At 38.5% G+C, this 144,179-nt stretch overlaps 4 protein-coding genes and 1 long non-coding RNA gene across 5 annotated transcripts in view; 3 read left to right on the forward strand and 2 right to left on the reverse strand.

The window, feature by feature from the left end:
* The first annotated feature begins 9,317 nt into the window (after positions 1-9,317).
* On the forward strand, positions 9,318-31,833 carry rspo1 (R-spondin 1). The gene is made up of 6 exons (XM_084088670.1): positions 9,318-9,447; positions 13,633-14,208; positions 19,586-19,777; positions 22,623-22,763; positions 24,046-24,255; positions 29,867-31,833. Exons 2-6 carry the CDS (start codon positions 14,112-14,114, stop codon positions 30,010-30,012), a joined length of 786 nt encoding a protein of 261 aa, XP_083944796.1. The 5' UTR covers positions 9,318-9,447; positions 13,633-14,111; the 3' UTR covers positions 30,013-31,833.
* An 18,172-nt stretch (positions 31,834-50,005) lies between these two features.
* fhl3a (four and a half LIM domains 3a) lies at positions 50,006-89,865 on the reverse strand. Its single transcript, XM_084088671.1, has 6 exons — positions 89,423-89,865; positions 58,779-58,958; positions 56,201-56,375; positions 52,535-52,704; positions 51,713-51,899; positions 50,006-51,566 (listed from the first exon to the last, which is right to left on the reverse strand). Exons 2-6 carry the CDS (start codon positions 58,932-58,934, stop codon positions 51,415-51,417), a joined length of 840 nt encoding a protein of 279 aa, XP_083944797.1. The 5' UTR covers positions 58,935-58,958; positions 89,423-89,865; the 3' UTR covers positions 50,006-51,414.
* Positions 89,866-93,641: 3,776 nt separating this feature from the next.
* Positions 93,642-96,646, forward strand: utp11 (UTP11 small subunit processome component). Its single transcript, XM_084090050.1, has 8 exons — positions 93,642-93,833; positions 94,108-94,169; positions 94,557-94,659; positions 94,886-94,999; positions 95,087-95,180; positions 95,557-95,687; positions 96,030-96,140; positions 96,354-96,646. Exons 1-8 carry the CDS (start codon positions 93,774-93,776, stop codon positions 96,435-96,437), a joined length of 759 nt encoding a protein of 252 aa, XP_083946176.1. The 5' UTR covers positions 93,642-93,773; the 3' UTR covers positions 96,438-96,646.
* A 37,112-nt stretch (positions 96,647-133,758) lies between these two features.
* On the reverse strand, positions 133,759-136,538 carry pou3f1 (POU class 3 homeobox 1). The gene has a single exon (XM_084089938.1). It carries the CDS (start codon positions 136,502-136,504, stop codon positions 135,398-135,400), a length of 1,107 nt encoding a protein of 368 aa, XP_083946064.1. The 5' UTR covers positions 136,505-136,538; the 3' UTR covers positions 133,759-135,397.
* Positions 136,539-137,715: 1,177 nt separating this feature from the next.
* LOC311067501 overlaps positions 137,716-144,179 on the forward strand; it is a 9,191-nt gene continuing 2,727 nt past the window's right edge. Inside the window, exons 1-3 of the long non-coding RNA XR_014603226.1 lie at positions 137,716-137,960; positions 143,189-143,281; positions 143,421-144,179. The exon at positions 143,421-144,179 is cut by the window's right edge and continues 2,727 nt beyond it. This is a non-coding gene — a long non-coding RNA (uncharacterized lncRNA). The remainder of the gene's footprint in view (positions 137,961-143,188; positions 143,282-143,420) is intronic.

Below are 144,179 nucleotides of genomic sequence, written 5' to 3' on the forward strand. Positions count from 1 at the left end.
AGCAGGACAATAGAACTCCTTCATCTCCTGGTGTCTGCAAAATTCATTGCCGTGTGTTACTTTACAAAGCGCCAGTGAAAAGAAACAGATGTTGTGTATCTGATACTTTTAAAAACAGTGTAAATCATCGCTACATCTGAGTATACATTTTTAAGATGATCAATAATACCTTTACTTAAAGCTTTTCAAGTTCCCCTGAGAACAAAGGCTTAAAGATCCGGTTTAAAGATAATACTTCATAAGCAATTCAGAGCAGAGGAATTACAAACTTGTAGATTAATCAAGCAGCGATTCTGCCCATATCTGGACAAAACGTTAACACAAAAAAAATAAGGAGTGCTATATATTGAAAGTGAAATTATTTACAGTAATACAACCTATTGCCAATGTTAACATACTGTATGTCATCCAGGTAATATCATAAAGCATGTATAAGAATGAGAAGCTAGTACAATGTTGGATGCCTGTATATTTATTGAAAAATCCACAACTCCACTGCAAACATATTTCATCAGAAACAAAGCTGCAGTCCATTTCAAAGCTTTTCAAAATTCCTAAACATAAGTATTAAAGGGGTGGTTGATTATGATTTCACTTTTCTAACTTTAATTAGTGTGTAATGTTGCTGTTTGAGCATAAACAACATCTGCAAAGTTACAACGCTCAAAGTTCAAAGCAAAGTGAGATATTTTCTTTTAAAGAAATCGCTTTTTAAGGACTACAACAAACGGCTGATAGGGACTACACAAGCTTCCTCACGGGTTAGTGACATCACAAACCCTAAAATTTACATAAACCCCTCCCCCGGGAACGCGATTTATAGATTATTATGACAGAATGCTAATCAATGACTAGAAGATAACTACACATAAGCTACAGTGAGGAAAATAAGTATTTGAACACCCTGCTATTTTGCAAGTTCTCCCACTTGGAAATCATGGAGGGGTCTGAAATTGTCATCGTAGGTGCATGTCCACTGTGAGAGACATAATCTAAAAAAATAAATCCAGAAATCACAATATATGATTTTTTAACTATTTATTTGTATGATACAGCTGCAAATAAGTATTTGAACACCTGTCTATCAGCTAGAATTCTGACCCTCAAAGACCTGTTAGTCTGCCTTTAAAATGTCCACGTCCACTCCATTTATTATCCTAAATTAGATGCACCTGTTTGAGGTCGTTAGCTGCATAAAGACACCTGTCCACCCCATACAATCAGTAAGAATCCAACTACTAACATGGCCAAGACCAAAGAGCTGTCCAAAGACACTAGAGACAAAATTGTACACCTCCACAAGGCTAGAAAGGGCTACGGGGAAATTGCCAAGCAGCTTGGTGAAAAAAGGTCCACTGTTGGAGCAATCATTAGAAAATGGAAGAAGCTAAACATGACTGTCAATCTCCCTCGGACTGGGGCTCAATGCAAGATCTCACCTCGTGGGGTCTCAATGATCCTAAGAAAGGTGAGAAATCAGCCCAGAACTACACGGGAGGAGCTGGTCAATAACCTGAAAAGAGCTGGGACCACCGTTTCCAAGGTTACTGTTGGTAATACACTAAGACGTCATGGTTTGAAATCATGCATGGCACGGAAGGTTCCCCTGCTTAAACCAGCACATGTCAGGGCCCGTCTTAAGTTTGCCAATGACCATTTGGATGATCCAGAGGAGTCATGGGAGAAAGTCATGTGGTCAGATGAGACCAAAATAGAACTTTTTGGTCATAATTCCACTAAACGTGTTTGGAGGAAGAAGAATGATGAGTACCATCCCAAGAACACCATCCCTACTGTGAAGCATGGGGGTGGTAGCATCATGCTTTGGTGGTGTTTTTCTGCACATGGGACAGGGCGACTGCACTGTATTAAGGAGAGGATGACCGGGGCCATGTATTGCGAGATTTTGGGGAACAACCTTCCCTCAGTTAGAGCATTGAAGATGGGTCGAGGCTGGGTCTTCCAACATGACAATGACCCGAAGCACACAGCCAGGATAACCAAGGAGTGGCTCTGTAAGAAGCATATCAAGGTTCTGGCGTGGCCTAGCCAGTCTCCAGACCTAAACCCAATAGAGAATCTTTGGAGGGAGCTCAAACTCCGTGTTTCTCAGCGACAGCCCAGAAACCTGACTGATCTAGAGAAGATCTGTGTGGAGGAGTGGGCCAAAATCCCTCCTGCAGTGTGTGCAAACCTGGTGAAAAACTACAGGAAACGTTTGACCTCTGTAATTGTAAACAAAGGCTACTGTACCAAATATTAACATTGATTTTCTCAGGTGTTCAAATACTTATTTGCAGCTGTATCATACAAATAAATAGTTAAAAAATCATACATTGTGATTTCTGGATTTTTTTTTTTAGATTATGTCTCTCACAGTGGACATGCACCTACGATGACAATTTCAGACCCCTCCATGATTTCTAAGTGGGAGAACTTGCAAAATAGCAGGGTGTTCAAATACTTATTTTCCTCACTGTACATAAATTCATCAACTAACCATTCAGAAATGTCCTGTTGCATTCTATGTGTCGTCACTTCTTCTTGAGTCTCTCCATCATTGTCTGACTCTGGTTTGAACATAAAAAGGCAAAACGTTGTTTAAAATTTTCAGTGCATGTCCACCAGAACATCAACCTCTGATAACAGCAGAAGACACTGTGCTGAAAGAAGTTGAGGACTTCAAATACCTGGGCGCATGGGTCAACTCAACTGAGCAAGATCTAAAAGTGAAGAAGGCACTTGCATGGAGGGCCCTGAACGGCATAAACAGTGTATGGAACTCCAACCTCTCCCGCCAAATCAAACTCAGCTTCTTCTACGCGACGGTAGAGTCCGTTCTCCTCTATGGCAGTGAATGCTGGACCCTGAATCCAACCCTAGAGAAGTCCCTGGACGGGTGCTACACCAGGATGCTGCGTGCAGTGCTTAACATCAGCAAGAGTGCGCATGTAACCAACAAAATCCTGTATGAGGGAGTACCAAGAGTGAGCAACAAGATTGCTGTGAGGAGAATGAGACTTGCAGGACATTGCCGAAGGCATCGAGAGCTGCCAGCCAGCAAGCTGGTGCTATGGGAACCAACACATGGCCATCGGTCAAGAGGACGTCCCACGCTAACATACGTGGACATACTCAAGAGGGATGCAGGAGCCCAGAGCACCAACGAACTGGCCAGATGCATGGAGAATCGGGATGACTGGAGGCAACGATGGAAGGCTCGTCTGAGGACGACCTAGAGAGAGATGTCTGTGTGAGGTAATCAAAGCTTGCTAAGGACACAAGCTGTTGAAGCTCCGCCGTCTGTGCCGGGAGCAGCAACTCATTTGCATTTAAAGGAACAGACACAAAAACGCTGCGTTTGCTTACCCTCAAAAAGTGACAATTTTAACATGCTATATAAATTTGTTTTACATCTTGTGAAAAGGGCATTATACCACCCCTTTAAAAATATTAATGATACCTCAAACAATGCAAGTTTCTGAGTGTACTTTTCTAAACGACTAGACTGGACTGGACTGGACTGGACTGGCCTGGAAGATGATAAAATGAGCAAAGAAAATCCCCTAGACAACCAAGCAATCAACTGCTGGCCACTGATGGACAGTAGCATTGCTAAAAGTACCAAATATATATTGGTATTCACATCGAGGTAGTAGCGTCGCTTTTATGTATGTTTTACATTACTATTCAAAAGTTTTGGGTTTGTTATTTTTTCAATAAAATACTATTTTTATTCAGCATGGATGCCTTAATATATTATCAAAGGTGACAAAAGATTTATATTTTAAATAAATGCTTTTTTAAAAAACTTTCTATTCATCAAAGAATCATGAATCCATGATTTCCACAAAAAAAATATATTAACCAGCACAACGGTTTTCAACTTTGATAATAAAAATGTTTCTTCAGCACCAAAGCATATTAGAAGGATCATGTGACACTGAAGACTGGAGTAATGATGCTGAAAATTCAGCTTTGTTCTCACAGGAATAAATTACATTTGAATATATATTAAAATAGAAAAGAGGTTATTTTAAATTGTAATAATATTTCACAATATTACTGTTTTTATTGTATTTTTGATCAAATCTTACTCCAAACGGTAATATACATGTTTTGTTTCTTGACAATATTTTAGCAATAATGATGTGTGTATAGAATCAGAACAAACTGGAATTCTGAAATGAATGACTCTTTTAAGTCAGTTTAAAATGATCTAAATCATCAAAGTAGTCGATTGACAGGTTTTGAAAGCTTTAGCTTTAGCTTGCTGAGAGATAAAATGAACTCTCTCACTTTCATAACCACACACTTTCTCACATCAGTAACATGGACATCTTATGCAAACTCTCTTTTTATGTGGTTTGCATGAAGTATTATCACAAAGAAAATGACAGCTCTGAAGAATGGCTGAGATTAGAGAGATGTGCATACAACAACTGCTGCCGAATGCTTTACTGTTTTCAGCTTCATGGGAGGTTGTCATGGTCCTGGCAGCACCATGCTGTTGGGATGCTTCTCTCCAGCAGGCCTTGGAATAAATATTGACAAATTTGTAGAAATCTGTTTGCACTTTAATAGGATTAATAAACTTGAGATTAATTAATTGCATTCACCATCTTCATGGATTTCACTGTGATACATAGGAAACACAAAAACAGCACTTTTCCTTCTCACTCCACATTTTAAGGAAATTGCAAGGTTGCAACAGATCAAGGCAACCCAAAATACTTGACATTAAACTTACTTGTAAGCAGATTTTAGACTACTGTAAATGTCATCTGTAGATGGTTCAACGTTTTCATGGTATCTGTTTAGAGGAATCTCCAGGAACTGATGTTTATGGCCCCCTGTTGGATTGTGAGGAAATGGAAAATGCCTTATGATTGATGTCAGCTTCATATGCAGTCAGGTCAGGTCAACACTTAGCTGTGAATGGACCATACAATACTGAATGCTGATCTCAGAATTGCAGCACACACTTTCTCAGACTTATTTCTATCAATGAACATTACATTAAAAGATTAAAACTGAAATAAAAAAGGGAAATCATTTAATTTAATATGTCGGACAAAATTACCTCATACAAATAACTATTCTGAACCTCCTGATTACCGGTGCAGACGGTTAAATATCCAGAGAAGCTCATTATAAATTCTTTCCTTTATATTCTGATCCCTCTCAGTAACAATAAAAAGACAGGAAATGACTCCCAATTATCTAAATTAAAATGGCAACACCTAACCCTCATTTAAACTCACAGAATGAGAGAAAAGAGAGAAGCTGTACTGTGGGCTAACTGTTGTTTTTCAGTGGAAACTTTTGATAAATCTTTTATCCTTGAACTAGGAAAAACTTTTAGTATGATTCCATGTCATGCAAGATTGGTTTATATGAGGCCAGACCTGGTGTAAACAATACATATTTTCTTTTATATTGGTAGATCAGCCAAAACTCATAAGAAAACTCTCCTGCTCTTTATTAGACTACGGCACGCACTCTCAACTTTGTCCTAACAACAGACAAGCAATCCAAGGATTGGTCAAGGAGTAAACAAGCTAAAACAATGGAGGAAATCTAGATGACTTAGAGATCATGATATGGGTTGGTGGAAAAAAAAAAAACATAGCTTGCTGGCACAAAAATTGCCTCAAGCTGGGGTGGGCCAGGAACACACAGTACACTCATGGCAATTCGTAACTATGTTATTGCCCATGGCAATTCGTAACTATACCAACCAAATTGGTTGTCAATTTGTACAATCTCATTCATACAGTTTCATATGATCTGCTTACGCCCTAATTAGGGTTAGGTTTAGGAGTTGATTAGGGCTGGACCTTTCTTTTTTTTCCTGAAAATCTTATTTTTGTACAAATTACCCCCTGGTTTCACAGACAAGGCTTAAGCTAGTCTTAGACTAAAATGCATCTTTGAACTGTTTTAACTGAAAGTACTGTAACTTGCACTGACATATCTTAAAATATGTCAGTGCCATTGTTTTGTCTCAAGATGCATACCAGTAATGTTTTTTTTCTCTAGGGCACGTTGTATGTAAAAGCTACTTAAATGCCCTAATTGAACTCAGGCCTAATCCTAGTTTAGTCTAAGCCCTGTCTGTGGAACCGGGCCTAAATTGTACAAATTCATTCGAAATCCAAAAGATACATTTTCTCATGCGATCAGGATGTTCATTTGTATGAAAAGCTGGTGATGCACTATATTTATACTGTACAATCGATCATTCATTATGACTGGATTAACCATAGGCCTACGAGTACAGTGGTGGCCACTTACAGAAGACAGTCTTGCATCTGCATCTGCTAGTTTTTTCTAGCCACAGTTGGCACTGTATAGATTAGCAAAACGATCCTGATCTGCCTGGTTTTACTAAAACTATCTGTGGCTTTAAGAAGCTCCTCCACGCATTTTGTCAGACACCAGTGCTGGTGAGTAACTAACTTATTTCACCTTACATAAATACATTTTTCAGGAGTGCAGTTAGAAGTTCAGCTGTTTTCAAAGTTCAGTAACAAGCTACATCTACCAACAAGCAGCAACCAAATGCTACATCGCTTTGTTTTCTGTCTCATGATCAAATGTGCCCGCCGAAACGGTTCTTCTCTCTGTCATGTAGCGTTTGCCGAATTATCAAAAATCGTCTTAAATTCTAGAATAAATTGTTAAATCAATCAATTAATAAAAATCCTAAAATGGTCAACTCTCTTTTTGGAAAGTTGGATTCATTCTATTCAATCGGTTCATCCTGCATCGGTTAATCCTAAATGGCCCTCTCTAGCTTTGGAAAGGCCGATTCATTCTAGTGAATCGGTTCGTTCGGACGGTTCACGTAAATGAACAGATTAAGGTTCATGACTTTTTGCGACTTTATGTAAATGTAATTGTTTTATTGTATTTAATATAATTTCGGTAAATTTTGCTACTGAACAGTAGGCCATTTAAACATGTTATACTTACTATGATGTGGTTCTTAAAGCATGTGTTTGGGTGTGGTATTTCTGAAAGAATATTGTAAAGAATCTTCTTTGAAACTTTGTTTATGTTAGCGTGACTTCGGAGTGGTAAGCATATGCAGGCTAATAGCTCACTGGCAGGTATAAAGTTCCTTTATTTGCTAAATGATTTGACAGAGTTTATAATGTCAGCCTTGTAACATTCTGAGTGGCTGTTTAATGTGTTGCTCTGGATGCTGTCCATGTGTCCTGGCATAGAACCATCATCAGGTGCCACGCAGCTACTAGCAGCTAGAATGTGACTGTGTTGGAAACATCAGCGCTATTTGTTTACATTATAAACAGAGTGTCATGGGGATGATCAAAATTACATTTTTATGTTTCTAATGTGCAAAATATAATAACTTTGGCTAGATTTTAAATAAAGATGTTATTTAATGCTTTAAAGGGATAGTTCATCCAAAAATGAAAACTCTGTCATTACTCATGTCGTTCCAAACCTGCAAGACTTTCGTTCATAAGACTTTCTGTCCTTCCATTGACAGCTACGCAACTACCAGTTTGACTCTTCAAAAAGTTCATAAAGAGAAAAAAAAGTTTAAAAATGTATCAGCGAACATAAGCTCAACTGAATCTGCTTGACGCACAAGAACAATCCTCTTGCGGAAGCTCAAACGTGCTGTGTAACACAGGAGAATGAACCTCATTGGTTTTCGCACATCAAGCAAACATGCTTGAGCTTCCATTTACCATAACTGATGATGAATGTTTATATGCCAAAAAAACCTAAATTAAACCTGTTCATCATATAAAGCTGAAAAATAATAAAGGGTTTGGAACAACACAAGGGTGAGTAATTAATGACATATTTTTTCATTTTTGGGTGAACTATCCCTACCATTCAGATGCAATATATCTGTGAAGGAGGATAAATCATAACCAAGTAAAAGTATATGGCCTCTTGTGCCAAAGTCCAGGATCCATCTAACATACATTTTAGAACATTATTAAAATGATTTATCTGTGCACATCTTTTTTTTATTTTTTTTTAATTCATGTGTCCTCGTAATCTTTAACTAAAATAACTTAATCTTCCACGTACTTGCAGCAACATCTCTTCTCTGATGACATGACAACCTTTCACTCACAGCAACAGCAAACCAAAACGAGACAAAGATCCAATTAATTCCCAATGGACAAAATCAAGTCCCACCCTACAATTTTTTTTTCTATTTGAGAAGCTGTTTTCACTCGGATATGTCACAGTAGGGAAGAAAAGTCTATAACAACGTTTCGTACCAACTTTAAGAAACAAGTCTTTTCTTAACTTTTTCTAATGAGTTAAACCTACTTGTTTTTCTTGCCTGTTACCTGCTTTGAAGATAGAGGTCACCAATTACTGGACTGCAAAGATCCACCCTCTGGATTAGTTACATCCTGACCATCATTTTTCATAAATGAACACAGCCTGTTCATAAACATGGGTGGTGCGAGGCTGCATCTAAAGCAGCACAGAAGGCACATTTTTGCTGCCACTTGAGGTAGAAAATGTGTTTATACAGCAAAACACTGGAAAATATTTAGCTCAGTGTCTGTGGTTTATAGATTCTCATGAAAACATTATCAATCAATGGCAAGGTTTTAGTTTTTTAGTTTTTTTACAAATAAAAAACACGATTATTCATATTACCCAAGAATGAACTAGTTTTAAATAAAAGTTTGGGAGCATTCCTTGTTGCAATTTTATCGATCTTTTAAATTTGAATAATATCATAATTAACAAACAGTCTTTTGGGTTTTTGAAGGTCTCTACAGATGTTTTTATTTTTTTTATTTTGTAGTTATAGATAGATAGATGGATGGATGGATGGATGGATGGAGGGATGTTTGTCACTAAGGTGAAGATCTAAATAAACAACATTCCAACCCAACTCCATCACAGGTTTTTTGTCTCTCAATGTGTGTTTTTGAGGGGTGGGGCCAGATGAACCTTCAGCACGCCGAAACTGCTCTAGATGGAGTTGGACGCAAACTTCGTGAGGTAGAGGCTCTCCGCAATGACTTGGATGCTGTCCGGAGTTTAAAAGTGGATTTATGTGGGACTTGTTTCAGAATTACGGCAGAGAACCGCAAAATAAACCAGGCCTCTATGGGCTCCATTAAAAGCGCAGTTCAGTGGAATTAGGAGATTTATCTTTGGGATTTTCTATTTAAAGTTATTTTTGTTTCTTTTCCATTCTCCCATGCCCAGTATTGCTCAGATTACGCACGGGGACACTGATGTAAACTGTCATGACATTTTAATCGATGTCAAAGCAAGTCAAGAAGCGCATGTCCCATAATAATCATAGTTGACAATCTGTTGCTCAGCCGCTGGTGTCTGCTAGCAGCGCGAGGAGAAGCCCATATTACAGACATATAAGAGCCTCGCGCTCAGTGGATCAATATGACGCTCGCTCGCGATACATAGTAGGTAGGTTATACGATCGGATTACTTCATTATTTCTAGTGTATCAAAACATTCATTTACGTCTGAGAGATCGCCACGGAATAAAATCCAGTTTCATTAGGCTATACCACGCAGAGCTTGAAACTGACATTTTTATGAACTAACCTAATATTTTCATTTTTTAGATTATCTGTCGAAATGTTTAGCCTACTTTGATTAGCCTATATGATGACGGTGTCTATGTATTGACACTTAAGTTTTTAATCATTATCATTTTATTTGATCAGTTAATTATTACCATTTTGTGTGACGAATTTTATAAACTTTTATTTCTTATAGGCTACTATTATTAACAATAATAATAGCAAATTATAGGCTAAATATTGAAATGTCTTCGTATTATTATTAAATAACATACAATCAAATATTGAAAAAGTTAAAATGTTATAATTAATAAAAGGATTATTTTTATTATTATATTATTATTACAGGTTTCTAGACCGAAAAAAAAAAAAAATGCTCACAATAAGAATTTTGAGTTACCTAATCAATGCTCTAGTCTTTGTCTTTGATTTATTATTGAGGGCCAAATAAGGTTGAGAATTGAGACACAGTTCATCAGGGATATCCAAGTTTGACCTGCCAGTTACTAAAATCCAGATCTTATGGTTTTTAAACATCCCTTGTTCTGTCTCTTGCCCAGTGTTAGGTAATCTGGCACCAGCATTCTGCAGTAAAACCATTAAGTGTTGTTGAGAGGACCAGTCCAGAGGGAGAGATGAAGGTATAGAGATAAAGACAGGTGCAGTCTGACAGCTGCACGCTTGGTGCCAGTAAACAGATTTAACAGCGTCATTTACTGCCTTAGACAGATATTTCAATGAAGCTGCTGTGGTCCTGACTCATGGGTGCTGGCGTAGGTCCACTTCGGATGAAGAGAGAGTGTGATGTTGAGGGCAAAGAGAGGGTCACCCATTAGTGTGCTGAATCACATGGATTGTTGTGCTGACTGAATACATCAGATTTATTGTATACTTTACTCATAGTTATTGCATGATCATTGGTTAGTTTTGTGGTTTTATGTTTGGCTGCCGTATTTACTGAAACAATGTTCCAAAAAGTACTTTATGTGCCAAATACACACTCCGATCAACCATTTTAAACACAGCACTAATTCTTTGTCAGGTCATCACCGTTTCTGGTTTTGAGTCTAGTCCATAGGCTTTTATTGTTAGCCATTTGGGATGGATGTTGAACGTTTAACTTTCTTTCCTCATTTCTGTGGGGTTTCTTGAGCGGAGGATTTCCAAGGGGTCTGGGCCATGGTTCCAGAACAGGCCAGACAGACATCCACTCTGTTTTTGCTCTGCTTTATTACATACTCTGTTTATGGCCTGTTTACTGCTCTGACCTTTTTCATGGTTCTGCCTGAACTTGCTGAATACAACTGTCTGAACACATGTTCTGTGGATAGACTGGGCTGTTGGCCTTCATCATACAAGATAGAAAAAGGCAGTTTAAAGAAACAAAGAAAAACAGTTGTTAATATACTGAAATGGACTAGAGCTGAGACCACCGGTGGTCCTTGAGGGATTCTAGGTGGCCCGCTAGTTGATTGGCTGATAGAAAAATATTTTATATATTAAAGTAATATTGTGAAATATTATTACAATTTAAAATAACGTTTTGTTTTATTTTAATATACTTTGAAATATAATTTATTTCTGTGATGTAAAGCTGAATTTTCAGCATCATTACTCCAGACTTCAGTGTCACATGATCCTTTAGTCTTCTAATATGCTGTAATGTTAAAATAGTAATGTTTCCAAACTTTTGGCCAGTTCTGTATATATTACACTAACTTTGAATTAAGTGACTAATTTATACTCAATGAATTAGTTGATTCATTATTTGATTCATAAGTGTCCATAAAAGTTCAGTCCAACTTCTCAGATAATTTAGGTACATTAGATGAGTCTAGATCAGTCATTTCATTGAAATAAAAGCAAAATTGCAGTCTAGCAAAATTATGGATCAGTGGCCGACCTTGAATGAAATTCAAAATTGTTTTGCCACCTGAAAAAGTTTGGGATTCAATATATTCTATATACTGTCGAGTTAATTGCTGCATTGTGCAGTTGATACATACATCAGGAGAAATTACACAGACAATTTAATATTCTTACTATAAATGAGACAAAATGAGTTTTGGTTTGTTATTTAGTATGAGCACAACAGTAATGAGCACAACAGAAGAACAGGATCTGTTGTTTGTGAATGAGAGAGCAAAGACATGAAAAGATGTCACAGTGTCCTAAGAAAAGCTCAAAGGCATAATTGGTCAGATGGTGGGGATGCCCCTCATGCTGCAATCAGAAGCTTATTTGGGAAATGACAGTAGATTTGCTTGGATTCGACTTAAATGTAGATAAAACATTATTGGTTGAAAAGAGGAAGGATTTACACACAGTTTTTGATTAGATTTCTCTTTTTGATTTAGATAGAAATTTTCCCTTTTTTATTGATTTCACATGAATTCTGAAAATGTAAACTATCTTTTATTTTCTGGAGAAATGCCCTTTCTGCTTCCAGGGCGATATCATATCTGTGCGTCAGACTTGACATATCTCTCCAAATGAATACTGCTGACGAGCGCTACGAACAGCAGGCAACAGGAGGTTTTGGCTCTGGGTTATAAATACGGAGAAAGTGTCAAAGACATTGGAATATTATTCATTGCCTAATATAAATAAACTTTGGGAAAATAAGATGTCCTCAAAATTTTGGTGGAGAGAGAGGATGTTGTAAGAAGATTTCTTCTCATTCCTTCAGACTAGAGATCATCGTTTAATGTTTGATGTGCAAGATAAATATTGTTTCCTTTTTTCCCCCTTTTTTAAATCATGTCCACTAAACACATCTGTATATGTGGTTTATACATTTTTGCTGTCGCTTAGTTTTACCACATCGCTGTAACCAAAGGATCCTTTTAACAACCCTTCAACAAAGAGAAAGAAATGTTTCTTGTTATTTATGATGTATATCGTGCTATAACTTCTTATTAATAATGTTTTATATTTGCATGACATATTTGCACAAAGTGGCTTTTCCACCCGCTGCATTTTCACCGTTGCTTTTGGAAGTCAAATTAAAAGCAAACAGAGGAAAAATCATGTTTGTCTTGCATGTCAGTTCATAAATTTCAATTTCAGCTTTTCATATTTCAGGAGCTCAAATGAAATATAGATATCTGTCGAGTTTTTGTTGGCATTTAAAAGCACTTTTTGGTATGCTAAGAATTAACAAATAACATGATACAAGATCCAGAGGACCTGTGGCCAAATATGGCCCTGCTTTCCTGAAACTTCTAGGCATGATGTCTCTCTTGCGTAAATCCAGAACGCTCATCCATTTCTGCTGGAATGTGATTAAGAATCATTCTATAAACATAACTATCTGTCATAGTGAGAGGCGTAATGTGACCGCTTTCTTAGCTTGAGATAAAAAAAAATTCTGCCTATTGTTTTCTGACAGATGGGGTAAACATGTTTTTTTCCCCCCCTCCATTCCTCACTTTTGGAAGTGCATCGACTATAAGTTATTGTGGTATTTGTTTCACGGTGACCTATTTCTGATCAAATCAGTTTTAGCTCCAGTGGCCGGACTCTATAGCTCTTTTCAGTCTTAATGGGAAATTACAGTTAAAATGAAGCATTTTGTTTGCTTTCCCGGCTCATGAATCTATCTGGCAAAGGAAAAAATAAGCATGGCTGGAATGTGTGGTTAAAACGGACAAAATACCAGTTTCAGCTTATGTTTCACAAACTATTGTGTCTGCATTTGTAGTTCCAGACCAGACATCCATGAATCAATTTAACAAATTTAGAGCGCAGAAATGCTGAACTTCGTTGAGAAAGAGCAGTGATAGAGATGAAAGAGTGCAGTTATGTAAGCCCTCCGTAAGGCTATTTTCTTTCCGTCGCTTTTTCCTCGATTCCAAAAAATATTTCATGACAGTTTACAGAAAATGCAAAAGTAGTTTTTTTAAGTTTTAAAAATCTTGCATCTCTTCCCCGTGGCAAAATATTTGGACTTTCTTTCTTTTATATACATGTCTCATTGTGCTTTTTCTCCCCCCATTCACCCACTCCTCTCCACATCCAACTCCCTCCTTCCCTCGCTCGCCCCCTTTTCTCTGTCTCTCCGCAGCAGATCTTGGCACTGACGGATGCGTTGTCACGCGTAGGAGTCCAGAACCTTTCTCCATCTCTGTTTTTTTTTTTTTTTCGGCACTCACCCTCCTCCTCCCAGCATCCCTAATAAGACACATGCTCCTGGGCTGTGTTGCTCACTCACGTTAGGATCTCCTGGCAAGCTCCCGCCACAAGCTTCTCTCTCTTTTCTCGGTTTCGCCCCAGGCTTCATGGGTTGAAGGGCAGTTTGCGTTGTTCACAAGATCTAATCTCACCCCGGCTCTCCGCACCCAGACTTCATCATTCTCATCTTCATCGTGTTGAGTGCTATGGTTTGTTCTCCAAACATGTTCGGACTTGCAGAGGCCTCCAGCCAAGGGCTCCGCGACCGGCTGTAGTCGACTCTGTTCCACCTGCCACAGCGTGAAAGGGGCGCCCTCAGCTGTGATCTGTCTGCCTGAAGGCGGGACCCAGCGTGACTGGGCAGCAGGGACTATGCATTTGGGACTGGTGGTGCTGGCAGTGGTCTTCCTCAGTTCCATGGGTCACGGTGATAACCTCAAGGCCTCCAAAGCAAGAAGACAGAGACGGAGTGAGTGTTGATGTCTGTCTTTTTCTCTCATCATTAGGTAGCTCGGGTTAACTGTCTCTTATGACACAGTGCAGCGTTTCACATTTCATTTCTTTGTCAGTCCTTAATATTTGTGGCTCATTATAGTGTTTCTGACTTCCTTGGAATGTTTTTGTCATTTTTTCGAGCCAGTTTTGGTGGGGTATTACTTGTTTAGGACCTGCTCTGCTGCTTTTAATAGCAACTTTTCTTTTAAAGGCGAATTGCAAATGAGCATGTCATGTTCCAAAGTGTGGTCAAATTTGACCGATTAGAGTTTTTTTTTTTGCCTGGATTCAAGAGCAGAGCAACTCTAACCTTTTTATGACTTTTTTCATGATTTATTTCTTATATGGAAAAGTTAGTTTTGAAACCGACACATTGCAGCAGAACTTACTTCTAATATTGCAATATGTTTTGTTTCATATTTTAATGAACACTTTATGTTTACGGAAAGTGACATTTAAGTGGCGTATCTTTTTTTTTGTGTCGTATAATGCTGTCAAATACTCAAGTAGTTAATGATTTGGGGCTTTAGAATAATGAAAAATCAACCTGCACATTGCAGCGGAGCTCACTTTGAAATATTACATAAGTTCTCTCACGTGCGTGCATGTCTTCTAGTAAGAGCACTGATGTAGGATTAGTTTCATATTTTAATGAACATTTATGTTTATAAAAAGTAGTGGCCTATCTTTTTGTGTAGGCTAGTATATTGCTAACAAATAAGTACTTTTGAGCTTTGGTATAATGTAAAAAAAAAAAAATCAACCTGACAATCAGATCAGTTTCTTATCATAATGTGAAGGGGTGAGATTATTCAGTGGGAAATGTACATTGACGACTGCTTGCAGTGGTGAGGAGTGTACAGCCTCCTCTAGAGGGAGTTGTAGGTAATGCAGAGACATTCACAGTGACTGTACAAAGCTGAACATCTGAACACAAACAACGAACAAATGCACATCGACGGATCTTCTTCCGTCTGTTATTCAAAATGTAATCAAATATATATTTCTGCAAGCATGTTTAAACGGGTTAACTGTGTCTAAGGCAGGTAATGGCATTCGTTTTCAAGAGGATTTCGCACGTCACTGCGCGCGCAATTCACACACAAATTACCGCGGGATGGCGGGTGTTCATTTCATAAACTGAACAGTGGTAGCTGAATGTATAAATTAAAGGTAGGGCAGCCTATATGTCCAAAAAACTAGTAATGTCATACTTTGTGGTAGTGCTATCTTGGCGTAATAATCTGTTTGGTCGTAAAATGTAGGCTATTACCTACCTTACTGAAATGAAATCGAATGAAGGCTGTCTCCTGAATCATTCATTCACAGACAGCATACGATTACGAAGATGTTAAACTAATAAAGATCATCATCGCTGGCAAACAATATGATGCATTTGCAGATTTGCTTTCACTTGACGGTCCACGGCCACTTCAACGCTCTTGATGTTCTTAAACCTTCCTGTTACGACACCGAGTGTGAAACCACTTCAGACAATTCTGTGCATGAACGGAACAAATCATTCAAACTGATTTGCGAACCAATTTAGACAGATCTGCCAACTTGTTTGATGAAGTCTTTGAACAGAATCGACTCAAAAGAGTGATTCATTTGTGAATTGAGCATCGCTTATGCCACAGAAAAAGATATAGCGCGCTTCAAAAAAAAAAAAAAAAACTACGCATTTAACAACATATCGCATTAAAATAAAGTAACGAGAGGAACGTCGTCCAACGTAACGAAGTAAAAGTAGCCTACAGGGTTTTTTTCCCCATTATAAATGTAGGCTACTCGAGTTAAAGTAAAAGTAGGCCTACCCACATTTAAATCTACTCTTAAAATTACAATTTAAAAATAAATAAATGTAACGAAGTAAATGTACTTCGTTACTACCCACCTCTGCGTTGCACTAAGACTAGAAGTGCTAATCAAAACACAGCACTGATGAGAATGTAGAGCTATCTGTGGAGAAATAAACAGTGTGTAACTTGGTCGAATAAATCAGCGGATGCTTCACTATCTGTTAAGACTTCTTGACCTCACTGTAAACTAATCTGACCAGTGCTTCTTGATAGTGGAGTTTTTAGCGTTCTATCAACAAAATGAAAGCAAACACCTCTGACAGCTGTTATTATAAGTGATTGATCAGCAGTCACACTTTAGTGCCTGTTGGTACTTTCCTGCTTTTTTTCTCTCACTCTAAATATATCCAAACCATACTAGCAAAACAACTTATATTTCATTTCGTCTAAGAGTTTATTTTTGTTCGTTATAAACTATTTTAATTTATGATATCGCTCTGTACATTAATCCAGCTATTCTGCCTACTCTGTAATTTTTCTCAGTATTTTTGCCCTGTTTTCCAGTGAAAAATGTCTAAACATTCATTAATAAGCATTCATTTTAAAACACTTTTAAAATTGTGTAAGCAATAAGATTTGTTTTCAGGGAATATATCTATATTTCTTACCCTATATTAGCATTTTTTTTTCTTGCTTAAAGCATTAACCTCACTAAATTTAGCTAGACTAATGCTTTAAACAAGAGAAAATATATTTCCCAGTGGAATAAGCTAAATAAATTGAAATCAGGAAATATTCTCATATAGAAAGGAAGTCTGACGCAATTAATTTTGTTGAAAATATTTCAATATTTTTAAACAGCTTGCCAGCTAAATTTGAAATCAATTTATGTGTATGATATCCTGTTTATTGAATTGTAGTTCCTCAATACACTGATGATGATTTCTGCTTTCCAAGAAATATTCTACTTGTCTGTTTCTGTTTGGCCCCTCTCTGAATTTTAAGTCATTGTGAACCAATGTTCTGCCACAGCTTGTAGGGTTAAAGCCTTTTTCACATGAACATGTTCAAAGTGGAAAACGTTAATACAGTACAGCTCATCACCAACAGCTTATATAAACAGTCCACCTAATGATATTTCAGGGATAATGAAAGGGGAAAAATGTTATTCAGCTGGATAAAATCACTCATTTTATGGTTTCAAGGGGGATACATGTGAATGTGAGCAGCACAGTCTGACAATTTTGTGATTAAAGAAATGAAGACGGCCATGTATTCTGGGTAAAGATTGTGCAAAATAATTAGTAATAATATTTTGATTACTTTCATACAATTTCTTACTGTTTGATATATTTCCATATTTTTTAAGATATATTTTAAATGGTTAAAATGAAGGAATCATTCTAGCCCAGAATAAAAAAAAAATATGAAGATGTCACTGTGTCTGGAAACGGAGGTGCATTCGTTTTAAGAAACCAGAGATTAACATGATGCCAATGCATAAACAATAAATAAAGCAATATCTTTGACTTGAACTGGCTACATTCAGTTGTCCGAGAGTCAACTGAAAGGTGCAGAACTCTTAATTTTTATTCACTGACTGTGTTGTTGTTTATTGTCAAGTTCAGCTAGTAGTTGTGAATGACCATTGATAATGCAGGCAGAAGTTTGCAATTCTATTCATAGTCAGTGTGTGACTTCACATGGATTAGTCCATTATGTATGAAAAAATGCTTGTTTAGTGATGTTCCGCAATTTCAAGGAAATTTTAGATTCTCTGCTAGTAAATTGCCTTAAGAGTTCGGAAATTAGATATTTCAGGGTATTTTAGGTTGAATGATGATCTCATTGTGAGTTTGGTCATAAAAAGGTCTTATTTATTCCTTGCACTTTTTGTAATCTTTCGCTTGAATCCAAAGGAGACCTTCTAGTCATCATATTAGAACACGGTCTAGAAGTGCAAAGGCTGTCTTTTTTTAGTGTGTGCAAGGTTTGTGTGTAGTACATGCAACCTAACCAACCTTCCTACATATTTGTCCGGGCTAACTGCCGCTCAATAGACCCGTGCAAAACAATTTTTCACGTTCATCATTTATAATGATAGTTTCATATTTGTTGTTCCTGCTGAGAGGCCTTTTCATTTATTTCAGCTGTGGAGAGGAATGCAGCGATCTGGTAAAGGACACCCATATGCCTGAAAATGATTCACTTCTAAGCAACTTTTTATGGACTTTTTTGGGTGGTTGGTGGTCCTTGTTCAGCTGAACCCACCAGGGAGCCCCTGCTACTGAATATTAATAGTAAATCATTTTAATATTAATGTTTTTTTTGTTTTTGTTTTTTTTTATTGATGGGATGAGATTATATGATCTAAGTATTTCTGTCATGTTTTCCAGTAAAAAAACATATGTAAACATTCTTAAAATAAGATCATTTTAAGGGATTTAATCATCCATTAGGTTGCATCACTTACTGTACGTGCAGCTTATTTACAGCTAGACGGTTATTTTAACAGCATAGAGATTGATTGCCTTTTGAGTATGTATATTTAAAGCTGATGCTACACACATAGACCCATAAATTAAAGCAGATGACCGCGGTTTTGACTACCGGGAACAGGATGTGCACTCTGACATGCTTTCAGTGTAATCGTTTATTTCTTCTTGGCCTCAAACACAGAAATTTTTGGACGTTTAAAGCAAGGCATGAAAGTCACAAGGGATGAGTGAGCTTTCTTAGATATCTGTAGCTGATTTTATTTCATCATGTGTCAGCACTTTGGGGCACCTGAACAGAACGAGAAAATATTGAAGTTTCAGGCCCCTTTGTCCCTAGTTGACCCATCACAAATCTGTGCGTGATGTCCCCAAATTTTGACCGTATAATTCAAAAATACTGTAACATCATCCAATGAAAGATTTCCACATGAATGTTGCAAATGAACAGCATGAAACGAACAAGGGTACTTGGCATAAATGAGCTGTAAACACAGAACACTGTGTGTAATAAGATAAACCAGTGCCATGTTTACAGCCCTGCAGTCTGAAGTGCTGTTTAGAAATCCTCATGCTGATGTGTCGTAATGAATCGCCTGTTCTCACAGTGCTCTCTCAAATGAATTATATTACACCTACCGAGTTTGTATTATCATACACTGTTTTGCTCAAATGACTAGCATAGCTTGTCACATGTTGTATTTTGGATCTATCCGTCTGTCTGTCTGATATATCCGTCCGTCTGTCCATCTGTCAATCCTTCTATACTGTATATAATATAATACATTTATTTATCTTGATATTTAGGGGTGATGGTAAACTCGTAGTAAAGGACCTTGGTTGTTCATTCAAAGGCTGCAGGTTCAAATCCAGGTAGGGGTGGCTGAAGAGTGTATCTGACATTGTAATCCAGCTGTCTACTCCTGTGCAAGGCACTTAACTACTTGGGAACTAGTCATCGTAAGCACTTTGAATTACAAAGGGTGTTCTACACTGTAAGAAAACACTACCAAATATCACGCTCACTCCTATTTTTCTGTCTTTCTTTCATCAGTAAGCACTGAAGTACCACCATCATGCTCAAATGGCTGCGAACACTGCTCAGAGTACAACGGCTGTCTTAAATGTCGACCCCGACTGTTCATCCTACTGGAGCGGAATGACATCCGTCAGATTGGCATTTGCCTCGCTGCCTGTCCTGTTGGATATTATGGCATTCGAAATCGGGATATGAACAAATGCACACGTGAGTCTTCAAGCTCTGCTGGGATATTTTTATAATGTCAAAACTGTAAATAAGTATACGGGGAGAATGAGGTAAGCTGTGATATCGGCATATCAGAATGATTTCTGAAGGATCATGTGACATTAAGGATTGGATGGCTGAAGACTGGTCACAGGAATAAATGACATTTTATATATATATATATATATATATATATATAGTAGTCAACATTTGAAGTGGATCAAAACCTTAGTTTCATCAAAGTTATACATGAATTTTGAACAATACCCGTTCTTGTCTTAGAAGTCTGTCTTTGATGAACTTTTTTGACTTTTTCAAATGTTGGCTACTGTATATATGTATATATAATAACAAACATTCATTTCACAATATTATACTAAATTTTTGCAGTCTTGGTGAACATAAGAGACAAAAATATTTAACTAAATCTGTAATATATATACACTTAAGATGTATTTTCATAAAGTAGCTTAAATGAAATTCATATTGTCCATCTGTCAGTCATAGGCAGATAAAGCTTATATAATATCAGATGACAAGAATTGCAATTTGCTAGGTTGAGGAGTAACACAGCTTGCCCACTGACACATCTTACCCCCTCTCCCCTCTTGAAAAATGAAGATGAATTGTGTGATCAACACAGCGTCATAAAATGACCTTTCTTTCCTGTTTGCACAAGCTTTAACGTCAGTTATACAGTGTTTAACATTATTAGGAAGAAGATGGCACAAATGATGCAATTACAAAACAATCACATTGTTTACCACATTCATTAGTAGGCTACTGTAACCCACCAATGACATTAAACTTGCGCATCTGACCCGTGAATGCCAAATGTTGAGGCAGCGATCTGTTTTCTCTTACTCTGCGAGTAAAAAAAAGGGTTGGGGGATGAAATACAAAGCAAAACATTGATAATACTGTAATACTGAATCTGTTTCTCCTAGGAAGTTTGTGTTATTATTGTAGGCTGTAAATGCGGAGGTCATGATAGTTCAACTCTGGCCATATTTCTTTCATTCTTTCTACGCAAACCCTACGCAAAAAGCATAATGAGGACTTACCTTTAAACAGCCTCTTTGTTTTAACAGTGCGCTCTCTAGGTTTCAGCCAGAGACTCGGCGGCCTGTTCCCATCATGTGCGTGAGCATTTTTACTGTGATAAAGGCAAAGCAGGGGAGATAAACAAGGAAATACCTCTCGTAAATTGATTGGTGGTACCTCTTTACTCCTGTTGCGGGAGGAAATTAATAGCTTTATTTGAGCCCTTTCTAACTTCAACCTACCAAAGATTTTCCAGTTGTAAATTGAATGTCTTGCTCCCTTTTCAAGCGTGTTTTGATAGCCAATTAGTGTGAACCACAGCTTGGAGTCATTATATTTTGTTATAGGAAGAAAATACTTTTGTTACCAAGATACACTCTTGCATCACTCCGCCTAATACCTCTCAGATGGTTCTGATTTAAACTTTCATTCTAGATAACCTTAAATTTAAATGTTAGCATCAAGGGAAGTGAGAAATTAGCAGAGCACTGTTTTTATTTCACAACCCTCTGGAGCCTTTAATTCATCATTTCTTGACTGTATACTTTACACTTGCTTTGAAATACCACATGCAGCTGTCCGCTAGTTAGCCTAAGTATTTTTATGACCAACACATTGAGACCGAAATGTGTTGTATCCACAGGTGTCGACTCCAAATCGCTCTGAACGTCACCAGACCTCTTATTGTCAACATTTCCCCTCGACGTATTTGTTTATTTCTCACTTGGAGTGTTTTTGTCGTGTTTTGAAAGACGGCTGTGCATGCGAACCCCTCCTTCATGCAGGCCTCTGAGTGGCTTCCCCGCTGCAATTATTCAATCAGCTGTGTGCATTTGATTTGTCTCCAAATCCCCATGATGTCTAGTTAACAACATTTGTCTTGCATTAAGGGTGCATTTGTAAATGCTTGAGTGGAAAAGAATTTGCTCCAAACATTACTAATTTAGTTGTCAGGCATTTTAAGTAGTAATTGAGAGCAGAGGTAATAACAAAAAACATGGCTCAAGTATGTTGTTGGGCCCTCTTCTGCTTTTGGCCGGGACTCAGAGATATCCGAGATATCCGTGTGCTGCTGCTCTGAGAAAGTCCCAGGTATTCGAACGGAAATTTAAGAACCTTAATTTTGCACATTTTCACATATGTCACGGTAGTTTAACGATTAAATCTGTTTTGCTAAATTATTAGCAGTCCTTCTTGATTCAAAATTCAAAAAGTCTGTGTCAGTCAGAAGACTGTTGGGGGGGGGGGGCATTTATAATCCGATTTAAAGCAGAAAATAATCGGTTTTAGGATTTTACATTTTGTATTACTTTAAAACATAGGGAACTTACCTAAAATGAGGAGCGTTTACCAGTTGGACTTCTGCTACCATTGAAGGACTTTGAAATCATTCTCAACATGAGTTTTAGAGCAGTTTTACAGCATCAAAGGAAAAGATTGAGAATGATATTTAAGGACTGAATGATATTTAAGGACTGGATCCCCTATTTATCATAATGAGATAATGAGGATAATAGTAATGGGATTATGAGTGGGGAAATAGATTCTGTTTCATGGTTTTCGTTCTGCCAAAATCCACAATTTCCCTCCAGTTTGAGGCAGTTTGTATGTTTGATCAAAGACGGCAGGCTTGTAATGAGACAGAGGTGTGATGAAGCCATTTAAGAGTCTTAACATTCTTGAATGGACTACTTTTTGGATAAGAAACTGTAAGAGCCACAACAACCAGATGGTTGTTCATAGTTTACAATTGATCTTGATGAAATGATTATTTAACTTTTTTTGTCTTTCTTCATTTTAGAATGTAAAATAGAAAACTGTGAGGCATGTTTTAGCCGCAACTTTTGCACAAAATGTAAGGAGGGCCTGTACTCACACAGAGGGAGGTGTTTCTCTAGCTGTCCTGAAGGATTCGCCGTCAATGGCACCATGGAGTGTGTAGGTGAGTGAGCAGCATTGTTTCTTATATTTTGCTTGCGTGTCTTTTTCAAACGATTCTTTCTATGATAAATGAGTGCCTGATATGTAACATATATTTCTGTTAGATTTGATACATTTTACCAGACAAATTATGTCTTCAAGTGCTAATGAACAGCATTTTAACACCTGCTATGCTTGATGAATTTAGTCAAACATGAAAAACTATTTGTGAGTGTTATATCACTGTGTCATTTACAATTACAGTTCACACGGCCAGGTTTTGTGGTTAATGCAGTTTTTAAGAAACATTTAGTATTTAAAATGTTATTGTGTAAAGATACACACAATGATATTGAATTAATATAATATTTCATAATAACAGTAATGTACCAAAATCTTTTTCAAAAAGTTTTTTATTTGATATGCAGCCTGTGTATTTAAGCTATTTTTTGTTTTGTGCATGTCATCAGTTTTTATGGGCACATGGTACTGTGCTTCTGTCGTTGCAAATCATTTATGCTGCTGGAATGATGAAACTGGAAAGTTCTTGAATACCTTATGTTTTTTGTATTTCTTCAAATTCTCTTTTTCTGTGGTTTCTCAATCGCTGTTGAGCGGAACGTTGGCAAAAGGCCTATTGGATGATAAGGGTTTATTGATTTCTTTTGAAAATGTTTCTGTCAGAAGCAAGCAAACACAGCACTGATAGCATTAATCTCAATGGTGGTGCTGGCTCCTCCAGGCTGCTTGGCCTTTAAATGCAGAGACTCGACTTCCAGTGTGACATTGCGCCAAAGCTTAAGATGCCTCACCTGCGTCAATGAGTCAGTCCACCACTTTGTAATGTGTATTGTAATGTGGATTGTTTTTGGCATGGATGAGTTTCCTTTGACCTTCCTGCCCCCATACACATTAGACCAAAAAATTGGATGCTCAGAAAAGACCTTGTGTTTGAAAACAGCTCAATCCAATTGAAAGTCTGGAGCTTGACAGCTTGTCATTACGTTGAATAAAAATGGAGCCTACCTCATACAATCATAACACATGCTCTGCTTTTTAGAAAAAAGTAATTGGAAATAGTGAGTGATGCTGGGTTTTAGCAGTCTGAGTCCACTGTGGATTCTTTGGGTTTTCCTAATGCAATTTCTTCAACTTTTGTCTGGAGTAACCCCACCCAGAGGAACAAAATGTTCAAACCCCAAACAATTTAGTCTTTTCCCTAATGTCTGAAAATATTAAATGTGTAATTGGTACATACTAGATTCATTCTAAAAAAAATGGTTTTTTTTTGTTCTCTGTTGCAGTCCAGTGTGATCTAAGCGAGTGGAGTCCATGGGGCCCTTGCATGAAGAAGAACAAAACATGTGGCTTTAAAAAGGGTAACCAGACCCGTACCAGGGAGCCCGTACAGATTCCAAGTCCTGCCACTTCCACAGGGGCCGCGCCGCCCTCGGGCTGCGTCCCAGAGACACAGACCCAGAGTTGTACCGTGCAGAAAAAGATCCCTTGCAAAGGTAAATCAGAGAAAGATTAACAGAAAAATGTTGGAAAGAGGGTGGATAGGAAATACTTGCGCCAAAAGGAATGCGTGAAATCTGCTATCCAACTTCAATACGCATGTTTGCAAATTACAGATTTGTTGATTTATCGATCACGATTTTGGCCACTCGGAAAAACATGTAAACAGTCTCCTGAAACTAATTTGATTTCATTTATTTACGGGTTTTGACATAATACGGTGTAAATAAATCCTTGAGTGTTCCCAGTAAATAAACAGAAGCCCAGCTGGTTTGTAATCTTTTCGTTGCTGGCTGCGGATCTGAAGGCGGCCTTTTGTTAGTTGCTTTAACTTACTGGAAAGTGAGGTTAAAATGCTTCTCTGGCTCTCAAGCGGAAAAGGAACGTTAGTGGACCTGTAGTGGACCTGTTGGATGTAAATGTTTAAAGAAAAAGTCTGAACATGTAGTTTCTTCCTGCAGTTGCACTCGCCTGGATGGCTTGTGTAGATTTCAGCCTATAGGAGTTTATATTGAGGAAAAAGGTAGTTTATAGTAAGTGTACAAAAAAGCTTTCAACTATATCAGCTGTTACACTACCGTAAATTTCTCTTGAGCGACAAATCAGCATATTAAAATTATTTCTGTAATATCATGCGACACTGAAGACTGGAGTAATGGCTGCTGAAATTTCAGCTTTGTCATCACAGGAATAAATGATAGAATATTGAAAATAGAAAATAGTTATTTTAAATTGTAATAGTATTTCACAATATTACTGTTTTTACTGCATTTTCATCGAATAAATTTAGCCTCAGTGAGCATGAGACTTCTTTCAAAAACTATAAAAAATTGTTACCAACAATTGCAAAATTGCATTGAAAAAAACATTACCTTTCTGCATTTTTTAGCGTTATTATTTTCAGATGATTAAAAATTGTTTTAACTTTTCATTATTCAAGTTAAGCTGAATTAACTTTGTTTTATTTTCAGTATACTTTCTGCAAAAGAATGTGTTTTTTTTAAAGGAATCGATTGCCCAAAATAAAGAACCCTTGTTCTGCTTTAAACCCGAATTACATTTTCATCTGTGAAAAACAAGGATGGGAAGATGGTTATTGCAACCGTCAAGCTTAAAAAGCACATACAAGTACAATAAAAGTAGGCTAGTCAATACAATTTGTACAATCAGGTAATCTTCTGCTCCCTTAATTCGAATCTAGCATGCATTCAAGAACATATGATCAAATTTTTAAATGAATGCTAAAATTTGCAATAGACTAGCTTACAGAAGGCCTTGCAACATGTCATCGACAATACAAAAAAATCAAGCCAGGCTAATAAAAAGTGTTGACGTGATTGCGACTGCTTTCACTTGTAGGCTGTTTTTGTTTTCTCTTTTGTCTACCAATAGGCTAGATATCTCTCAAAAACTGAGGTCTCTTAAATTTAATCACATGTTGTTAACATTAAGGTGCAAGCATACCTAGATACCATATTCAAGCGATTCTTATCAGTTTAGGAAAATGCATGACTCATGACTCAGTCTAAATGCGAAGCTAATAGTAATGCCACCCATTGAGTGGTTCCTAAAATAAACACCTGAATATACCTTCTAGAGCTCTTAGTTTTCATCAAATTGTTGAGAAACGGTGTGTTCCTGGAAATTATTCATGCGAACAGCCTCACAAGCTCAAGTGCTCGCTGTTCTTCTGTCGGGAGAAGTGGGCTTTGCTGGACTAGGTGTGACAGCGTCATTTGAGAAATGAGAGGTAAATTTACTCTGCATGACGCCTGTATTGTGGAAAGAATTTTCACCCGGGGACGGGGTCCATAAGAATAATTAACAGTGAAATATTATAAACTGCCCCATAAAAGTGCTATATCCCCTGCCAAATTTCTAAACTTAGAGAGTCCACTTGTTGTAAAAGCTTTTGCAGAGAGAGAGAGAGAAAGAGAGAGAGAGAGCTATGGTGAACTAATAGGTCTGGACACATGTAAAGTCATTTGTTTGTAGTTCAATCTCATAATATCATATCATTGTCCTAACTATGTTAAGATATGATCAGTAAGAGAAGTGTTCTGCCGGCTGGAGTCAAAACATGTTTTCGCCACAAAAGCAAAGCGGCACCACCCAGACGAAAAGAATTAATGCAACTCAGGTGTCAAAGAAAGGATAGGTTATGGGATTGTATGACCCAAACGCCCTCTTTTTTTCTAAGTGCGTAAATGTTCACCTCGTGCTAAATTAGCAAGGCTGTGAATACATCTGCAGGAATTGGCTGACAGGGCTGCTGTAAAAATCACAGGGGGCAGTGCTTGTATAACACCGGTGATTTACTGGTCTGCAGATCTCACGCTTTGTGTTGATTATGCCAAGCTCCCCCCTTTCTCTTCCCCTTCCTGTAGCTTAATAAATGTCTTTGCACGAAAACCGAATACACTAAATGCGTGATTGCCTTTGTCAGGCGATGGTGTTTAGGTTGGATTGAGCAGCGCTGTAATTATTGCTGTCATAAATGAATGGATCCTCCCCAAGCGCTCTTACCGTTTTATCAAAGCTAACAAGTCTCCTCCATGTGGATCCAAAGGCTCCATTTCCTTCCATGTTTTTTTTTTTCGTTTCACCTCGGTTTTTAAATCGTGATTAACTGACACTTGAGTTGAGCTTTTTTTCACATTTTGTGGACTTAATGCCTTTGAATTCCTCACATGAACAAGATTGCTCTTCTCAAAGCAGTGGATACTAAACAATTGAATTCAATTAGACTTCTTTTGTTTTGTTTTTGGAAATCTTTCGGAATCTTGTCACTGATAAAACTATAAAATTATTTATTTTTATACAATACATACAACCAAGGCCTAAAATTAACACTCACCAAGTGCCAAATGCGAGTAAAAATTGGCGTTGGCGTATATGAAACGGCGTCAATCGCCAGTTGGCCGTTAATATTTTAAGAATTCTAACAATGTTGCAATATTGTGAGAATGTGAATAAACGTGAACGACCCTCAGGACAGATGACAGGCCAGTTTGGCATTGTCACAAAAGTGCAAGAAGACAGGAAAGGGAACTCAATTAGTTTCTCGCATGCCCAGAAATCCACATCTCAGACAGCACGCGAAAACCGAATGGAGCTCTCTTTCATGTCTTCTTGCGCTTGAACAGACATATTCAAACAAAAATATGTCAAAATGGTATCCTCATAAACATTGTCAGTTATGTCTTAAGTGAACGTAAACAGCTGAGAAAGAAAATATATTCAGTATATTGGATCCGTGCATTAGCTCTTAAAGTGACAGCAGCCTAATATTATTGCTGCTGTCTGTGTTTTTAATTTGATTCAAACAACAAAAGGCAAATAAAAATCACTCACTGCTCTTGACTAAATAACTTTTGTAACTTTAATAAGGATTAATCTATGTTTCATGGCTGGTAAAAAAATATTTATGGCAGGAATATTTAGGCCCTGTGTACAATATATTTATTTTCGGTCCTGGGAGGTTTCACCACTTGTGAATCTTTCAGTAGGTTACATTGTTAAGCCAGTAGGTGGCAGCAAGTGACTTTATGAGTGATGAGTGAGTCATTGAATCATTCATTTAAATGAATTGTTCAAACCACACTGATAAAAGGAATAGTTCACTTCTTTCTTCTGCTGAACACAAAAAATTATATTTTAAAAGAATGTCGGTAACCAAACAGTTGATGGACCTCATTGACTTCCATTGTATTTTCTTTTCCTTCAATTGAAGTCAATAGGGCCTTTAAAAAAAAAAAAAAAAATCATTTTTAAGTGAACTATTCCTTTAATTTAGGAACCAAACAAGTGACTGGCTGCGTCCGAAATCGCATAGGTATACCTTCTTTCGGATAATTAATTACTTTGACTGCTAAAAAGTACATTGTATGTAGTATGAATGTGTGTTGAATGTGGTACTGTGGTACCGTGGTACTTTTCGCATATTGTTTTATGAATGCTGTGAATTCAGACAATTCTCTGTTCACATTCTGTTTTTCACCTACTATATATTAGGGACGCATGCAATTCCAGATGCAGCCACTGTCTTTATGAGTGAGTGAGTGAGTGAGTCATTGAATCATTCATTCAACTGATTTGTTCAAAACACACTACTAATTTGTTCAGGAACAAAACAAGTGAGTGTCTTAATTGAGTCATTCAATCCAACGATTTGCTTAAAAACAATCATTCAGAAATGAAACACCACTACTGTGTGTTTCTCCGAGACGTGCTCCGGCTCTCCTGTGGCTTCATTTGGAGCTATCTTCGCTAGTAGAGCAAAACAAATGAAGTACATGGCCATATTGTGTCATATACAAATAGAGCTGCTCTGAATAGTGCTTGTGATTACCTGCAGCCGGATAACAGAACAACAGCACTCTTTCTCTTGTGATATTAAGAAAATGTTTAGTTGTTGATGCTCCAATTATGTAACATTATATCTCTGACATATATAGCTGAAATAACTGCTGTTTGTCCTTTATAGACATTTGTAGTCCTTTATAGACATTTGGCAGGTTTGTTAAATAAACTGAGGGAATTCTAATTATTGCTTACCAAGTCCATTAAACTCTTAAATGTTTGCCAAAGAAAGTTGTTTTTTGTGTGTTTACGATGATGCCATTTCAAGTAAAAAATCTGTAAAAGTGAAACTGCTTTTTATATAACTCTTATTAACAACCAAAGGTTTAATTAAACAAATGTTTGTTTGCGCCCTCTCCATTCTATTTTTAATCATGCATTTTATATAGAAGCAAATGCAACAGTTTGTGGAAGAATATCAGGGCATTGAGATGAGCAGAGAGCCAATTTCAGGAGCCGCAGAGTGGCTGTGTGTGTGGCTCATGTTATCAAGTGCAGAGTGAATGCTCTCCAGCACCAAATGAGTGTTGACTTTGGTTTCCAGGGAACACTGAGACTCACAACACTAACTTCATAACAAATATCAGTCAGTCCGGAGGCCCTGACTCCCCTCTTATAGTAGTGCAAGTGAGGCTGATGGGAAACAAACCAGCCTGTTTTTCAGTACGGTTTTAGGACAGTACTATACACATTTGGGTATACGCTTCTATATGCACAGCTTTAGAAATGTTTTTTTTTATTAATCATTTGTATTCATATATATATATATATATATATATATATATATATATATATATACATTTTACTAGATATTTTATATACTTTTTATTTCCCTAAAGCTAACCTCTTCTCAACAATATATAAAAAACATAAATGTAAATTGGCAATAATAATAATAAAAATTTTGTGTGTTTGAATTTCATTTTTAATTAGCTTAAAATGCAAAATTACATATGTATTATCTTAATTGTATGTCTTGGATATTTTCTTCTTGTTTTAAGTATAAATTGAAAAAGATTTAGTGAGGTTTATTCTGAAAGCAAAAAAAAAAAAAGCAAAAAAAAAACTAAACCTAGCCCAGGTGAGAAAAAGTAACGCAAAAGTAACGCAATGCATTACTTTCCATAAAAAGTAACTAATTAACACAATTAGTTTCCTTTTTTAGGAAGTAACACAATATTGTATTGTGACATTACTTTTAAAAGTAACTTTCCCCAACACTGATCGCAACTTTCTTTTATTTAGGGGAAAATAAGAAGAACCCACAGAACCGTGGAGAGAAAAATGGCAAGACCCGTGGACGAGACTCGAAGGAAAGTGGCAAAAAGAAAAAAAAGACCCCGAACCGGTCCACCACTGTCCCCACCATTACAACGAGCATGGTGACCTAACCTTATTATAGTGTCAGGTGAGCCTGAGAAAGAAGAAGGCCTGGCCCACCTTTGTTGGCTGAAGACAAACAGTATTTGATTGTGACATCAAAATTATGCAAAAAAAAAAAAAAAAAAAAAAAAAAGGAATAACGCTGCTACACGTAAAACATGCTCAATGAGAACTGGAGGATTGCTGTACTAAATAATGAACTGTGTAAACTGAGTAAAGCTTGAGGGAACCAAGGAGCTGGGTTGATTAGTCTCATGCTATTTGGAAGCACCCAGAAAGACTGTGCGTGTGCAGGGTCGTCTTTTTGTAAGCCTTCCCACAGGAAACAACATTGTTTGTGGTTGGCAAAATGTTCCATATGTTTCTCTTTAGACCTATCAGAAAGGTTTCTGAACTATAGAAGACACTGCAAATGAGGCCCGCCGTCCAAAAAGAACATCTAAAATACATTAGAATCTCTTGTGATTCACCTAATCCAGCTGTAATCACATTCTTTTTATCCAGAGTTGGATCTCCTTATGTTCGTGACAGGTAGCAAATAGTCTTGAGTCTGTCTGCGAGTCTGTCTCAGAGTGAAAAGTATTTTTTTTTGTTTTCTTTTTCTTTCTGTTGTTTATAACAAAAGAAGGCACTGGAACTGATATTGTGGTTTACAGAGAGAATGTGGAGAAAGAACTTTAATGATGATGAAACTATCCAAACATGAAGAAACGCACTTATAACTTACGGTTTTACTTGTTTTAGTGGTCTATGTAAAATAAAAGTCTTTAGTTTAGGGGAAAATAAATACAATATTTTCTGCACAGAAGAAGGCAGCGATAATATGTGACCCTGGATCACAAAACCAGTCACAAGTAGCACGGGTATATTTGTGGCAGTGGCCAAAAATACATTGTATGGGTCAAAATATTGATTTTTCTTTTATGCCAAAAATCATTAGGATATTAAGTAAAGATCATGTTCTATGAAGATATTTTGTAAATTTCCTACCGTAAATATATAAAACATTTATTTTTGTGAGTGAATGCAGCACAATCGCAAACATAAATGGACAATATTCTCAATGTTTCGAAATATTGTTATATCCTCACAAACCATACATCAATGGAAAGCTTATTTATTCAGCTTTCAGGTGATGTATAAATTTCAATTTCATAAAATTCACCCATGTGACCCATGTGTTGTGGTCCAGGGTCACATATGAGGAATGTACAGTGTTTAAGTATGTGTATGAAAGATGAAAGTGATTGTGTGCGTGTGTCAGATTGTGTTTTTGAATCTGTGTTCTTGTGTGCACCTTTATGTTGTAAAGCGAGGAGAAGAGAGAGGTCAACAGTACATTTCTTGTGACCAAACCAGTTTGGAACTAAACCAGCACAATGCCTAAGCAGCATTGATTATATGCTTTATAGGTTTTTCATTGCTCAGTTATCATATTTGCAACAGGTTCAATATATCACATCATTCATAATGCTTTGCAACATTTAGTATCAGTATCAGAGGAAGGAATGCTGTACATCATACAGTTATTTAAATGTAGCTTCCAGTCTCACTTAGTCTGTTTGCTTTCCACAGCATCTTGACCTGGGCTGCATTTTCCCAAAAACATTGTAAGCATAAGTAGATTGTTGAGACCTGTGGTGCTAATGGTTTCTACCATATACTATAGGCTTATTATGCTTTTGGGAAATGCAGTGGGTATTTACAATATACACCCCTAATGAGAATTATAACACTGAAAATGTCAGCTTCTGTTTATCTTGATGCAATATACATATTGTTATTATATATCTATTTCTGTAAAAATCTACAAGGCAAATAAACACTTAAATAAATGTTTGGATGCAGTTATTTGTATGAAGAAATTTATGAAATCTTATTGTGTATTTATGTATATGTGTAGGGGGGGTCGGGGCTAGTTGTCACATGGGGAAATTATAAGGGCGATTTCTCTTAACAATGCAATTGTCACACACATGTTTTCTCTATAATAATACACTTTATTTTACAGTGTGCTTGTTACATATGTTTACATACTTACCATAGTAATAACAGTAAATTATGCATAATTACATGCAACTAACCCTCAACCAAATACTAATCCTTCCCTATCCCTATAGTAAGTACATGTAGTTGATTAATATTACTCAGTACTTAAATATATAATTACACTGTAACAATGACACCTTAAAATAAAGTGTAACCGTGATTTTGTATGTGGGTTTCAATCACCTATTCAAATCCCTCTTAAATTACAGTTTTGTGTGTGTGTGTGTGTGTGTGTGTGTGTGTGTGTGTGTGTGTGTGTGTGTGAATATCCTCCACATTATAATATCAATATTATTTAACTGAAAGGTTAGTTTGTGTGGTTACACTATTTTACAGTGTCCTTGTTACACATTACATGTACTTGCTATAATAATAACTGTAAATTATGCATAATTACAAGCAACTAACCATAAACTAAATACTAATCTTAATCCTAACCCTATAGTAAGTACATGTTGTTAATTATTATTACTCAGTACTTAAATGTATAATTACACTGTAACAAGGACACCTTAAAATAAAGTGTAACTGTTTCCAAGACAATATTTTTTTAAATTAATGTCAAGTTGGGAGCAAGTTGTCTTGTGTTTTATATGTTATGAACTTACACAAAGTATTACAAAATTAATCAGCCTAAACAAAGTTGAGATTTTTGTACATTACCTTTTTTGCTGTTTTATGAATAATTTTTTCATTTCATAATTGTTTTAATGGTTTCATTTAGCTGAAAGCCTCTATTAGGCTGTGTGTCAACACATAATGTAAAAGGTGGGTTCAATCAACTGTATGTTTTTCTTTTTTCCTAGCTCTTAATATTGAAAACATATAGATAGATTTTAGTGGCCATGCATTTAAGGTGTTAATACAAAGATGAACCTAGAAATATTCACTGAAGTAAAAAGTGTGACTAGCACCCATCTCACAGAAATGCTATTTTTAGAGACTTTTAAATATTTTATTTTATTATCATTACTTTTTAAATATTATAGGTATGGACATTAATTGTCTTTACCTGCGGTACAATGATTCAAACTGAATGAATTTAAGACCTTTTTGCAAACCCGTTTGGCCAACTGGATCAAAAGCTATTCATTAGCGAATCTGGCATCACTAATTCTGATTCTAAATGGTCAACAAACATGAAGTGATTGTTGAAATATTGAGAGGGAAAATAAGTCTTCGATCAGTATATGGTAATCCCTATTTGGGCAGGAAGGTGTTTGTGTTTGTACGTGCGTGATTCGTGTTAAAACAGCATAGCAATTGTGGTTCAGAATGTGTGGCGGTAGTTGGTGCCCAGGCATGGGCAGTAAAACTTGAGACAGAAATAAAAACTAATGATGTGTCATCGCCAGGGGGAGGAGCTTAAACAGGATCGCACCCTCCAACTGCAACAGCCGTTTCTCATTACAGAGGGGAGGGCAGAAGAACGGTAAAGAGTGGACCGTAAATTACACTTTCATCCCCCTTCCTGACCATAAATTCTTGCGCCGGCTCCATGGGACGGAGCGCTCCCTCTCGTTCACCCTCTCTCATCCCTCTCCCTCGTTTCATCTCTCGTAGCCTACCCCTCCCGCGGCCTAACCTTCGGTTCCCCTCTCTGCCCATATCCATGTTTAACATTATGATTAAAGTCACCATTAAATCAAAATAGACAATTCTTTTTTTTTTCTTTTTTTTTTTGTGTGGAATATTGCAGCATTTACTATAAATTATTTATCTATGCACATCGTTTTTAATTAATCATGTACCCTCATAATCTTTAATCAAAATAACTTCCCCTCCCACTTGCAGCAACAAGTGTGTTCGACTTGATGTGGTGCTGTGCAGACCGACCAGTGTAGGCTATGACATCAAAGTACCGTGAGAGCGATTCGAAAGCATACGGATCTGTCTGCTCTATAATCGCTCTCGCGGTACTTTGATGTCATGCACAGATCTGCGCATCTCTGCTCTGATGACGTGTTTACTGACATGAGGGAGGGGCAACCTGTAATTCACATGAGATCACAGCAAAAGCACATGACAACAATCTCATTTTCCAATCAATTTCTGATGAACAAAATCAAGTCCTGTTTTGCATTTTTTTCCTCTTCAAGAAGCTGTTACACTCTGATATACATCACAGGGAAGAAAAGACTATCGAAACTCAGTGGTGGCTGGTGGATTTTAAGATAGACAATTAAAATTGTAGCAGTCAGGGGAACCCTATTCGCCTGTAGAAGGTCTGGACCCCATAGCAGCTTTCATTCGCCAAGGACTGCCGAGGCCATCTGACACAAGTCTCCCGGACATCCTGTAGAATTCAACCAATCAGATGACGACTTCGAAAATCCTGAAGTTTCCAATTTTGTGTGCCATATGCATCAGATGTTCAGCCAATGACGTCTGAGGCTGAGATTAGGGGTGTTCACCCTCAGTTAAAATTTATGGAGTTGGGGGGGTGGTATAATTGAAACTGAGGGGGCACAAATCAAATCTTTTCACCCTTTCATAGCGCCAGGCCTGCGATAAATATTGTTTTCCCTCCTTCCTCAAATTATTTCTATCACAAAAGTTTTACGTCTTTTGGCAGAACACAAATAAATAAAATATAATTTTTATATATTTTTTCATTTTTCTTATTTTTCCTCAACTTTTAGGGGCTTCAAATATTGACAAACCTGTATACTCTTAGGAAAAAGGTTCAAATGGCTTCTTGTCTCAGTTTTAAAGAGTTCTTAAAATATCTTAAATGATTGCATAATACTTTCACGTTTAACAGGTTATTTACCTTTTTTCTATAGTGATACAGTATGTTTACAAGCTGTTTAATTAATACAATTTAATTAGAATTAAAACTGAATGAAAACTAAAATAATTAATTAATTAAAACTAAATCCATAAAATGATCAGATGATTGGAACCCCTAAAAGGTTCCAATTATGAAGTGCCTGACAGAGCCCTTTAAGGTTCTATATAGACTGAAAGTAGAATGAAAAAAATAAATATTTGAAAAACATCACAAATATGCCCTCATCTGAATATTTCACCTCATGAGGGCCAGCATTTTTGCTTAGTCACAGAACTCAAAATGTCCCCCGTCCTCCTTCTCAGGTCATGGACTCCACCAGGGCAAATGAGGCCACAAGTCTCCTGCATGTCATATACTCTTCGCATATAAGCCTTTCCCACTGTTATTACCAATTACCCAATTTCTGTCTTTCTTTCAAATCATAACCGAATCCAGCTCTCCTCACATGAACTCAGGGCTTCCCCAGAGAGAAAACTGCTCCACGGTTTTCATCTCTCCTGCTCTGAAACACAACAGCCTCTCTCGTATGGATCGAGATCTGAGGCGAGGGAAAATGGGGGCCAAAAAGGGATGTTTCTAAAGGGGTGCCTCTGGAGCAGAGCGTGATGGAGTGTGTGGGTGGTGGGATTTATTTGCTGGCACCGTGTGTGTGGTGTCTACCAGTGAGGCGTCATGCCAGTGCAGGAGGTATCTCTCACCCACTGGAACTCCAGAGGTTTTTAAGAGATGCAAACATGCAGGCTAAACATAACTGCACAGCATTATTTCAAAGGGAAGCATGAAAACAACTACAGAACCTTTTTTTACAATCACTGGCTGGCGATTCATGCAAGCTTGTGAGATGACGGGCATCCACGCTACCAAAAACAGCCCTACTCAGCAGGTGCAGACAGGGTATAAAACTCCTGTGCGTGTCAGGATGAGACCGCTGGAGCCAAGAACTGTGCTTGACTTGCCTGGGAACTCCACAAACATCTGCTTTCACCCATCGGAGAGCAGCGTTTGATTCACAGTTTAGGCACTCTCTTATTTGCTCGTATTAGTTGAAGAATTGTTCTTGTCAGGTTTTCTAAATCAAGTTTTTTTTGAGTCTGATACAGCCTAGGCTGCATGGTCAGCTTTTTTGGTTGTAAAATTATTATACTCTGCTTCTATTACATTGAAATGACACGGGCACAAATAATGGCCAAGGTACATTTGTTTTTTCATTAAAGTCGGCATAAAATTGAAACTTCAATATTCTTTTCTTCCCTATTGTGACGTAGGCCTATATCTGAGTGAAATGGCTTCTCAATCAAGAAAAAAAAAAAGTAAGGCGGGACTTGATTTTGTCCATTCGGAATTGATTGGATCATTGTGGTTTTGTTATGGAACAGAGACTCAAGACAAAATGATACTGTTTATTGAAACAAGTAGCGGTGATATACTGACAGTCTATGGTTCATTTGCAGATGATGGAGGTCGTGGATGCTGTGGTGAGAGATAGCTGGAGTACACACAGTGGAACGGAGAGAGGCAAGTAGCTAAGTGATGACAGGAACCAGGAAGACGATGGAGACTTTGGAGAAACAGGACGGTAGATGATCACACTAAACATCAATCGTAGGAAGGTAAGAGTAACAGGGAATTGAGTCCTTAAACGAGACCAGACAATGTGACTGTGTGAGGGGAGTGCTTTTGTGCTGACTGTGCTGATGATCAGATGATGTGCAGGTGATTAGTACTCAGGTGACAGCGATCTCTGTGATTGTGTGGTGGTGGAGCCTGGCTTATCCCTGACAGTACCACACCCAAACATCACCATGATTTTGTTGTCCAGCACCTGCCAGAAGGTGGGATGTGCACACAATAACTTTTTTAACAGACCTTTCAAAGGAATCAGACGGCAGGATTTGGAGAATCAGTCAACAATGACTAGGATACATGAATTACCTTCAGAGGGAGGTAGGTCGGTGGTGAAGTATACTCCTAGGTGTGACCAGGGGCGTCGGGGAACGGGCAACGGAAGGAGCTTGCCAGATGGAAGATGGCGTGGGCTCTTGGAGATGGCGCAGTCTGGGCATCCCTGGACAAACCTTCTCATATCCCTGGCGATCATCAGAAGTGATCTTGTAGCAGTGAGAGGGTGCGGTTGGCCCCTGGATGGCCAGTGCCCACGGAAGAATGTGCCGAGTGCGTGAGATTATTGCATTGATTATTGCATTGTGACCAGGGAACATAGGTACGACCCCGGCGGAGATGGCTTGGAGACACTGGAGGAGGAAAGCTGCTGATGGACCACTGTTTGGGGCACAGGATGATCTTTTGAGGCAAGATGGGCTCCTGGTCTTCGGTTTTCTCTTCAGAGTTATGGAGATGGGATAGAGCATCAGCCTTGAGATTCTTTGTACCGGGACGATAGGAGATGGTGAAATGGAAGTGGGTGAAAAACAAAGCCCATCTTGCCTGTCTGGGGTTGAGGCGTTTAGCATCTCAAAGATATTGAAGATTTTTGTGATCGGTGAGAACTGTCAATCTCTCCTTAGCACCCTCCAGCCAGTGTCTCCACTCCTCCAAGGCGAGCTTGATGGCCAGTAGTTCTCGGTTACAAATGTTGTAATTAATCTCCGCCGGGGATAGTTTCTTAGAGAAGAAGGCGCATGGATGGAGATGTGCTGGATTCCCCTGCTACTGCGATAGCACTGCTCCTACCCCTGTAGTGGAGGCATCGACCTCGACAACAAACGGCTTGTTGGGGTCTGGGTGGATTAGGAGCAGTACACTTGTGAACGAGTCTTTAAGGCTCTGGAAAGCCTGGTTGGCATCTGGTGTCCAGGACAGAGACTTGGGCTTTTTCTGACGGAGGTTAGTCAATGGGGAGGTGATGGAACTGTAGTAATGGATGAACCGGCGATAGAAATGAGAAAATCAGAGGAAACGCTGGAGCTCTTTGATGGTGGTAGGTGTGGGCCAGTTCCGTACCGCATTCACCTTCCCTTCGTCCATCTGGATACCGTGTTCACTGATGTTATCGCCGAAAAACTGGACGGTTGGTTGATGGAAGAAGCATTTCTCAGCCTTGAGGAAGAGGTGATGTTCTCTGAGGCGTTGGAGGACTTCCGCAACGTGATGGCGATGTTCGGCCAGGCTCCGGGAATAGATCAGGATATCATCGATGTAGACAATCACGGTATGATGAAGGAATTCCCGGAGCACCTCATGCATAAAGTCTTGGAATACGGAGGGGGCATTTACCAGACCATACGGCAAGACCAGGTACTCGTAGTGTCCAGTGGCGGTCACAAAGGCCGTCTTCCATTCGTCCCCCTCACGTATCCGGATGAGGTTATACGCGCTGTGGAGGTCCAACTTAATGAACATGGCTGCTCCACAAAGTTGTTCCAGGGCTGCTGGGATGAGAGGAAGTGAGTACCGGAACTTTACGGTGATGTTGCTGAGTGCTCGATTGCCTATGCAGGGCTGCAAGCCCCCGCCCTTCTTTGCCATGAAGAAAAAACTCGAAGCAGCAGGCGAAGTGGAAGGGCGGATGTAACCCTGTTGGAGAGCCTCTTCAACGTACTCCTCCATGACCTTCTGTTCTGGGAGTGATAAGGGATAGATCTTACCGTGGAGCACTGGCTCATCCGGAAGGAGATCGATGGCGCAGTCCCATGGCCAGTGTGGTGGCAATGACGATGCCTGTTTGGGGCAAAAAACGTCACAGAAGGGGGCGTAGCAGGCTGGAATCTCGATGGACTGTTGTTCCACAAGGCTCTCAATGGAGGTTGAATGGACTGGTAGAGGAATTACAGGTTGAGGCAGATGTGGAAAACAGCTATCGTCCCACTTCAGGACTTCTCCGGTGGTCCAGGAGAGATCCGGATCGTGTTGCACTAGCCACGGGCGCCCTAGAATTATACCAGTGGTGGAATTCTCCAGAACCAGGAAGGAGATGGATTCAGTGTGTAACTGTCCCACTTGCAACTGGATAGGTCCCACGGTGAAACGCACATTGCTCTTGTTGAGATGTTTTCCAATTATCGAGTGGACTTGATAATGGACCTTGTTGGACCTCTTCTGGAGGTTGAGCTGGTGGCAGAGGGAATCAAAGATGAAGTTCCCAGCTGACCCAGAGTCGAGGAAGGCATGTACTGGAAAAGAGACATGTGAGGCAGTAAGGATGACTTCAGTAGTAAGTGGTTTCATATTTACTGATGAGGAATGGATGACACTCACCATTGGTCGTGGTGGACAGTTGGGACAGGCAGAAATGATGTGGCCACCATTGCCACAGTAGAGACATTCTCCTCATCCATCCTCTATGGGTCAGCCTCCTCTGCCGCTCAGTATAAGAAAGACGAGTGTTCTCCAGTTGCATGGGGACTGGTTCTGGAGAGCTGGTAAACTCTGGCTGGCAAGGCAGAGAAGGTGAAGGCTGGCCCTGTAGGTCTTCCAAGCAGGACTGCATACGATGATTGGTTCGGATGGCAAGATGAATGAATCGTTCGAGACCCATGGCATCGTCGTATGCAGCGAGATGCAGTCTTTAGAATTTAATTCCTGCTGATAGGTGGTGAGGAGTGAGCGCTTGTTCCACCCACTAGCCACCGCGAGGGTCCGGAACTTGAGGGTATAATCAGAAACGGAATCTTTATCTTGATTGAGACGATATAACTGCTCACCCACAGAGGAATCACCATCAGGAATCCCAAAGACCTTGCGGAAGTGAGAGATGAAATTGCTCAGTGTTTGCGTAATGGTCATATTCTGATTCCAGATGGTTTGGGCCCAGTGGAGCGCTCGCCCCGTCAGCAGGGAAATGATGAAGGCTACCTTCGCTCGTTCGGTGGGGAAACGAGGCGACTGCATCTCCAGGGCCAACGAACACTGTAGCAGAAATCCGTCGCAATCCTCCGCCAAGCCAGAGTAGGGCGCTGGATTGGTCATGGGAATGAAGGCCACTGGTGGTGAAGGAGAAATGGTGACGGGTGATAAGGAAGTGGTAGAGAAAAGTGCACGCTTGAGGGCATCCACAACCCCCTGGAAAGGATCCGGGGAACTCATTCTCACGCTGTGTTGGTCTGGTCTTCTGTTTTGGTCTTCTCTCAAGACAAAATGATACTGGTAAGAAACAGATTTACTGAAACAAGTAGTGGTGAGCACCAGTGGGTGACGATAATGGAGAATGTCTTTGAATAATGATGGTGAGATATACTGACAGTCTGTGGTCGTGGATGCTGTGGTGAGAGATCGCTGGAGTACACACAGTGGAATAGAGAGAGGTAAGTAGCTGAGTGATGACAGGAACCAGGAAGACAATGGAGACTTTGGAGAAACAGGACAGTAGACGATCACACTAAACATCAATTGTAGGAAGGTAAGAGTAACAGGAAAGTGAGTCCTTATTCAAACAAGACCAGACAATGTGACGAGGTGAGTGCTTTTATGTTGACTGTGCTGATGATCAGATGACGTGCATGTGTGGGTGATTAGTACTCAGGTGACAGTGATCTCTGTGATTGTGTGGTGGTGGAGCCTGGTTGATCCCTGACAGGTTTGCTATTGCTGTGATTTCATGTGAGTGACAGGTTTTTCCGCCCTCGCGCCAGTGAACACGTCATCAAAGAGAAGAGATGTCCCTAGAAGTGAGGGGAATTTATTTTGATGAAAGATTATGAGGGCACAAGAATAAAAAAAAACAATAATGTACACAGATAAATCATTTAAAATAAATAGCCTACTGCAATATTCCTTAAAAAAAATATTTCATGTTAACTTTAATAGATTATCATTTAAATTACATCATTACATCATTCAGGTCATCAAAGAATCTGTTCTTTTGCATCCTAACTTTTTCATTGCTTAGTAAAAAATGTACTAAAAAAAAAAAATTATTCTAACAATGTCTAGTTTACCTTGCGATTTCATTTAAAAAGGCCCAAGAGAGGCACTGTATCTTTTGTAGTTTATGAATGTAAAAGTGTCTTGAGTTTTGACAATAACAGGAAAGTGCTGCCACTTAGTGGTCGTTGTGCTCCAGCACTCATTTAATATGGTTTGTTATATAATTACTTGGGTAATTTTGTTGGCTATATAATTTTCTAAGGTTATGAGATTGAATCTACATTCTAAACAATACATAATAAAAATAATGCCTTACAAATAGCAACAAGATTAACATTTAGAATGTGTGTAGCCTATAATACAGTGGCTCCAGCATTTACTTAAAAGAAAGACAGCACAAGCACACTTTTCAAGCAAAACACAAAAAGAAGAAGATTGCTAGTTTTTTTAATATTCTAAATAAATAGACATAGGCTATTCAGAAATAATAGGCTACAAAACATATATTTAAAATTATTTGGACAGTTTCAGTCAAACCTATTAGAACATGTCAATGTGATTATTTATGTGAACTTTACGGGAACCAAATTCAAATGTAGGCTACACTAAAATTAAATTTAAACCGTCATGGAAGGAACCATCGTTTTTTTCCCCAAGGTATTTTCCAAATGCATTTAACCTATTTTACTGTAGGTTTTTAATTCGTTGGAACAACTATACAATTTAGGGCAAAAAAATTGGAGCAACAGTCATGCTAACAATTAAAAATTCCGATAATTATTTTGAGGGTAGGCTATAATCATTTTATTTATTCATTTAGATTTAACCGTGGCCCGTGGGTAAGACACGCACCACAAATAGCCTAAATCTACTCTGAACACACAGAAACATTATTTGACCAACAGAGGGCGCTGCTCGCTTTAGAAGCTTCACAACGCGTTTTCTTTTATTTATTTATTTTTTATTGAATTTTCAAAATTGCGTTTTTACCTTTTTTGGTTGCTGTTGTTGTTGTTGTTTTCCATCCAAGTAATCAGAGAGAAAAATGCATCAATTCTCGCATTTTCTCTTTCTGTCCCGGGTTTTTTTTTTTTTTTTTTTTGTGTGTGTGTTTAGTGTTTAGCGCCATGAGTCGTATTTTGAAAAATACTGCAAAGCACGTGTCCAGAGACACATGGAAATGTTATTTTAGGTCTAAACAAGACACACCATTAGAAGTTCATTAAAGACAATGCATTTTAAATGCATTTTAATTGAAAATTCAGTCAAACAAGTGCAATATATTCCCCTAGGGACTGGACACACTTTGGAAGGCTTTACTAGCTTTTTCGCAATTGTTGTGTTTCAGTTATGTTATGCTTTAGTTATGTGAATGAAGCCAACCTTAAAATAGGAACCAGTAACAGCACACCCTTTGAAATTGAGTCAGAACCCTTTATTTTCAATGAATTGATGTATTTCTTTTAATATCAATAGCACGCCTTGTAGGCCTAGTTCTGTGAATAAAACTAACCTTATTGTTCTTCTACGAACCAGTAACAACACACACCCTTTAATGTTGAGATAGAATGCGTATGTTTTAAATACTTTATTAACAGGTTTGAATTTAATTCAATGGAGTGTGTTCTGAATTCCATATGAGAGTAAAATATGCATGGAAATTTTTGTTTTAAGAACCAGTAACAAAACACTCGCATTAGATTTGAGATGTATTTTCGAAAAATTTATTTGAATAGCACATTTAAATATCAATAGCATTTATTCTGCATCACTTATAGTCATTCCAACTGAAAGTAGTACTTTTTTAGTAGACTACCAAGTATTAGGACACACCCTTTGGCTTTTGGATTAAATTGTACATATATTTTATATTACAGTTTTAACTCTAAATGTAGCCTAAGTTAGTATTAATAACACTTATCACCATTAATAACATTACTATTGTCATTGCTGTTAATCTTTTTAATCTATGTAATATTTACGTTTTTTAGCAGCTAAGAGTTGTGTGTGTGTGTGTGTGTGTGTTTCAATCCTCTGTGTGCACTATTTGCTAATTGCTAGGCTATAGTTTTTTTTTCTTCAGTAAAGTATTTGGATACGATAATTGTTCGTTTATGCTCTTTTGTTCTGTACTTTATAGACGGTCCCTATCCTACATCATTGCATTATAAAGTCTAGCAGTTGCAATAGACATCGAGGCAGATGAAAACACAAAAACAGTGTGTTTTAATTACATTTAAACAATAATCGAGCACACCATGTTTCTTGTCATTATGCTAATCGTTTAATCATTATGCTCAATTTCTGACAAATGTCAAACGTCAAGCCAACTTTCTTTTTATTAATTTATTCATAAATGTTGATTCATGAATCATGCCCTCATAACGGTTCCTTATTTAACCAGCTTATTGAACATTCTTCAGCCAATAAAGCCTATTGGACAAACATCATGTAGCCTAATTAATATTAATAAGAAAAGGACTTAGCCTATACAATATACACAGAGCACAAACAAGTTTATGTCCACGCTATATTGGTGACACTTTATTATAACTTTAAAGCTTAATAGATAAAAAAAAGAAAAAAAAGAATACTTTAAAATATTTATGTACGTCATTTGAATCAAGTCCATATTTGAATTTTCAAAAACGACTGTTCTGTTAAAATATGTAATTTTTGTTAATGAATAGTTATTATAAAGTGTTATCAATATGCCTGTCAGTTCACTGAGTTTTGATATCAGTGATGATGCATAATGTTCTTTTTTATGTATCAAGTATCTTATTTCTCTGGATTGTGTTGTAATTCTTATTTCAGTTTTAAGTCCTGTTTGTACAAGTGTTGTATCACGACGTTGCAGACTCTCCTTTGAAAATAAAATACTAAAAATGTTAATAGAATAAACAATAAATAAATATTAAATAAATAAAAAAAATAGGACATGATGAGATAACCATTAAAAAAAATAGTAGGTATGTTGATTGTTATTCATTGTTTGCCCACTAGAGGACGGTGCATCATAAAATTAACTTGTTTTGTTCTGAATTTTACTCTCGACTGATACTATCAGCACAATTTCTGTACCTGCTTATGCTGTATTGATAGTCATCATAGCATACTTTAGGGATGAAAATATTTAACATTTTTATATTGCTGCTTTCGATCGGGTCCTGTCTAAAAACAGAAAGCTTGCCAAATAGACTCATGAGACTCGATTAAGTGAGTAATGTTAAGGAAATTTAGGACATAATTCACTTTGATCATCATGTGTGAAAACTGCCCTAATGTGTTAGAGCTCAGATCTTTTAGACATCAATGTCACCATTGTGAAATGCCCCAGGGCCACATGACAGGTTGTCATGAGTCAATTTTAGCGTCTGTGTTTGTACTTTTAATTGCTTAATTTAATACAATAATTCCTGGGGAAAAAAACGAATAATTGTTTGAGGGACGATGTGCTGTGTTTTCAGTGAATTAGGCATGGCTTCACATGACCTGATCTACTGGTGCACATGCTAGAGTAATGTTAAAATAGAAGCAGCCATAAAAATACAAACAGAATTTAACATTTAAAGAAATGTTTATGGTTGCTAGGACAAGGTATGGGACTGTGCATGTTTCTTTTTTGGTGCAATTAGCCATTTAGTCAGTGCCAACATGATTTTCCTGATTAGTCACATGGCATTATGGCTCAGATCAGATGATTAGCTTCAACAATTCAGAACTGAGTAAAGATGGCAATCAAATTGCGCACTTCCAGCACAAGCTGAGCAACTGTTATTGAGATAAATAGGAAGGCTTACAGACCCTTCACTGGTTTTAATCTCTGACTAAATTCCTTAGTCTAGAATGAATTTGAGAGCATCAATTGTAGGGTGTTTGTAATTGTCTCCTTCGCCTCCACTGCTTCACATTTGCTTTTGTTTATTAGGTTATAAGTTCTTAACATAGGTTTATTGGCATCACCCAGAATTTTAATATCTGTGCATCACTATTTAAATGTCATGGAAAAATCTTGATTATAACAATAGCTGATAATGCAAATAAATGTTTTGTTTCAGTCACCACAGTTTGACAAAATGCAGCTCATATGCACGTCCAAGTACACGTTGTATTGCCAAATGGAGTTTTGGTGATATACCAAAACAAATGTAACAGATGGCGTTCAGTTGTCTAACTGTAAGCCTGACACATTGTTATATTTAGGCAACGCAGCCCTTTTTCACCCGCAGAAATGGCTGCTTGAAGAATGGAGTGTCGGATAACCACTCAAACCATCGTAGTCCATCCACAGGAAAGAAATGTCTTGACCTCAGAGCGAGAGAGAAAGATAAAGACTGAGAGAAGGGAGGAAGAATATATTTTGGGGAAAGCCAAACCGCAGGCGCAGCTTCCAGACCTTTACCATTAAACATCGAGCCTGAGGGTGTCACTTAAAGACTTAGACTGATGACTTTGTGTTTTACCATTGAGCTACAAATTCTCTCATCTCTCATTTCGGCCTGTTGTGTTGACAGGAATCGAGAATGATGAGGTTTTTAAAAAAATGTCTACAGCAAAAATACATCTGGCTCAATTTGCTGAAACAGACCTCAATGATGTTGTCCCTGACAGAAATATCAAATACATTGACTGTACTTTTGAACTGGATTAATATAGATGGAGAGACATCCCATGTTCCCATTTTTAATTCCCCTCAAGGAATAGATTTTGACCAAATTCAGCTGTCTTTATGCAACTGTAACATTTGTCTATTATTTTATGTTGTGAGATTCAGTTTAATTTGCATATTCAAGCATTTGTGTCTCCAAGTGTTGACTGCACAGACATGTCTGTGGCCAAAGCAGCGTGTCATGTGGACGCTCGCTCTAAACCAAACGCTAACGGAGACCGGTCGAGAGCTTCTCTGGGATTGTGAGTAAACCCTTGGAATGCACTGCCTGGTTTTACACGGCTCCTTCGCTGCACATGCCTAGTGCCACGTTTCACAGCGGCAACAGTGAAAGGTCATCCCTTTTTTCCCTTTCACAATTCTTTTTCCTCCTCCTCCTCGTCTTCTCGCTCCATTTCTCTTGCTAGTTTAAACACACCAACCTCTAAATTATGATGTAGCCGCTTTTCTAGAGATCTCAAATATCCAGATATGATGTTTATTATGCTTGATTTCGAAGCAAGAAATAAAAGTTTACTTACCGTTCCACTCCATACTGAATTTTGTACGTCAATATTCTGCAGTTATTGTCATCCTGACCTAAAATTATATCAGAAAACTGCCCAATAATTGACTTTTAAAAAGATTTACTTAGGAAATCTGAGACAATTTAACCCCAACCAAGCTGACTAATCATTGTGAATGCATGTCTAGACCTATGGGACTCTGTCTGTCACCCTGTAAACTGCAGCTGTTTTGTGAGTGATAAGATATCAACGCTGACATAATTTATGTCTGTGTAACAGTTACGTTTCTCTCCCTCATTGTTAGGACACATGGAAGAGCTTAGCTGAAATGCGTAATCGATGTGATTCATAAGGACTCTCAACGGCTGCAAATCTCCTCAGCTCCCAAATTGCTTAGGACGTTGACCTTGTTTAGCCATCATATACGCTATTTTTAGGTTTCTGTTGTGTGCGCCAGTATGCAGTAAAAAGAACAAACAGACTACTTTTCCTGCAAATGGGTCCTTGATCTCTCATTTCAACCATAATTTCATAAAGTCCATTTAGGTAAACAAGATTAAATCCATTTCTGGGAAATTCATTTTACCAACAGGCTGACTTAAAACTACTACTTTGTTCAATTTGACCATATCTGAAGCACAAGCTTTCAAAACATTTCACAATAATGTCTAAATTGTGATCAGGTGTTTGTCAAATGGTGTGACCTATGTGCTAGTTCGTAACGTGGATGCTGTTTGCTAAATGGACTGATCTGTGCTTTATAGAGCCACTTCCTGTTGAGATGGAGTCCCGGTTTTAATGAGCATTTAAGTTCCATTAGCCTCCCACTAATTTTACTGCCAAATTTAGTGTGATGTCTTTACTGGTTAAATAATCACTGTCTGGCATGTGTTAGAAAATGCGTCTTGATAATAACAAGTATTGGACACATAAACCAGTATTACATTTCTTAGCTTATATGTGAAAAATTTAATAAGACTTGTAAAGAGGAGAACCACAATCACAATTGGGGTTATCAAGACATAAAGATTAATGAAAGTGCACACAAAACATGCTATAAGCTATTGTTTCCCACAGTGCTTCATTACTCACCACTTAGTGTCATCATGGGAACTAGCAGCGTGTACAATAAATAATCTGTTATTTTCAGACAGCATTTGGCTTCACCAGACAGGCTAAATGTTATGGACATTTCAGCACTTAATATACAAAGCTTTTAGATGTCACTTGAGAATAAAGTGAGATGACATCACACACTTTCTCATGCCAGACTTCTCTGCTGATTCTCTGGGCATGATTTGGATAATTGTAAGTAGAATCCAAGGAATGGTGCTTAATTCTGTTTGCACAAATTACATCAGAGATATTTTGGTTTAAAATGAATGTTTACAGCTTTTGCATCAGCAGTGATGTCTTGAAGAAAATTAACTTACAAGAACATCAGATGTTCTTATTTTCTGCAATTTATACTTTTACTGCCACTCTGGTTTTGTATTTTATTACAACAAAGTTCTGTTCGGTAAATATGTATTTTAAATGACAAGTAATGCTTCATAGTTAATTTTGTATTGGTTGTGAACTCTGCTCTGAATGATTAACTGAGTCCGATACTGTACATACCACCAACTCTCAAGTGAGTTTGAGAATGTTTAGTGAATCGATTTTACCGAATTATTAAAAAGAACCAGTTCCTAAGTGTAATTTTCAACAAATTCTGCACTATAGAACTGCCCTAAACTCTACATATTTGTCCTTTGAGCTTGTCCACTTTCAACCACTTCCAGAGGCAGTCGAAAACACATTCTCCTGGACTGCTTTCGTAGCGTAAACACTCATGTGGTAGAATGTGTTCGAATATCCACAAAAGACTTAATGTGTAAACATTATGGGAAGTGTGCTAGCCAGACGGGATTTAAACTTTGTCGGCTGAAGACCCAAGTCTGGTTTGAAGATGAAAAACGTACCAAGCCCGATGTTCTCTCACCATTCCTGATTTTTAACACGCACACACCACATTAAGCGTGGTCTTGCGGCTAGCAGAAACGAAAGCTGATGCTCTCATGCTTTTCCATTGTCTCCAGGCGCGTTCATATGTAAATTGTGCGAGCTTATTTTGTCCATTAGATCGAAAGATTTAGAAAAAAAAACATACATTTACCCGCCCATAGACTCTCCTCTTGAGGAAATCAGGACAGAAGTGGTTGAAAGGGCCTGGTTTCACAGACAAGGCTTAGATAAAGCCAGGATTAGGCCTTAGTTCAATTAGGACATTTAAGTAGCTTTTATAAACGTGCCTTAGAAAAAAACTTTCTGCATGTATCTTGAGTCCACAATAAGTTTGTTTTGAAATGTTTTGCAAGAAATCAGTTTCTCCATCGGTTGTGATCAAGACTATTCCGAAGTTTCTGCACTTACAGTTTCACTCTTATCAGTCTCTCCTTTATTGGTAATCCTTCTTTAATCTAGTATATCATCTAGAGAACAGCATCCCACACTCATCCCCTATCTATCCTCCCTTTTTTGTGAGACAACCATTCTGATGTTGTCACACCAATCCTCAAGGAATGTTGTCTAGATCCTGCAGATTTAAATAATTATACTTGATGTATCTTAAATCTACCTTTTAAAGAAAATGTTTTGAAGAGAATTTTATTCCTGTCAGCTCCATTTGCACCAAGTTTCAAATAATCTGTATAAGCCTTTCCAGTCTGGATTTCATCAGAAGACAGCTTTCCAGAGTCTCTACAGGTTGTTAATGACCTCCTCCTTTCTGTTGTCTCAAACTTCTCTATTTGAACCTTTAACCATGAAATTTAATACTCTCTGAAATAATATACTTCAGCAATTGGCATCGCTGACACAGGTCGCTTCTGGTTCACTTCTTACCTTGATGAAAGTAGTAGCTTTTTGTTTTTTCATTAACACAATCCCTTTTTCACAAGAAGTGTACCCCAGGGATCAGTTCTTGGTCCTCTTCTTTTTGTAAATGGTATAAATATATACAGTATTGTTTGCAATTACATGCATTTTGTCACATTACATGGCTACTTTTGGATGTTTGTTAATGGAAAATCAGTTAGTATTACCGAGAACTACCAGTAGGGGCTAACAGCGTCATGCTAACCAACAAATATTTAACCCCTTGGTTTTGCCCCACAATACTTTGCTGATCTGCTGCACTAATGTACCATGTGTATCAGCTATATTGTTCATATTTTAATACACACAGCGCAGACATTAGACTGTCAGGTAAAGTTAATCCATTCACAGCTGGATAATAGACAAGGTTTCACAATTGTGCAGTTGTTGGGCTTCATCATTCATCTGAGTGACTGTATCAGTTTTGGTGGCTTCCTTACTTTATGATGAATTAAATACAGGAGCCACTTCAGTCGGTGTAGTTTTGAATCACTTCAACTTCAGAGTGTCCGGTTTTCCCACAAGCCTTCCTTGGTAATTATTCACCCACCACTCATGTGATACTCCTAACCATCTTCTATTGCCTCACTGACCCTCTCTTTTTTCCCATAAACCTCTTGAGTGTGTGTATGTAACTGAACCCCAGTGGAAGTGTCATGGACCAGCTCCAAAAACGTCAATCTTCCCTCCCTCTCTCCTCTGTCGTCCTCTCATTTTCGTTTTTGGCTGTTCTCTCCCACGTGCTATCCCAACGTCCACCAGAAGGCCTCCCTCCCCCACCAGCATCACCCGTTCTGCTTTTCCATTTCCTTCTTTGGTGAAAATGCTGAAAAAGAGAAGGGGAGGAAGACCTTCACCAGTGTTGAGAGAGAACGGATTTGGCCACGTGTTTGTTTTAAGTTCTTATGCCTCATCAAGGCGAAGAAATAGCACACTCAGCACATTTGCACATAAACACACCCATCTAGAGGGTAACCCCAAATGAGATTGAAAACTGTATTGGATGGTGTCACCTTCCTAAAATAATTGGCCAAGTCATTTTTTCAGGTTTCTCAGAAAACACAAAAAACTGAACCAATAATCAAAAAATGACTTAGGCAATTATTTTAGGAAGGTGAAGATAGTAGGCTCTTGGGTATGCAATTGAATGTCTTTGGCCTAAATTAAGTCAATTTGTACCAAAAATACTTGTTTTTGGTGTTTTTGCATAATCTATTCTGGAAAAAAAGACGTTACAATTTGTTTAATTTATAAAAAATTTATTAACAATCAATAACAATTGTTTTCAATTTTAAAAAAATGAAATGTTTTTTTTTTTTTACCACACCCCAAACTTACAAAGCTTGTATCACTTGAATCATTTTCATTAAATGCACATTAGCCAACTCTTTCTCTCCTGCATTTAAGCTCAAAGTGAATATATACTTATACATTTAGAAATATCCAGAGAGTGAAACTAGTAAAATTGGCATTAAAAAATAATAATACTTACTGACTCAATTTGACAACATGCATACTATCATTTGTGACAAACTGACACAAATATTGTTTAATTGCATTCACTCGTAACACAGAGACATGTTTATAAAGATTTAAGAAAATTCTGACTGTAGAGGTCATAATGTAGACAAATTAATTATCAAACAATTAAAAAACAAAAAGTGAACAGGAAATAGTATGTAGTTCGTGTATATACAGTGTAACGTGTACTGTATCTTAGTTTCTGTGCTTCTATAGATAATTCAAGCTATAGTAGTGCAAATGCAAGTCCGTCTTCCACCTGTATACAAAATGCATTTCGAACTTCATTTTTCCACTCATCTATAGACCGCAGAAACATTTCAGCTGTTATTTTTTCTGATATTTCTATGCATTTTGGAAGACTCGCCACTTTTTTGAATGCTTGTGCAATGCATCAAGAGGACAAATTCTGCTTAGAAACAAAAGGTTTTAGTGAAGTTTTAGAAAAAGTGCTCACTAACTACAGCATTCAACAGTCACATACATATTTACGTGTCATACATGGTGTGTAAAAGCTATATGTTTAGCTTTGGGTGTTTGCTTCTCAAATTGTAACTTTTATTGTACCCAAAACGCAAAATAAGTTGTGCATTCATTCCTGTTCTTTCACTTTACTTGGCGCAGAGTATTTGGAACAATTCTAAATGGCCGTTCAGTCACTTTAACAGAACACCAAACCTTTAACCTTTGGGTGTTTATGAAGGAATCTGTTTGAGTTCTTTCACAGGCTGCAAACACAAGGCTACATCCACCCATTAATGACCATTACCAGCCTAATGACAGCTCTGGTTGGCCAGGAAAAATAAAAATGGGAATAACTAGTAGGCACATCAGATCTGGATTGTGCAACGGATAGACTATAGTAGGGACTCAACGTTGCATGGCTTTCAAGTCTCAACAGCAATCTTTGGTGCATCTTTTAAAAGTCTTGTTCATCCGGTATTTTTTCCGGTGGTAGTATTTTGGTGAAGCTGAGACCATTGTGTGAGGGGGTAGTTTGCTGTAATCTCACAGCAGTATCAGCATGGGCGTCAGTTGAGACGGGAAGTTCTCAGGTGAGGGCACAGCAGTGTAAAATAAAGACAAATGTATGTATATGGGAAGGTAAGGTGTGTGGATGGGGGTTCTATAGGTTGCTGTTGCAGTTGCGACAGAGGATCTCGTCTTGCTCGGGAAAGAAGCCGGCACCCACCAGGGACACGGAGCATCGAGAGCAGGTGAAGCAGGGCTGGTGCCATTGCCGTTCCTCAAACGAGATGTACTTTCCTCCACCAAAACCTATAATGAAATAAAAATCACGTAAGATATTTGTAACTTTTTGATGTTCTAAATTTCACAATGTCTAAATGAACACATCTGTAATCCCCAACCCCTAAAGCTCCCAATCGGTTTTTAAAACAAAGTGACATCCATGCCTATTTTACCAGTAATGGGTTTGCTGCAGGCTTCACACTTCTTAGCGTACAGGTTTCCAAAACATTTGAGGCAGTATGGGCTATCCTCACGGGAGGTGAAGTGCTGGCCAGCTAGTTGGACTTTACAGCTTGTGCACACAAAGCACTCCTTATGCCACGGCTCATCTCTATAGGTCACACCACCTTTAGCCAAGGCCTAAGTTCAACAGAGACATAAACACCAAACAATAGTTACAACTTCTTTGTAACCATTGTTTGTTAGACATAAAACATCTTGTCAGTCTTGTGAGTGTTCATTCATATAATATGTAACAATTGAATGCTAGGGATGGTTCACTATAGTTGAGAAGTTTACTAGTTGTCCAACAATTGAGTAGTTCTACCTAGATCTGAAGCAAGATTAAAGCACCACCGTTACAGCCTTACATGTTCAGAATACATTTCTGAGAGTTTCTTAAGTTAGTCAAATTTTTGAGAATTCCACATAGCCTACAGTTTTATTCCTTTGCATACCATCTAGCTGTTATTAACTTATCAAATCAGGGTGAGGTGAACTCAAAACCAGCCTAATTATACAGATTTTTGAAAATACATAGTTTTGCATTAATAAATGTGAAATATAGAGCAAAGACTCCAAAACAGATGGTTGCCTGTCAAGACAGGATGTGAAATTGACAGCCAGAGTTAATCAGTGACTAGTGTTCTGATATGCAACATGAAGGAGAAATGAGGTCAGAATTCTGACTTTTTGTGGAGGAATGTGTGTGGACTGATGAGGAACACATGGTTATGTTTTTCAGGCAAAGAGGCTAGTGAAATCTCACCACTGACCTGTTTACATCGAGTACAGCGTGGTGCAAACTTGTTCTCATAGCAGGGTACGCAATAGTGGTCATCTTTATCTGGGATAAAGGACTTGGAGCCTATTGGCTGTTGACAGCTGTTGCAAATGAAACAGCTCTCATGCCATGTGGAGCCGGCATACTCAAGCTTCCTGGTTCCTGTGAGAGAAAAAGAAAGGAAGTCTTTTAAAACAAGCAATTTACTGCTCAAACCACAGTGCTACAAGATCTATAACTTTTGCTGGTAAAGTAACTTTAAACATATAATAACTAGGGCTGTGAATCGATTAATAAAATTATATGCCAATTTAATTTATTTGAAATAAGTTTCATGAACATATCAGACTTGTGAATTCAGTACTAACTGGAGACTCGCTCTGACCGGATCATTTGAATCAGTGAGTTGTTGACTCAACAGATGCAATCGGATCAGTCCAATTCACGAATGAATCATTCAGTGAGATCTGTGTACCGATTTAACAAGTTGATTGAAAAGAAACAGTTCGTTCACGAATCGGACACCGTCTCTGAGGTTGTGCCGATTTTTTTCGGAACGACATGTTTTATGAAATATAGTGGAGTAAAAAGTACAATATTATGCAAGTTTCCCAAAACAGAAATACTCTGATACTTGAAAAATGTATTTAAGTACAGTAACAAAGTGAAACATTTTTGTTACTGAACACCACTGCAAGTAAGACAAAGACCATGATGCACTTTGTTTATTTGTGTCCACTGGTTACTAAGGAACATGGTCAGTTACGCCATGTGTTGTCCTTAAGTCAGGGGAAACGCCTGTGTTCGATACATGTCAGATCTCCCAGTTAAGCTAGGACACACTTAACGACTGTAAGGCTGATTATGAATGTAATTTAATACTTATGACTGATCATGCCCAAAAGCAGAGTCGCGTTCAGTCGGTGTTTAAAATCTGCTGCAGTCGTTGGAAACAGTCTGTAAGCGTGTTCAGTTCAGTCTTAGAATGTTTCAGCTAGTCGTCAAGTGTGTCCCGGGCATTAAGCAATGGTGCCATTTTGGTGGAAAAGTACTTCTCATTCTATTAAAAAACCTTTCCATTTCTAGGACCACCAAAGGAGCTTAACAGAAGTGGAGGCTCATTATAATCACCTATTATTTGCAGCATCCCATTGTGGGAGCATGCCACTAACAGCCATTTCACCCAATTTGAAAGACAACTGCATGTTTCCTGAGAGATCTGAACTGAGACTACTTATCGCTGGGATTTCCCTACAAAAGACGATTTTGAGCTTTCTAAGTGACAAAATGATGATCTGACAGTCGAGGCTCATCAACTGATTAGAAGGTTAAAGATCGACCTTCATAATCCACTAAGCGTTTCACACGTTAACCAGATCAAAAGCCCCGCTGAGAACCTACTCTAGAGGCCCCACTGTCAAAATCACCAAAGCTTTACACAGAGAGCAAAAGATAAAGGTCGTAATCCCCTGGATAATGAAAGACATTTAGAAGAAATATCAAGTTACATCAAGGCTGTCTCGCTCAAGTTCAAAACTCACCTCAAAATATGTCACCACATTCATCAAAGTAAAGTATAATCTGTGAAACAGAGCCCTCCATCCTTTTCTTCTTCCCTTGTCATCTGTACATCACAAACCACTAACAATGTGTTCCTCTTCCTATAATGTAGCCCTCAGATTACATGCATGAATCTGGATTCAAAATTGTGGCGGAATATTTTTTTATCTTCTTGTTTTTGGTTTGGCAACTTTTGGAGGTTGTAATACAGTTTGATTTGTTCACTGGATTTACCTCAAAAATAACAGCCACAGGTTTTAATGTCAATAGCAACTTGATTTACATTTCAAGGAGGAAATAAGAGTGGTGCAGGGATGACGTCAGAACCCGGAAGACTAATTCGCCAGTGGTTCCTTTGAGATTTTCTTATGGGGTTTTTCTATTTATGAGTAAAATAAAGCGTGTGGTAAACATAACTTTATAATACTTATGATGCGTATGATAGCATTTTGTTCTACAACGTAAATTACACAGCCATACCGAAAACGTGAATTTTAAAACAGCTATGTTTATTTTTTAAAAACTTGTGTTTCTATTAAGTAACTAGATAAGGCAGTTTGGGATGTGAGTGTGTGCGGTGTATGTTGTAGAACAAAACATTGTCAAGTTATGTTTACCACAGGCTTTATTTCACTCATTAATTGAAAAACCCCATTATAAAACCCCATAGGAAAATCTCGAAGGAACCAGTGGCGAATAAGTCTTCTGGGATTCGGATGTCATCCCTGCACAACTTTATAGCAGTGTTTGCAAGGCAGCAAAATAAGTGTTAAAATTACAAATTTAGTTTAAATTACACACCACATCAGATCCGCTTTCCCATTGTCATGATACTCAGCACACGTCTTTTAGTCTAAAGGCGACTTTATAAGGTTAAATAGGAGTAAGAAAGAAAAACAACAACTGCAATTCAATATGCAAATAAATGTCAGGAAGAAGATCACTCACAATTCAGTATTCAAATAATATGACGACATCAACTTTGGTTATATTTTCAGTGCTGAACATTCTAACGTTCAAACATTCAAAGTCAATTGGAAATTTTCAAAGTATAAAATTACAAAAAGCAAAAAGACTAACACACATAAGACTAAAATTACCTACAAAACAAAATTTGAATGGAATTACTCAACAGTTCAAATATATTACGATATTTTCTAGACTAATATATTTTACAATGCGATTTATTTCTGTGATGGCAAAGCTTAATTTTTAGCTATTACTCAAGTCTTCAGTGTCACATGATCCTTCAGAAATTATAACATGCTGATTTGGTGCTCAATAATCATTTCTTATTATCAATGCTTAAAACAATTGTGCTTGCTTAATAGTTTTGTGGAAACTGTGATACATTTATTTTAGGATTTTTTGATGAATAGAATATTCATCTGTCAATTTTGATTCATTTACTATGTCATTGCTGAATAAAAGCATTAATTTCTTTAAAAAAATAAAATACTAATCTTATTGAGCCCAAACTTTTGAACAGTAGTGTAAGTGGTTCAGGAATTAGTTGCAGAAGTTTCACACTTGGGCCTTGCAGGCATTATAAAAATACGTAACAATATAGGCCTCACCTTGCAAGTGTTGTAAAAGAACATACGTAACCTCCTGGAATTGTTACCTACTTTTCAGATGGATGCAGCCTTGCTGAAATATTTTACTGGCTTATCTCCTCCTATCTTTAGAGGCTTGGACGGCAGCCATGCGCAATGATTTGGCTGAGAGACAGCAAGCCAGGCAGACTGGCAATTATTTTGTCACATCTAACCTGGTCCTCACCGCTCTCTCGCTTCTCTCTACTTTAGTCATGCAGCTAGTACTTTGGATTTGCTTTGGCAGAACTTTGCAACCTTCCCCCTTTCTCTGTTTTGGCTCCTTAATGTTTGTGAATCTAATGTTACCTGCATACCTGTGGTCATGGCAAGCTGTCTGTTTCAAAAGTGTGAAGACTTGCAGTCTTACACAACAGGATTGAGAACAAACTAAAGGAGCAGCGAAAAAGGAACTGGACTTGAGACCAGTCTGAACAGGACATATTAGATAATGACATGAGTTATAACCAGTGGGGTCTGTGGTGTGCTGATGTCATTTGTACCAGGCATGACGGTTTTATCGCAGGCCACACATTTGGAGGAGAACTCGTTGCAGTAGCAGTCGTTGCACAGAAGCGCATCGTCCTGGCTGGTGAAGGGCTCGTCGGCCAACGAACGGTCGCAGCGGAAACAGCGGAAGCAGTGTTCGTGGTAGTGACGGTCCTCGTAAAACAGCTCCTGAATCACACAACACAGGCATGTTACCGAACATTTTAAGAGATAGTTTACACAAATATAATGTCATATGATGTTCTTTCTTCCTTGGAACACAAAAAGAGAAATGTTGAAGAACAAACATTTGTGATCCACATAAGAAGTCATACGGGTTTGTAATGTATTTTTAATTTTTAAAGGAGTAGTTCATTTTAAAATGAAAATTAGACCATGATTTACTCACCCTCAAGCCATCCTAGGTGTATATGACTTTCTTCTTTCAGACGAATACAATCGGAGTTATATTAAAAAATATCCTTGATAATGGCAGTGAATTGCAACCAACAGTTTGAAGCTTAAAAAAGTGAATCCATCCATCATAAACGAACTCCACGTCTCCAGGGGGTTAATAAAGGCCTTCTGAAGCAAAGCGATGAGTTTGTGTAAGAAATTTTTTAATATTTAACATGTTACAAAGTAAAATAACTAGCTTGGGGCCGAACATACGCAGTCTACTTGCGCCTAAAGCACAACTTACACAACTTATGACGTCAGAAGTAACGTATGGCATAGCGTAAATATCAGCAGTACATAGCATTACTCGAATAAGTTGCGCTTTAGACTTCAAAGTCGAATCCGTATGTTTGGCCGGAAGCTAGTTATTTTACTTTATAAAGTTTTAAAGATTAATATTTTGCTTCAGAAGGCCTTTATTAACCCCCCGGAGACGCGTGGAGTTCGTTTATGATGGATGGATGGATTCAAACTGTTGCAATTCACTGCCATTATCAAGCTTGGAAGAGCCAAGGATATTTTTCGGATAAGGATAACTCCGATTGTATTCGTCTGAAAGAATAAAGTCATATACATCTAGGATGGCTTGAGGGTGAGTAAATCATGGAGTAATTTTCATTTTAAAGTGAACTACTCCTTTAAGATAAACTCTCCCTTTAAACCAACAGGTTTTCACTAGCTTTCTTGTAGCTCAAACAGTAGTGCATGGTACTAACAACGCCAAGATCATGGGTTTAATTCCCAGCGATAAAGATGTAAATGTGTACCTATGCAAATGCAATGCAAGTCGCTTTGGATAAAAGCATCTTCCAAATGCATAAATGTTATGTACTGTAAATGTACAAACGTGAGCTAGCAGCAGAGGGTGCACTCCATATTAGAATATAAAAGATGTGGCGTTATTGTGAAAGACAAGATGACAAACCCACAGATTAGCCTTGTTTATAGGGGAAAAAAGTAAAAAGAGGCCACAAATTAAACAGCTTTTCCACAATCCCAAGTACATTTCTGATTAAGATCTCAAGTAATGGCAATGAAGCAGCATATCAAATGCTAGCACATGTGCATCTAGTTATTTGTGTGTGTGTGGAGTACATGGCGCCTGGGTCGACTCCTCATGTAAAATATGTAAACACATAGTAATAAGACAGGGAGGGTGAAATTTATGACCTGTGCTGCAAATGGCCAAGACAAACAGCGACTTTATTTAGCATCTGCTGTCCCTCATTGTCATCAGAAGCTTTGTCTGTTTGTGCACAGATTCCTGATTTCCTGTGGGGAGTTTACTACAGTGCTATATTAACTGCATTGTTTGGTTTTTATTTAATTTAGAAGGGATTAGTTACCCTCAAAACGGGAAGGATTAAAGTCTCAATTGGTTGCTAATGTTTTGCCTGAGGTTTTCAACATTGTTGCCATGACTGAAGTTGAATGACATTTCTAATTGGACAATAAATGCCTTTCTCAAAAGAACTGCTAAATGGACAGTTTCAGCCTGAAACCACATAAAAAAAGCTTTCACAGTGTAATTGAGTCTAATTCCCCCCCACCCCGTCCACCATGGAAATGCTCCTGTAAAAGCAACATTTTGCTGTACAAAGTGAACCAGACACTACTTTTATCCCTTCAGAGGGAATTCACTAAAAAAAAAAATCATTTTGGTGGTCTAAAGCTATGGTCACATTTACTTGACACATTTGTTCGGCGACATTTTGCGGGCGAAATCCAGTCATTCCAATAGGAAAAATCACGCAATCTTGAATTATGAATGAGGGCCAAAGATTTACCCACGCAGGGTTCAGGTAGGTCACTCAAATTCTTTATGTTGTGTGAGCTGTGCTTCATACAGTACATTGCTAAACTACTGACAATGGACAGTGGACCTTTTTGTCTGCAAAATTTCGTTGAAAGTAATTTAATAAAATTCAACATAAATTTGAGATTCAAAGCCGGTAAACTCATTAAATTACTAAGAATTTTTAAAAATAATTTTCATTGCATTTAAAAGAGCAGCTTAAACCTTCTGCAAAATATCTTCTTTTGTGTTCCACAGGAGATATAAAGTCATACAGGTTTGGAATGGCACAAGGGTGTGTAAATTAGGAGAACTATCCCATTAAGTGTGCAACTCACTCTTGAATCGTGGCCAATCAGCTCTTTGCACTCATCACAGGTGTTGGCGAACAGGCTGTCGTAGCAAGGGATGCAGTAAGGGTTGTCCTCCGCCTGGATGTACTTCCTGCCGTATAGGGACTCCTTGCAGTTGTCACAGTCAAAGCGCTCGCTCATGTTGATCCTGATCCGAGTCAGTCCCTGTAACACACACAGAAGGTACAGTTGTCAGCTTCATCGCCCTGAGAGAGAGAGAGAGAGAGACAATAACAAACACATACATGCTGATCCGTCATGAGGCACTGTGCAAAACGTCTATTAAGTTTTATAGCTCTGTGATGATAGCTGGGAAATGAGAGGGAGGAAGCTGGAATTTTAGCAAGCGCACGACTCTGTGCTGCGTGTGACGTGGCAGCTGCAGTAGAGCTTCAATAGGAACCCACTTTTAGAGAAATAACCATTGTTTTAAGAGCTTTGTTTTGCTTGGCCAACGAGCAAAGATGGCTTTGAGCGATGCTTTTCAACATTTTTGATCACCATCTGGCACTGTGATGGCTGTTTTTTTAAGACACAGTGTGTCACAAACACAGAGGCTGAAGTACTTTTAACTTTAAAAAATGCATCTCAAGGTCTTTTTTTTGAAAGCAAGATCATGTCCTGTGTGAATGGCCCCTAATATGGCAAGCCTTTTGGCACCTTTCAGCAAATTATATAGGACTACTTAATTAGGTAAACATTAAATCATAATTTATTCTAGATCTATTAATATTGATTAGTCACCTTACACTACCATTCAATTAAAAAAAAAAGAAATTCATACTTTGATTTAACAAGGACTCATTTAATTGATCAAAAATAACAGTTAAGACATTTATAAATGTTACAATTTTCTATTTCAAATAAATGCTGTTCTTTTGAACTTTCCATAATTTTTTTTTTTTTTTTTTTTAAATGTGTCATGGTTTTCAAAACAATAAAATAATAATTAAGCAGCACAACTGTTTTCAACTGTGACAATAATAAGAAATGATTCTTAAGCACCAAATCAGCATTAATGTTTTCTGAAAGATCGTGTGACACTGGAGACTGGAGTAATGGCTGCTGAAAACTCAGCTTTGCAATTACAGGAATAAATTACTTTTTTAAATATAGTAATCTAGATAATTTGGAATAATATTTCACAATTTTACTGTTTTTACTGTACTTTTGATATCAACACTTCTGAGATCAACTATTACCCACACATTTGAACGGTAGTGCACATCACCTAATTTATATATACATTTTACATTTATGCGTTTGGCAGAGGCTTTTGTCCAAAACTACTTACAGTAGGCTACACTGAATTAAAGGTATACGTTTTATAAGTTCTTGCTTGCACATATGGCCAAATAGGCAGCAAAAGCTTTAGTTCTGGGCATTGATTTCCCATTGATTTCCTCATTGTTATGGGTTTTATCAAATTCCTGGAGTTTGCACTAACCCAAGCTTTCTCGCTTTGGCATTTATGTGCAGAAAAAAAGACAAACTCATCACTGCATGATGCATAAAAGGCCTTCAAGATCACAAAGGTAAGACTATATTCTTGTTTGGAAAAAGATCTCATTCTGTTGGAGGTCTGCACATTTGCATGCTTCACCAGCAAATATTTGTGAATAAACACTTCTGCCTTGGATGCGCAGACCACCTAGGGAGAGTGTTTAGAGAACAGCAAAAGTGACAAGAACTCTTACATTTTTTGAAAGAACAAGCATTGATCCAAAACAACACTTATGTTTTTTATTTATTTTGTAATGCCTGTCTTACATCACACAATCTTCATAGGGGAGTAAGGATCAGATTTGTTCACATTCAGTACAATAACATACCCCATGTTCACAATGCGAGGTGTTAAAACCATTTACAGTACACACATAAACCAAAAGTGTAATAAAAACACCAGGTTGACCTTAACGTGAGCGTACGGCCCTGCGAGTGTCCGTCACGGAATAATATTGTTACAGCGTTGCGGCAACGCTATCAGGTTGCCAAAACATTACTGAGACGTTGGAGGAAAGCCTTATGATAGTGATAGGCCTCCCTGGCAGAGACAAGCACAGTGTATCAGTTTCCACCCAGCTAATAATAATAATCAGCCACCGCTGAAATAATGAATCTATTTACGCTGCCTGTCTTACACACGCCCACAGGGAGGGTGTAATCACGGGATGCGAGATGAAAGATATCAACCACCGTGTTTCATCTTTCCTCTTTCCCCTGGCATGACAAAAGGCTCAAATGATCGTGGGTGTGAAAAGCTAAGATAAAAAAGGGCGCCGCACCTCCTGAAGCTTCATAAATAATCAGCTGACACTCTTTTACTACGATGATACCACTTACCCTCAGCTGAGAGCTGCTTTAAAAGCTTCTTTGCCCTGAATCTGCTCGTAAATTAGGGAACGTTCATGTTTAAGGCTCCCGTGGCCTGAGGCTGCCCCTGGTTTACATCATTACAGACCTTCGTTTGAGGGAATATGAACCTTCTCCGTTCCCATCAAGGGTATCATGGTTCTGTGTTTCTCGTAGATGGGTCAATGACATGACACACGTTTTTTCCCCTAGTCATTAATTTATTCAAAAGTACATTAAAAATGCATATTCTCTTTTAACATATAGTTTGGCTTTGTAGAGGTGAGACAAGACTGGTTCAGTGTGACTCCCCAGAAATGTAATGATTCTTATGAATTAATAATTCATAATGTGTACAAAAATTACTTTTCACCTTGAAAAATATGTTTAAAAAGAGGTCGATGCTAAAGAGAAAAATATACTTGATGGTTACACCACATGACAATTTTAGAGTTGTTAAATTGAAAATTGTCTTAATATGTTTTCAAGATTAAATTAAACAAACATTTATAAGAAATTGGCACACATTTTAAGTAGATTTTTCCTTTTATTTACTCTTTATTGTCATTATACCATTAAACGCCCATCAGTGCTATTTTGGCATTATTTATATACTATTATAGTTATATAATGGCTTTTATTTTTTACTTTAATTTTTAATACTTTGTTTATGTGCATTTGATATTTTTATTATTTTTAGTTTTTTATTTCTAAATAATTTCAGTTTTAGTTTTTAGTACTTCAACTTGAACTTATTTTAGTTAGTTGCATGCCAAGGTAATTTCAAAATGTTTAGTTTAAGTTTTTCATCTAATATTTATATTTCATTTTATTTCAGCTTTATTTCAATTAACAAACATGTTTGTTAATAACATTTGTTTTAGTCGACGATAACAAAATGACACATGACAGTAACAGGAAAAACTTTGCAGATAAGTTACAGGAAAACATGTAAAGGTGAGTAAAGACAGCTTTTGTGCAGGTGTGTGAACACCTGGGATCCATCCCACAATCACCATCTACTTCCTTGATCTTGCCTCAGATCTCCAGAGCTAATGGCTCTCACTTCCTGGCAACTTGATAGACTGAAAGGAGGAGAAATGAAACCAGGCTTAATGCTACAATAAATGTAGCATGTTATAAAAATAAGTTATGGAGGTCTGATAAACATCTTTTAAATGTACATAGAGAAACTATGTTGCTTATAATGAAAGTTGACAGATCTATGCATCTTTTTTCTTTGATTTGGCAAGCATATGCTAAATTTCACATTAAATTTCATCTAAATATAGGACGGGCTGTTTGCACACGCCAGGAAGGATCACCAACAGTGTTTTGAAGGCCTCATCGTTCACCCAAGTAACGTCAACAATACAGTTCTGCAGCCTGACTACAAGTGTGTTTACTGTCTCTGGGGAGACGTGAGCTTTAGTTAGAATAACTCGCCTTCTGGTAAGCATTAAAGATGAGGTAGGACCGAGTCCTTCACTGTACAGAGGGAAATATTGGTCCAACTCAGATGATATATAAATACTTATGTTGTCTAGGGCGGGGGTTGTTATTACTTCCTTTCTGTGCTCAGTTTCTAAAACATCATGGGAGCAACAAGCAACACGAGAGTAAATGGGCAGTTTGGACTAAGGTGGAGGGCATGATGTCATCAGTGACCCCAGGGCTAAACGTCCAGAAGTGATTCAATCCAGAAGCTGGGAAAATGAAGTAAGACCTCTCCCTCTACTTACAAAGTCAGAGCTGGCTTTAGTTGAAATCTAATGTGGTATTTTGTACAGAACCATAAGGAATCCTCTGACACGTTGCAGTTGAAAGTCTAAGCAGGAATTTAATTTGTGCAAAGTGTTTTGTTACTGATGAAGTGGCCTGTGGTTAAATACCAAAACTGTGAGCAAAACAGTCCTTGAAGTTGAAGATAGTAGTACAGATATTCTGTCATTTTGTGTGTACAGTATATAGAAGGAAAATAAGTATTTGAACACCCTGCTATTTTGCAAGTTCTCCCACTTAGAAATCATGGAGGGGTCTGAAATTGTCATCGTAGGTGCATGTCCACTGTGAGAGACATAATCTAAAAAAAAAATCCAGAAATCACAATGTATGATTTTTTAACTATTTATTTGTATGATACAGCTGCAAATAAGTATTTGAACACCTGAGAAAATCAATGTTAATATTTGGTACAGTAGCCTTTGTTTGCAATTACAGAGGTCAAACGTTTCCTGTAGTTTTTCACCAGGTTTGCACACACTGCAGGAGGGATTTTGGCCCACTCCTCCACACAGATCTTCTCTAGATCAGTCAGGTTTCTGGGCTGTCGCTGAGAAACACGGAGTTTGAGCTCCCTCCAAAGATTCTCTATTGGGTTTAGGTCTGGAGACTGGCTAGGCCACGCCAGAACCTTGATATGCTTCTTACAGAGCCACTCCTTGGTTATCCTGGCTGTGTGCTTCGGGTCATTGTCATGTTGGAAGACCCAGCCTCGACCCATCTTCAATGCTCTAACTGAGGGAAGGAGGTTGTTCCCGAAAATCTCGCAATACATGGCCCCGGTCATCCTCTCCTTAATACAGTGCAGTCGCCCTGTCCCATGTGCAGAAAAACACCCCCAAAGCATGATGCTACCACCCCCATGCTTCACAGTAGGGATGGTGTTCTTGGGATGGTACTCATCATTCTTCTTCCTCCAAACACGTTTAGTGGAATTATGACCAAAAAGTTCTATTTTGGTCTCATCTGACCACATGACTTTCTCCCATGACTCCTCTGGATCATCCAAATGGTCATTGGCAAACTTAAGACGGGCCTTGACATGTGCTGGTTTAAGCAGGGGAACCTTCCGTGCCATGCATGATTTCAAACCATGACGTCTTAGTGTATTACCAACAGTAACCTTGGAAACGGTGGTCCCAGCTCTTTTCAGGTCATTGACCAGCTCCTCCCATGTAGTTCTGGGCTGATTTCTCACCTTTCTTAGGATCATTGAGACCCCACGAGGTGAGATCTTGAATGGAGCCCCAGTCCGAGGGAGATTGACAGTCATGTTTACAGGACCTTTTTTCACCAAGCTGCTTGGCAATTTCCCCGTAGCCCTTTCCAGCCTTGTGGAGGTGTACAATTTTGTCTCTAGTGTCTTTGGACAGCTCTTTGGTCTTGGCCATGTTAGTAGCTGGATTCTTACTGATTGTATGGGGTGGACAGGTGTCTTTATGCAGCTAACGACCTCAAACAGGTGCATCTAATTTAGGATATTAAATGGAGTTGAGGTGGACATTTTAAAGGCAGACTAACAGGTCTTTGAGGGTCAGAATTCTAGCTGATAGACAGGTGTTCAAATACTTATTTGCAGCTGTATCATACAAATAAATAGTTAAAAAATCATATATTGTGATTTCTGGATTTTTTTTTTTTTGATTATGTCTCTCACAGTGGACATGCACCTACGATGACAATTTCAGAGCCCTCCATGATTTCCAAGTGGGAGAACTTGCAAAATAGCAGGGTGTTCAAATACTTATTTTCCTCACTGTATATACTGTATATATATGGCCGGCAATGCCTCCCGCTGGGAAACTGACTATATATATATATATATATATATATATATATATATATATATATATATATAGTTATTTAAATAACTTCTGTCTTACATGATCAGAGCCAACTCCTGATGTTTCTGGTCTCTGGCCTTATAATATTAATAATCTTTGCTTCTAGCCATGTTATTGTAGCAATACTAACATACTAACTAACAGTCCTTTTTCATGTTGCTGATTGCACAGTGATAGTGAATACTCTTGAGATGACTTGCAGCTTTGTCGCCAGCAGTGTTGATAACCTCACTCGGTTGCAGCGTTTTGCACTGTCGGTCACTTCCAGTAGTACAGACATACTGTCAGGCCTGCAATACTATGAGGGAAATAACTGTTTTAGTGACCATAGGCCAGCTCTTAAATATTTCAAAGCAGCTATCTTGTCGCCTTCTGGTCCTATCTGTATCTGAAGGATACAGCGGTCCTTCTCAGAACAGTCTGTGAGATTCTTGGGGAATGACAAGGCCACAAAGGCATGTTTGTCTAACTTCAGAGAGGCCAGACTGAAAGGGAGCAAGGCTGCAGGGGCATGGGTGGCGTGTTCACGCAGACCCCCTGTCCCACTGCAGTTTCAGAGACAACAACACTAATCCTCTGACCAAACTCCTATCACGCTCCACTTCACATTAAACAGGCCGGCAATGCCTCCCGCTGGGAAACTGACCCGGGCCCTTCCTGTTCCTGGGGTCCAGCCAGAGCTCGGCCTGTCAAACGTCTGCCTGGGCAACAGGAGGCAATGGCTACTTGCCACCTCACCGTGACTATTATATAACACCCTAAATTTAATAACTCACTGACTTTTATTTCGTCAGATATAGTTGACAGAATAAAAAAATTCTGTCAATGGAATAACATATCATGCATTCCATTGCACAAATGGATTCTGTCAGATTAATACAGAGGCTGCCTTGATTGGCCACATCATTTTGGGCTTGTGATGAATGTAATGAATGTAATATTCTCTGTTTGATATGAGAAAAGAGAAAAACTTACTGTTTATGTAATATGTAGCTTTTCTAATATTTAAAGGTAAAGTATGTAGTTTCTGCGACACTAGTTGCACCTAGTGGAATTACAAAAATAAAGCATATTTTGTAAATGCCCCTTTCGCACGTCACACCTCCTCCAGCTCAAACATCACAAATACAGATCTTAAGGATGCTTTTGAATGTATGTCTCAACAGGTAAAAGTAGGCTTCTTTGAATAAAAATGCCAACCAATTAGGAATACTTTTAGCTGTGTTATGTATCATGAACAAGGAATTGAGTAGGCTAGCAAGAACGTCTCACTTATAATAAACCAATCCAACGTATTTGCACAGGGCACATTTCTTGACATGACACACCACAACTGTTTGAGACAGTCTACACTGGATTCATCAAAGTAAACAATATAAACTGGAACATTTGTCTTTCTGAACTGGTGCATGATAATGCTTTATGGTAATGTAGGTGGGATTGGGTGGTCAAAAAATACAGCCGGGTCCCGCAGTCCCGCGGACCTGCTATTTACTGCGTAACAAGAAAGGAGTCAACAAATTAAGTTCACAAATTCGATCAGTAACATTATTTTCCTCCATAGCAATCTGTAGAAGGCTAGGCCAAGTCATTAATTATTTAATTATTCTTTAGGTAAATATGCATCATAAAATACAATGCCTAGGAATCCCCCCCAAAAAGTATCAGTACACTTTCTTCATTGAGTTGAATTTCTTCGGACCGGAACTCTGTTTGTCAGATGACAGTCACAATGACAGTTGACTGATGTGAGCGTGATAACTTCTTGTTAAGACAAACACAACAGATATATTCACCTCAGAGAAGATAAATGGATTGTATTTTGTGTTGCGTTTTGTTAATATTGATTTCTCTTTCTGTTTTCAGGGTGAGTCGTATTAGTGAACTATGTTTTTAGGCTCCACTAGATGTTTTGTTTTAACAGTTTTAGAAGTCTAATAATGTTTGTCATGTGTGCTGCTAGCATTACTTAATCTTATGGTTGGTTTCTACAAGCAGAACATTTGCGGGTGCCGGGGGGAGTGGACACAAACATTGCGGGTACGGGCGGGAGTGGAACACACACGTTGCGGGAGCTGCTCAGACATTCTGCGGGAGCAGGATTAAGAAAACAGTCCCGCGCAGGGCTCTAGTATGGTTCACTTTGACCTCTTTTATCTTTGAAGGTCTAAATGCAGTGAAATTGTGCTTACACTTCTGTAACCAAAGCTAAATTTCTATTCCCATGTAATGGGTTATGGGTCCCACAGCGCCTAAACACCCTTTGGCTCTGCCTGCTATAGTAGCCACGCCCCAAACTCTTGCTATAGATCTGACAGATCTGAGTGGACTGCTCTCAATGTTTAGATGGTGCCTGGGGGAGTTCAATGGGTTCAAGATAAACCCATGAATGGCATACTAATAGTAACAATAAACTGGGTTAAGAGAATGTATATTAACATTAAACATAATACATACTTCACATTTAAGGGAAAAACAGAGTAAGGTAGGGTGAGTAGGATTGCAAAGGTTTATAAATTAAACTGGCGAGTGAAAATTTAGCATATGGATTTACAGACAGCTGCACACTGAGATCAGGCTGCCGTTGGAGCAGCTCCAGGCACAGTGATAGCTCTAGATTTGATTTACAGTCAGCAGAAAACACAACACCAGCAGATACTACAGTATATCATCTGAGGCAAAGGAGGCCAATGGCAACATAGTATATATATATATATATATATATATATATATATATATATATATATATCATGCACTATAAATACTGTACATACACACCTATTATATATTATACAGTATTCTGGATGCTAGATTATTTAGTTAAGGTTCAGTTTGTTACAATTTCACACTTTTGGTAGTTTAAATCAATTCGTCAACTATAATCTTATTTTCATTGACTACATTATGCTAGACTAAATTTAAATTAATATGACAATGAAATATGTAAAACTTAAAGGACATTTTTGTTATAAGTTTGTTATATTTAAGTGCAGGAGTAATTTTTTTTTTTTTGGGTGAAATGTGTTGCATATGAAGTATGACGGGTGGACTGCGATGAAGAGAAAAGGGAGGTTTGTATGGTTTGAGTTGTATCAGGTCATGGAAATCAAGACAAACCAGAGAAAGACCTGGTGAATGAAATATACTGTATGTAAAACTTAAAGGACATTTTTGTTATAAGTTTTTTATATTTAAGTGCAGGAGTCTTTTTTTTTTAATTGGTGAAATGTGTTGCACAAACCAAAATACTCGTCTTAGCAGGTATTCTTAAGTTTCTTAGACCAAACATATTTTGTCCCAAAAAATAAGTGTTTTTATATCCACAATATTTTTTACCATAACAAATACACAGTGTTAGTTTTTAAGTACAGGTAGGTTAATGCTACAGAAAAATGACAAGTGCACACTTTTACACTGACTCCATACTGGATTTCAGAGATCAGACACCCATGCTGAAATGAATAGCTGACAGGTTCCAGGGACAAGATGGGATGCTGTCTGACAAACAAAACATTTATGGTTCTGTTGTAAAGCCACAGTATCAACATGAAAAAGCTGCGGTGAAGAAGATGTAAATGTGCACTTGGTATTGCCTTTTAGGATTGGCTCCAGTCACATCAGATAAGGCAAAAAACAGCAGAGAGTGTGAGGGAAGAGAGGGAGAAAGAGCCTTATCGGAGGAAGCAGGGAGGCAATTGGCGATGAAGATGAGATAACATTCAAAAACAAATCCAAATGTTTGTGCTCGCTCATTGACACATTATCTCCACTAAAGTACTTGGTGCACGTCAGACAGATGAGATATACGAATTTCTCTCTCTACTTACATTAGGTATTTTTTATACATAAAGTAGCTGTCTTCACACATCTGCTGTCATGTGCTGATGTTCTAGAACTGTCATGTGCTGATGTTCTAGAACAGTGGTTTTCAAACACCCCAAAACTCTGAAGGAAACTACCAAATTCCATAAAATTATTACTTACCGTTTTAAGCTTACATTACATACCTATTTACACTAACTTATATTACATACCAACTTGAAATAATACATTTAGTGACTAGATACTAACTATAGCTAACTGGTGCTTGCCCAATCAAAAGTCAATGGTTTTGCTATGCAGTTGCTAAGGCGTTCTGAGTCCTTTTTGCCCATTGCTAGCTTCTTATTGTTTGTGGTTGCTTATCCATCCACCATGCAAAATGTATACATAAACTGCTGACCTAAAGGTTTGCCAGACTACGGTTTTGTTTTTGATTAATTGAAATTAATTCGATTTACAAGCTACTTTTAGCTAATGAACCTAAATGAGCCAAATGTTCACTAGTTAAAAAGTTTGTTAGGTTGTCTCCATCTCTATACTCAACTGTTTACTGTTATCCAATGAAATAAAAAAATGCTCAAGAATATTACAAAAAGAATTATATAAATTAATATAATAATAACAAACAAAAAAATTAAAGTAAAGAATATTTATGTAGTTGATTTCCATTCAATTATAATTTTAAGGGTTATAATATATTGTATAACAATATATATTATAACAATTATTGTAACCTGCAGACCAATGTTTGAGATTCCCTGCTCTAGAATATGCCTCTTGGTAATGGCTGTGCTTGTGAAATTGGGCCTTTGTTGTTTACTCTGGAGCGGATGATTTGACAGTGTTAGTAAATGATCTGTTCGACTGCCGCCACAGAGTTTAAATCCTACCCATTTTCTCTAGTGTGACCGTGATAACAGTTAACATACATACTGGCCAGACACTCAACATCGCAACCGCAAAGGACTTGGTCTCGCTTACACCGTGAATCCATCTTCTGTTACAGGCCCAGCCATGTGGAACAGACGTCACTGACCACAGTTATCCTTTAGAATGACCATCATCAGCAAATAATCCAAACCGAGACAGCTTTGCAAAACAACAAGGTTTGACGTAAACCAGACAATGACCAGCATAAACAAGTTCTCTTTCTTTCTAACCCTTTTTATCGACCAAATGTACTATTTACCCCTGCAAAAGATTAAATCACTACTTGCATCATTGACGCAAGGAGTCAGATACTCTTGAGTCTTGGCTGACCGATCAGTACTGGGTCTGTTTGCTCATTTTGAAGCCTCTTCTATTTTAGTACATGTTAGATGTGAGACAGGAACAAGCCAGAAGAACAGACACAGACCATGCATAACATGTCATTTCCAATGAGCCCTTTAAACACAGCCTTATGCCGCACGAGGATGGCACAGTCAGGTTCACCTCGTAAACATCAATGAACATTAATGAGCACCTGCTTAGGGAGCTAACATTAACAAGGATGTCATTTTCCAAGCTTTTAAGCAGACGAGAGGTGTGAATATATAAACTCTGAAAATCACCCTCACAAACCACAAGCCCTTCCAGAGGTATATGGATGTGTCTGTAAGCCATCATCCAAGGCTAACTCTAACTCCCTCCACAACAGTAATGGCCTTATATGAACCTTTTTGGCATTTTCACTATAGTTGTTTGACCTTTTACACTTGATCTGTGCCAAGACAGTTTAGCTAAAGGCTAGCGCAGCAGTCATTAAAGAGGACACGCAGAGCTAGTCAATTAGCAAGCCCTAAAGCCATTGTCAACAGTGCTAGCTAAAGTCACTGTGCTTTAGCAAAGGCACTGAGGAGGAAGAAATCTTCTATTTCACATAAACTTTACTTTAAATTGCAGCTCTGTATGAAAGAGAAAATAAGCCAAAAAATAAAAAAATAAAAAATAAAAAGAAGAAGAGGCACAATAAAACAAATATGATGATGCTAACTTTACATTCAATCTGCAGCTATAGCTACTAAGCTAACTAGTGCTTGCCCAATGCCCATTACAAAAGTCACTGCCACAATGCTAGGTTTCTATGGTGGTTTATGTGGTTTTGCTATGCAGTTGCTAAGGCGTTCTGAGTGGCGTTTTTTTGCGCATTGCTAGGTACTTTGATTGTTTGTGTTTGCTTATAGTGGTCGAATTTGAGATTTATTTATTTTTTGCTTGGTTTATCATCCGCCGTGCAAAATACATAAACTACCGTTCAAAAGTCAGTAAGATTTGTTTTTGTAAGAAATTAATACTTGATCAAAAGTGACTGTTAAGACACTTATGTTTCAAAAAATCGATAAAAAAAAAGCTGTTCTTTCGATTTATCAAAGAATCCTGATAAAAGTATAACGGTTTCCACAAAAAATTAAGCAGCACAACATGTTTCCTAGGCACCAAATCAGCATTTGAAATGTATTAAAATAGAAAACAGTTATTTTAAATTGTAATAATATTTCAGAATATTTCTGTTTTTACTGTATTTAATCAAATAAACGATGAGTGTTAAGTGGTAGCATAGCACATTGACCATGAAATATATTACTTCATAGAATGCTATGAAATTATGGTCAACAAACAAACAAAAAACATGGTGACACTTCTTTCTTATAGTGTTTGCATTTATATTGCTTCTGCATTTCAGGTGTGCTTCTCCTCAAGCTACTGTGCCAAGAAAAGGTGAAAATAAAGGTAGATTTATTCATCATCTTTATTTATATCCATGTAGATGGTTAAAAAAGGTCTCGCCTACATATTTCTTCCTGTGTAGAGAGAGACAGAGGGAAAAAAACTGCCATACATTACAGTTTAACATCTGCTTTCTATTGACAGAAGTATGCAGTTGACTCCAGAGTGCCAAAGTAGGTTTGGAGAGTCATTGCCCGAAGAATGCAGGAAGGGCTGTCTTTTCTTCACTTTTTGTGGTATTTGCCGGTAAGTGCTTCAGAGGCAAGAAGAATACAAAGATAGAAACTGACAGTAGGGTGGACTGGGATGAAGAGAAAAAGGAGCTTTGTATGGTTTGAGTTGTATCAGGTCATGTAAATCAAGACAAACCAGAGAAAGACCTGGTGAATGAAATGTTCACAGCTTTGCTGCATTAAAAAACGGTGAGGATAATGCAAAATGAGAGCGGTGGAGAGTCAGAACAAGAAGTATTCTTTTAACCGGGGTAAAGACGACTGAGGTTGGGTCATTGTTGGGGGAGGGTGTTCAGAGGATAATGTAAGACAGTAAGAAAGAGGCAGTGAGTATATTATTGCTCCAAGAACAAACAAAAACAATTGTAATCCCATGGGCCCGCTCGCTTTTCTGTTTCCCAGTGACTTCGCAGAGTAGAAATTTTGACCAAACATGGTCATTGGCGTCACTGTCCTCCATGTGTCATCAAACGTCTGTAACTGAATGCTCCTTTGCTTTTATGTCTAAGAACTGTAACCTAAAGTCACATACTGTCAGGTGAATATCAACACATGCTCCTTTTAAGGGATGATGCAAGAGAGGAGAGGCAGAATAGGGAAAGAAAAGAGGAAATGAAAAGCAAAGGGAAACAAAAGGGAATGGAAAGGAAAATAAAATGAATGCAAATGGAAAATGAAATGGAAAAAGAAAAGTAAATGTAATTGGAAAGAGGAAAGCAGAGGGGAAAATAAGAGGAAAGCAAATGGGCAAGGAAATGGAAAAGTCAAGGAAACGAATGCAAAGGGAAAAGGAAATGGGAAAAGAAAAGGAAAATGTGTAAAGTAAAGGGAAAAGCAAACAGGAAAGAAAGTGAAGCAAATTGGAAAGAAAGAGGAAAAGGGGAATATAAAACAGCAAAAAAGAAAGCAAAGGGGAAAGGCGAAAAGGAAATAAGAAAGGAAAAAGGAAAGCAAACTCCAAAGAAAATGGAAAAGGAAAGGGGAAGCAAATTGCAAAGCAAATGGAAAAGGAAAGGGGAAAGTAAAGGGAAAAGCAAGCAGGAAAGTAAAAGTAAAGCAAATTGGAAAGAAAAAGGAAAATGTAAAACAGAAAGGAAAGAAGAAAGCAAAGGGGGAAAGGAAATAGGAAAGGAAAAGGAAAGCAAATTGCAAAGCAAATGGAAAAGGAAAATGGAAAGTAAAGAGAAAATAAAACAGGAAAGTAAACTGGAAGGAAAGAGGAAACTAAAGGGGAAAGGAAAGAGGAAAAGACAAGTAAAGGGGGAAGAAAAATGGTGACGAATGGATTGACTGACAAAACTCAAATAGCAATACAAGTAACACTTTCTCATTGCAGCTCTAATACACTTGAATTGAGTAGGACCAACGCTGAGCTGATCACTCATCAGATGTGAAGTGTGGACACTGGATGCCTGAGTGCTGCCCGTCCCGCTCTGTATATTCTAGAACAACCCTACGATTAGAGCAGAGTGCTGCAGCGGCTTGGCAATGCTACACGTCAGATGTCTGGACTCGTTCTTCCCCATGCCGGGTAGAAAATAAAGACACAGAAAGGTGGTCTGGCAAACACAAGGGGCATTTGTAAAGCATTTCCTTAGGATAAGGGTGGGCTCCTGAATTTAACTGGTGGTTTTTCAACAGGCTGTAGCAGAGAGCTTTTTGACCTCTGGAACACTTGTCTTGATCAGATGTCTTTTGATGTTGTTGATGGAAACTGCTCTTGAGCACACTGCTCCATCCTCAACATGACAAATTATTTACAATGGTTAGAATAATCGCTGGTGAGGTAGATTGAGCGTACTGTACCATTCAAGTTTGCCTTTCCAAACCCACTTCATAGGAATGCCCAATGACAGCACTGACTGAGACGTTGTTCATTGACCAGACAACAGTATAACTGAAGAGCCTGAACTCATCCGCTCAGTTACCAAAACTTTAAAGTAAATCTTTATGTCGTTTTCACTCTTTTGTGCCTCTTTTCCACCCCAAACTTTGGACAGAAATATCTGAGAACCCAAGTCAAGTTGATGTGCTCTGACCTGTTTAATGTTATGAAAACAATGAGAACAGTGGGAACATAGTTGCGATAAGTTGAGTCAAGTTGCGATTTTCCTTCATGTGCAATAACATAGCAGGTCGTGAGGGGGTTCAAGGCCTTTCCTATTTGCTTTCTTTGTTTGTACTTCTCTCTGCTAGTCACAACTGATATTCGTTGGCATCACAATGTGGCCTGTTAGGTCTAGTCTCCAAGGTTTTTGGTGCTATCTCCTACATTCTTTCTCGAGCTGAAAGTGTTGTAGTTTGTTTTTGATACTTTCCACGCAAAAAAGGGTAAAACATGCAGTAAACATAATATTAATAAAAGTAAAAGTATTTTAGCGGGAATTTTTTTTATTATAGGTTAATTATGTTAAATCATTTATCACCATAGTGTACCATATTAGTGGAAAGTGCTTTTTATCTTTGGTCCAAAATGGGAATTTTGCACAGCCCTAATTTTGCCACTGAAGTATTGTGACTCAAACAAATGACATTTGACATAATGTGAAGTTCTCAGAAATTAAATTAGGTCATGGAGTGGTTAAAGCTCTCCTTTTGCTGAATGGTTTTCCACTCTGATCTTTATTTCTAGATTTCTGTACATACTATTAATACTAGATTTGCTTAACAATGTTTCCATTAGTGGCAAGCACATATGGAAGGAACATCTTTCTTATAGTGCTTGTTTTGCACATCACAGCAGATTATAAGAATGCATTCACGTAACGCATGAAAGGGTGGGTTTAAACCTGGCTTACACCATAACCACGGCACCGCATGAGCATAAGGGTAATTTGGGTCAAAAATGGTAGCTAGGTGGTCTTTGTCTCACTTTGTTCTTTAATGAAAAGTTACTAATTCAGCGAGGTCAGTCTTACCAGAATGAGAGCAGCAGTGGTTTCCAGGTCAGTCCAGGCATCTGCAAGCAATTAACCCTCAAAAACACAAATTTGGTGCCGCTATGACCGTCCTATGAAAATAATGCAGTGTGTCTTCACTCTTCACTAGTATTTTATAGGAGTATTTCACCAAAAATGTTTAATTGTCAATATTTATTCACCCTAATGTTGTTCTAAACTTGTATGACTTTCTTTTGAGCAAAATATTAGATATTTCAAAGAATCTTCATTCATGTCTTTTTTTATCCAACAACAGTTCATAGTGATGACTGTAAAGCTCCAAAAAACACTATACAAGTAGTACACATGACTTATGCGCTATATTCCAAGGCTTCTGAAGCCATACAATAGATTTGTGCGAGAAACAGACTGAAATTTAAGCCATAATTCACTTTCAATTTTTTTAGATTGTTGAGCTGAACTCAAGAAGATCCGTCCAATTTGTCAATTAATTTGTGAACCGGATTAAACGATTCATGTAAAGAACTGACCCAAATGGGTTAATTCATAATTCATCACTCACTGAATTGGTTCTTGTGGTTCTTGTACTTAATTGGGGAACTTGAGAGATGAAACCATGCTGATGGCCTGGGTCTGTGTTGGAGTAGTGAGTTTGATGTGTAATTAAACTCGAGGTTCTGTGGGGTGCGGACTGGATTGATTCCATTCCTCGAGCTTCCGAACAAATGGGTTTTTGGGGTGCGGACTGATGGGGCAGTGAACCGAGGTTACCCCGTGAGTCAGTCCTAGAGCTCCTCCAGTCCGATTTTAGGGGAAAAGTCCATCGGAGACGTCCAATAGATTTCTTAGGCGCGCTAAAAGAACACCACAGACACAGTGTAATCAGCATGGGAAAATCTCAGAGTAAAACTGGGAGTTGTGAAAAATATGATACAATGGTGTTTTGCCAGATGAGAAGTTTATCTATGCATCATCTTTTTACTCTTAATTCATTTTATAACTGTATCATATATCTCTTTTAATTTCTTTTATAACTGTTTTAATCTTCCTTGCTTTTATTTTGTGATTATTTAAAAAAAATTAAATATTTTTCCTTAAATATTTATTTTTCTATAAATATTTTTTAAACTTTTTGTGCTACAGAAGAAAGAAAGCCATACAGTTTGGAACAACATGAGGGTGAGTAAATGATGACAGAATTACTACTGCTGTTTATGGAAGGCAATGCTTTTGAAATTTTTATTTAGCCTTGTATAAAATAAAGACTGGCAGTGCAGCAGGAAACAGACAGATTGTCTCTCTTTGTCCCTGGCCGAGGTAAGCTGATAGAAAGGAAAAAAACGAATAATGCCATAACATGTGAAGGGATCCTGCTAAGTACAGTAGGAAGTGTCCAGGATGATTTAGCATCAGAAGTCAGTCCAGGATACTATCCTTTTATTTTTCTACCATCTTGTTTATGGTTCTTCTCCATGGCAACATGTAAACAGTGCCCTGGCTTCACAGAGCAATAAAATAACCATCAGTGATATCTACCTTCATCATGCGAGTAGTATGGGCATATGGGTTTTCTTTCCTGTGTTGGCATATTTACTATTGAAACAGGATGTTTGGCTAAACGTATTGTAACATTTTGGTTCCAGAAGTAAAAATACCATTAATTTTCTCCAAAGGGAAATAGATTTTTATCAGTAACTCATAAACATTTAAAAACAGAGCTACCTTGAGCTCAGAGGTGGTTAATCAATGGTATATGGTTCTGTTGAAGCCATCAGCCCTTATTTACTAACCATAACATGATTCTATGTGGTCTCGCTTCATTTGCATCAAACTACTTCTATATTTGTAAACACATTCTGTTCAAAAGTTTTGGGGTCTGTAAGATTTTAAAAATATTTTTTAAAGAAGACTGACTACAAATTTCATTTCATTCCTGTGACGCAAAGCTGAATTTTCAGCAGCCGTTACTTCAGTCTTCAGTGTAACATGATGATCCTTCAGAAATCAGTCTAATATGCGGATTTGATCAAGAAACATTTCTTATTATTATTTATGTGGAAAAGATTTGTGCTGCTTAACATTTTTGTGATTGTTTAATGAATAGAAAGTTCAAAATAACAGCATTTATTTGAAATAGAAATCTTTTGTATGTGAAAGTCTTTATGGTTGGTCACTTTGATCAATTTAACTCATCCTTGCTGAAAAAGTATTTATTTCTTTAAAAACAAACAAAAATACTGACTCCAAACTTTTAAACATTGGTGTATGTCTAATATTGTTTCTATACTTATGATCAAAAACTTTAAATCAGTTATTTTTCCATTGTTTTTGATTGTCGCTCGCAATGCATCATGGGACTGTAGAACATTCCCTCAGCAAAGACATTAAGTACACAGTGTTGCACTTTTTTTTTTCTACAAATAAGAACATTTTGTAATTATATGTTAAAATTCCTTATGGAAAAAAAAAAAATTAATAGAAATAAAAGAAAAAATAAGTGCAAATATCAAAAAGTGTTGGGTTTTTTTCAGCCATAAAGGCCTGATGTTCATTGTCTTTTGTCCTGCTGTTGGCAATACAACATAAACTAGAGTGGCTTCCTGTTGTTAAGTGACCTATAGCTCAGCGGCATTGTGGGGGTCTTCCTTTATGTCAGCTGATCCCAAAACCAATCTATAAGACATCTGAACTTCTATAAGTCCCAGTAAAACTGTGCTTATAACAGTGTAATGCAGCCCTTTTTTCCATTGTATATCAACTGAAAGTCTCAGTTTTCTCAGGGGGCATCTTCCTATAGCCCTTGATTCAGAGATCTGCCCACAGCATCTGACAGCTAGACAAACAAACACAATTTGTCAGTAACAAAAACAGAAGGCAAGACAGAGACAAGGGAGAATGATAATGGCGATGCGCGCACACCAAAACTAAAATAAACGCAGCAGAAGATCTAGAAACAATGGGGTAGTTGTTCAGGAGGGGCCGACACTACGAGCAGCTGCATACACACATCTTTTCTCTTACTCAGTTGGTGGTTGCTTTCCACAGCGTACAACCACAACCCCACACTGGCCCACTCCTAATCCAACAGACTAGATAAGATTATATAATGCTATAAAGTTTGGAAATGAGCTACACAAGACTGTCAGGTCTAATTCCCAACGGTGGATAAGAGAAAAACTATTCCTTTGCGCTCTGGAATACTTGATTCTGATTCTCAGTAGTGGAATTCTGCAGTTTATTTTATGACTTCTAAACTGACCATTATCCCTGATTTACTATTATTTATCATAACTATTAACATTTTTCATACTTTATAATTCTTGTATCACTCTTTGCAGCTTTGTGGCTGTCTTTGCACACTGTCTAGGCTATCTATAATCCATCCGGGATCAGGAAGGGTCCTCTAGCCGGGACTCAAACTCAGGTCTCCCGAAGCACATGTCGGCACACTTGCCCACGAGGCTATCGTGGTGTGATATATTTGAGCAAAAAGTATAGGCTCATTAATATCTTTGGCTTATTCAAAATACTACAAATTGCATATTTTGTCTTCAATAACAAATGTACATTATTTGACAAATAAAACTTAGCTATACTTTGTACAAAATACTATTGTATACTATAATGTATTTTGAAAGTATACTTTCAATGCATTGTTACAAGGATCATTACCTAAAATATATTTTTAATAAAGTGCAAATAAATACACTTTTAAAAAAATAACCTGAATTTTCACTTCAAGTATATTTTTCTAAAATATATTTTTAGAAAATATACTAAAGTACAATTATTTTAAAGTGTGTTAAAAGTTGTATTGTGAAAATAGGTAAAAGCATGATGCTAATACTTTTAATTTAAAGATACATTTTTTGTTAGTATATTTGCAATGTACTATTGAAAAAGGGAATATATTTAAAATACAATAAAGTATACTTTTTTTCACTAGGGTTGGCTTGACTACATTTTCAAACAGCTAATAATGTGTTGCTAATGTTTCACAAACCATGTTGCCGTTCGCCATCTCAGAGTCAGACATCAGCATCCTTAGAAATAATGATAGGAAAAGCCAAGTTTGTGATGATAGGAAAGAGGGGCGGTTTCAAAACGCATTTGTGAGACTGTCTTTGGTACACTGAAGTTTTTAAGAAGAAAATTCTCAGCAATGGTGTTAACTGAAGAATTTGCACATGGTTTGTCTTAAAGCATATTAAAAACATACATAGACATATAAACAATATTAAAAACTTGAGTTTCAACACAAGGGTCTTTAAAAACACTAATTAAACAGTTAAATGTAATATTTAACCAATCTCAAAATGAATATCCATTTTTCATACTTTACTGTACATAATTGTGTGACACCTAAATTCACTTGTGGAATTTAAGATGAATTATATTCATTTTTATGCTTTTCTGTTTTTAGACAAAATATTATAGAATTTTAATATAAGCCTTTTTTGGTTATTGGTCATAACATGAAATATCGGCCAGACTTTATCCCTACCATATTCAGTAGTAACAAGTAGCCAGTCAATATTGCAAAATATTAAAATGCTAATCACTAATTATTTATTCTGCATGATGTTAAACTGTGCTCACATAAAAATAAAAGTATCACACATATATTTGGCCTACATACAAGCAAAGAATTAGTCAGATTGTTTTAACTCACTGCAGAAGAAGAATGCTCCTAAATATAGACTTGCATGTACATCTGCAGACACACACTTTTTTTTTTCCTGTGGAAGGATCTAAGAAAAACAACCGCCACTGGTGGCTGGATTGGGCTTAAACATGTCTCCCTTGGTTCTCTTTTATGACTCTCCAAGGACTCATCTAGACCACCTCCCTTCTTTTCCCCATCCTCTCTTTCTTTCCTGCCACGTTTTTCTGTAACCTTCAAGATAAATGTCACATGTAGAAAAGCAAACCCAGAAAAAAAACTTTAGCACATGGCTAGACGTATGCCTATAAATTGCCATAAAATGGGGAAGCATATACTTTGCATGCAAACGGCTGTGGGTGTTGGCGACCTCCAGGGGTCTTTTTTTCCCCATTTCCATTCACAGGGGACTGGGCTCCAGGCACCAGAAAGCAGAGCACTGGCCACGCTGCAGGAATGATCTCACTTCAAAGGTGACCATAAATCAAACAGTTGTGCCCCCGCCATCCGCTCCACCATCCCCCCAAATCCCTTCTGTCATTCTCAAAACGAGGGGGCTGGTAGAGAGGCATTACCTCATAGACTCTGGGTTCAGGCTTCTGCACTCATTGGCTGCCTGTAAGGGCCGTGACCGTTGTTTAATTTGCTAGTTCCTCGATTATCAAAGTACTCAATTCAGTTACAATAAAAAGTAATGCTAAAATGTGATATATGTGGCTGTGTCCGTTCATTGGCATCCTTGGTCTGAATCTCAGATGTACCGAAATCAGGTTAAGGGACAAAATAATGTCGCCGAGTCCCAAGGTGGGTAAGGCATTTGTGGGTAACCTCCTGTCGATCTCTTCTGCAGTGCCCATGGTGCCTCTGGTTAGTTGCTGGATCAATGCTAGGTTAACTTGGCAAACGTTAAATAGTCACACTATAGTATTGATTTCATGTACTTTGTATGATGCATTAGCTATTCCTTAACTTTAGATTATAAAATTAGCACGATAATTAGCGTAGCATACTTTAAAATGCCAATTCAGCAATAACCACACAGATATTCTATAGTGTGGCATCAATTTCTGCTGAGTTGTCATGTCATAGGGATGTTTTAGGCCATGAAGTACGTACTGTAATACTCTACATTGATTGCTTATGCGATTTTAAGTCTGATGGGGCAAGTTGGAAAAAATACATTTCTTTGACTTTGCAGAGGATAAGAAGGGCAATTCATCATGGTCTTATCTCACTGTGTCACGTGGGACTCTCTTTATCATGCATCCATGCAAAAACACCATTTGTCTTCAGTGCCTTGTTCGTTGCAAGTGATAAAATGTATGTTGTTTCTTGAGTGAAAAAAAAAAAGTATGCATGGATAGTATGGTGAATGCAGATAAGACGGTATAATTATGCAGATATCAAATCAGAAGGCCTCATCTAAGTGTCTATCAAACTTGGGCACCTCCCTCTAAAACCTCTCTTACTATACGCCGCTTTCTGCCATGATGTTTCCAACCTCATTAAACCCCACAACCCTTTATAATCTCCATCTGTTCCACTTACTAAAACAAACCTGGTTGATTTACTTGACAAAGTGAGTTCCACTGTGCAGTTGTGCATTTTTTAGGCAAAGTGGAGCAACTCACCACAGATAAATGAATATGCAGACAGCCAAACAGACCCAAAGCCAGACGTAAAGACATCGGTCTTAGGTGGCGAGTGGCGCCAGGTTCTGCACATGGCTTTCTGAAAATCTCATCATAGATCATCCAAATATATAGATTTTGTCATGACAGCTGCATATTAATAGGAAAGACTGCAGTTTTTTGGGCTGAGCTAGCAGCCTAGTTCAAAGTCAAGGCATCTTGTTTTAATAGGATTGATTTATTCCTTCACATATAGCATAATGTACATTGTTAAATATCAGTACACATTCCCAATCTTCTCAGTTTATTTTTTTTTCTCTCTTTTCATAATCATAAACAGTATACGATTATGAAAAAAAGGCTTTTAAGATTAACATTCAGCAGTTGGATATTTTCAGCGTGAGGCAATGGCTTTTAGTGTCAGCACTCCTGCACTTGAGTTTAGGCAATCTGGCTCTTGTTTTGTGTAATTATGCATTTCATCCATTTTCCTGCACTGGTTCGGTATCCCTCTGTCTCTTGTATATAAAAGAACGGCAACTTCATGCCATGGGGAGAAACACAATGTTATTGTTTCCATTGAAGAACCCCTCATTCCAATTCAGTCAATTTAATTCCTCTCTAACTCCTCCTAAGACCTACTATTTGGGAAAATTCATAATACAGGACAGCTTTAACTTCTTTTCTTGAGAGACATTATTAGTCATGTCATAAAGTTTATGTGGTTTACTGTATGACTTGAATGTTTTGGAAAAATGCCAATCGTCTCTAGACAAGAGATGCAGAACTATTTAAATATGTTCCTACATTCTCTTCAAATATTTCCGAAGCTATAAGGGAACGTCTTTAATGCAATCAGTATGACAGGATGTGACATAATGCAATAAAACTGGATTGTTCCCATTATAATCAACCTAGCTGTCAACACCACAAGAGTCAAAACGTTGCACACATGCAGTGTAGACAGCGCTATAGATTATAATGGGAGCGATCACGTTTTGACACCATTGGAACCTCTGTCAAAATATGACAATGGTTGAGAAGTGTGTTTAAAATGTAATTCATGGCTTGGTAGACTTCATGTGCTAAACGTCAACAGAAAACAAGTCATCGAAGCATTCAAAGCGGCTCTGTGTTTGTATCCTCAAGGTTTTGCTCAAGGCAGCCTTGTCAACAAGTGTCTTTGCTTTCCCACTCCTCTGCTCTTATCCAGGCCCTCTGCACTAAATCATCTTCATCTTTCTATCCACTATAGCCGACATCCTTTTATAGACACAACACGGACACTTTCTCCCATTTATGGGCTTCTGTGAAGTGCCGAGCCATGGTCAGCGAAAGACTTTTGAGGTGTTCCCTCAAAGAAGGCGACAGCTACCTCCGCTCTCCCTACTGCTCCATGGAACATTGCAAAAAAATAAATCTCCTCAAAACCTCAAGGGTTGTCGTGTTACCAAAACTGGTGGCTACCAATACCAATTTCATAATTCTCTATACCAATTTCGATACCACAGCAGAAATACATGTATATACGTGGCTGCTGAATACTTGAGATTCTGACTGGTTGACGAACGTTTATATGTGCAAATATTTTTTTGGAGTAGTCCTACCAACGCAACGTTGTTGCCAATGTAGATATTTTGGAAAATGAAAGAAAGCCTTGGGACACACAAATCAGATCTGACCAGTAATGAGTCAATCATTTAGATTAGATTCCAATTGGACACACAAATAGTTGGATTTGGACTGACAGTGTGAATGTAGTCTTTGTCCAGCATGTTCTCTTAAGACAAACTGAATGTGTTTACATTCATACCTAGAAGTGCATTTGACCATTCACACAAGCATTGCACTACCAGATTTCTTCATGATGCAAGTATCTTGCAGCTGTTTACTTTAGACGGAAACACTCTTGCACAGCTGTGCACCACATAAACATCTGTACAAATCGGAGTGTAAGGAGACTAAAAATTTCAGAAGCGATCCCAGTGAGCATTGTTTTTTTTTATGCATTCCACTGCAGTGTGCTCTGTAGGTCAGCAAGGGTGAGCCGGTTCATGGTGTTCCATAAAAGATTATGACAGCTTGTATGCTGTCGAAGTCAAGGTTTGTTTAGAAGCCCAAAAGCAACCGAAATTAGTCATTCATCCCCACATACAAACACAAAACAGATGCGCAAACACCGAATGGAAACACTTGAGTCAGATTTCCTCTCATCAGAAATGATGTCACAGCCATTTGCTCTCATCTCTTGCAGATGTGGAGGCTAATTAAGCATTGGGAAGTGATCAGCACTTACAATCCTGACTTGGCACCCTATAATGTGCTTAAATGTGTCTGCTTACACATGTGGATTTGAGCATGTGTTCGCATGGGGAGATTCCAAGCTTTATTAAGATTAGCCCTGTACAAAAACAGAAACTGCGGTGGGATATTGCACATGTAAGATGTAATGATTAATTTAGCATATTGATCCTTTTAAATGGCTTCTTGGATAATGAATGGCTCCTCTTGATGATTCCAGGCCCAGTAAAAAGCTAAACAGCTGGGCCGCTGACTCTGATTAGCAACCAGTGGTTTCAAATCAAAACATTTGTTTTAATTTTTTCCTACATTAGCATACTATTCTCTTCATGCTTCCATGCTGTTAGCACTGAAGATCCAGCATATATTTTACTGGATCACATTGACCCTACTTGACAAATTACAGCTCAAGTGCTGTTTGTAACTGAGCATGTGTGAGAGACATTGTGACAGTGAAAGCATTTTACAGTGCTATGTGGAGCAATTATTTTCCTTGTTTAATGGAGCATACAGTAGTACACATCATGTCAAATTGAAAAAGCAATTTATACGTTTTATGCTTGAAGCAGAAATCTAAATACATAACACTATACCTTCTTTAACTTTTTAATATAAAGTGTTTGCGTTGTACACTTTTTTTTTTACTGCAGCTCTCTCTGTGACCTCTGAATTTTCTTGTTGTTTTCTTCTTTCTTCATATAAAACTGATGTCACTGATAATGGTTCTCCGTGCAGAGTGCAAAGACCTTACTAATTTTATCAAGATGGAAAGGTGGCACAACGGACGGAACATTAAAAAAAAAAAGTTTCATTTACCAGCATGAATGAATCAAGTCAAAATAATCAGCCTGCAGGACAGATGTTTGAACCGTAAGTTTCCAGCATGTGGTGAGTCACCAACCAATGTAGCAATAACTCCCAGCCATGAAGATGATGAATTGTATCAAACCATGTATCTCACTATTTATAATGTTCCATTATTGCTCAAGATATGCTTTTTATTAGTGTTGCATCGGCAATATATCATAATCTGTAAAAAAAAATATTATACATTTTTAAAGATATCCTGTGTTTTTTTTGTTTTTTTTTGGATGAAATTATGGTTAATTATTATTTGCACTGGATACAGATTTTACAGGAAACACTCTGCAGTTACACATATTTCACTCTCATTCTGATAGTATGTCACAGTAGGTTTGCCAGTTATAGCTTGGAGAATGCCAACCAGACACGTTTTATGTGACTGTTACAAGTACAGACCAGTGTTTACATTCCAGTGCGGGTTTTCATTGTCAGGTTGAATGCATCTCTCTGACAGATTTGGGAACATTTCCACTTGGGAGTTGGTGATATGTGTACAAGAAGAGGGGTAAAAACCCAACCCTGTGACGGGATAGCGTATAGTGCCTCTCACAGCCCACACCTCTAAGGTGACTGGATTCCTAGATCTGTACGGAGATTAGGTGCGTCAAAGGTGACTCAGGGACTGTGTCTGGGTGACAAAAGAGTGTGGATGGATAGATTGCACAGTAACATCTGCTAGTTGTGATACAGTTGGTTTAACAGACATAAGCATGGTCCATTAGAAAAACTGCAATTGCTTAATCCATGTAACCAACAGATGTTTACTGACGCAAGCCATGAATCCAGACACATGCCATGTGGCATTGCCTAATCACACTCCTAAGATCTGATTCAGCAAGTTTTGAATGACTGGTATGGGTGAGAATTATAAGGACTTCCAGATTCCAGTACTGGTTCCATCAATGATTCTTTTAGGATCTTTGACTAAGAAATATTTGGTGGAAAAACATAATTTTCAAATGATGAGATAATTTAGGTAATAAATGTAAAACAATTATTAAAAATGATATATACAAAGACTTTGTGCAGTCTTTTTTTAGAAGTGTAGAAGTGAATTATAATAGAATTGAACAACTGGAATTAACTATATTAAATAGCAATACTAAGATAAAAATGTGGCAACATACTTCAGTCATAACATTTATTTTATGAAACACTTCACATTGTTGGTTACTGCACTGATTTAAGTCTCTCAAGCCTTAAAGGTATAGTTCACCCAAAAAAGAAAATTTGCTGTTATTTTACTCTTCCTCGGGCCATCCAAGATGTAGGTGACTTACTTTCTTCAACAGAACACTAAATATGATTTTAGATGAACCTATAGTCCTTGGTGATTCATAAAATGCAAGTCAATGGTTGCCATCACTTTGAGAGTCAAAAAATTGAAACAGGTAACACAAAATGAATACCCGTGGCCCCTGACCTATTTAAGGTCCTATGAAGCGGAACGATCAGTCTTTGCAAGATATACTGAACATTATTTACATCATCATTACCAGGCAAATAAGAGTCTGGAACTCAAGCTTTCTATCGCATAATGATGTCTGTCCATCAGTGTTCTACTGAAGAAAGAAAGTCACCTACATTTTAGCCTGATGGCGAGTAAATTAAAAGCACATTTTCATTCTTTGCCAAACTATTCCTTTAAGTATAACAAAACACAGTAGGTAAACTGTTTGTATTTCATTTGCAAAAAAAAAAATTGACTTGAAATTGCCATTCGTTCGGGAATTGGACTAGACTAGTTGCATATATATGGTTTTGATTCACTAAAACAAAGATGCTCAGCAAAATCAGTGTTGTCTGATTTCCGTACAAATGACACTGTATGTTCTGCACTATTGATTTATTAATGGTATTGCTGCACCACTGAATAGTGCAAGAAACGTGTTCCATCCGCATTGGCGGAAGAATGCATATGCGAGAACCATTATCGGAATGGGCTCAACTGGTCAAATCTTGACCTCTTGGTGCTTACAGTGACACAGAGCAGCATATTGGAGCAAACTATGAGTGTTGTAGAGAAATGACCGGAAGAAAGACAGACAAAAGGGTTTAAAACAAGTGGCTCAGAGCAAGACACTAAGCGTCTATGAAGGACAATAAGGCTTGCGAGAGGAAGAGAGGGGAAAGGTAAATAAACAGTACAAGCGAGCCGATAGCACACTGCACACAGCAGCGGGTCGCATCTCTTGGGGCCCAGGCTGTGAGGATCTGATTTCATCCATTCATTCTCCCCAGTCTGGGAGGAAACCACCATCTCACTGGATCACAGATGCACCTGGAGTCCCCCGCAGGAAACCAGCAGTGACTTCCTTTGATTCAAAGTTAACCGCCCCCACCCACCCCCCAAACAACCAGTCATATGTCCCCCATGAGCTGTTTGAACTGAAATGTGTCAGTAGAACACAAAAAGTCTGAATCCAGAGATAATAATTGAGATTTTCACACAGCGAGTTTGTGATATATATGGGATGGTCCCAGAGTCAACACACTAACTCATGATGATATAAAGAAGACAGTAAATGCAGTGTACTGGCATGTGTTATTCTTTCAAGACATTTAAATTCACATTGTTTCCTCTGGCACTCTTATTAGAGATGAATTAAAGGGTTCATTGTCTCTTGCTTTGAGTTATCTTGTACATTTGGTTACAGAGCTGCTCTATTGACAAACTGATGTTCAAGTCCAATGGATTTGCATGTGGATGGTCTGATAAGTTTATGGCTTGGACACACTTGTTCACTCTTTTGTATGCTGTTAACTCTTGTGAATGGACAACTACATTCAGTGTTTGTAGTGACCAAGCAAATAGCATAGTATACCACACTACTCTTTCTAAGGCTGCTGTAAATAGTAGCCTATGTATAGTAAGCACAGTATGACATTTTTTGTATACTACAATTGCCAAGTAAGCGGTTTTCAATGGAGCTTACTATATGGAATACTGCATCCCAAAATGCATTGCACTCAGTCCTATCCCTGATGAACAACAGCCCATGCATAAGGCAGTGTCTCCAAACAATGTGGCCATGATCAAGACTGCAGTCACATCAGTGAAAAAAAAACAAATGCATTTTCAATCTCCTTCGGTTTCTGACTGGTCTGAATATTCCAGACACCAAGAAATTCACTTCTGAGATGACAACATCCCATTTTATGGACTTTTTGGACTTTATGGACCTTACATAGGCTACTACCAAAGGGTGCAGGGATTTCGGAACCACAAAAAAACAATCATAAAAATAACAAGACTGAAGTTTGTTGGCACAGCAGGACACTTCAGAAACCACGGTTCTTATAAGAGGAAGCCCTGTTGTGGTTAGCACAAATGAAATACGGCCCAATTTAAGAATTTTGATTTCTTTGATGGACATGATGAGTTCTTCACAAGCCACTTTTGATTAAGCAATTTTTCCATGTATGGTGGGAGAAGTTGCAGTAAATAAACTTTAAAATATGTAAGAATACACACACACACACACACACACACACGTGTATGTGTGTGTATAAAGATGTCTCTTGGGCACTCACCAATTTAATTAAAAATACAGTAAAAGGCCCCAATGTTGGTAAAATCAATAAAATCTGTTATTGTAATTTAAAACAACAGTTTTAATATTTTTTTTATGTAATTTATTCCTGTAATGGTACAGCTGAATTTTAAGCACCCATTACTCCAGTCTTCAGATATCACTCTAATATGCTGATTTGAATGTTGAAAACAGTCGTGAAGTTTAATATTTTTGTGTAAACCATGATACACTTTTTTTTTAGGATTCTTTGATGAATAGAAAGGTCAAAAGAACAGCATTTATTTGTAACAACACAAATATCTTTAGTGTCAGTTTTGATCAATCAATTAATGAGTCCTGATAATTAAATAAAAAAAATTAACAAAAAAAAAATCTTAAATTAAATCTTACTCTTTCTGAAACTTTTAAAAGATATTAAAATATTTAAAAAATAATAATTGAATTGATTACATAATAAGCTTGTGGCATGTTAATGAAAGGGATGGAACTTAAGTTTCAAAGGGATGATTTTGTTCCTCCACAAGCGCCTCTGAGCTCCCCCTCTTGGAATAATGAATGGGAATGGAATGGCGGAGGGCTGGCGGCAGACACTATGGGAATCTGGCTATGAGGTAAGCAGTTTCAAAGGCTTCTTAATGCACCAAAAGGCACAGTGATGCACCTCAAAGATCTCTACTCTGCTTTTTTCTCACGCACACACAAACGTGCATGTCAGCACATGCCATGCCGCACTTAAAAGTGTGTCCAGCTCTTTAAGAAACACTTTAAAAGTTAAAAACTCTATGACCTGCAAGGTCTACTACAGGATGCCAGTCACAGCAGCAGGGCTTGAAAATAGAAAAGAAAGAGGAAATGAGTAGAGAACCAAGATTTGTTCTTCCTGCAAATTTCCCTGACCTATTCAGTGCAGTATTTGCCCTGTTGTCTGTCTTGTCAAGACCTTTCCAGAGTCAGAAAGCATTGCTTAAACGAAAAATCTCTGCCAAAGGAGTTTAGTCATCAGCGGATCTGATATATCAAGAGAGGACCCACCCATTGATAGATAAAATATTTCCACTCACCTTTTTTCAATTACTCAAGGTGTGTCTTTATGAATCACATCATTTACTGATATGTGTAACCCATTTCCTGTTTTATGTTTAATTGAAGGGTACATTCTATAAACACTGCACAGATTATGAAATAGTATAAATATTATCAACCTCAATGGGTGTATATATTATTACCTCACCGAACAGGGCAAAAAAAAGTGAGCTGTAACTTGCTACAGGGACCTTATGAGCCGTTACTCAGACTGTTCACTACGCCTTGGAATGCAACATGTTCTGGGATGAGGTGTGTTCAAAGATGAGCGATCAAGTTCCAACCTGGATCTGCTTTTGACAAAACTCAGGAATATGTCAAGCCCCCCACGGCATGCATGCCTGTTTTTCTAATGGTTATCCGCATGCATACATTTAATGCCAATGAAGACATGAGGTTTGGCTGTCAGAAAACTTAACAAATAACTGTCATGTTGTGACACGTGTCCCAGATTCCTCTGAGAACTGCAAGTGTGTAGACTAGAGAACAAAAAGTTCACCACAGGCATGTCATTAAACTCTGACTTTAGGGAGAGTTAAAGATGACATTGAAAGGGCTTGCATTTAATAAATTAGTCTATTTTCTCTCACTCACTCACTCAAGAATGAATGGTATTTTTGGTACTGCTGGTACAGCAGTTATTGTATTTTACACTAAGGTGTTAAAAGTTAGTAAAAAAACAAACAAAAACAAGATTTTAATCTACTGAGGTAGAACAATACACTTTCTAACACGTCTTCAGGATACTCTACCATAACCTGGATGAATGAAAACATTCATAGGCGAACAATTCATCGATTTTTACCCGCTGGGTTTGAATGAAAAACGGGTTGATAATCATTAGCTCTGTGTCACGTGAGTTTCTAATTTAACATGACAGTAAAGAAAGAAAAGAAAAAGTGAGCTTACCCTGTCAAAACTCTTTCAGTACTCTGTCTGTCCGTGTTGAGTGCGCTGGGGTCAGTTTGGTTGGCCTGTTTAATAGATCTGTAGTCCTGTTGCTCCTCAAGGGTGTGAAGAAGTGTTCCCCTCTCTCTCAAAGCACCGAATGAGAGAATGCTCGCGCTCAACTCTTCCATGCGCTACTATAGAGGAAGTTGAGTGAGTCACAAGCTCCCGCCCCAGTGGATGAAAACGGTCTTCCTTCTTTCCTGAAGGAAGTTCCATTAAATGATCTTTAAATTGAGGCAGTTTGCATTGTTATCTGTCTGGCTTGTTTTTTGTCGGTAGCTTAGGACGCAAGAGAGCGTCTGTCTGTAATAATGGAAGTAGCACAATACCTGTTACTTAACACCCACATCTGAGGAGGATGAATCGTCATGACAATGAACAACTTTTTTCTCTCCGTAGCCGTAAGGGGGATGGAGCATATTTTAGACCAGGGGTGCGTTTCCCGAAAGCATCGTTGGCCAACTATGGTCGCAAGTTCATCGCAATGTCCATTGAACTCTATTGGTAACGAGGGAACTTGCGACCATAGTTGGCTAACAATGCTTTCGGGAAACGCACCCCAGGTTATTTAAACAGAGCTGAAATTATTTGTTTTGTCAAAACCAGACTAACCATTAGAATAGAGAACGGGTATGTTTTTCAAAAGGTAAAAAAAAAAAAAATCTTGTTCAAAGGATCTCTTCCTGTGTAGATTCAGTGCTATAGTTTTCATATTCAAACATATGGGCAAATCTTCAACATTTAGCTTTACGTCAATGAGTTGATTTTTAACTTATTTTTGTATAATGGTCACATTGAAACTGTCTTGGAAACTTTCATCAATGGAAACTTTTCAACTGTCTTGGAAAGTTGCTACTTTTCAAATGGGTAGATTTTATTTTCACCATATGAAAATCCTTGATAAAAAGAGAAATATGACATATTTAAAAGAGTAATTATTTATTATAATCTATATGATATTCGTTATGTGAAAATGATTTATAGCATTTTTATAGGCTATGCTATGATGTGATGAATGTGGTGGAAAAGTTATGAAACAAGCTATAGAAATGACTTTCACAGAATGCTGTTGAGAACATTACTGTCTTAATAATAAAATCAGTTGTGATGGAAATAAGAAAAGTGGAGGAAATGTTAATGATTTTCTGAAATAATGACCGTGAGCTACTTCTTGTGCAAAATAATTGAAAACACTTTTGTCACACTCCACAGTAATGGATGAACAGATTATTGCTACATGATATTTACAAGAGTTTGCTATGGAAAAACGTCAGGCACTTAAATGTTATTGCATAAAAAAGAGGTAAATGTTGCTTTGATATCCGTTTTCATGTTTTCATATTTGTAATGTAATACTTGGATGAAGATACAAAATAAAGAACCTCTTGCAAGATTAAAGAAAGTGCCTTTGTCCTTGTAATAATTCAGGCAACCGCAGAAAACACTGAGCAATTGTTGTAAATGAAATTATGAAATTTGTGTTTAGCCATATCAGAGATTATATTACTGAAACCCTAAATTAGTTATCTTGAGTTGACTTATTTGCTAGCAATAAATAAACTCAGCGATTGCCTCAGAAAGGTGTTTAGTTACTCTCTTGTATAATCTTACCAAAGAGTTCATGTGCAATTGAAATTCATTAAATTAAACCAGTGGCAAGAAAGTTTTTCTCTTAAACACGTTACAATGTCTGATCCTCTGCTTCAGAACTATAATGCCATTAAGGTTTTATTGCCACTCTTTAATGGTTTAAAATAAAAGTTTATCAAATTATACCAAATTAAATCAAGCGTAAATTGTGAAATGCCTTCATTATACCCTTCATTATAAAAAGTCCTCTTATCCCTGAAAAAAGGAGACAGTTGTGTTAGGACCTTCAGATCTTTTATACTGACATTTTGTACTGCCAGCTCAAACTAAATAGTGGGATGTTAATTGTCCCATATCCACACTTTACAGGGCTTTGTGGTCGAATTTTGAGAGTGAGAACCAAACATTCAAGAGAACCCTCTTCCTGGAAGGATCTAGTATTCAGACGAGTTGTTAACATCCTTGGTAAAACCTGAAATTATAAGTTTTAAATCTCTTAAATGGTTTCCTATGTTTCAAGGAATATTCCTCCAAAACATTTCCCGCTGTCACAGAACATGGAGTAAAACATAAATAAGATTTGGGTTGCCCCACCATATACAAATGGAATCAAGCAAACAACTTCTATTAATTGAACATGACCTGAAAATGCAGATGAAATACTATAATAATGTAATTCACATGAGAGCTCCTCTTAATTTATATTAGCATAATCTCACCGTCTGTGTATAGAAACCTTACATTGGTTAGGAGAGACATTCCAAGGTCTTGAGCTCAGCTACTGGCCAGTAGGCCTAACTTTATGTCATTTGTGTGATTTTTAAAGGCCTATATTAAAAACCAAACAGTAATATATCTGTCAAGCAAGGACATTCCAGAAACTCAGAGCTATCATAAACCTATAACCCCTCGTCCTGCCCATTTGACATTCTGCCCTCTCTTAAACACAGGTTTGAATACTAGTTGTTCCCTAAAGATTGTTGTTTTTGTTGAGAAACATATAGGCCTATAATCCAATTAAAATGCATGCTGCTTTAAATCTCATGTTTTAGTTTTACATGCTATACTGTGGTTCAGTTTCTGTAGGAAAAGTCTGTTGGGTCACTTGGTTTTATATGTCTTGCATAAAGAAGTTGAAAGCCCACAAACCATGTGTCAATCAAGGCTATGACATCATATGGAAAAAGTGACCCCATGAAGGGTTTCATTCTCAACGAAAAAATCTGCATGTTATGTGCATCTCACACATTCGATTTGTTTTTAATCATGAAAGAGGAAATAAAGGACAAAATGTCATATGAGGTAATACATAGAATCTGTTTGTAGTTATTCCACAGTAAAAATTAGATGACTTCAGTGTTCCATGAGGTTCTTCATAATGAAACTTGTGCATTTCATTTTGTAAGTTCCTCTGTACCTGTACAGTGCCTTATGAGTTAAGCTATTACTACTACTACTAAAAAAAAAACAGTGGGAAAGGAATCACAGCACCAGGCCATGATGTTCTGTATTTCTGAGTAATGTGCATGTGTTTTGGGGCCAGAGGAAAAGCTGGTTGTTATTTCAATTCTGCCCTTGCTTATGTCCCATACCCCGCATTTTGACACACCAAATGGAAATTTTCTGCATTCCCCTTCATTCTCAGAAGACGAGCCAACGATAAACTGGACCTTAGGAGGCGCACAGGTGTCGTCATCAGACTTCTGCTCTGACATTTGTCACACTAATGGCCGAAAGCGGTCTTTCTGGTTGAGATTCAATTATAGGTGCCTGTACTAGGGCACTCTTTAAAAACCCTGATTGAAAACAGTAACCAAGTATTATTTGTTAGTGTTAACCAATCTCTTTGGCAGATAGAGGCTGTCATTATCATGACCAAAGCGATTTAAAGTGTCAACACACTGGCCAGGATATATAAACTAAGTGTCTCAGCACCCAAGGTTTGTTATTGAGTTCTTCCATGCCGTGAGCCTGGATATCTTCCTCATACAGAACAGTAGACAACTCCAGTGATGGATTTCACTGATTAGATGGCCATATAAAGCTAATGTTGTGGTGTAAGCTCAGTGTCAAAGATACAGCTTGTGACTCTATGTGCAGTTTCTGGAGAAAGAGTGAGTGATTTTATTTCAAAACATAACATTTACTGGAGTCAAAACACTTTTGACTATGGAATTTCCCATTTTTAAAGGTAGTTTTTGGATGAATCTGAGCATGGCGTGTATGCAATGCCTGGATTACACTGCCATCTGCCGTCGACACTTTAAGCAACATTTCTTTTACACTTCTTTTTAAATTAAGGTATACACTTAAATATCTATATTTTTGGTTCAGTTGAAGCGTTTACATGGTTAAATAATACCGATGAATCGCCTACTAGATGTTTTTATATAACGTTAATCAAAAATACCAATTATTAACAATTTTACGATTTCGTATTTTATACATCGTTCATATTCCATATATTCTATTACTTTTATTTAATATAATTGTTGTAGTTTTTAAAGAAATGTCCAAATATTAAAAATATTCATAGGCTTGATTAGGAACGATAAAATAGTTTTGCTGCGAATCTGCTTTCGATAAACACCACGCTAGCTGTGATCCATCGTATCCACGTGAGCGCAGAACCATTCGAGATTGTGCGGTGTATACAAATTCCTGTTTACGTTTTTTCCCCATTAAACAGAGTCGGATTTGGTTTCAGATTTTTACAGCCATGTCTTCTTTTCGAAAAGCCTTGAAAACTAAACAACGAGACCACAAAGAGCGATCACAGGTAAGTTTAAACATACTGGTAACTCGCGTGCTGCCTTGCTAATTGTTGTATTGTAAAATGACTCAAATTGTTCTATCAGTGTATTATATTTCATCTGACAAATTAATTTTTGAAATGATGTAGTTGTGGGTTAAGTTAATTCGGTAAAGTAGGGGTTTTCTGAAATCCCATGGCCGCTTTAGTTTAGTTTTTGTCATTCCCTAGCAGCGAATGAGAAGATTTAGCCCTCCACATCTCTTATTTGTTTATTAACGTGAATTTTCCCCTATCACAGCTCGGTTTCAGGAAACATTTGGGTCTGTTAGAGAAGAAGAAGGACTACAAACTTCGTGCAGAGTAAGAAATAACAAGATTTGTCATTTTATTGTTGGATGTTGCACGTTTTACACACAATGAGTTTTATGTTTGTTGATTGAGTCTCTGCGAACAGAAATGTTCGAACTTTGAAATGTTTTGTGACACAATGTTACACAAGTAGCAATTTGTCATTCTCTAAAATGAATTGTAGTTATAGTTCATTATAACTAGTAGTAAATATAAGGTACTTGGTACAGTGTAATAGCACTGAGTTCTGTATAATATGACATCTTTATGGTGATAAGAACACATTACATATATTACCTATTATATACTTTTACCTTAGGTTTGTTTGTTATTAGAATATAGTTAATGCTGCACATTATCATTTCAGTACAGTTTACAAACCTGTTATTTGTAATACAGTGACTACCACCGGAAACAGAAGACCATCCTGGCCTTGCGTAAGAAGGCCATGGATAAGAACCCTGATGAATTTAACTTTAAGATGATACACAACCAATTAAAGGTTTGTTGCCTCTTAGAAAGTCTTTCAGGGGCTACTCTTTTTGCAGTTTCCAACTACAGTAGTCAACATCTGAAGTGGATCAAAAAAGTTCATAAAAGTTGTCCTAAGACAAGAACGGGTATTGTTCAAAATTCATGTATAACTTTGATGAAAGGTTTGGATCCACTTCAAATGTTGACTACTGTAATATAACTCTGCTTATTGTGCTTCTGTTTATTCCGATTAGGATGGAGTTCACATGATCAAACCAGAAGAATCAGTGATGACGGATGAGCAGAAGAAGATGATGAGGACCCAGGACATCAGATATGTGGAAATGAAGCGGGTGTCAGAGATGAAGGTATGGCTGATTCTTCTTATGTATCTGAGTATTTGCGGTGCCATCCCCTTACAGTTGAGATTAATGGAATGTGTTTTTATTTTTCAGAAAATCGAAAGGATGAAGTCAGAGCTCCATTTTCTTGATGTCAATGAGGAAAAGAAAAATAAACATGTCTTTTATGTGGACTCAAAAAAAGAAGGTAATCTTGTATAACTGCACCTTTTGAGGAAACAGAGATGGAGCAGAGATCCACCTGTTACATAGTGTATGAAATTTAATGTTGTATTTTAAATGTGCTCTATATAATAATAGTTTATAGTACCATATACACGCATTGATGATTACAGTGCAAAGCCAGAAAAAAAAAATCATTATTAATGTAACATACATTTTAATTTTACTTAACTTTAGCTTAAGTTGAAGTTAATATTGTATGATTGTGTGTTTGTTGAATGTGTATTTTCATAAAATAAAGTTTGACATCAAAGAATAATCGGTGGATCGCCATGTTGAAAAAGAGACATTTTCTTTTTAGTATTAAATTCCCAAATCTGTGTTTTTTTTTTTCATGCCAGTGGAGGATTTTGACCTGGCCACACACCTCAACACGGTTCCTGCATTGGTGGACAGAGTGTATAACAGACCAACAATAGAGACCCTGACACACAAGAGCATTCTGGGAGCAGTGGAGTCTAAGTCAATAAAAGTAACACATTCTCTCTGTATAGCATACTGTATACATAACATAAGTATTTTTACTGTGTACAGTGCACTGTTAAAAAATGAACAACTTTATTTTTATTAACGAATATTAACAAAGATTAATAAGTTTTGTAACAAATGTGTTGTTCATTTTACTTAATACATTAACTATTGTTAATGAATGAGACCTTATTGTAAAGTGTCACCATGATAATATATAACTATAAACATAAATTAATATAAATAATTATGTAAAGAGTACATTATATCAAATTTTCCTCTCTGCATTTATTGTCCTCTTTCTCATATTTGTCTTTTTCTAACATGTTTATTCCCCTTTTCTCAGAAACTTGCCAAACAGAGGAAACAGCAGTATCTGAGGCTTTCAGAACGTATAAACAGAGAACAGGAGATGTTTGTCATTAGTCAAAAAATCCAGACGAGAAAAGATCTACAAGTGAGTGAATTCACCTGCATTCCCCCTAACCTTTTCAACATGAGCACTTCAGAACTGATTAGGAAAATTCCTGTCTCATTTATGTTTACTAAGGCATGGATTAAACAACGATCTTGTATTTCTTAGATATTTTTCTTAATAGTTGTTGGACATTCTTCAAGAGATTGTTTGCATTATTGTGTGACATCTGGGTTGTGTTTTTCTCTCTGACAGGATAAGGTTAAGAAAGTGAAAGTGCGTAAGGAGACCAGCACTGCACCTGCCATCTATAGATTTGAGACCAAGAGGAAAAGATGATGTCTTGGATCATCACACCGAGGAAACAATCTCTGTCTTGTGGTTGTCAGTCAGCTGTAATATCTATGAAATGGACTGAATCTGTGGATTTGTCTTTCCCCTCTGTAACGTACCAAGAGAAAACATGCATCTTGCACACTATAAGGCAAGGAGATTGTACATATTTATGGCAATTCATTTTTTGCTTTGAAATAAAGTTTTGTCTTTAATGTTTTGTAGTTCTTTGGTTTTATCAGTAGATGGCACTAGCACATCTCATCTGATCTCATCAAATTTACAACCTGATACAAAATGAGCAACTTTCCTGCCACTTGGAGTTGGCATTACTTTTGAAAGTATACTACTGTCTTCACAATTCAGCCAACTCTTGAATTATATCGTAAACTTTTGGATTATTTATTTAAAAAATGCACCAAAAAACCCTAAACTTTCATTGAAGTAAAACAATTGAAAATGGGGGAAAAATCTCATTATGACATGTTATCCTCCAATACATGCTGGCCACAAGTATTGGCTCTCTTTTATTCAAAACTTTTTGAAACTTCCATTGCCTTATGTGGTTGGAGAACACCTGGCAAGAGATCAGAGACCATTCCTCCATACAGAATCTCTCCAGATCCCTTAAATTCTGAGGTCCATGTTGATGAGTTCACCCCACTCATGGCAGAACCTTCATTTTGAGACCAGCGACCCATTTTTGTGTTTTAGATGTTTGTTTTGGATCATTGTCCTGATGTAAGATTCAACCACAGGCCATTATAATATTTCTAGCAGAGGCTGTCAAGTTTTGATTTTTGGTCTGTTGGTGTTTGATAGAATCCATGATGCCATGTATCTGAACAAGATGACCTGCAAAAAATAGGCCCACAACATTAAAGATCCAGCAGTATATTTAATGCAGGCATGGGGTGCTTTTGCTGCCCAAAAACTCTTCTTTGTTTTTCATATGACTACAGAACCCTGTCCCATTTGAAGTTCCAGAAGTGTCAGGCAACTGAAAATGCTAGAGTTTGTTTTTGGATGAGAGCAGAGGATACTCTTAAAGGATTAGTTCACTTCAAAATGAAAATTCTGTCATCATTTACTCACCCTCAAGTATGAATGTGAAAAAACCTGTATGGATTTCTTTCTACTGCTGAACACAAAAGAAGATATTTTGAAGAATGTCGGTAACCAAACAGTTGATGGACCCCATTGACTTTTATAGTATTTTTTTCCCCTACCATAGAAGTCAATGGGGTCCATCAAATGTCTGGTCATTGACATTCTTCAAAATATCTTCCCTTGTGCTCAGCAGAAGAAAATTCATACAGGTTTGAGACAACTTAAGGGTGAGTAAATGACAGCATTTTCATTTTGAAGTGAACTGTTCTTTTAAAACGTGTGTGTGTGTTATATATATATATATATATATATATATATATATATATATATATATATATATATATATATATATATATATATACAGTGAGGAAAAAAAGTATTTGAACACCCTGCTATTTTGCAAGTTCTCCCACTTAGAAATCATGGAGGGGTCTGAAATTGTCATCGTAGGTGCATGTCCACTGTGAGAGACATAATCTAAAAAAAAAATCCAGAAATCACAATGTATGATTTTTTAACTATTTATTTGTATGATACAGCTGCAAATAAGTATTTGAACACCTGAGAAAATCAATGTTAATATTTGGTACAGTAGCCTTTGTTTGCAATTACAGAGGTCAAACGTTTCCTGTAGTTTTTCACCAGGTTTGCACACACTGCAGGAGGGATTTTGGCCCACTCCTCCACACAGATCTTCTCTAGATCAGTCAGGTTTCTGGGCTGTCACTGAGAAACACGGAGTTTGAGCTCCCTCCAAAGATTCTCTATTGGGTTTAGGTCTGGAGACTGGCTAGGCCACGCCAGAACCTTGATATGCTTCTTACAGAGCCACTCCTTGGTTATCCTGGCTGTGTGCTTCGGGTCATTGTCATGTTGGAAGACCCAGCCTCGACCCATCTTCAATGCTCTAACTGAGGGAAGGAGGTTGTTCCCCAAAATCTCGCAATACATGGCCCCGGTCATCCTCTCCTTAATACAGTGCAGTCGCCCTGTCCCATGTGCAGAAAAACACCCCCAAAGCATGATGCTACCACCCCCATGCTTCACAGTAGGGATGGTGTTCTTGGGATGGTACTCATCATTCTTCTTCCTCCAAACACGTTTAGTGGAATTATGACCAAAAAGTTCATATGTATGTATGTATCTGACCACATGACTTTCTCCCATGACTCCTCTGGATCATCCAAATGGTCATTGGCAAACTTAAGACGGGCCTTGACATGTGCTGGTTTAAGCAGGGGAACCTTCCGTGCCATGCATGATTTCAAACCATGATGTCTTCGTGTATTACCAACAGTAACCTTGGAAACGGTGGTCCCAGCTCTTTTCAGGTCATTGACCAGCTCCTCCCGTGTAGTTCTGGGCTGATTTCTCACCTTTCTTAGGATCATTGAGACCCCACGAGGTGAGATCTTGCATGGAGCCCCAGTCCGAGGGAGATTGACAGTCATGTCTAGCTTCTTCCATTTTCTAATGATTGCTCCAACAGTGGACCTTTTTTCACCAAGCTGCTTGGCAATTTCCCCGTAGCCCTTTCCAGCCTTGTGGAGATATACAATTTTGTCTCTAGTGTCTTTGGACAGCTCTTTGGTCTTGGCCATGTTAATAGTTGGATTCTTACTGATTGTATGGGGTGGACAGATGTCTTTATGCAGCTAACGACCTCAAACAGGTGCATCTAATTTACGATAATAAATGGAGTGGAGGTGGACATTTTAGAGGCAGACTAACAGGTCTTTGAGGGTCAGAATTCTAGCTGATAGACAGGTGTTCAAATACTTATTTGCAGCTGTATCATACAAATAAATAGTTAAAAAATCATATATTGTGATTTCTGGATTTTTTTTTAGATTATGTCTCTCACAGTGGACATGCACCTACGATGACAATTTCAGACCCCTCCATGATTTCCAACTGGGAGAACTTGCAAAATAGCAGGGTGTTCAAATACTTATTTTCCTCACTGTATATGCACACATATATACATACACATACAATAGTGTTGTTTTTATCCTTTGCATTTTCACTTGGATACATAATGAGTTAAACAGAAATTACATTTCTCAGAACTTTAAATGGCCCACTTTTAAACACTCTTGTACCAATCTTGTTCCTGCTTGTGTAATTGTTCATGTGAAAGGTTGTGTGCTGTCTGCGCAGACTGAGCTTTTTGTGTCGTCTCTGCATGGCTTGATTGATCATGCAGGTGGCAGCGGCTTCATAAACAGGCCCCATCCATTACTCTCTCCTGGGAAAGAGAGGAGGGGTGAATCAGGAACAGGGAAATGTCACTGTGTTCAGGAGAAGCGAGCCAGGAGTCTATCTGTGCCAACACTGACCACAGGAAAAGCTGTTTGTAATGAATGCGGTGTGGATACTGCTGCTGTACTGTAATGCTGGAACTAAGCATTTTAAATTCTATACATGCTCTTTTTTTATTTTTTTTAAGGAATTACAAGTGCGTGTTCACAATGACATGAACATGCACGTTTAAGCCTCGTGATATTTACAAAGCAGCTCTGTGTGACCTATCAATATTGACCTTCTGTATTTGCAGAATTCTCAGCCAAAAGAAGTGACAGGCGGAGTGTGCGTGCATTTGTGCGTCATGTGGTTGAGTATTCGTCACTGCGACCGCCTCGGTTTGGAGTGGAGGGTCACGCAGCCGTGTGCACAGTTCCGCTCTGCTTCCGTCTGCCGTTACACAGAAGGCCACTGTTCTTACTGAAGCCTGTCTTTCATTCAGATCAGCTTTTGCACAGGGGTCATGGCTGCAGGTCTGCCAGTGCAGTGTTGGTTGTGACCCCTAGATTTGAAAGATATTGGTCAAAATCCACCACATTGTCCCATTATGTTATTCACATTAGGAGATGTAAAAGAGGCCTCCTGTTGCCCTCATGGAGTTGACAATAGCTTTGAAAAGGCTCATTTGATGGGACGCTGACCCTCGGTCTATGCTGACCCTCAGTGCTTTTGTTGGTTTGTTCAGTGGAACTGTACTGATGTGTTAAGAGTAATGATCGAGGGACTGCAGGTAACCATGTTCTTTTGGATATAAGTATAGATCTTTTTTGAATGATTTATAACACCTATAAAGAAAGAATTGGCTAGTGTTAGTTGAAAGTCATTCTGCCACTGTTTTGTACCTCAAAACCACACATATACATATACATATACATATGCGTAGTTACCGGCTGTTTCTATGGGCCTCTATACGTAAGCTGTCCTCCATATTAGAGCGGTTAAAGCCGGTCTGAACATTCGGGAGCAAGTTGATTGAGCATCGTCTGCATTCGTAGTCAATGCATGTATGAATATCTATATCTGCAATAGACTTCAGCAGAGGGTTTTGCTAGACTAACACAATACAAGATGAAGGCTTCAGCTAAGATGACATTAAAAAGTCACCATAGTAAAAGTAAAAACATTAAAAAGTACCATAGTAAAAACCTGTAATATTGAGTTTATGCATATAAAAACACAAACCAATACATTCTCACCTGTGAAAGGTTATCCCATTTCTTCAGGAATAAATCTCTGTGGTTTCACAACCAGAAGCTGCGCAATGTTGTGGCATCATTGATTCTTACTGTGAGTGACGACACGCTGACCATTCCAAGATGGCGGGCTCGCCGATCCTGATGTGTCTGCTGTGGTCGAATGTGGCATCTACGTATACATGTCTATGCCTCAAAGCGGCTAAAGGTGCACTCAGTTATTTTTCCTTTAAAATGAGATACACATAAACACAAAGGCATAAATAATTATTTTGGAAATTGTAAACTCTTGTACACTCACATAACATGAAGTTGCCAACAAATTTTATTTCACATGAAGCTGGTCACCTCATGGAGGCAGCCATTTTGAGATCACATGACCAGCTGAGTCAGCACAACATAAACAATTACTGAGTGCACTTAGATCCTTAAATTCTGTGTTAGTTGCTGTTAGCAACCTGTTTTACTTATGTAATGTGATATATTTAAACAGGATATTATGCAGCGCGACACTTACATTTATTTAGCTAGAGCTGATTGAATTGTGAAATGTGAGCATTGCACACTATAGCAAATAATCAGATGTGAGTTAAAACAACAAACAAGAAGTTTTGGAGGAAGAGCAAGTTTTTCAAATAAAGTCGCAATGTAACGGAAGTAGCTATGAATCCTTTCTTCCATATTGTGACGTACATCCAAGTGAGGATGATCATGAAAAAATATAAGTTGTGAACTTGGTTCTATCGATCTGTTGTTGATTGGCAGATTGGCTGAATGTGAGCTTGCAGGTGATTGTAAGATAGAAGCAGGATTGAAGCAGACCAAATGAATGGTGACATACATCACCAGAGAGAAGTCTGTCATTTCACCAGAAGATCGAGTTATGACATTTTGATCTTTTTTTTATGAAACATGCATCAATGAATTGTACACAACAATATCATTAAGATGCCTTTACGGTGGAATTTCATGCCTACTTTAAATATTACAAAGACAATTTTTTCTTTGAAATAACCCACACTAAAGAATTGTTTCAAATAAGACCATTTTAAACTCCTTAACCATAAACACTACTTCTTCACATATGTCAAGAACCTGGATATAGTGGTTATATAGTTTTTCATTTTCAATTATAATTGTCAGTTGTCTCACATCTTGAAAAAACATATCTAAAAAGACTGATACCGTAGTGAAATCATTAAGATGAGTAATTAATTGGGATAATGTCTTTAACCTGACCCCTGAGTAATTAATATGAAGTGATTCTGAATGGCGCTAATAAAATGAGCTGCAAATGACGTTGAGGCCCCTCAGTATGTAAGTGAGTGGGAAGAACCTTTTCATAGTAGAGCAATTTGCTTATTGCAGATTTGTATCTCTCTATATAGAGAGTTTTTTCATATAATACATCACATTGTAACAAATTTCCATGTATTAAACTGTAATTACAGACACAAATAGTATGTGATGAATAATTTGAAAGCATTATTGCAAGAGCTATTCACAGATGTATAGTGAATTAAGCTTTGTGAAACACTCTGAAATAAGGACATTCCTTAATCACTTTCCATAACAGCGTTGGTGACTCGGAGGAGTTTTGACCGGAGAACGATGGCCTTGGCTGTTATTAAAACACCTGAGCCTGCTGGATGTCAAGCCCTTAGCTGCCTCTCTTCTGCCGTGCCTCAAAGACTTCTTTCATGAGTGAGGTTAAGAACAGCACTAATCAATTTGCCAATTATGGTGCAGGGCAACCGGGTGGGTGAACAGTAGAATCGGTGGGTCGTGTGGAGAAAAAATGGCTGAGGTTCTTATGCCTCCTTTGAGTTGCACCGCAGTTTGTCACACGGCTTTTGAAGTAGCGGATTGTAGCGAGAGCTCGAGGGGTGGGGGTTTGTCTATGTGCCAGAGGGAAAGCGATTGAAGGAAAATCTTTATAACCCTCACTGTGTGCGAGTGTGTGCGTGTGTGAGGTGGGATCACAGAGACCCCTTTAAATTGTCACTAATTAGCCATGAGCCTGTTTGGAAGAGGCACTCGAATTGATTAAATTTGCATGGGAGTCTAAATCACACTAAGGCCTCCTCCCCGGTGAAGCTCGCTTCCCCCTCTGCTCCCCAGACGTGGCGGGCCCATTGGGGGGGACCCGCTGCGGGTGAGAGGACAGGACAAGGCGTGGCGCGCACCCATCTGCCTGGGTATTACCGTTAGTCCATCACTCTCCCACTGGCAGCCGTGTGCCTGGGGGATGTGTTCATTACACTTTAACTACTGGATCTGTCCTTGTCTGCAGGCAGCCGGGTGTCATTGTCTGTCTATCTCTGCGTATCCCTCTACACTCTGCTTCACTCAGCCTTATAGAACAATAGTCTGGCTTTATGGTCTATTATGGCCTGTTAACGGATGCACATTTTTGTTGTGTCTGTTCGCTATTTTGTTTGTCTCCCTGTATGTTTTTGTGAACTGCTCTCCTGCAATACTTTGAGACCATAATGGTGTAGTTCACCCAAAAAAGGAAAGTGTCATCATCATTTACTCACTATAACACTGTTTTAAATCTGTATGACTGTCTGAATTTCTTGGGGTTTTTTGTCCACAAAATGAAAGTCAGTGGGGTCCAATGTTGTTTGAATTCCAATGTTCTTTAAAATATATTCGTTTGCATTCTGCTGAAGAAAGAAATTCATACAGGTTTGGAATGACATGATTTTTTTTTTCTTCTTTTTTTTCCCTGAGTGAACTATCCCTTAAACCCTCCTGATCTATTGAAGTTGACTTTCATGTTTGACCCCATTGATGTGTACAAATAATGAGAGTCGTTTTCCCTTTCGAAATCTTTTAATAAGTTCATATGAAGCTTAAACACTCTGTTTCACCACAAAGTAGGCATTCTTGTTTCAGAAATGTGACTAGTAGGGATGCACAATATATCTGTACCATATTGGTTATCGGCTATTATTCAAGTGTTTTTGTTTTAAATGTTTCTAAAAAGGAATCCATTCTTTCAATTCAGAATTTTTGCAGTAGCTCTGTATATTTTAATGGCATCGCTGTCGAAGAGTAATTCGCTGGTGAGGTGGATTTACTTATTGTGGAGTTAACGAAAGTTATCATGAGCATTGTAATGTTTGAAGCGGATGTCATGCATAACAAATCAAATGTCAGTAGACCGTGAAGATTTTCAAACGAGCGGTTCATTCAAAAATCTGTGAGATCTTACCTTCATGCTGTGAAAATATAAACCGGAAGACAGAACACAAAGAGCGCAGCTCTGAAAAGGGCCGGGACCAAGGTCTTTATACCAGTTCGAGAATGTTTGCATATAAATTCATTACATTAATTCATGCTTTAAATCTGGGGGTTTTAAGACTCCAAACACATGTACATTTTTCACGGAGGACAAGTGATCAACGTTACTTTGAAATTTTAAATGAATAATTATCAACCTGATACTTCAATGTTAAGTATGTTTTTGAGGCCCTTGGGGTCTCTCAGAACCCCCAGCAGAATGTGAAGGTTAAATCTTTAACATTTGCTTCACTATTCTAATAATACTTTTATATCATGACATTTCTTATCTCTCCATGTTGCATTATTCCTATTACTGTAAGAACAGTGTGAATGAGCATTCCAATATATGTATCACACATTCCCAGCAAACCTTGTGCTCTCTCTCTCTCTCTCTCTCTCTCTCTCTCTCTCTCTCTCTCTCTCTCTCTCTCTCTCTCTCTCTCTCTCTCTCTCTCTTTCTCTCTCTCTCTCTCTCTCTCTCTCGTGGGACTGGTCCTACGGGCTGTGTGATTGCTGTAATCAGATTGCGCTGTTAATCAGAGTGTGTTCGTCAGTGTCCTGATGAGCGGCCCTCGCTGATTGTAATGTGATGCTTCTGTTTCAAAAGGGCCCCTCCTTCCTGAGCACTAACAGTATATTCTCCCTGTCTATGGCTGAACAGGACAGCCTCGTCACCTAGGGGATAATGCAAGGTGGGAAAAGAGAGAGCAGGTGGGGGTGTGCAGCGGGATTGGGGTCCGATCTGAAATGCTTTTCGACCCTGTCCTGTCCTGTCGTACACAAACAACAACATTCTCTGTATCTCGTCGTCTTTCTTGTATTTTAATGAGGTCCAAGCAGTGATACTCTTATGGCTGCCTCATCAGCCAAGTCCCTACAAGGGCTGATACAAATTAATTAACCTAATTAGAGGCTGTGATTGCAGGCGTGATTGTGTGGGCCGGGGGAGGAGGGTGGCGAGGGGGGCTGCGCTGGCAGGCAGGGCTCGGGCTGTAATAAGCCGCGAGGTGTGGGAGAAAAGCCAGATCACTGTGCATGGCTAATGAGCGGTAAAGAAATCCCCCATCTCTCCTTTTCTCTCCCCTCAGACTCCGTAAAAGCTTCCTCTGTCTTTTTCATGTCTCATAGGCCCCTTTCATTTTTTGCCTATTGTCTCTTCAAATCAATCCTGTTTCAATGTGCTGTTTTCACTCACATGTACCTCCCACCTCATTTACGTTTATTATATGTGTATGTTCCCATATGTTTTTGCTTGACTTTCCTCAGTCTTTGTGGTTTATTTTCTCTTAGTGTCTATTCTTTCTTATCATTTCCTCCCCGTGATTTGTTCTGCTTCTCCTTTACTTGTGCTCGTCCTGTATTCTCTAATGTTAATACTTTAAACCTATCCAGTCCACTGGGTACTGTGATACTTATCTTAAACCTCACAATCTGTCTTTCTTTCTCTCTCACTCTCTAACCCTCCCCCTCTCACACACACACACACACACACACACACACACACACACACACACACCACAAGAGCAATATTTAAATTTCTTGCTATTTGTTTTGGAAACAGAACAAGGATATTCTGAAAAACGAAGCAAAGCGCATTTTTTCTTGCCTGGATCAGCAATTCTAACGTTTCTAATGAGTTGGTGGAAGACTGGAAGCGTTATCTGAGGAAAAAAAGAACAGTTTCTCAGGAAGGCACAAATGTTCTTTTCTGCCTCGTGTTGAGAACACACAGTGCCCACCCCATAAACGAGTCATAGTTTGCATTTATTGAGTCCAATGCATCCAGCGTCTTTTGGTTAAATCAAGTGACGACAGAATTCTCTGTGATTTGCGTGACTTTATAGTGAAATTCAGCTAATAGGAGGCTTTTCAATCTTTACAGACCAAGACATCCCTCACTGAGACTCACAGGCAGCCAGGGATCCAAAATATGAGAGGCTACATTAACACTATATAATAATTTTCTCTAATCAATATATATATATATATATATATATATATATATATATATATATAGTCTAGTTATTCATTTAAATCATATTGGAATAATTCAATTTGTATAATTAATCGATATATTAAAACACACACACACACACACACACACACACACACATATATATATATATATATATATATATATATATATATATATATAAGCATGATGGGTATAGCAGTCGGTAACCTTGTATTAGGCTTTGCTCAGATGAGGAAGTGACAATTAACAGAAAGCTGTATATCCTTACCATCTTATTCCCTCTGTCTTTCTCTGTTTAGATAAGCACTGTGCTGTCATGAGGAAGGTAAGCACAGCTCTTTTGGATTCTCTTCTCATTTAGCGGTCACATCTAGTCTTTAATTAAGTTGAGAGTGATATCCCGGCAATGAGCTGATGCTATCATGGGGCCGCCAGGGCACACTAGGTGATGAGGGCCCGAGATCGGACCAGTAAGTGCTACGTTAAAGCCTGTGTGTGTGTGTGTGTGTGTATGTGCGTGTATGGGCTAAGCGTTGCTTTCAGAGCTAAACAGCTGTAGAGCGGCCGCTATCAGATATTTATAAGAGGCTCATGAATATGGATGGTGGCAAGATGGGGCTGATGTTTGTCCTCTAAAGGGGATGAAAGGAGAATGCGCTCTCCTCCCGGAGAGACACAGTCAGGGCCGCTTGGAGAGGAGGGGTGGAGGGGGTATGCACAGTTTAACGATAGGGAGAGGTTGGTACCGAAAAAGAGATGACACTTCCTTTCCTCCCAATCAAACTCTGCAATTTGTTGGTCAAACTACTTAGCAAGACACTTTCATTCATTCAACAATGTGTTACATAATCTACATTTCCTCACCACAGTTAGCAAAATAAAAATAGAAAATGTCAGTATATATATATATATGTGTGTGTGTGTCTGTGTGTGTGTGTGTTTCTCTAATACACAATGGCCACAAGTAATGGGACTCTTTAATTCAATACTTTTTACAACCTCATTTTGCCAAGATAACAGCTCTGAGTCTTCTCCTAGAATGCACTTGACAAGAGATCAGAGGCCATTCCTCCATACAGAATCTCTTAAGATCCTTCAAATTCCCAAGTCCATATTGATACACTCTCCTCTTCAGTTTTTGAAAGGATTCGGGACAGGGGACTGAAACTGGTGGTTTTGCTGCCAAAAAAACTTTTTTTAAAGTTTCGTCTGACCATAGAAACCATTCCGTTTGAAGTTCCAGCCGTGTCTAACAACTGAATATGCTGGGATTTGTTTTTGGATGAGAGCAGAGGATTTTTTCTTGAAACTTGTTGCGATGTAGGTTCTGTTTGATATATATATATATATATATATATATGGGGCTATATATATACATGTAGATGTTGATCAGTTGATCAATTTAGATATTTTCTTACAGCCACTTTCTATTTTGTGAAGCTCAACAATCTTTTGATGTACATCAGAAATATACAATACACAGTAACTCATTTTCGTTGTAATATGCTGATTTGATGCCAAAGAATAACATTTCTTTTTGTTATTAATGTTGAAAACAGTTATTCATAATAATTATTAATTTTGTGTAAACTGTGATAAATTTGTTCAGGATTCTAATAAAGTCTTTAATCATAAATCAAACCAGAAACACGCTGGAGATAACAGAAGGATCACTGAAACACAACCATGTTAACATTGACGATACCAGACAATGAACAAAACAGGGAGTATATACAGGAGAAGCAAACAAAGGAGCTAAATGATACACAGAATTAATTAATCAAAAACCTAGCAAATTAACAAGGAATAAAACCACAGGAAATCAGGAAATAGGGAAAACCAAACTAAAACACAATTAAACTAAACATGACAATGGTAGGGTTTATGCACATTTTAGGGAGTAAATATTTAGTTTCAAGTTAAAGGTAAATATTTTGAATGCTCATTGCAAGAATCCATAGGTCACTCTATAAAGACAGATATTTCTACAGAATCCATGTTTTGAGATATACGTGGATTAGCCACTTAGTGATATTAAAGCAATGACCAAAATTTCCAGAAGACAGATTTTGCATGAGGCCTTTTTCCTCTATGATGTTTGCAAATTAGATGAGCACAATGAAGTTGAATGAGCTCAGTGAAGTCAGGGTCAAGCTCTGACCAGTCGGATGGGCCTAAAGCATGTGACCCTGTACCTCTTAACTCCCTCCCCTTACATGTTAGTGGCTTATCCATTATGATTAATTGCCTGGAGCTAAGCTACCTAAAGTTGCATTAGTAGTTGCCAATTACCATAATTGCAATGTTTTAATATGCTTAATAGGCTGACATGACCTTGCCCAAGCGCTTGGCAGGTACATGGTGCGCAAGAGCGGAGCCATGTGGAGCAGCCATATTTAGAATATTATTGATGGAGAGTCGGCCCGTTGATTCATAGCTATGTTAGAAAGGAGAAGAGGTGAACCAACAAGGGACAAAAACATGCATTTGAAAAAACCATTTAAAACGCAGAAGATGGACGCAATCGTCCAACAGAGGCCCCTCTGTTTGGCATCAAGACAAGGGCCAAAACATAATGGCCTCTATGGTGCGGCTTTGACCACGCAACCTTTGAAATACCTCCATGGTGACTTTGGCTGCGTAGGAGCACTGCTGGGACGTCAGTGTGGGCATAAGAGTGGCAGGGAGGGGGGCAGAATTTAAAAAATGCACCCCGAAAGACCAGAGGGGTCAATGTTTTGGTTTTTGATTCTTTTGTGGAGTGGACAAATGATCCCCGAAGCTGCACAATAATGTTTTTATGAGACTCTAAATTTTGAGATGAAGAGGCCCTTTGTGGGCGTGGAATAGCCAACACGTGGCCAACTCTTGAACAGTGGTAGTCCTACGGCATGTCTGTCGGTTGATCTTCGAACACTTTGCTCTAACAAGCAGCCACTTTGTTCCCATGAGACAAGGGCCACTCAGAGAATTAATTACCTAGAGGACAGGGCGAATCGCGCCAGTGCGGCTTCTGGAACCAGTGCACTGGCTCTATTCGGAGAGATAATGTTTCTCTCTCATCTGGGGCTATCCGCCCACCGCTCCCTGGGATCCCTGGGAACAAAGAGGCTGCTTTGCAAAGAGCTGGTTGCTCTCTTTTATTCTCTCACTCTCTGGCTCTTACTATTTTGCTATCTCTCTTCCTCCTTCTCTTCACATGCATTCTTACTAAATTATTTGTTTACAATTATACAGAGAATACACAGTTACAACATGAAACGAGAATGCCTTTTAAATTCCATTTTCATTCCTCAATTATAACTTAAACTGAATTGAGGCAGCAAACAGGATATGAAGAATTGCAATTCGAATTTGAATGTATGGAAGTACTATGAAAATTAAATTCACATAATTGTAATTTTAATTATTAAATTAATGTTTGTCAAGAGAAACTTAAAATGTTGACTTGACAGAGTCTTGTTTGAGAGTTTAAAAAAGTTTGAAGGCTTATAGCAGGGGTCCGGGTCTCAGCACTGTTCCAAGGGGGCTACAATATGGCTTATGATGATTTAAAATAAGATAAAACAAGCTTTAAAATAAGCAGAAAATGAAGAATTAAGCTGATATCATATTTATTTTAACTTGCTTCCTCAACGACTGTCTTTTTTTCTTTAAGAACCAGGGTTCTCACGGTCTTGGAAAACCTGGATATACGAGGGAATTTTAAAAGTGTGAATTTTAGATGTGGAAAAGTTGGGAAAAGGAAATTGATAAAATCTTAAACAACTAATTTATTGATTTATTGATTGATTCACATATTCACACTTATGAATCGAATGGGAGCCAATTCTTCAATTCTGAATTTTGCCCAACTCTGCGCTCATGTACTTTAGGCAGTCATGAGCTCCCTTGGAGATCGGCAGCTTTTATCAGCATCCCTGTGATTTTTATCTATTTGAAAAGAATACATTTTTTTTTCCATTCCTCTTAATCTCTATTATCTGAACCCACCGGTTCCTCTTTTAGATATTGAAATTATATAGCACAGATCTCCTCTAATATCTTTTCAAAGAAGCTATATGAATAATTAGTTTCAAGATGGCTTTCAGCCTCAGTCTACGGCTACGTTCTCCAGAGACCCCTTAGTTTTAAACTACTTTGCTTTACGCTAATTACATTGTTTGCTAATTGTGGGAAAAGACACGTGTGTTGAAAGACCCCATTATAGTGTCAGTGATCCACAGCGAGCCCTTTGGATCATATATTAATCTTTAGCCACAACCTTGTTGGGTTTGATGTAAACACATGTGCTCTGAGGGCAACGTGAGATTTATTCAAATGAATCATTCTGATCATGCTGGGAGTTTTCATAATGTGAAACTCCATGCAATATACTTATACTTTCTCTTCTCAAGACTTCATTTCACCTGCTGGGAGACTATAGGGCACATGGAAGAGGTGCATTATGGGCTGCTGCCGCATGCCTTCCTAATGTCCCTAGAGTGATGCCATATGTCTCCTGTTAACAGGGTGAGGGCTGCCGGACACATAATCAATAGATCAATCATAGAATGATCGTTTGCAATCAATCATCCGCCGCCTCAGGGTAGCGCTCTACCCTCCGTACCGTTCTATTGAACGGGGCATAGTTATGACACATTTATTTCTATCCTGCCACATTTCTCTTTAAGATATGAATAGTGTGTTTGACAGTGTGCCGAAGAGCGCGGGTGTCGAAAACGAGAGCATGGAACACTACAGAGGAAGATCAGAGGAGGTACACTCCCATGTTCAGCCATTCTTCACTTCCCGAGCCTTACACACTTAATCATAAAAAATCTATAAGCCAGCCCTGTGATTTAACACACATCTGAAGGCCTCTCTGTAGTAATCAGCCCGAGTCTGCCGGGGTAAAGCCTGGTATCCGTGTGCACCAAAGAACTCTGGATAGGTCTCCATCACAGCGAAAGTGCCGCATGGGACTCTGGCGAGCAGAGAGAATGTGATGAAAGCATAATGAAAAGCCACTGTGAGAGAGACCGAGAAAGCGCGCAAGGGGAAAGAAAGAGAGGGGTATTGTTTTGTGTCTGCATGCTCAGCTCGTCAGAGTTGCCATCTTGAATTCCATCCATTCAGATGGCAGCCACTGTGTAGGCCAGGCCTCCGACGCGTTTCCCTGCTGCGTTCACAACAGACGCATTGACACAGCACCGCTGCGGGACATCTGCGCCAAGGCGCGCGTTCGCATGCTCACGCAAACACTGGGTTGCTTTTGTGTGCCGGCTATGACGCAGAAGTTTAGTGACAAGCGCGGGGGTCTTGCAGGCTCTCGAATGTGTATGTTCAGGACTGAGGGTATTGCAGGGCAGGAGAGGTTATGGTACTGATGGGGGTGTGACAGGGCAGGGGCGTGCGTCCCGTGGGGTTTGGAGATATGGTCTTGCGTGGCACTGACCTTCAACATTCCTGGGTGTCTCCTCACTGTGTAGTGACGTGGGTGGGCCAGCCACCTTTGAACCCTGAGAAGTGCTTATGTAGGTCCATTGAATGGGTTGTAAACAATTCGGCTTAGATTTTTTTGCTGAACCCAGATAGCATGACATGTATTAATGGGTTTCGGTAACTCGTAATTTCGGTAATTCGTCATTTGCTTTAATAGTCATGAAAATGGTTAATGCCCTGCATATTTTACAACAAGCAATATGTAAAAAGGTTTTGTTCTACCAGCTTGGTCATGCTGGTCTATTGATGGGTTTAAAGGTGATTTTTTGCCCTTATTAGATGGCCAGATTGGCAGCCCAGGCAGACCAACTAATTTGGTCAGGCAAAGATTGTATTTATACCCTACCAGTCTAGGACCAGCAAACCAGCTAAGACTGTTTTACGCTTTTCTCAGCAGGGTATTCATAGTTTATGTTAAAAAGTGGGCTCTTTTTGCATCCGGTCTGTTTGGACCAAACCCAGAGAAACAGACTTGCAAACCAACACTGTGTGGGAGTGATAGTCAATGTTATTGTTAGCGATAATGCCATGCACTTGTTTTGTTGTTGTCCAGCAATCGAAACATACATAATTAATAACGCCGGGGCATGAATACAATTGTGCCATTGTCAGAGCCTTCTCACATTCTGAAGCACTAGACTAGATTATAAATACACTCAGTGCTGAGACTTCACAACAAATTCTCCCTTTTTTACATTATTAATGTCGGATAAATACTAAATCTTGACCGAAAAGAACACAGGACATCTTGCTCGATAGGCAACCTGCTCTTTCAAAAGGCCATCACAATTGTCACTCTCCACCAATTGGTCCCTTTTGGGGCTTCCTGGCATTTTGCACACAAGCCACTCATCTGTTGAGCGTGGCAGGATTGATGGATGGAGCTGGAGAAGTGGTGGGGGGGCTGGTGGAGGACAGGAGCCAGCTGGACCTGCCCGAACGAGTGCAGTGGGTCCTAGAGAGGGTACATCGACGGTCATGTCAGCGTTGAGTTATGGCGCCAGTCCCCCAGCAGGGTGCAGGGGGTGTGTAAAGCAGACACCGTGATGGATGAAGTCCAGTCTGTGGCCTTAGAGATGTTTGAAAAGGTCTAGATGATAGTCCGACATTGAACACCACAACAAATCACCTTAACTGCAATGACCGAATTGCTGTGTTGATGCACTCTGAGCTTAACTAGCCATTTTTCAGATTAATATTACGGAGACGGCAAGCACGTTCCCACTGACTCTTCAGTCCAGTTTCCACAGCTGGACACTCCAGCATTCAATAGCTCTTTGAAGACAACTTGAAGCACTCTGTGAGTGCACAAATATTGGCCCCAAGCCAAGCCACTCTTGTGTGCGAGCAGCCTGGTGCAGTTGAAAGGGCCTTTAGCCTGCTTCCTAAACACACTATTCATCCTGGGAGGCATAGACCAGCACCCCAGAGAGCACCCATGGATAACCTGGACAGTGTCTTATCCTAACCTTCAAACGCCTTGCTGGGAGAGAGAGTCAATGTCACTGCAACAAAGGCACATGTGAGGAAGAGCCTGGCCCTCAGAAGCTCGGGCCCACTAATTGACGGCTTGAGGGAGTGGAAGCGACATAGACAGAGAGGGAGAAAGAAAGATATGAAAGCTGCTAAACCCACCCCACTAAACTATTCCTCCTGGCGTATACAGACTTAAAATGCGAGCTGTTTTTTTATTTGCTTTTTCTTCTTTCATGCATTCAACTTCTTGTGCTTCGTTTCTTTCTTCTTTTCTGTAAATAGTAAACCCGATAAGCTTTTGAAATCCCTTATTTACTCTCGTTCCTGTCCTTTTGAGAAACTACTCTCCAACTTGGTCCACAACAATCAATTACCGCTGGCCCTCAGAACGTGGAGATTAATTTTTTTCCGGATAACTTTTTAACGCTTCGCTAATGCGGTCGTGGCCTTGCGTGCTCACAAACATGAAACTGGAGCGGCCCCAGTTAACACTGCATTGTACGCTAATGGTCACAGAGGGCCCAGGGCCAATATTTAATTGCTGGGACCAAGCATAGCGAAAAAGGCGATAAACCAATTAATCCTCTCTGTTTCACCTCCAGTATGGGGAGAGACAAGGGGGATGAGGCTTTCCTCCTGAGGGGATGCCGAGCTCCTTCACATCCAGCTGTCACCATATCAGCTCATCATTCATGTTTTGGGAAACAAAACCTTGCAACTTGCAAATGAGAGCGTTTGATTGGAGAAGGATTGTGAGTAACAGAGATTTTTCTCAATCTATCTGACTGAATCTGATTGTGACAGACTGAGAAAGAAAATTATAAGCCATTTTCTTTCTTTCCTTTCTTGCAAAAGTATCTTGGAATAGTGGGTGCACAACTGAACTTTACTCAACTGTGCACTGTACCCATATCAGACACCGAACTGTATTGGCATACACTGCAAAATGTAATTGGCTATTTCTACCTGAAATGACCCTTAATTATTTCTCTCTTTTTTTTGTAAACAAATGTAGTTGTCACATTAACTAATATTAATAGCAGTTAATTAACCACAAAGTAGACAAATATACATTCATGTTCAAATCTGATAACTTTTTTTATATATATTTTACTTATTATTATTATTTTTTTTATATTTAAATAATTGTTTTAATGTTCTTATTTTGTAAAATACATTGTTTATGAAATTTTGTCTTACTTTTCTGTTATTTTCCCCCCCAATTTTCATTTATCAATATAGATTTCTTGATTCAATTCCTAATCACAAGATCTAAATTAGATTTCGAATCTATTTGATTCTAATCCTTTTAGGTATATTTCAGTTATAATGTTTAGTAAATTATAATGCTAATGCTGTAAATTATACAGGGCAGTGTTTTAGACTGATTCAAATCAGTAACTCATCTTTTGAACAATTAAAACTTAGAATAACATTATCTTAAAAGAAAAGTTGTTCTTTTTCAGGAATCAGACTACACTGTTTGTGCCATATGTTTCTGACTCACTAAAAAGAAAACTACTTAAAGTTGGCATATAGTAAAATCAGATCAGTGTAAAGTACTGCTATCAGGATTGTTTAAATAAAGACTGTAATTAATCAGAAAGTCAATATTTTTACCCCACACAGACTTCCACTTCAGTGATAAAGAAAGGCTGAACACATAAAACCTAATGTCCTAAATTTTATGGTATCTTTTAACTAATCATTTCATTTCACTGAAATCGACATGGTTCAGACCTTATTTTGACCCAAACTTATAGATTATTCCAGAAGTATTTGAAGCCGTCACCTCTGACACCACCTGTCTCCCCTGTCGAACGACCGCTTCCTGTTGGCTGTGAGCCCGATTAGGAGTGTTAACGGTGTGAAAGTGTCACACGCATGGTGCAAAGAGCAAGAGGACAGTCTTCCTGACCTTTGTTTTGATTTAAAAATCAAACGAGTGCCAGCAGTATGCCGAGGGAGCGCCTGGCACAGGGTTGACGGGATGACCTCTGACCCCTGGGGGCGTGTTGAGGGAAGATCGGCTGGGTTTTGCCCCTGAATGTCAGGCCCCTGGGCAGCAGACCCTCACAGGCTTGGTAATGATTTATGGGGCAGGGGTGTCATTGATGGCTGCTCGGCCCTGGGGAGGCCCTAAATGGTAGTTTTGACAGTGCTGAAAGCAGAGGTTAAAGGTGATCAATAACATGGCTGGTGAGGAGGAGAAGGAGTAAAAAGAGAGGGATGGAGCCTGAGTGCTTTTTTTATATGTCCGCACTCATTATTTGCCACTTTGTGTCGGACTTTCTCTTTTGTATCTCATGAGCAGATCTGTTCTCTCTCTGCGTAAGAGAGGTGGATGAGTGGGCACATTTCAGTGATGAATATTAGAAATTAGCATCTGTCTGCATTCTGTTTGTTCTCTGTGCCTCTGCTGTCTGTGATTACCTCTATTGTCCACTATTTAGTCATTGAATAATGTCTCTTTGTCACTTCTCCAGGACTGTGTACATATTAAAATGGCCTGTACACTGCAAAAAGTGATGTGCCATTAGCTTTTTCTCGCTGATCTGACCCTCATTTATTACTTTCATTTAGTCACATTAGGAATTTTGTTCAAAGTTACTTGACAAAACTCTTGTCTTTGTAAATTGTCCAGGAAACTAGCTGTACACATGGTTTAATTTCACATTTTACATTTCATTTTTTTAGTAAAGTTAAAGTAAAGTTATAAATATTACAAGGATACATTTTGATTAAAATCTGATAACATATTTTAAAATTAAAGGATTTTTAGTATTAGTATTTCTTCATTCTTTTAATTGAAATATTTGAAGCCATTATTTTTACTAAATTATTTTTTAATAATGATTAAAACGCTGTATTTGATTTTTTAAAATAATTTAAAATGTATTTATTTAATCTTTCCATATGAATAATCTTGTTTTTTAAACTACATTCTTTTAAAAATGTATTTATTCTTAAATAATTATTCATATATTTAAGAATATTTTTTATTAAAATATTTTTTAAATAATTTCATATTTTACACAATTATAAAAAACAATTATACAATTTTTGAATAATAATTATTTAAAACACTCAATTTAATTATTTTCAAAATACATTTAAAACTTTTTATTTTATTTTATTTTATATCAAATCTCTTTACAAAAGCATTTTTCTTTGAATGTTATGTAACGCTTTAGATTACAGCCCGGAAAGTAGGCTACTGTGTAATTAAAGTGATTTTACAGTGTAACTTTCTGTAATTATTATGTAGCTATAAAGTACTTACGTGTAAGTATAAGGGAACAATATGTAAAGTTTGGGGAATATGCACTCTTGTTTCCTGTCGTGATGCATGTTACCCTCTTGTTCCATGTAGTTACAGGGTAAGTACAATAAAAATACATACACAATCTTATATCACTGACTCGGAAACCTTTATTTGAAAAACAACTTAATTCAAAACAGATTTACAACACTTCTTTTACGTGCTTTACGTTTAAAACTGCATTTTCAACAATCAACAATTCATTTCAAATGCTTAAGTGACAGAAAGTAGCACGTTTTGTCCCCTCTTTTTTCTCTTGCTTGGCTTCTTCCTTTTGTTCCTCTTCTTCTTTTTCTTTCTTTCCACTGATGAATCTGAAGAATAAATCATGTCTCTTGCCATCCTGTATTATGTATTAAAAGAAAATACAGTACACCCAGAAATATGTCCTCACTCATGCCATCCAAGATGTATAGGACTTTCCTTCTTCAGATTAACACAAATGAAGGTTTTTAGAAAAAAATTAAAAATACATCTCTGGGAATACAAATAATGCAAGCTCATGTGTTCCTAAAAGTTGGATCAAACTGCACATATATGCACTAACTGTATAATCCATACGACCCCAATGGATGGATCAATTTCTTCTGAAGTGAAACTAGATCGGTGTTTGTAAGAAAAGTTACAATGTTTTAAACTTTTTTACTGTAGACTATCGCTTCAGACCAACTGTACTAAGTTGTTTTTCAAATAAAGGTTTCTGAGTCAGTGATATTAGATTGTGTGTATGTATTTTTATTGTACTTACCCTATAACTACATGGAACAAGAGGGTAACAAGCACCACTTTAATTTAAGGCCCACAATGTCACACTTACCCTGTAACTACATGGAACAAGAGGGTAACACGCACCTGTAACTACATGGTACAAGAGTATATTTCCCAGTATTAAAATTTTATTTGCAATAGTTTTAGCTTTACTTGCCTTGAAACATGTCAGCCCAAACTTAAACATCTGCACTTATGCCATAAAAAAAGTATAAATGCATAGATATGTACCCTGTAATTTTTAAAAAGCCTATGCAGTATGAATTGGTACACAGTTATTACAAAAAGGGACGCAGTGTGCTCTCGCTAAATTGCTCCCAAATGTTAGATTTTTGTCATCATAATAGTAGAATAAGCACCCCTTAGTTCTATAATACTTACAGTATAAATTATTTTTTACCCCTTTATTCCCCAAACTTCACATATTGTTCCCTTATACTTACATGCATGTACTTTATACACTATAATTACCGAAAGTTACGCTGTAAATTCGTCTTAATTACGCAGTACTTTCCGGGCTGTAATCTAAAGCGTTACTGAATTTTGGGTAACACTTTATTTTACAGTGTCTTTGTTACATATGTTACATGTACTTACAAGTAATTATGCATAATTACATGAAATTAACCCTCAACCAAATCCTAATCCTACCCTATCCCTATAGTAAGTACATGTAGTTGCTTAATATTACTCAGTACTTAAATATATATTTACACTGTAACAATGACACCTTAAAATAAAGTGTAACACTTTATTTTCCTTGTACTTACCATAGTAATAACAGTTAATTATGCATAATTACATGTAGCTAACCCTAAACCAAATCCTAATCCTATAACCCTATAGTAAGTACATGTAGTTACTTAATATTACTCAGTACTTAAATATATAATTACACTGTAACAATGACACCTTAAAATAAAGTGTAACCAAATAAAGTGTAACCCAATTTTATATTGCTTGACTTACGTAATAGTCACATTTTCTTTTATTACCAGGTTTCTGGAGATTGTTATCAAATGTTGATGTTTCCTTTTTTTTTTTTTTTTTTGTCTTTTTCTCTCTTCAGCCTGTCACAGCTGCATTTACATTACATGGTTCAAGTGACCCAATTGTGATTTTTTTTCCCCTCCCATGTGGAACAGACCGGAAATGACCCACAAACGTATAAGCAGGAAAAAAAGCACATGGATACCGATATTCTCAAATTGGTTTTAAAGCCTCATTCATACGTAGAAAAAGAGCTGATATAAATCAGATACGTGCATTTGTGTCAGCCATGTAAGTGGACAGATCGGACATTCCCCTGGCTGTCAATGCGAGTCACGCGTCCTTGAAAAAGCGACGGTGGCGAATGACGTGAACTTAGGTGGACACCTACAGCAGCGATCATTGCTTCGCCAAGGCTGCATCATCTCTCCTCTTTTTTCTCCGCCTTCAGAGACCAAAGGTTTGCTGACCTTTAAAGATGGTGCGGAAAGCAAAAGCCAGTCTGCGTCCATTGCAAATCGTACTGTTTGTAGGCCACTTCCTTTTCCAGCCTAAACTGGGTCAGTACATCTACCTTGGGTTGTATAGTGTAAATGCAGATGATATGGATCACTGTATGTAAGGTGCTCATCAAAAAAAAAAAACAGATATAGTCAACAAATCAGAATTGGGCATCAAGACCTGCAGTGTAAATGCAGCCTCAGTCTGCAGTCAATCTTTTCCTACTCTCCCCCTCTGTTTTTCACTTTCCCAGTATCTCCCTCAGCTCTTCAGGCTGTTTGACTCAGTGGATGGTTTCAGTCTTGTACTCTGAGAGTATGTCCCCCTCCCGTCAATAAGGAGCTCTCAGAAGTGAGCTGATTAAGATGAAGACCGGGCTGCTTTCCCTAATCACATCCCTGCATCTAAATCGTCTGTGTACATTTCTAATTACGCAGTCGCGCGCTGCGTCCTTGAGCTCAGCGGCAGGTCTCTATTTCATCTCGCTCCGTCTCGCGCTCCCTCCTTGTCTCCCCTCGTTTCATCTTTCTCATTTATTTCTTTTTGTTGATGTTGTTGTTATTTTGGCAGTTCTCTTCTCTCTTGTGGCAGTGTTTTGGAGGGCAAAGAGGGTGGGCCTGAACCAGAACATGCAAAGAAAAGAAAGGGATTTCAAAGATGTTGGTCATCGCCCTCATATATGAAATGTCAAGCTGAGTTTGTGGGTGAATGCCATTTTACGTGTGTGGCCGTTCAAACGTTATGTCAGGAAATAAGACACAGCCATAACATCTAAAGAAAACGGGTTCTTTTATTCCTGACTGAGCCTCAAATGAGACACAGCGTTAATGTATATTTTTGTTCAAGAGAAAAGCATTTTAGAAACCATTCCAATTAATAAGTGAAATTGGCATAACAAAATAAACTATCAAACTGACTCCAATGAGTGCAGAAAACAAAGTAATAAGAGTCTTACAAAACAAAACAAATAAAAAGGTGGTTTTCACATTGATAATCTCAGAAACAAATAAAATGAGTGCCAAAAACAACGGTAGTGGCCTGTATGTGCCTAATGAAAGAAATAAAACAGCATACATGAGAAATCTGCACATTTCACCACATTAATACATTACAATACACAGTTTGACCCCTTCTGTTCAAATCAAACAGTAACTACACAAGAAAAATAGTATACACGAACAAAGGTACAAATATTCTTTATAACTTATACATAAACACTTTAGGAGAATAAAATGATCAAAACTCACTCTTATTGAGACTTTGAAGCGCACAGAAAAAGCTCACGTGGCAGCTGGTGCACGTGCAATATCACGTGTGGCTGTTCTCCCCTCTAACACGGCATAAAGAACAATAATTACTCAAAGTTGCATTAATATATGAAATAAACCGTGTTATTTAACCTTTCAACAACTTTCTATAACATATTACAGAGTAACTCACGCTCAATCTTCCCCAACGTCTCTGTATTTCCTTTCCCCACGGAAGATCTCTCACGTGCAGGAACACCACACTCGTATGAGCAGCGAAATCAACCATACACTCGACAATATCACACGGCTGTTATCACCACAGATTCACAAGTCAATATCAAACTGGAAATGTTCTCTCTTTAACAGTTTAATCGACTATTTCTCCCTCTGTGTGACTCTGTCTCAAACTGCGCTCTCTTTCAGTCTGACGCGCTCTCTCTCATCTGCGCATGCACACACTCTTAAAGGGGACAGCGCAAAGCAAAACATAAGGGCAAATCACCAAGGGAATTAATCAAATATCAGGCTATTCCTGCCCCGGTTACACTCTCCCCTGCCTACAGTCAACGTCCTCGATGACTTCAAACATGCTTTAATCATCCACTACTCCTTGTAGTTTTCCAGATGTATACAAAACTATTCCAGCTAACACTTGGGAAAGAACATCGGGACTGAAAGACACAGAATTGCAAGCCGATTTAGGCAGCCTGTTTGGATTGCTATGAACCCCAGCAGTAGACCGTTGGGTCCTGCGTGGTGAAGGACAGGGTACATCCACCTGGGCACTCTCTGCCCTGGGCTTTCGGGGAACAGGAACTGGCCTAGTCACCACCACATCCAATGATGAATCCTTTCTTTCTGTTTTGGGCTGAGGGAGCTGTCTTACTATACTCGCCTCATCATCTACTTGCACTCCATCATTGCCCTCCAATTCTCTTATTTCAGCATCATCCTCTGGCTGCACCACTGGGTGCTGCAACCTCCCAAGCACTTTGTCCACTGGATCCTCCTCAGTCCATCTGGTTTCCTCCACCAGCACACATTCTGCATCCAGTGTAGGCATCCCTTCTACCAACTCCGAGGTAGGAACTTTTACAGGTGTCACTCTTTTCCTAGGCATCGGCACTGGGACTGGTCTTGGACAGGGCCTGATGTCTGACCTATGCACTCTTTTTGCAGGACCACCTCCCACCGGTTCCACGGTGTAGGTTGTTCCATGCACCTCAACTACCATATACACCGTGGGAGCCCAGGCATCCTGGATCTTGTTCCTTCCTGGAGGACGATATCGTAAATACACCTGCTGACCCACTGCTACCTCTGGACAATACACCACATTCTCACGCTTGGCAACACGGTCCGCTGCCTTTCTTTCAGCATACTCTCGTGCTCTAGAGTGTGCATCCTGAAGCCGTTCCTTATGGACAGACAACCAGGTAGGCTCTATCTCCCCTCCTGTCTCCTGACCCAGCAAGGCATCTACTGGTAAGTGTGGCTGCATTCCAAACAGCATGTAGTATGGAGAGTAACCGGTGGAAGAATGGGGAGTCACATTGTAGGCGTACACCAGCTCAGGTAAGTACTCTGGCCATCTCCGTTTCTTCTCAGGTGGTAATGAACGCAAGAGATCATGCAGAGTGCGGTTAAATCTCTCACACTGCGCATTTCCCTGGGGGTGATGTGGCGTAGTGCGGGATTTCTTTACCCCGTACAGCTTACAGAGTTCTGCAATAACGGCACTCTCAAAGTTCCTCCCCTGGTCTGAGTGAAGACGCTGTGGCACACCATACTTAAGGAACCATTCCTTCAGAAGGACCTTAGCTGTAGTGTCTGCCTTCTGATTGCGGGTGGGGAACGCCTGGCTGAACTTAGTAAATACATCGGTTACAACTAAGACATTCTCCCGCCCATCCGATGCAGGCTCTAGTGTGGTGAAATCCATCGCAACCACCTCTAATGGATGTGACGCCAAGAACGGGGCCCAAGGTGCTTGTATCTTCGGCTGCGGCATTTTGGCTAACACGCATCGCTGGCACTCCTTCACCCACTTATCCACAGCATCACTCATCCCAACCCAATAACAACGCTGCTTGAGCAGGCTCAGCGTCCTCTCAATGCCCTGATGCCCCATCTGGTCATGGACACTTTGCAACACCAGCTTGACCAGACATGCAGGGAGCAGCAACTGTCGGCATTCCCCATTGAACACATCGTCAATGACTCTAAACAACAGCCCCTCTCTCTCTTGAATTCTCCCCCACTGCTTAAGCAACAAGAGCACAGATCGAGACAAGCCTTTTCTCTCATGATTTGTGGGTTTCCTCTTCCTATCCCAGAAACACTTCAGCGTGCTGATGGTCGGATCCTCCTCCTGGAACTGACGGAGCTCATCTTTCGTGTATCCAGGTAGCGTTGGGGTATTCTCCAGGATTTGTCCCTCTTCATTCCCTTGATCAACCATGGCTGATTGTAGCTGTATTGTCCCTCCATTTCTAGGCCCTTCCATTAGCCCTGACAGATCAGCCTCCACTGCCGTCCCGGTGCGGAGCCCGCTGCAAATAGCCACACAGCCGTCGTATTCTGAATCTTCAGTTACCACCTCCATTCCCTCTAGCCCTGGTCTTCTAGAGAGAGCATCGGCTGCAGTGTTACACCGACCAGGACGGTACTGCACGTCAAAATCGAAGACTGCAAGCTGTGCAACCCACCTCTGTTCAATTGCACCCAGCTTGGCCGTGTTGAGATGGCACAGAGGGTTGTTATCTGTTAAGACAGCAAACTTCGAGCCCAGCAGGTAACTCCTGAACTTCTCCCCCACTGCCCACTTGAGTGCCAGGAGCTCCAGCTTCATACTGCTGTAGTTCCTGTCATTTCGCTCTGCACCCCTCAACCTCCGACTTGCATATGCTATCACGGTTTTCCTTCCCCCTTGCTGCTGGTATAGCACAGCGCCTAATCCCAGGTTACTGGCGTCAGTCTCCAGCACAAACGGTAGGGTGAAGTCCGCATAGCCCAACGTTGGCGCACAGGTAAGCTTCTCCTTGAGGTGCTCAAAGGCCTGTTGGCATTCTGTTGTCCAGGAGCCCTTGAACAACTTATTGGCCTGAACCACACTCCCCTGGCGAACACAAGTGTTAACCACATCATGAAGCGGACCTGCCACTCTAGAGAAACCCTCAATGAATCTTCGATAGTAACTGCAGAACCCTAAAAAGGATCGCAGCTCCTTTAGAGTGTTAGGGATCGGCCACTGCTTCACTGCACTCACTTTGTCTGGGTCTGTAGACACCCCCTGCGCTGATACAACATGCCCCAGGAACTTTACCTCGGACTGCAGAAAATGGCACTTTTCCACCTTTACCTTTAGACCAGCCTCCCTCAACCTTTTTAGCACAGTCTCGAGCCTCACTAAGTGTCCCTCAAATGTACTTGAATAGATAAGCAAATCATCCAAGTATACAAGTACCATTTGAAAGACCAGATCACTCATTATGCTTTGCATGAGGCGCTGGAATGTCGCAGGCGCATTACAGAGTCCAAACGGCATCCGCTGGTACTCATACAGCCCAAATGGTGTAATGAAGGCTGTTTTGTTCTGGTCCTTCTCATGAACTGCCACCTGATGATAGCCACTCGCAAGATCAATAGATGAGAACACCTTGGCCTTGCTCAAAGCATCCAGACTCTCGTCAATTCGTGGCAATGGGAATGCGTCACGTCTAGTTTTAGAGTTCAGCTTCCTGTAATCCACGCATAGTCGGAGACTCCCATCAGACTTACGAACTAACACCACCGGAGAAGCGTACGAACTGGAGCTTTCTCGGATGACACCCTTCTTGAGTAATCCGGAGATATGGTCCTTTACCTCCTCAAATTGGTTTGGGGGTATTCGTCGGTATGGCTGTGAGACAGGGAGGTCATCTTTCAGGGGAATCTCATGTTTTACCAGGTCAGCATAACCAAGGTCTTCGTCACAGGTGGCGAACACATCCAAGTACTTCATCAGGAGTGCCTTCAGCTCTGCCTGCTGTGTAGGGGTACCACCTATCCGCACCTTCTCCAATGGACACTGCAGGTCACTCCCAACCCCTGTCATTGATCTCTGGTGGACAGTAACTTCTTCATGATCTGCGGAGATACGATGGAATGTAACCTCGCAGGAGCTACCCTCAAAGCGACGACCCTGGGTAAGTATCCCGAGTTTCAACTTAGGCGGCAACCACACATCCTCTGGTGACAAGTTTACTACCTGCACTGGGAACACTCGACTACCAGGTGACACCAAGGTAGGAACCAGGACCAGGCCACCTGGCAATGATGTATTACCTGGTTCAAACAATCCTAAGCCCCCATTTCCAATCAGTTCCTTGTGTGTTTTAGCTTGAATTGTAGCAACTGAGCCTGCAGGTACATACAGCTTATGTGTGCCTATTGTCCGAACCATAGAGGTCGCCTCCACTGGGATAGCCTCTTGCACCTTGTTAAAGGCGGCTCTCCAGTCAGCATCCAACGTCCCTTCCAAAGCATTGTCAAACTCGGCCAGAATCAACTGTTTACAGCGCTGCGCTATGTTCATGCCAAGTATGCCTGGGGGCGCTGAGTCGGTTGCCCCTTCCTCTTGGTCACGAATCACCAGGAACCCACACCCAGGTATAGTCAAACCCATTACCTGGATATCAAGTTCGACATACCCAAGGTAGGGAAGCGGCAACCTATTGGCAGCGGTGATCTTCAGCCACTTGGTCGTACAATGCATGTCTTTATCTTCTCCATGAAGATGCTCTTTAAAGAAGCTCTCTGTCAAAGTACTCACATTGCTGCCAGTGTCCAATAGGCACCTGACAGCTACCCCCCCAATGTAAATTTCGACTTCTGGGCACTTGCCCACTGCACGCTCCAGGAATCGCTCTTTGGTAAGGGTGCCACTGTTTGAGCCATCAGTGCCACCTCTCATTGCTCGGCTCTTCGCAATGGAGGCGCACAGTTTCCCTGAAGACTCTGAGACTCTGGCGTAGCTGGCACAGGGTTTTCACGGAAGCGTGGCACCGTGCATTGTCGGGCTATGTGTCCAACACCCTCGCATCTCAAACAAATGGGTTGGCCATCACGGGTATATTTTGGCTTAAACCTGGCCTTACTAGGTTTCTCCCCACTTGGGTCAGACCTCTGGATCGTGAGGTCACGGACAGCATTGGTAAGTTCCCCGATTGCTTTCCCTTGTTGTGTAATTACCTTAATTACTTCCTGCAGGGCTACACTCAAGTCACTTGGTACGGTCGCAGACATTCTCGCATGCTCTACATTTTCCCCCACACCCACTAGATTTCGGTTTCTAGCAAGATTAGCTGCACGGGGTCTCTCTTCCAAACACCACATAAGGGCCTCCTCACGGACTTCAAATAATGTAGCGTGAGGTCGCTCTCTAACCACCTTACGCAGTTCCCTACGGAGAATTGAATCCCTCACCCCCTCTATAAACTGATCTCGCAATGCCAGCTGCATGTTCGGAACAATATGGGGTGACTGCTGGAGTGCAGCATTGAGCAGCAAGGACAGGGCGTGTGAATAATCACGGAAATCTTCACCATCCAATTGTTTCCGTGCATAAAATGCATGTAACAACTGGGGGGTGCTTCGCTTTTCCCTGAAGGCTGCCCTCAAGTAGGAGAACATGTCTTGAGGTAACTTATCCTCCCCTCCCATACACAACCTGACTTCATCTAGAGCGGAACCCCTTAAGTGGGAGAGGATAAAATCCACCTGATCCTCTGTATTTAAACCCCTCACTCTGATTACTCTCTCAAGTTCCTCAATGAACTCATCCACATTTTGGCAATCTTTACCCGGATCCCCACTGAAAGGTACAATTTGTCTCTCTCTTGGGATATACACATAAGATCTAGTAGGTACATTAGTCATGTTAGAAAGCGTTGACATTACTTGATCATGTCTACGTCCCAACTCCAGTATCTGTGACTGTAGCTGCGAGATGGGGTTACCTCCCTCAATGTCCATTTCCGGAGCTGCAGCACCTGCACCCTGAATGTCCTCACCCTGGGAGGATGCATCGTCCATGTCTTCAGCGTCCATGACTCACAGTTGCAGAAAGTCTCAGTTCTCAAACAGTCAGTTCAATAAGCACCGTCCTTCACAATCTCCTCCGACGCAGCAGTCCAGGTTTGCTGGCCCTTGGTCCTCCTGCAGCTCCTTTCAGGATGGCACACAATATTCTGCAGGTCCTTATAGCACTCAGCCGCTCTTAACCACTACCGTTGTTTGCACCCTACTATTTTAGCACTCTTATCACAAAAATAAACCAATCCCCAAACAAAAAAACGGGAACCCCACTCCTGGTACCAAATTAGATGTGGCCGTTCAAACGTTATGTCAGGAAATAAGACACAGCCATAACATCTAAAGAAAACGGGTTCTTTTATTCCTGACTGAGCCTCAAATGAGACACAGCGTTAATGTATATTTTTGTTCAAGAGAAAAGCATTTTAGAAACCATTCCAATTAATAAGTGAAATTGGCATAACAAAATAAACTATCAAACTGACTCCAATGAGTGCAGAAAACAAAGTAATAAGAGTCTTACAAAACAAAACAAATAAAAAGGTGGTTTTCACATTGATAATCTCAGAAACAAATAAAATGAGTGCCAAAAACAACGGTAGTGGCCTGTATGTGCCTAATGAAAGAAATAAAACAGCATACATGAGAAATCTGCACATTTCACCACATTAATACATTACAATACACAGTTTGACCCCTTCTGTTCAAATCAAACAGTAACTACACAAGAAAAATAGTATACACGAACAAAGGTACAAATATTCTTTATAACTTATACATAAACACTTTAGGAGAATAAAATGATCAAAACTCACTCTTATTGAGACTTTGAAGCGCACAGAAAAAGCTCACGTGGCAGCTGGTGCACGTGCAATATCACGTGTGGCTGTTCTCCCCTCTAACACGGCATAAAGAACAATAATTACTCAAAGTTGCATTAATATATGAAATAAACCGTGTTATTTAACCTTTCAACAACTTTCTATAACATATTACAGAGTAACTCACGCTCAATCTTCCCCAACGTCTCTGTATTTCCTTTCCCCACGGAAGATCTCTCACGTGCAGGAACACCACACTCGTATGAGCAGCGAAATCAACCATACACTCGACAATATCACACGGCTGTTATCACCACAGATTCACAAGTCAATATCAAACTGGAAATGTTCTCTCTTTAACAGTTTAATCGACTATTTCTCCCTCTGTGTGACTCTGTCTCAAACTGCGCTCTCTTTCAGTCTGACGCGCTCTCTCTCATCTGCGCATGCACACACTCTTAAAGGGGACAGCGCAAAGCAAAACATAAGGGCAAATCACCAAGGGAATTAATCAAATATCAGGCTATTCCTGCCCCGGTTACACGTGTTTTGTGGCAAAACAGACATCTGATTAGTTTTGTTAAAGGAGAAAAACCTTCATGTGCAACATATTGTTGTTGAACCACGGCCATTTGCAGAATTGTGGAAATGCAAACAATCACACAGCACAACAAGTGTTTACTTATCTGGCTTATATTGTTTTTTAAAGTGCCGAATACAATACGGTAGAGCCTCTGTCTGAAAGACCCTGAAAATCTCCCAGCCCTTGTGGCCGTCCTATTATTTACCATAGTCTTCTTTTAGACTCTATATGGCATTTCATTTTCCCCCTTATTTTTTCTTCTCTTTTTCTTATTTTCTTTTCTTTTAGAGCAATCAACCTTGTGCCTTAAGTCTTGAAAAAGCAGTCCCTTAGAAGAATGATCACCACCACACAAAGGCTAGGTTTTGAATGTGAAGTGTTGGAGAACCTATAGCTTGACTTACACCTTTGAGAGGAAGGCCTTCGGGGTGAGTTATTAACTTGTGACCTTCCCAAGAAGCTTTCAGCTTTAGAAGAAATTACAGGGGGCAGAGAGCTGGACATCTGTACTAAAACATAATATTTGAGGTGTAGCATAGGACACAAGAGGGGTTCAGGACTGTTCTGATATCGCCATTCAACATTCTTTTTAATAATTTGTACATTCGTATTATTCAACATTCATATTATTCAAAAGGCACTTGATTCTGTCGTAAGACGCACTATACCAGCGCATAAGCGAATGAAAAATGTGCTTATTAATTCATTATTAAGCCTAAGCCCAACAATGAATATTAAAGGAATATTTCATTGTAAATACAAATTTGAGATTTACATATGATAGAATTTCTTACTAACCTGTGTAAAGTTATATACAATTGTGAAGAGAGCATTTAAAAACAGGGAACTCAAAAACCTCTGCATGATTTACACAATAATAAAAGAAATAGATGTGTGCAACTTACTTGAAAAGTCCAATTTCAAAAGGACAATTTCAGATTGAATAATAAACATGTTTGCTGCTTTCACAGAAATATGAGCTTCGGTTCAAATTTCTGCTCTGAAACCATCCGGTGTGACTGACCCACTGTATAAATACTTTTTTTAATTTTATATTTTTATAAAGGTACAGTTAAGACCTTAAGAGCATGTTTTATTTAATGTAAAATATTCCTTTACAGTTCTGAAGATTCATTACATCACCAGAGCTTCAGCACACACAGGTGCTTCAGCTCACTTGAAGCAAAAGAAGGAAGCAATGAAAAGGTTGGAGGACTCTCCATGACTTCACTTGTATCCTCTATATATGGGTCTGAATTTGAGAATCAAATTCAAAGAGGGTCCATATAGATACAAGACCCCGGCATCATAAATAACTCAGCATCTGACTCCTCCTGTGCTCAGCCGAAGCTTTTCATATGGTAAATAGCTGATTGCTGTGTGGCCACATTGTTGCCCTTCTTTCATGCAGCTCTAAGGTGAAACCTTGAGGTATGGAATAGAGAGAATTTCTGATGAAAAAATACATTTTCCCTTCCTTCCTCCTCTGATTCTCAAGCACTCTGCCCTTCGCTGTTGGGGTCAGGTGTTTATTACATAAATGATAGCGAGTGGAGAGTGGAGTGTAGGCAGTGAGTGCAGGAGGCGACGCTAGACAGAACAATGCTAAGGATTATCAGATCACTTGCTGGGTATCTTTGGTGATGCAAGAGCGACCGCACAAGTCCCTGCGTGTCTCTGCCTCTCTGTCTTTCCATCAGTTGCTTTGAAGGGGACAAACACAGCCTTGTGTAGCAGCATGCACTATCACGCACCACAATGTGTGGCCGGCCCCTCGCTGAAGAAATTCTGTTTAAAGGGGCCATATCATGAGGAATCAAATTTTCCTTGGTCTCTTGACATAAAAGAGTTCATTGTACAATGAAAACATACTGTAACTTTCACAACTAAAAACTTCCCCCACAGTTAAAATAAGAGCATTTATTGAAAATAAGCTGCAAAAATGGCTCGTTTGGAACTTTCCCAAATTCCCAAACACCAGAATAACTAAAGATAAAAGAAAATGTAGTGCTGTTTCTATTGCACTTTCTGCTTTATGCTTCCAGAGGGTCCCAGTGTTGCAAATGAGCACTCTAAAATTTAATTTAATTTAATTTAATTTAATTTAATTTAATTTAATTTTATTTTATTTTATTTTATTTTATTCATTCTGACCCTTTCAGTCTGATCTTCACAGTTTAAGTGGCGTGTTTCAGCATGGTTTGTTTTGGGAACCTATCACAATGTATTGCAGGTTTCACGTAAAGGTTGTTACTGAAGATTGTTGCTGTTAAAAACTACATTAGACCCAAATAAAAACACAGAACCTGTGTGTTAATATGGAAGTGCTGTTACTCATTTCAAATGGGAGTCTTAAAGGTGCAGCACCAAAATATTGGCCTGTTTAGCTCTTCGAGTCAACAAATATTAGGCCTAATAAAAACTAAATTGTGTATGATACATGTGCTTAATAAAATTATCTTGTGAATATAACAGAAAAATTCCAGCTCTGTCATCATTTACTTGCCCTCATGTCGTTCGATACATGGATGACCTCCTTTCTTCAGCAGGACACAAAAGTTTTGAGTCTTTTTTTTTTTTTTTTTTTTTTTTTTCCATACATTGAAAGTTGTTGTTATTCAAAATATGCCTGGGTAGAACATTACAATTAATTCATACAAGTTTGGAACAACATGATAGTGAATTTTCATTTTTGGGTGTACCGTCCCTTTAAAAGCAAGTTTGTTAAACAGACTTCTAATGAGAAATCTCACAATGCATTCCAAAGGTGTAATTCCACTGAATCTCAGCTGCTGGAAATCTTCACACCCTCTCAGAACAAGACACAAATTTAAAAATACCATTAAATGCATTATTCGGCCCATTTGTTATAATTACTGGCATTGTTGTGGTGTATGTAATGTCATTAATAACAGCTCGTGCCCGAATAATACGCTTAATGTTATTTATCTGTAGATAGATGCGGCTAATCCTCATTCATTTGCTCTGGATCAATGCAAATCCGCTAGCGTGAGCGAAATCCCTCGCAGAGCCTGTGGCTCCTAATGTATTTTCCCACCATTAACCAGCTATAATCCCTGCTAATCATTGCTAATCCACATCTCCTGTGTTTGATGATACTCTGTTGATGAAGGAGGTGGCATTGTGTCTCAAATGCCCAGGATCAGCCCGGGTCTGTAGTTCGCCAGACGTGGGCATGATCCTGGAAGTGATTTGTGCTGTGGAGAGAGGAGCCACTGGGTTTGCAGGTAAGCCTGGTGGCATTGGCCATCCCAGAGTGCATCTTCCTGTTGTTTGGCCTAATTATGCATAAGTAACAAAGCTGTACTCATCAGACTTGCAGATTTAAGTGCTGTTCTCCTATAGATTGTCTTTAATGGCTCTGTTTCTCATTTAACCTTTAAGCTTTTAATGTCTTTATTCACTAGAGTGTCTCCATGAAATTTGAGAACTTTCAGGACTTTAGAAGACAGTTTTGTAATCTAATTTTTGTATAAAGCACTAGTCAATAATATCTTACATTTATGGTTGTTTCGTAACCACATTTAACATTTAAGTATAACACTCAACAAACCATCATAATGACTTCCGGTCTCACAGCAGGATATACAGTATTAATGTGCATTTTGTGTGCTGAGAGTTTAACTGATGGTCACTGGAAATGTATGGTCCAGTATTTAATGGTTCTGTGCATAAGTCACTGTCAATCTGGGCATACATCCCATTTGAACAAAAGCCTAACTCTTTTGGAATACAGCCTGCTGTGGACATCCTATCTGCTTTCTTACAGAGCTGTCGTTCATAGTGACATCTGGACAAACTCTGGCCCCTGAGACTCATTCCACACACATTCATTCATGGTTTACTATGCCTATTTATACCACAGTGGTAAGTCATTTTTAGTTGCACATTTGGAAAACTGCAGAACTTAGTTTTAACAATAAAAATATATACCCTTTTACTCTAAATAATTTAATTATCTTGGTGCCACACATTCTCTTTCCAGGTAGTATCACTTTTCAGTTCCACAGGTAAAAAAGAGCCAATCTCCCAAAAGCTCTTCTTCACGTAGACACACCTGTGCCACCTTTGCCCTGAATCCAGGTGGGCTAAAACCTGACAGGTAGCAATGACAGTATCTCTTTCCTCATCTTTCTGTCTCATTTTCCTCTTTCTACAACTGGTCAATAGATATAACAGGTTAGAAATATCTGTATGCTTTGGTAAGAATCTGTATGATTTGGACTATAGACTGTAAAGATTTGGGAATAGGTTTCCATTTTAGGAAGCTAATTATAGTAGAGGAAAGGCCAAAAGACAGCCTATTAAAAAAAAATGGTCTCACTTCTAACATTTTTTTTTTAAGACCAGCAGATATTATTTGAAACTTTTTTTTAGAGATAGGTGTCGGCATGTGATTAAAAGAAGCACATATTTTGGGAACCAATGGATTATTATTAGGCTGATTTTTGAAGAGGATTGGAAAATTGAACAACGAACCCTAGCACCGCAGCTCGTGCATTTACTCTTTACGTCGTTAGGGGGCGCTTGGGAATCACTGTTTCCTCATAACTTCTCTTCCAATGCGATGCCTGAATAAGTGGACACTCACAGCTTGTATCACATATAGGCTACTATAGCAAAACAGAAATGTTAGTTGTCTAAGATAAATTGGGAGAAAAAAAAGAGAAGAAACCAAGGTATAAGAACTTTGTCACTTATGTTTATTTTTTTGGCTAACAAACATTTTCTCTGTTAGTAGCCTACTGAGCTTTGACTACTGGCAAAGCTTGTTTAGGATGCTGAGCTTAACTTAACTGTACTAAAATTGTTCTTTAAAATTCCATTATTTGTATAAATGATTTTTACTTCATAAACTAAGTAATTTATACTTAATAAAAGTTGCTTTTTGCAGGCTAGGCTATAACCTACGTTATCTAAGCACCTAAAATTCACTCGCGAACGGAGAGCCGGGGGGAAACGAATAAAAATAAAATAGTCAATGATAAAATGGGCAAATATTTACATACCCCACGACACTTTATAAATATTGTTAACAACAAATTTTTATATCTACCATTTTAAAAGATGACAATGTAATTTTCCGTGACAACTTTCTTGCTCTTTAGGCTGCTCTTCTCTAACAAATAACGTCCCATTTTAATCCGGGATTTCTTATGAGTGCTTTCAGTTTCAAGCAGCATCCTGAACTTTGATTATTCTCAAGCCGTTATTAAAACTTATTAATCAGGAGAAATATATATTACAGAAAACTATAACGATTAATGAGAGGCAGCAACAGTCACGATGAACTGAGAGTCTATAAGGAAAATCAGCACCATAAACGAATAATAGAAGATGCTTTAGAAGATGCTTAGCCTATAGGAGAAGTAAGAACCTTCTTAAAGACTTTGAATTTTGATTTGCGAGTCACGGATCAACAAACTATCACAGTAAATTCCCAAATCTTGGCTCATGTGAAATCAAACGAGTTTGCCCATGTCCGTTTGTAAATTTTTCATAGAAAATAGTCAAGATTGCTTTAGATAGCTAATTGGTTTTTAGATAAATTTGCATGGTCAGTAGCCTATATAATCTTGGTGTTCTAAAAAATATTTTTCACAATCTAATGGGTTTTTAAAACAACCAGAAAATGTTACCTTTTAAAATGCATAAACCATAGAGCATAGTAAATAATAAACTGGATGAAATATATGGTGTTGGTATTAGAATTAAATTTTTGACGTATAAATGCACTATTATAGACTTAATTGTGCGGTAATGTTATAGTGTCCTCTTACGCAGACTGTACAGTTTTATTAATCGAATTTTTAATGATATCTTAATAGAGCGAAAGCGAAATTTCAACATTTATAGCTCACAAAACATAATTTAAAATGTGTTTTTTTTAAACTATAGCCTATATGATTGTCCATGTTAAAACGTTGTACCTTGTGTAAAATATTTTTATTTAATCGTGCATTATCAAAAAAAAGAAAGAAAAAAAAAGTATATGATCAAAGCGTGATTCCGTGCATTGATTTAAACACATCAACCAACTTGAACGCTTTTGAGGTTTGAATCGCAACAAACAGAATCTTGAGAGGGATTTCATGAAACCTTATTTCGTTCCCCATCACCATGATAGGCGTGAAAATGTGCTTCAAAAAAGACAGAAGTCGTGTTCTTGTATATATGTTTTATGTAAGTAATAAAATATTACTATAACATAAATATAAACGTGACTTTGCAGTCTACATGTCGCAATCAACATACAACCAATGTAGTAAACAAAACATTTGTAATCCACTGCAACATAATCAACAGAGCCGAACAAAAAAAGCTCCAAACACACGTAGGAAATAAATATATAGATATATAAATGGTCATAAATGAAATATTAAAATATCTTCTTGGAATTAGTAAGTGTACAAAACTGCCCAGAAAACAAAACAAAACAAAACGAACCCAGAACAAATACATATGTTTACATATTCGACATATTTACATATTGGAAATAATCCTGACAACTATTTATTTAAAATCTTTTCTCTTGTAATTTATTTTTATTTTTATTACTTTTTTGGAAAAGGTTGTATATTCACACTGTTCAAATAACATTTCAGAAATGAACACCTGCTGTCCAATGAAAAATGCCAGACCTTGAGAAACGACACGAAACGTTACCAGCCTTTTTTTTTTTTACCCCAATCCTGAAAAGAAGTCCCGAAAACACATCCCTTATTCACTAAAACAACTACTTTTCTCCATGTCCAAGCTCATGAGTAGGATGTAAAATTTAAGTAACATAAACTAAACGGACACAGCTGACATAGAGAGTGTCAATAGTTGGCCAATAATCAAGAAGAACTAAGAGTACAGCACGATTTTTGGGCACTGAAAATTACCTGAGATATTTCTTTCTTTTTCATTTTGACTCATCACTCTCAATATGTTTCGCTGGAGCAGACTTAGGAAAGAGTGCCGGTTCAAAATAACACGAAATTGGAAAAGAAAATTGTAAACAAGTAAAGCATTAATGTCGTATACCTCGAACAAATACAATGTAAAACAAAACAAAACAAAACAAAACAAAACAAACATGAAAAGAAATTAAAATAACATTATTATAAGTGCCTCATGCAAAGAGGGAAAAATGAGAGCATGTAGAACTCAAAAATGACTAAATATTGTTTCAGACAGTGTATTCATGTTGCCATTTTAACGTCTCTGCATCTTTAGACGATATCAGGTGCTAAGAATTGATCATTGTAAACAGTTCCTGCACTTGTTTGTATTGAAGGTTTTGACCAAGTGCCTGTTGTTTTCCATCACGAATTTCATCTGTCTTTGTTGAAATTATAGTAAAATACTCGCTAGACAGAAAAAAAGATCTTAGCGTTAAAACATTCAAAATAAAGTAAACGACACAAATAATACAGATAATCATTGTAATAATTAATCTGGTTAATCGCTTTAACAAAATCACTGTCCTCTCTCCTTTGTCCAAGGAGACATTGCCCTTTTCGTGGCTCGTAGCTCCCTTTTTTTTCGGCGGTGAAAGAATCGAATTTTTCCAGAGTGGCACAAACGATACGATTTTCGTAAACACTGGTACTGATTTGATAAATGCACGCGATGCGGACGCGGTACTTAATGCATTTTCACGTTATTCAGAATTAGTGGCGTCCCGTATAAGTTGTCCGGTCACTGTCAGCGAACTCTTCCCAAACTTTCTGTCTCTGATGTCTTGGGATATACAAAGGAGATAAACAAAATCCATTGTAGTTTATTTTGAAACAAGGACCTGTTTATGCTAGCAGTCACTGGACAGGACTCTGTAGTGTGTGGTGTAGAGGGGGTGTCTCCGCTTGCGAGTATACGTCCTCCATGGATGGATGAGGGACCCCCACCGGTGTCATTCTTTTCTCTTTCTGTCTTCTGTTGCAAAACCACACACGCACAACCTCTTTTTCCAACTGCAGAGTGCCAGCTAAAGAGGTGATTTCGTGGGCGGAGGGCTTGGGGCACTTTAAGAAATGGTTTTCCAGTGCCCCTTTCACTCCGACTTCGATGGAGGTCCTCTTCTTTCGTTTCCGGCCCTGTGCTGCAATCTTGTCCAAATTCGTTGGGCTGCCAGTGTTTGAATCTGTCTCCTCGAGCCATTTGTTAAGCAGAGGTTTAAGTTTGCACATGTTCTTGAAACTCAGTTGCAGAGCCTCAAATCTACAGATGGTGGTCTGGGAAAAGACGTTTCCGTAGAGCGTGCCCAGCGCTAAGCCCACGTCCGCCTGCGTAAAACCAAGTTTGATGCGCCTCTGCTTGAACTGTTTGGCGAACTGCTCCAGGTCGTCGGAGCTGGGGGCGTCTTCGTCCGAGTGGTCCTGATGGTGGCTGAACGGCTGCTGGGGCGACTCCATCTGGTTGTCGTGGCTACCCGCGTCGTCGTGGAGCGGGTCCCGCAAGCCGTGGTGCAGCGACGGCTGTGGGCTTAACATAGTGTAGCCCGTCTGCGAATAGACCAGCGACTGGTGACCATTGGAGGCGGGAGAGAGCGGGGATAAGTGGTGTGTTGTGGTCGGCGCCCATGAACCGTGGTGGCTGTTTTGCGTCGGCTGGTGGACCAGGTGCGATCTGTGGTAGCCGTTCCCCAGGTCTTCTCTGCTCTGCACGCTGGCTTTGTTGTGCTCCGCTTGTCCGATGTGGGTGCCGCTGGTCCAATCGGTGTTGGAGGTTGGCAGCCACTGGTGGTGCGTTAGGCTCATCGGATGTCCCGTGTTGGTCGCTAGCCCTTGTAAGTACTCGTGGTGCATCATTTTCTGCACCTCTCTATAGGTCGTCCCCTGGTGCATCCTGTCCGAATCCGGATGCATTAGCGGGTTCGAAGGCAATGAGTTATTCCGCGGAATATACTGAGCTGTTGTCGCCATGGCTCCGACTTAGAAAACTGACAAGCACTTCGGAGATCTTTGAGCTTTAGAGCCCAAAACGCAACAACCTGCTCTGGGAGGTCTTAGGGAAGAGCTAAGACACGCCTCCCCTGCGCGTGCATTGGTTCCTCGCCGACTACAGCCCACCAGGTTTCCTTATTACCTCTCGCGGGCCGCTTGGTTGGCTGCCGGGCGCCGTGATCCCAGTTACTCGCAATTGGCCGCTTTCACTAGACGCTTTCTCTTTTTTTCCTTTTCTACTCCTCTCCCCACTAGTCAAGAGAGCGTGAGCAGCAAAACCGTAGGAAATTACTGGGCTTTGAGGGTTGTTTTGCAAATAACCACGTGGGGGAGTGTGGTACTCTTTTTGGTGGGGTGGAAGAATGACCCGCCTCGCATCGCCTCTTTTAGTAACTGTACCGCTCCTCTTTGCAAGTAGATTAGTGTTCTAAAGTATCTCAGGAGCCACCCACGAGAACGACGAAAATCAGTATGATACATTAAAAGATGTTTATATAGCAATATTATTTAAGTGTTACCCCCATAACACAATTAGTTATGATTATTCAAGTAGGCTATGCACCATCACCGAACCATGCATCGAATTAATAAAACATACAGAAATACAGACCGCCCACACTGTAACTGTAACATATCAGACAATCTCTATCATTATGCATAAATGCATAAACATTCTACCGCCGACCATGTAAATAAATAGACTATCCATTTAATTTAATTTACCTTAATTAAACTTATAGGCTAGTACGCATTTGAAATAGGCCTATTATTTGATGTAAATTTTACTGAGAGTAAATTTCAGTAAAATTGTCATTTACAAATAGCCTAAGTAAATTTCAGTTGTTGGCTTAGGCTATATAACTCAAAATTAAGCCAACAGATTTTTACAAACATACAAAGCCAAAGCTGCGGCGTGTTGACAATATCTTCACTCGAAGCATCTTTCTAAACAGTAACTTCGAGAGAAATCCAGTGTTTCTCCCTCCTGGCCTCCTCCGTATTCCTTTCCCGGCTGATCTGATTATTTTTCCCTTCACGTTTTGTCCCAATAGCAAATTACCAATTCTATGAATTGCAAAGCAGCCTCGGAGACGCTGAGGGGTAGAGAGGGGGAGATGCGAAGATTGAAAGGGATCTTTGCAAACACAATCACGTTCTTAAATGGAAATGTGGGGCTTTAAACAAATCTTACATCTCTCCTGTTCCAGTCGTCTAAAACTCCGCAATCAGGCACACGTTCGACTCCATCTAAAACCACAGCTTTTTTAGAAGATTTTTTTGGTATCACTTCTATTTAAATTATTTACCTCAGTGTATTTTTTTAGTTCACGTTCGTGTTTGTGTGTTTGTCTTGCTCTTTATGGGGTGTTTCCACAGGCTTTTGCGAGGAAATGTGCCGGAGAATTCAGACGTCAAACCAAAACGCTTCTCAGTGGTAAGTTTACACACTGCTTTTCCTATCTGTCCATCTGCACGAGCTTCGCGCGTTCATGGAAGTGTAACCTAAATGATGTTCTTAGGGTCACAAGTGCTCGTCACCACTCTGTCAAAGGCGTGGTTATGTAAAGCCACCATTTATTTATTTATCACATATGCAATAACACTCGCAGGGATATTTCAAAGGATATTTGAAAGGGATATTTCAACATCATTGCATTTAATACCAAATTAAACAACATGCAGGTTCCTTTTATACGATATTCTTAAGTGGTTTACACCTGTATTGTAATATAAAGAAACTGCATATACTTTCTTAAGAACAACGTTATATAATTTAATAACTTGAGTAAAGCATCTTAACTAATATAATATGTGTTTTGGATAAGAATGATTTAACTTCACATCTTTTAAACTCTCCAGTGGCTTTTAAGCGTTTATATTAGACTATTCTCTTTCTTTACGTTTGAATATATTGTCTGAATGTAATTTCTAAACAACTGTCATTTTTTAACCACAGTTTTTTTTTGTTTGTTTTTTTTCATAATGAAAAACGCGGTGGTTCTGCGTCCATTATATTATTACAAATTAAAGATATTTTGTGTGCATGACTTAGGGCGAGAATGAACATGTGACCCACAGGCAAACAGATGACAGGATTATAATCTAAAGCGTGCTGTATCCGAATGCAATCCGAGAGCCGCAGTTAACGAGGATGCTTCCCTGTACAGTTTCTCTCATTTGGAAGTCTATAAAAAGAGCGGTCATTTCTGCCCAGAGAGCTGCGTCACAGTAGCAGCACAGTCAAACTCTTCGCTTAGTTTGCCAGCGAAAGAAAGTGGTTCAAAAAGCGCCCAGATGCTTCTTTTTTTTCCCCCTTCGCAAAGAATATGGCCTTGTGTGGAGCGAGGTGAATTTTTCCTGGGATGCACGAGGTTGCTATGGAGAGCAGTTTGAAAGGATCACACTGATCCTGCAGATGAATGATTTGCCATACAGGAAAAGACAAATAATAGCCCTTGTTTTGTAAGATGGCAATGAAAGACAGTAGGGAACAATCGTGGCCTTTGAGTATCCAGGATGTACTAAATCTGCTCACAGAATTTTATAGCTCGAAGTTTAAGAAAAAAAAGTTTTACTCATCTCTGCTTATCTGTTACAAGTTGATTTTCTGTAGGTTATAACCAGGAAGCCTTGAATTAAAATAGGCTATAAAAATAGGTTTTGCTGTAAAATTAGCTTTTATTACTTAATTAATTCACTTGATATTCAAGTAGCTCTATAAAAGCAACGTTTTATTAACATAGTTTAATTCGCATACAAAATGTCTCCTTTCGTTCACAAAAATATTGGATTCTAGGCTCTAGTCTTCTTTTCTCACGATTCACGCGTCTGTAGTCACGTGCTTTTATCTGCACGAGGGACCCCCTCCACTTGAATATAATTAGAGTCTGATCGGTCAAACCCTCCATTAACCATAGGCCGTAAAAGTGCACAGGAGAAAGAGTTCAGAAAACAGCTAATATACATGGCGTTATCTGTGGGTGGCAAATGCTAAAACAATTTCATATTAGAGAATTCATATTAGAAAGTTTCATTGTTTTGACCTTTATCTTCTATTTTGAATGGCTGTATCAGCATTAGCCTGTGTAGAAATTCAAATTTCTGCATGTTTATTTGATTGCATCAGTAGACTACACTTTTAAAATATTCAAAAAATGTTTAATCACTAGCCCACTCAGATACAAACTAGAAGTTGGAAAATAAAGTTAAAATGCTGCAATCTTCATTCCAGCATTAAAAAACAAAAAAACAAATAACAGAACAAATTATACGTAGCCTAATAAATAATAAAAATAAATACATAAACAAAGACAATAATTATGATGAATTTTGATGTGTCTTTTGATGTCTATAATGAGGGGTAGCCAGGCCATTGAAGTGAAAATTTACTTGGAGTTAAGTCCATTTTGACACTTTTAAAAATAGATACAAAATTCCTACCCAACTTTAGGAAGCTCATTCAGTAGGCTACAATACTGACATATCGACTCAAACTTAAATGAGTGTTTTAATTAAAGAATCTACTAAAGATTCACCTCTCATTCTGTTTTCACCGGTTGGCTTTGACAGACATGCGTAATGGGTACGCGCGCTTCTTGAGTAGCCACGAATTTACAGAGGCATTCTGCGCTTTTTCAGGTACCTCTTTCTCTCTTTTTTGGTTAATGAACTCAGGCGATTCCGCAAGCATCCCGAGGGAATGGAACGGGAATGTTTTCCTTTCCGTAAAAGGTGTGGGCTATATCTCTCCAACTCTCGATTTATCTTTGGGCTAATTAGGCGGGGCCCTGAAGACGCAAGCATGAATATTCATGTGAAAGCACAGGCGCGCAATTAGCCATGGAGAGAGTTCCTAACTTCAATCACTGGCCAGTGCAAAGAGAGAAGGGTACTCTTCCCTCACACCCAGAGAACAAGCCTTTTTAAAACATAATGTGTATGAGAAACAGCTAAGAGACTAACCTTTTTTTCTTTTTCTTTTTCTTTTTTTTTACACAGTTAATTCTAGGCGCTGTCGGTACTTTTTTTAATGGATGGCAACCCTATTTATAAATGACAGGCTACCCACATAAAAAAAAAAAAAAAAAATCCATTATCGGCATTTCTGAGGATTTGAATATATAAAAGTTCAGAAGTGCATTTAGTAAATCTAGTAATTTTTAAATTAAACGATATTTTAAAACAACTTCTTACAGTATCCGATCCTAGACAGGTGTTTTCAATAGTTATAGACCCAGACACCTCCATGCAGAGACTCAGGACCAACCCAGGACCCCCCAAGTATAGAAATCTAGAATTTCTCAATAACATTCTGTAATAACTTTCATTAAAACTCACCAGAACATAATGATAATTTAAATAATTACTTTTCATATATCTTCTCCTCAGACCTCTGCAGTACCTTCACAGACCCCCAGGGGTCCCCTGCTTGAAAACCCTGGTGAGTTTTTAAACGAAATTAGGATGTACTGGATATGCTTTAACTAAAATAAATATGAAACATTCTATACATTTTGAGATTGTCAAGGCTGACCATCTTGTAATGCTTCAGTGTAGCTTTAATTGTCAAATCACTGGTCATTTCTTCTTCGCTGGTCAAATTCTTCTAGCATTTAATTTAATGCTAATTAATTAATTACTTTTGTATTTAATATCTATCTATAATTATATGATTTAATTTAGTTTTTTTTTCAGTGCCTTAAATTGATCTGCTTTTATTTGATAAAAATACAGATCTTTTTTTTTTTGCAATCTCTTCTTCTTTCTCACACACATTCACACACCGTAACCTGTATTGCTGCCCGCTCTGTCCGCCAAGGCCTCAATCCTTTGCTTTGAATTCAAGGCGATCTTTATCCTGCCCCCATCCAGGTGTGCACTTGCCACTTGCTTCCATAAAGATGCGTTTATGTATGTATGTATGTGTGGAGGGGAACAGGGAGGTTTTGGAGGGGGGCTTTTTGAGATAAGCAGTGGAATTTGTGGCGTCTGAATATGGATGGCAGCCAGACCCTTGGTAAGCAGCTGATAGAGTGGTAAACAGCTTGTGGGCTGAAGGGGTTAGAAGCATGCTTCTGAATACATTGGGTCTCTCTTCCACTGTCTGCCTGCACAATGGTCAATCAACTCAACGTCACTTTCCCCTCAATCCCTGTGATGCAGTGGGTTTGTAATGTTGGACAAGCTGCCACTACACCCATCCGCTCACTTATCAACCGCTCACATTAATGTTCAGGCTTGGTGGATGATTGCAATAGCAAATATTTTCTGTTCACTTTCGCTTGATATCAAATTGTTCTTCAGATTTCAGGACTTGACCTCTGAATCATACACTACTGTTGAATGTTAACTTAAGAATCAAATTCCATTATATATGTGGCCTCTCTTTAGTCTTACATCTCATTAAATGAATTCATTTATAAGTCATTATCAAACATCATATAATGCTGATCAGTAGTCCACAATCACATATTTAAAAAGTACATGATTTTCATTCCCATCTAGAATGTTTTACTTGATGGTTAGATAATATACATTCTAAAATGTTTTATGACGACGTAGTCATGACAGTTTCTATAAAGTGTAACCATGATATTTTTATTTTATTTATATAGATTTATGTTTATAATAATATACAGCTTAATGCTGATTGGGTTTCATCATTTCTTCTGACAGGACTAATGGAGCTGAAAGCTGATGATGATGATAGAGAAAATATGCAAACATAATTTGCCTTCTTTGAAAGCACATCCAGAGATAAAAGATGTGATGCACATCACATTATTTATAGTTATTTAACAACAATTATTGTTTTAAAAATTAATCATGTTTCAAAAACCCAACATATTGATGTTATATATTAGGGCTGTGCAACGATTAATCACATCCAAAATAAAAGTTTGTGTTTACATAATATATGTGTGTGTACTGTGTATAATTATTTTTATATATAAATACACATACATGCATGCATATATTTAAGAAAAATGTGTTATTTATATATAAAATATTTATATTTATATATGATATAAATTATGTTTAAATATATATACAGTATATACATGCGAATATAAAACGTGGCAATTAATCATTGCACAGTCCTAATATATATATATATATATATATATATATATATATATATATATATATATATATATACAATGTATAGTGATTGTAACTTGTGTATGTGAGATTGACGCATCTGTTAACTGCTAAGTTGTAGAGTGACATTATCAGAAAATCCACAGTTGTTTCTTTTCTTTCTTTCATCAAACTCAGCTTGGGAAATAACAGTACTTCTAAGAACCTTGTGTAGCCGTATTTAATCATTATTCAGTAACTTAAATATTTAATGATTGATTTGATGAACCTTGTGGATTTCCTCATGTAAACTGTCTGTTGCACTGGAGTGTGTCTCTTCCCTGGTGGCAGCCACAGTAAGGCTAACCAGCACAACGCCGCAGAGTTCCACATGTCACTGCGCACTCAAGAGAGCATCTAGAGGCCCTCACCAAACTTATTAATGACTTGCTTCCTTTTAATTAGATAATAATTCATGTTAATGCATGCCTAATGAACCCAAATCGTTCCCTTCGGTCATTCCGTGGAGTTCCACTGTGTTTACTCATTCTGTCTGTTTTTCCCGCTTTTGTGTTTTATTAGGCTCAAAGGGGCCTGAAAGGACCGAGTGACTTGCTTTAGAGACATCTGAGGAATCCATTGAAAAAGCCAATAACGGGATCAAGGGGCATTTGGGTATGAATTCGACCCTATGATATCTAGTTAGGGAGGCTGCTTTAGCAACAGATGCTTTGAGATCACCACGATATGTTCGCACTGAACTTGTAGCCACGGGGTTATATGTACCTTATGTGTGTGTTTTTTTCGAGGGCAGCTCATGTACTGGGACCGGCTAGGAGACGGTGATGGCAAAGAGCGGAGTGACCAGACCAGCTCCAGCCCAAAAGGAGTCACGACCAGACGCCAAGTGCTCCTGTCTCGATGTCGTCTGTGGTCAAGCACTCGCCGGGGCAGACTGAATTAAATTAGACTGCTTTTAATTGAGGATTGACCAGTCTGAGAGCAGCTGGCGCTTGGGTCAGTCAAGATAGCAAAGCCTAAATCCCCCAGGTCCCAACTGCAATTTCAGCCCTGCAGGTCCTGGAATGGACTGGGAGGGAGAGAAGGCCAGAGCATGCTGGGAATGCATGGCTGATGATTAGCAAGAAGAGTTTATAGGAAGGCTTAGTTTGCTTGAGTGGAAAGTGTAACACACACACTCAGAGCCTGTTCTTGTGTGTAGACTAACTAAATCGGCTTAAGGTTTGCACCTCGCTGAAAATCTCCTCAATCGCCCGGTCGACACAATTAATCGCTTCATTAATTAACAATCGCTGCGCGTGATCCATCACCCCGACTGCGTCTTGGCAAAGTGTGCAACTTACAAGCTACCTCCTTTTTCCGCTCACGACGTTTCTCTTCTTTCACTCCTCCCACCCGCTCCGATACTCCTCTTTATCTTTTTTTCTTCTGCACTCCTTTTCCTTCTTTAAGCAGCATTGCAAAAGCCAACTCTGCTGTTTTAGCACGAACAGACGCACTTTTCTCTCGGCAAGCAGGTCTGCTAACATTTGTTATCTATAATCCTGCAGGT

Source organism: Abramis brama, assembly GCF_963993115.1.
Source record: "Abramis brama genome assembly, chromosome: 17".
NCBI classification, from domain to species: domain Eukaryota; kingdom Metazoa; phylum Chordata; class Actinopteri; order Cypriniformes; family Leuciscidae; genus Abramis; species Abramis brama.

Excerpts from the sequence above, each read along its gene's own strand:
- fhl3a (XM_084088671.1), bottom strand. The coding sequence starts at position 58,934 with ATGAGCGAGCGCTTTGACTGTGACAACTGCAAGGAGTCCCTATACGGC. Across the intron at positions 51,900-52,534 it reads GCTGTACTCGATGTAAACAG|GCCTTGGCTAAAGGTGGTGT; the intron begins GTCAGTGGTGAG and ends TGTTGAACTTAG. Across the intron at positions 51,567-51,712 it reads CTGCAGCAAACCCATTACTG|GTTTTGGTGGAGGAAAGTAC; the intron begins GTAAAATAGGCA and ends ATTTCATTATAG.
- rspo1 (XM_084088670.1), top strand. The coding sequence starts at position 14,112 with ATGCATTTGGGACTGGTGGTGCTGGCAGTGGTCTTCCTCAGTTCCATG. Across the intron at positions 14,209-19,585 it reads AGCAAGAAGACAGAGACGGA|TAAGCACTGAAGTACCACCA; the intron begins GTGAGTGTTGAT and ends TTCTTTCATCAG. Across the intron at positions 22,764-24,045 it reads TGGCACCATGGAGTGTGTAG|TCCAGTGTGATCTAAGCGAG; the intron begins GTGAGTGAGCAG and ends TCTCTGTTGCAG.
- pou3f1 (XM_084089938.1), bottom strand. The coding sequence starts at position 136,504 with ATGGCGACAACAGCTCAGTATATTCCGCGGAATAACTCATTGCCTTCG.
- utp11 (XM_084090050.1), top strand. The coding sequence starts at position 93,774 with ATGTCTTCTTTTCGAAAAGCCTTGAAAACTAAACAACGAGACCACAAA. Across the intron at positions 95,000-95,086 it reads AGCGGGTGTCAGAGATGAAG|AAAATCGAAAGGATGAAGTC; the intron begins GTATGGCTGATT and ends TTTATTTTTCAG. Across the intron at positions 95,688-96,029 it reads TGGAGTCTAAGTCAATAAAA|AAACTTGCCAAACAGAGGAA; the intron begins GTAACACATTCT and ends CCCTTTTCTCAG.